This window comes from Salmo trutta, chromosome 19 (assembly GCF_901001165.1).
Source record: "Salmo trutta chromosome 19, fSalTru1.1, whole genome shotgun sequence".
NCBI classification, from domain to species: Eukaryota; Metazoa; Chordata; class Actinopteri; order Salmoniformes; family Salmonidae; genus Salmo; species Salmo trutta.
The window spans coordinates 25,274,888-25,419,066 of record NC_042975.1 but is presented as its reverse complement, the minus strand read 5'-3'; the positions used below and the strand labels follow the sequence as shown (position 1 = coordinate 25,419,066).

The following is a 144,179-nucleotide window of genomic DNA, read 5'->3' as shown; positions in this document are numbered from 1 at the left end:
CTTATTGAGCTTGTGCACTGCAAAGGAAGAGGAAAGGATTAAAACATATGTGATAGAGTTGACAGACATAAACATGGCGTGATGTGTTGTAGCTTGCTGCTGTAGTCTACTGGCACCGTCTGTTACATTAGCTATACGTTTTAGCACGCTAGCTAACGTTACAACACTCCCAATAAAAAGTAGCTACCGAGCCAGGGGCGGAAATCCCAGGGGGACGGGGGGGACACGACCCCCCCATCCTGGGAAAAATATGATTTGTCCCCCCCAATATATCACTGAAACATAACTATGTAATTTAAATAATATTAATAATACGCAATGAAAGCAATTGTGCTGATAATAGACACTTAATAGCCCGTTTTTAAGTTTCAAAAGATTGCGACCCCCCCACCCTTTGCCTCACAATGGTTTGATCCACTGCCAGTTCCTTAGTTGGCAAGGTAACAGAGGGGTCGTATCCACTGTCTGAAAGGCACTCAATGAACGTAACTGACGTGAGGTTAATCCAGTCAATCGCGCACACACACTAGCTGAATATGCAGAGCTAGCGCGCAAATATTAACTATTAAGCTAGCTAGTACCTATTCCATTTATGTGGCCTCGTCTTAGATGGAATCTTTGCTATCGTCAATTTATTCCAAGATCAGCATGCAGATGATGTAAGTTAGTGCTTCAAAGTCCCTGTGATAAGGTTAGCGATAAACTGGAGTCCAAACTGAACAGAACTACACTCTCTTCTACCATTGTCTTAAATATATTTAATGGTCTCGTTGCAAAAGCTAAATTGTCGCAAGGGAACTTTTATTTACTTATTTTATTTCACCTTTATTTAACCCGGGTAGCAAAGATTATAGCAAACACCACTGAAACGGAATTGGTGCTCGCTAGCTTTGCAAATTCAGCTATTGTTGGAAGCCAGCCAATATGAAACAAACTATTAAAATTACAAAAGGTTGCAGCATATGTTGTGTAAATGGTGAACTCATACAGCTGTCAACTCTTGTCATTTTAATCCGTTTCACATTTGCTAGCTACCTTTTAGATCGAAGCCCAAATAGAATGATAAATTATAAGATGATGGAAGCCCATCTCCTACTGTAAATAACCTACACACTGTGTGTGTGTGTAGCCAGCCAGCCAGGTAGAAAAATGGCAGAAAAATAAAAGACGGACATCAGAGTATTTTTCAGTACACCAAAACGCAAAGTAAGAACCCTAGTAGCCTAATATCTCAAAGACTAGTTGATAAATGAAATTCTAATGGAAATGTTTCACAATTATGTCATTAGGCAGAGCAGGCAACAGATGGCACACAGACAGCAGAGATGGGGACAGATATGCAGGGACAGACTGGCAGAGACAGGGAGTCTCAGGTAAGTTTGTTGAGTCTTTGTTTGGCAACATTATGAAAGGTTCTCAATTTTTTTTACTTGTAAAATAGGAACATAATTGGAAAATGCCATGGATACCCCCACTCTCAACTTAAATTGGTGACTGAACTAAGATTTGTTAAAGGCAATGGTATTGCTGTTGTGATTAGTTGTGTAGTTTTGGGTACCGGTAGTTAGGAGTACGGCAAACACCTTATTTCTTTGGTTCCTCAATACACATTACCATATTACAATGTAGGCTATGTGTTACAGCACTACTTATGGTGTCCCCCTCAGGAATTGCTCTTGAGAAAATTTCATGTAATTGTCCCCTCCAAAGTTGATATCAGATTTTCGCCCCTGTACCGAGCATATGATTGTTGATTCACTCAGCCCCTCCTTGCTAACATACCATGACCATTGCCAAAAACTGTCATTCCAAGACTGAAGACATCCTCTGATAAACCGAAATATGTAACGTTAGTGACAGTAAACAAATCCCAGCCTTAACTCAGGAGTAAAACTCTTGAACCTCTGAACCACATCTTTTAAAACTATTCGGGAGATCATTTTGATGCCCAGTGCATATTTTTCAAACTAGTACTTGGATTATCAATCAACTTTTTCTCCAATATTGCGGAACGCGAGGGTAGATAACTAGCCAGCTAGAGATTCCCACTAGATAACACAGCCACAAAGTACAAATTGGCTATATCGTAAAAATGTATGAAAACAGAAATAAGCTTTTTGGTCTTAATTTAAGGTTGGGCCATTAGATTAGCAGTGTGGTTAGGTTTAAAATGCGATTATAAGAATATTAATTGTAGAAATAGGCGGGCAAGCTTGCTAGCCCCCAAATAAATGTACAACTTCAAAGTTGCTCAACTGTTGCACAGATCATCAACTACTGCATTTGAAGACACGGCCACCTGCTGACATGTGCCTCAAATGTGATTATCAAAGAGTCCTCAACAGACATTTGAGTTAGATAGATAGCTACATAGATTTGATTTGTCAGTTATAAGTTACAACCAGGGGGAAGATGCCACCAGTCCGGTCCCATACACGACTTTCTTGTGACGTATTATGCGCGGTGACCTTTTGTGACGTAACCAAGGATCAATTCGCTACATAAACTGTGTTCAGCTTTGATATATATCATCACTACAATCTCTTTCTTAAATCAGGTTGTTTCAGGTAATCTTTTGCCGCATAGTCTGCCCTAGCTGACGCTGTGCAGAGAATACTACGATTGGAAACGGTTGGTTAGACCCGTTCGCACTGCACAAGGTGATTTGGCGTTTAGAATGTCTGGTAGGCACTTACATTCTTTGCAGAGGTCCCAAATGGCACCCTGTAGTGTACTACTTTTGACCTGTACCCAGTGGGCTCAGATCAAAACAAGTGCACTATATGGGCACAAGTCAAAGTAAGTGCACTATATAGGGAATGGCATGCCATTTGTCTGTGTGTGTGTGTGTGTGTTAGGATATGTTTTGTGCCAATCAGTTGATGAAAATGTATCCCTCAGAAAGCAAGATGGACCGTAGTGATGAGAGAATCAAAAGAGCTTTAAGGCGCCGCCCTTATGTGGTAAATACCAATTTATTTAGTTTGTGTTCTGTCTTTGTCATCACATTTTAAATGGAGTGTTGTGTTGACAGTTGAATCCAGTGAGGGTGAACACCCCTGATTCTGTGATGTGGCCAACCGGTAAGGTGCACAGAAGACCAAAGCCTGTAAGTCAAATCCGACCTGAAAACAATTACACATAAACATTACTTATGCTCCATGTACAAACTGCAGTTATCACAATAAAAGCAACTGCAGATATCCCTCCCCATCTAAACTCATTTGAAATTGAATGCTGTCTTGACAGTCTACTTCAGCGCAGACCCCTCAGATCCACAAAAGGCCTGTAAGTCACATTCAAATCAATCACATAACAGTAGCTACTTAAATGATTTATTGATGGCTACATCATTTATTTCCAAGTTATTTCCAAGGCCAAAATGAGCAAAAGAGTGTTACATTTTTTCTTTACTGTTCACAGCCAATCATTGAGAGCTGTGGGCAGGAACAGACATCTGGGGATGGACGGGACATCAATCCAGAGCCTCTCAGCCAGGTCAGACATCTCTGCTGTTCCCATAGAGACACAACAGATAGATCAATCTGTTGATTCATATGGCCATTTTGGTTGGCTTGGTTGAATTGACAATCATTCATTGGAAATGCTAAAGAATCCTACAGTGTGGAAGGTCTTTAGTCCCATCCCTAATGTTATGGGAGTTGCATTTATTGCATTTCAATACACTTGCATTTTCAATAACCCATGAATTACTCACTACTTGTACAACTATGTTGGATTGCCTAAATATTCAACATTTTCTTGGCAGTCAATGCCAGTGTATTTTATGGCTGCCCTAAGTACATGCCTTTGTCTGTCTCCTCAGTCTGGAAGGGTGACTCGGCTGATGGAGAGAAATTATGATGGGGTCATCTCATCCTCCAACTCTGATGACATCTCTATCTACTCCTTCACTGACTGTGAATCTGAGGTAAGAGAGTTGTACACCATAGATGTGTTGAGTGATATGACTGTAAAGAGAATAGTCTCAGACTAATTGACTCTGATACACAGTCTGATGATGAGGATCATGAAAGGAGGACACCACCGCTGATAGTGAAGGATGAGGAGGATGGAAAGGTGACAAAGTTTGAAGTGAGGGATATGGTAGAGGACGACAATCTGTCTCTCCACTCCTTGGATGAATCAGACTTTCTGGTATGTTCTGCACCATGTATTTGAGTAACTCTTTGACTGAATGTGGAGAATGGACTATGACCAACTAGCTCTCTGACACACAGTGTGATAATGGCAATGATGCCTCTGCTGAGGACAGTCCTGGGCCTTCAAAGGAACTACAGAGAAAAGGGGCTTCACTGAAGGACCCTCGACTGGTATTCTCTTACATTTGTGTGTTTGTGTGTTAGTGGTGCGCAGGTCAGCTGTTTGTTCAACCAAACCCACCCGCAATTGCTAATAACCCATCCGCAACCGCCCGACTATATACATTACTTTTCTGGCCATCCCTTCTTTATTTTCAACTTTCCATTTTGTAGCTTTCCTCTTATTGAATTAACCTCTGACATTGTCCTTTTTGCGTCAGTGGATCAACAATAACTTTTTCTGCCCTTTCCCAAAAGTGTTTGGTGATTGGTGTCTAGTCTATTTGGCATGCGCCAAGTTATGTCCCACAGCTTAGGTTTATGCACAAATGCTAAATAGCCTAAAGATATAAATTACACAAGAATGATACATTTATGGATTTTTTTCATGTATTGTTTTCTTTTTATTTAACCCGACCGCCACCCACATAATATTTCATGACCCTAAACCTGCCGCCCTGTGGATATAACCGCGGGACTGCTGCTTATGAGTTAATGCATCACTAGTGTGTGTTACATCTCAATGGTTTGACCCTATGTCTGTACAGATTATTGTGGCCAAGCCCAACATCCTTCTCCCTGCCTCTGTGAGTGCCCTGAAGAAGGCATCACGCCTGATGGAGTTGGTCCCTACTGTCCGGCCCTGCAAGGAGCAGCTGGACAAGAAGACACAGTGGACCAACACCAACAAGGAGAGCCTGAGGAGGATTAAAAAAAAACTGGCCTCCATAGAGCTCGACCTGGAGGAAGGCCTGAAGAAGGTCAATGACGGTCAGGACGTCAACCAAGAGAGGCAGAAGAATGAGGGATGCTTCAGAGCCTGGATTGAGAAGTGGATGGGGAGGAGGAAGGAGGAAAGACTGAGGGATGAAGATGTGAATAGGGAAGACAAAGGGAGGATGGGCGAAGAGGTGAGGGCACTGATCCAAGTGATGAAGAGAAACTGCAGTGAACGTGATCTTGAGGCAGTAAACCTGGACACTTGGCTGAATGACTTGGAAAGGTTGAAAGTGGCCTTCAAGAAATGCACTGGAGAGATGGCCAAAATGGTAGAGAGCATGGCAGAAATGCAGACCAGAATAGCTGAGAACAGGCTCCTCAAGCCTGAAAAAAAGAACTATGTCCAGAGCTTTGTAAATTAATCTTACTTATTGCGTGTAGTCATGTATCTAATGTATTTATAGATTAGTCATACAGTATATCTACAGATTGTGTATGACATAGCACTGTCCTGACAGTTTGTTTGTTGTTTCTGGTCTTACAGAGCCCAGAGATAGTCTCTGGTCCTGTGTCTGGCCTCTCTCCTCTTGTGACCTCAGCACCCCGGACCCTGGCTGAAGCCCTACGGGCCCTGCCCTCTGCTGTGGCCCGTCCCTCCCAAAAGGATGTCCCAAAGCCTCTGACACCTCCAAGCCCTGTCTCTGTCATTGTTGCTTTGCCTGCTGTGGAGTACTTACCATACCACCGCAGCCCTCGCCTGGCCCCAATCACCAACCTGAGTGAGAACGGCAGGAAGCTGCTCCAGAAAATGTCAGGAGTGACCCCACAGGTGAGAGGAAACAGGAAGGGAATATTGGCCATATGTCCTTCTACAGTATATCATGCCTCTAGATATCATAGCTCAAGAGTAGAAAATAGCCATATGCTTATATTACTTTATCTCCTTGACAAAAATATTTAGGAAGGGAAGGTCAAAAGGAAAAAGAGCAAGGGAAAAAAGCAAGTGAAGAAAGAGAAGGCCAGCAAGATGCAGCAGGTGGAAAATGTTGGAGAAAGTAAGGAGGACAAGAAAGAGGAAAAGAAGAGTCTGAGGAAGAGGTGAGGAAATAGAAGAGGGCAACATAACAAGGGCATTTTAGAGATTTATAGAAATAGAATGATGTAGAGAATTATAGAAATTGAATGCGGTAGCAGAGGAAGAGCAGCGATCTGATGTTTAATGGCAAACTACTATTTATTCTCCTGTTGTGTTTGATTGACAGGTTTCTCCAGTGGCTGCTGCCCAAACTGAGATGTTCAAAGAAATAATGGCCAACTACTACTACACACACACACACACACACACACACACACACACACACACTCACACTCACACACTCGCAGAGATTTTGAGTATTGCTTACTCCTCCAACACACAGAGAAACTTACTTTCAGAAACAGGAACTATGTTTAGCAAAATACACATATTGGTCTCATTGTTATATTTTGAGACATGCACCATTCTTTAAAAAATAAATTAAAAAAGACCCAATAATTATATTGGTTCCCATACAGCCTACTAGGGTAGCGAATGATAATGGGTTGGATTTACATAGCGTGTAGTTATCAGGCTTGGAAATATAGCCAGGAGATGCAGGGTCAACACCCCTACTCATGTCATAAGTGCCATGAGATGTTTAGTGACCACAGAGAGATAGGACCTCTGTGTGCACAGTCTCATCCGAAGGACAGCACCGGCCGCAGGGCAGTGTCTGGCATTGGGGTCTTAGGTCTTCTTTGGCCAAAGGGAAGTGAAGAGGGCCAGTATGATAGAGCAAGAACTTTCTTAGCAGATAATGATAACATGACAACAGTAGCTATAGATGATGTAATGAAAAGTTGGAGGGTGGTTGGTAATGGAGAACATCAGGTGGATCCACGTCTGGGTGTTGGGCAGGACCCCTAGGTCCTGGAGAACAGGAGCAGAGTTAAAGGGAACAGGGTAGGAGACAGAGACGTAAACACTCTGCTCCGGTAGCTCTCCTTCTGTTTCTCCTGCGCCTTGTCCATGTTCAGTCTCACCTTGATTGATGACAGGAATACATGCAATTATATTTCATATTACAAATACATTTCTTACATATCTCTTGGAGGGACAGAAAATAAATTAACAGCGGACAATCATTTTTACCTGGTCAAAAACCTCCACATCCTTCTCAGTCTGTGCCTGAAGGTAGAACTCGAAGGCGTTCTGATCTGGTTCCACAACTTCCATCACATCAGGTGGGGTTTCAGTGATCTGAAAGTACGTTATGCAAAAATAGCAATAGACAAACACTAAGTCAATCGCAAATTTCAAACACTACAGTATATGCAATAATTGTATATACAATTGCATCGTTTTCTTAGTCAACAGCTGCAGCTCCTGTCCATACTCAGCATGGATGCTGCTGTTGTGTGCAAAGAGAATTACCTTCAGGTTGTTCTCCCACCCTTCCTGGTACCAATCAAGGGACTTGCTCATGACAGTCTTGAGGGTCTGGTTGGTCCATTCACCAAACCTGAAGGAGGGGGTAGGAAAGCAATATCTATTGACAATGTACTTCAAGATATTGAAATATATCTGATTGTGTATCATGGAAAAACAAAAACAAATTGTAAAAAATAAATATAACAAACCATTGTTGACAGAATATAACCTATAACATACGTACCTTGTTCCAGCATTCATGACCTCGGTCATTCAAAATGACCTCAGGAGAACCGTGGGTGTTGAAGATGTCCACTATTGCCTTGGCCTCGCTAGTCTCGTCCTTGATGGGTATCATACAAAACAAAAATCTATTTTTGGTTCCAAGCACCCCTTTTAATGGGTTACAGAAGGGAATTTAGAGTTAAGCAAGTACTCTTCCTTTACTGACCTTAATGGGTATTGCCTCCACCCACTTGGTAAAGTGATCAGTCGCCGTCAGACACCAGCTGTTGCCATTCCTGGATTTCGTGAAGGGTCCAATGAGGTCGACCCCTAACATTTAAAGTGTTAGAGAGATCAATCAAATGTATTTATAAAGCCCTTTTTACATCAGCCGATGTCACAAAGTGCTATACAGAAACCCAGCCTAAAACCCCAAACAGCAAGCAATGCAGATGAAGAAGCACGGTGGCTAGGAAAAACTCCCATGAAAGGCAGGAACCTAGGAAGAAACCTAGGGTGGAACCAGGCTCTGAGGGATGGCCAGTCCTCTTCTGGCTGTGCCGGGTGGAGATATAACAGTACATGGCAAAGATGTTCAAACGTTCATAGATGACCAGCAGGGTCAAATAATAATAATCACAGTGGTTGTAGAGGGTGCAACAGGTCAGCACCTCAGGAGTAAATGTCAGTTGGATTTTCATAGCTGATCATTCAGAGTTAGAGACAGCAGGTGCGGTAGAGAGAGAGAGTCGAAAACAGCAGGTCCGGGACAAGGTAGCACGTCCGGTGAACAGGTCAGGGTTCCATAGCCGCAGGCAAAACCGTTGAAACTGGAGCCGCAGCATGACCAGGTGGACTGGGGACAGCAAGGAGTCATCAGGCCAGGTAGTCTTGAGGCATGGTTCTAGGGCTCAGGTCCTCCGAGAGAAGAGAACGAGAAAGAGAGAGAGAATTAGAGGACTACCTTAAATTCACACAGGACACCGGATAAGACAGGAGAAATACTCCAGATATAACAGACTGACCATAGCCCCCCGACACATAAATTATTTCAGCATAATTACTGGAGGCTGAGACAGGAGGGGTCGGGAGACACTGTGGCCCTGTTCGACTGTACCCCAGGACAGGGCCAACCTGGCAGGATATAACCCCACCCACTTTGACAAAGCACAGCCCCCACACCACTAGAGGGATATCTTCAACCACCAACTTACTATCCTGAGACAAGGCCGAGTATAGCCCACAAAGATCTCCCCCACGGCACGAACCCGAGGAGGGCACCAACCCGTACAGGAAGATCACGTCATAGACTCAACCCACTCAAGTGACACACCCCTCCTAGGGACAGCATGGAAGAGCACCAGCCCCCGTAATAGGGTTAGAGGCAGAGAATCCCAGTGGAGAGGGGGGAACTGGCCAGGCAGACAGAGCAAGGGTGGTTCGTCGCTCCAGTGCCGTTCCGTTCACTTTCACATCCCTGGGCCAGACTACATTCAATCATAGAACCTACTGAAGAGATGAGTCTTCAATAAAGACTTAAAGGCCGAGACCGAGTCTGCGTTTCTCACATGGATAGGCAGACCATTACATAACAATTTAGCTCTATAGGAGAAAGCCATGCCTCCAGCTGTTTGCTTAGAAATTCTGGGGACAATAGGGAGGCCTGCGTATTGTGAGCGTAGCGTACGTGTAGGTATGTACAGCAGGACCAAATTGGAAAGATAGATAGGAGCAAGCCCATGTAATGCTTTGAAGGTTAGCAGTAAAACCTTAAAATCAGCACTAGCCTTAACGGGAAGCCAGTGTAGAGAGGATAGCACTGGAGTAATATGATCAAATGTTTTGGTTCTAGTCAAGATTCTAGCAGCCGTATTTAGCACTAACTGAAGTTTATTTAGTTCTTTATCCGGGTTGCCTGAAAGTAGAGCATTGCAGTAGTATAATCTAGAAGTGACAAAAGCATGGATTAATATTTCTGCATAATTTTTGGACAGAAATGTTCAGATTTTTGTAATGTTACATAGATGGAAAAAAGCTGTTCTTGAAACAGTCTTGATATGTTTGTCAAAAGAGAGATCAGTGTCCAGAGTAACGCAGAGGTCCTTCACAGTTTTATTTGAGACGACTGTACAACCATCAAGATTAATTGTCAGATCCAACAGAAGATCTCTTTGTTTCTTGGGACCTAGAACTAGCATTTCTGTTTTCTCCAAGTTTAAAAGTAGAACATTTGCCACCATCCACTTCCTTATGTCTGAAACACAGGCTTCCAGGGAGGGCAATTTTGGGGCTTCACCATGTTTCATCGAAATGTACAGCTGTGTATCGTCCGCATAGCAGTGAAAGTTAACATTGTTTCCGAATGACATCACCAAGAAGTAAAATATATAGTGAAAACAATAGAGGTCCTAAAACGGAACCTAGAGGAACACCAAAATGTACAGTTGATTTGTCAGAGGACAAACCATCCACAGAGACAAACTGCTATCTTTCCAACAGATAAGATCTAAACCAGGCCAGAACTTGTCTGTGTAGACTTTATTCTTACCCGTATCTGTGTCATACAGTATGCAGATGTTCATATTTGTAAGGATACTGACACACACACACATTCTAGAATATTGAACTCTGCTGTGGCCAAATAAAGAAACCATTACAAAACAACTTATCAGAGCAAAATTTGAATTGGGACACTTATCGTTTATGTGCCATGGTGAAACATCTTTGAATGGCTTCAACTCCGGCGCCACAGTCTTCACCCTCTCAAACTTCTGGTAGGCTAAACAGGGTACTGACCTATAAAAAAAAGTGACAAATTGAAACATTGGGTGCTCTCTGATATGACATTAATTGAAATCATAATAATTTCACATATAATAGAATGTGATTGATAAACAAAGTTTATTTCACTTGCCCAGCTGCCCACCTCCTCGACAATTCCCTGTCAGAAAACGCGTTGGTTGATTTTGGTAATCATGCGCTTCACTCCGAAATGGTCAGCATGCATCTCGGTCAGCACGGCCTTCTTCTCTGTAAATATCATACTCCTGTGTTGCTGGCCATCCTTCCCCCGTAGGTAGACATGATTGCCTAACAAGTTGGAAGAGAAGAGTTGTTAAAATACTAAAGTCTAAGTACATTTGCACGACTGTCTTTCTCGCTCGCTCTCTCTGTCCATCTTCCACTCTCTTCCTTTCATCCTTTCTTTCTCACTTTCTTCCTCCACTATGTCAGTGGCGGCTGCTGAGGGGAGGGCGGCTCATAATAAAGGCTGGAATGGAGTCAATTGAATGGTATCAACCACATGGAAACCACGTGTTTTATTCCATTTACTCCATTCCAGACATTATTATGAGCCGCCCTCCCCTCAGCAGCCTCCACTGAACTATATATATATAGCTAGCAACTAGCTAACGTTAGTTGGAAAATGGTTGTACATATCTAAATCCGTCCAGTTATCTAATTGAAGTTAACTGCTTAACTTTACTCTGAATTGTGAATTTCTCTGAATGTTGCGCCTCTTGTCGAGATCACTGCTGCCTTCATAGTACTTTGCCTGGTAGGAAAGATAAAATAACATCTCCTCGAGAGATGCCATTGAAGTGAAAGTTACATACAAACAGAAAGCTACAAAAACAGTTAGCTAGCAACTAACATTAGCTAAACAAAACTGTCTGGCTAGACAGCTGACTAGGCAGGCTGATGTAAGTAAATAAGGAACCTTACAGTATCTAGCAATTTCAATCCAAAAAACAGCTTAAATGATTTATTCCTATTTAACAATATTCTGTTATATAAAGACAAATATGTGGTAAAGAAAACTAAACGCTCGTCGTTTATATCAGACGACATACAGGGTCTTCTTTGACACCATGGCGGTCTAAAAACAAATATCACAGGCACATGCTGCCCTGGCTGTACATCAGCCCAAATAATTAACAAAATACAAATAAACAAAACCCAACGTACTCCTTTATTCAGATTCATCCCTACAGGCTCTGGGGCCTGAGAAAGAAAAGCATCTTCGGAAAGTATTATTTGCAATGTTTCGGCAGTGAAGTCCTGGAAACCGCAAAAGCTTTTTTGTAGGGGGGCACTATTTGGCATGACAGGCTCTCTGATTTTTCATTTGTTTTCCATAAATGACTACTGTAGTGGAATCATACGGTGATAATACTCCTGACTGGCTGGGAACCATGGAAGTCCTGGGGTCACTGACGCAAGGAGAGGTGTGAAGACAGGTGAAAACGTGAATCAATGAGTTCAAAGTACTGTAAGTGCTATGGTTTATTGTTACAGGGAGTGTTATTTTGTTCGTCGGGCAGCGGATAGTTCAAAGAGGGAGACACAAGGATGCGCGTCTATCATTTACATTGCGTTTATTGCATTTGAATCTGGCTGTGTTTTCCTGTCTTTTGTTTTAACTAGCAAAGTGCAAAGGAATGTTAATTCAGTTTGGGCGTGAGTTTCTGCTTGAATTCAGTTAAAAGGACAGTGAATTTGTTAATACTTTGAGAACTTGCTACCAAGCTCCTGTGTGTATCAAACACACATCGTGTTTTCTCTTAGAGACTGTTGGTGCTGACATCTTCAGGACAGGAATACTGGTTTACTTAACGGAGGAATAAACACACATGTTCATCATTGGTGTTTTAACCAGAACGGGGAAAATGCACTTTTATTTATTTTCGCACATGCGCAGTCATACATCTCTCATAGGGCATGACTGTACCAGTGTAAGAACACAACTCAACAACATATTAGTCCACATGCCAACACCCCCACTTGCTCTTATACTGTACAAGTCGTATTCAACCTAACTTTATCAACACATTTAGCTTAGTTATTCATCTCACAAATGTCAGTTTATATTCCAAACATGTAACCCAAGAATTTTTCATTTTTGAACTTCGTTACAGGTTTAGTCAAAACATCTGCAGCCATGTCTGCCGTTGGACAATATTCAATACTTATTTTACCATCACTGAGTGCAGATCGAATGAAATGATATCTGATGTCGACATGTTTACATCTCTGACGACATACTGGGTTCTTTGACAGAGCAATTGCACCTTGGTTATCTTCAAAGATTGTTACTGGTGTATATTGGCACTCACTATCCATCTCGCCCAATAACTGTACAAGGTACAAACTTTCTTGTGTAGTAGCAGCCAGTGCCATGTACTCTGCTTCACATGTAGATAAAGTGGTACCGTTCTTGTGGATGAGCTTGTTACACCCCTGTCGAAATTTGACTGAAGCTCCGTTGGCTGTCGCTGCTTTAACAGAGAAAATGTCCTGTGGAAACGACGGCACGTACAGCGCCTTCGTCAGCGTTGTTTTTACCCGACGACCCGTGTTGTCTCTCAGGTAAACCTCCGCTGCACCTCTCCGCGACACCATTCGTTCTTGTTCCGTCAGCCAGCTCCACGGAATGTTTTTCCGGTTTGAAAGTCTCGTCAAACTCCTTAAACTTCCCGATGTCCGTGACTATATGTGACGTTGCTCCCGTATCAACCATCAGCCCTTTCTGTTTCAGTCCACTAACCTGACAGTCACTTATTCTGAATGCAAATGTGTGGCTTTCAGCATCTGTTGCTTGTTTCACATTGTCTCTTCTTTTTCGTCTGCAATTTGCGTCAGTATGAGTGGAGCTCTTGCAAAAACTACACCACTGTCTCCGTGCTTTGCGCTCTCCAGTAGCGGTACATTCCCGGGCCTTGTGCCCTTTCTGGCCACAGTTGAAGCAGGTTATCTCGGTCCCTTTATCTCTCCCTCTTGGCCAGCTAACTTTAATGTTACTTGCCTTCATCACGTTGTCGTCAGTAGAAATGGCGCTAAACTTCTCGGTGCTTTCATAGCTCCTCAACTTGGTTTTGAACTTGCCAAAAGTTGTCGGCTCGTCACTCTGCGTTATGTGGATGGCAAACGGCTTAAATGATTCGGGCAAACCTTTCAGAATCATTGCAATCAACAGCCCGTCACTTAAAGTCTCTTCAGCATTTCTCAGTGCTGTAATAGCCGTCTCAGCACGAATGATATAGTCCGTAACACTTTCGTCAGCGGCTTTCTGAAGAGAAGTTAGTTCAGTGTAGAGGCTAATCACACGTGGCTTCCCTTTACCTGCATAATGTTCCCTCAATATCTTCAACGCTTTTCTCCCATCATCTGCTGCTTCTCTCATTATCAGGGAAAGGCTTTTATCATCCAAAACCTGTATCAATTCGGCGTAGGCTTCTTCATTTTTCTCTCTGTCTTCTTCATCTTCATCCACGCTCAATATGGCGGCCTTTAGCCCAAGCAAACGCAAGTGCCCCAAAAACTTTGTCTCCCATAACTCGTTGTTTTTTTCATCTCCGTCGAAATATAATCTATTCCATCGGCTTCCATGTTCCCTCCTGGGCCCATAACCTGTTGGTGCTAACATCTTCAGGACAGGAATACCGGTTTACTTAACGGAGGAATAAACACACATGTTCATCATTGGTGTTTTAACCAGAACAGGGGAAAATGCACTTTTATTTATTTTCGCACATGCGCAGTCATACATCTCTCATATGGCATGACTGTACCAGTGTAAGAACACAACTCAACAACATATTAGTCCACATGCCAACAGAGACTATTCTGAACTGAAGACACGTGTTACCACGTTGTTTTAGCCTATTGGTGATAGTCATATACTCTGTGTTATTCTGTAATGTATCATGTATTTCATGTACGCTGTAATTGTTTGAGTGTCAATTCTTTCATACTATTAGTTAAATAGAGTAACTGTATTCCTCGTTTTACAGAGTAACTATTTGATTGACTAAATGCTTATAATTTAGACGATCTATTGGTAGTTGTTATTTACACTGTACACAAACTGTAGCATATTCTTGGGCATCGCCTTGACATCTCTGATCTGCTTGCCTCAATTAATTAATGCTAGAACATTGGTCGCCAGGATTAGCTATTTGTATCTAGTCTTTTAATATTTGCATTACGGTGCAAGTTAGACATGTTCATTATAGTCATACTGAGTCGGTGATGCAATGATTCGCTATCTTACACCATTGAATTATGTACTCAAACAGCTGCCTGGTATTCAAGATAACACGCAACATAGCACCACCACCTTTGTAGGTTTTCGTCAACCTCGCTCTGATTTAAATAGCAGTGTTCCAAGAACCTCTACTAGGGGTGACTGTAGGATCCTCAAACGGACAAAAAGGAGACACAAGAGGGCACCCCACACTCATTTCAGATCCCATGGGGTCTTTATTTTAATACTGTATGCTCTCACTCTCATCACCAATAATTCGATATTAAACTGATTATGGAAGTAGGCAGATTATGCAATAGTCATGTAAACACCTTACTCTGTTTATCTTAATCGGCGTAACGTCAAAATCGAAGTAAGCATACGCTGATTAAAACACCTGGTTTTCTGAATTATCAGGACATGTGAACACCTTAATCGGCGTTCCAAGCAGCGTATTTGATCTGCGCATGTGCCAGGACCAACCAAGTGACCCTCCCTCTTTAGCCCTAGTGAAGTGTGTTTGAACAACAATGCATGCGTTTCAGAAGTAGTTTTCACATATAAAATGTATATATCCGGACTCAGAATCAAATATGTTTCCCAAAAATAACATGTTTGTTATGGTAGAATGTTTGTTTTGATTGGCGATGTTCTGCATTATCAGAGTGCTGTGTCCATGTAAAAGGATTACTAGGGAAATCGTTCTTCTTGCAAAGCATGTAAACATTTTAATCTAAGTATTATATTAATCTGACTATCCACAATAATCACATTATTAAGGTCTACACCTGTTGTATTTGGCGCATGTGACTAATAACATTTGATTTGATTTGAAAATGTGATTTGATTATTGTGTGCATGTAATTGCACTCACTGCCTTCTTGGTAAGCAACTCCAGTGTAGATTTGGCCTTTTGTTGTAGCTTATTGTCCTGCTGAAAGGTTTATTCCTCTCCCTTTCTCTGGTGTAAAGCAGACTGAAGCAAGTTTGCCTTTAGGATTTTGCCTGTGCTGAGCTCCATCCTGTTTCTTTTTATCCTGATAACCTCCCCAGTATTTGCTGTCAAGCATACCCATACCATGATGCAGCCACCACCATTTATGAAAATAAGGAGGCAGTTACTCATTGATGTGTTGTGTTGGTTTTGTCCCAAACAGAACACTTTGCATTTAGGCCAAAAAGTGTATTCCTTTGCTGTTTTTTTGTTGCAGTATTACTTTAGTGCCTTGTTGCATACAAGATGCATGTTTTGGAATATGTATTATTTATTATTATTCTGTATATTTGTATTCTTCTTTTCACTCTGTCATTTAGGTAATTATTGTGGAGTCACTACAATGTTGTTGATCCATCCTCAGTTCTCTCCCATCACAGCCATGGAACTCTGTAGCTGTTTTTAAATCACCAATGGCCTCATGGTAACATCCCAGAGCAGTTTCATTCCTGTCCTGCTACTCAGTTCAGAAGGACGATTGTATCTTTGATGTGTCTCGGTGGTTTAATACATAATGCACAGCCTAATTATTAACTTGACCATGCTTAAAGAGATATAAAATGTCTGATTTCTTATTGTTACCCATCTACCAATCACTGCCCTTCTTTATGAGACTTTCAAAAACTCCCTGGTCTTTGTAATTTAATCTGTGCTTGACATTCAATACTTGACTAAGGGACCTTACGTATATACAGTTGAAGTCGGAAGTTTACATACACCTTAGCCGAATATGTTTGGCCTTCCCTGTGGCTCAGTTGGTAGAGCATGGTGTGTGCAACGCCAGGGTTGTGGGTTCAATTCCCACGGGGGGCCAGTACAAAATAAAAATGCATGAAATGAAATGTATGCATTCACTACTGTAAGTCGCTCTGGATAAGAGCGTCTGCTAAATGACTAAAATGTACATTTAAACTCAGTTTTTCACAATTCCTGAGATTTAATCCTAGTAAAAATTCCCTGTTTTAGGTCAGTTAGGATCACCACTTTATTTTAAGAATGTGAAATGTCAGAATAATAGTAGAGAGAATGATTTATTTCAGCTTTTATTTCTTTCATCACATTCCCAGTGGGTCAGAAGTTGACATACACTCAATTAGTATTTGGTAGCATTGCCTTCAAATTGTTTAACTTGGGTCAAACGTTTCGGGTAGCCTTCCACAAGCTTCCCACAATAAGTTGGGTGAATTTTGTCCCATTCCTCCTGACAGAGCTGGTGTAACTGAGTCAGGTTTGTAGGCCTCCTTGCTCGGACACACTTTTTCAGTTCTGCCCACACATTTTCTATAGGATTGAGGTCAGGGCTTTGTGATGGCCACTCCAATACCTTGACCTTGTTGTCCTTAAGACATTTTCCACAACTTTGGAAGTATGCTTGGGGTCATTGTCCATTTCGAAGACCCATTTGCGACCAAGCTTTAACTTCCTGACTGATGTCTTGAGATGTTGCTTCAATATATTCACATAATTTTCCTCCCTCATGATGCCATCTATTTTGTGAAGTGCACCAGTCCCTCCTGCAGCAAAGCACCTCCACAACATGATGCTGCTACCCCCGTGCTTCACGGTTGGGATGGTGTTCTTCAGCTTGTAAGCCTCCCCCTTTTTCCTCCAAACATAATGATGGTCATTATGGCCAAACAGTTCTATTTTTGTTTCATCAGACCAGAGGACATTTCTCCAAAAAGTACAATCTTTGTCCCCATGTGCAGTTGCTAACCGTAGTCTAGCTTTTTTATGGCGGTTTTGGAGCAGTGGCTTCTTCCTTGCTAAGCGGCCTTTCAGGTTATGTCGATATAGGACTCGTTTTACTGGGGCGGCAGGTAGCCTAGTTGCTAGAGCGTTGGCCCAGTAACCGAAAGGTTGCTAGATTGAATCCCCGAGCTGACAAGGTAAAAAAGAAAAAACTGCCGTTCTGCCCCGGAACAAGGCAGTTAACCCACTGTTCCTAGGCCGTCATTGTAAATAAGAATTTGTTCTTAACTGTCTTGCCTAGCTAAAAAAATTTAAATGTGGATATAGATACTTTTGTACCTGTTTCCTCCAGCATCTTCACAAGGTCCTTTGCTGTTGTTCTGAGATTGATTTACACTTTTTGCACCAAAGTACGTTCATCTCTAGGAGACAGAACGTGTCTCCTTCCTGAGCGGTATGACAGCTGCGTGGTCCCATGGTGTTTATACTTGCGTACTATTGTTTGTACAGATGAACATTTGTAATCATGCCTGTGTGTAGCTGGTGTAGCGAGTCAGGCGCAGGACAGCAGATATGAGTAATCAACGTATTTACTCAAGTATTCACAAATACAACACAATAATCCGAGCTCACAATAACGGACCGTATACAAGACAAACAATCACTCACAAACAACCATGGGGGAACAGAGGGTTAAATAATGAACAAGTAATTGGGGGATTGAAACCAGGTGTGTAAAACAAAGACAAAACAAATGGAAAATGAAAAGTGTATCGGCGATGGCTAGAAAGCCGGTGACGTCGACCGCCGAACGCCGCCCGAACAAGGAGAGGGACCGACTTCGGTGGAAGTCGTGACATCCCCTGTCAGATGGTTATCTAGCACACATCCAAGATACTTAACAGAGTCTTTTGCTGCGACTACTATGTCACCTACTACCACCTTAAAATCTGTGGATTTCCTCAGTTTCACTTTGGACCCGAACAAGATGGACTCTGTTTTTCCAAGATGAAGTGACAGCTTATTGTCATATAGCCATTTACTGACATGCAGAAGTTCAGCACTGAGGGCTTTCTCAACCACATCTGTGTCTTTGTGGGAAACCAACAGTGCAGAATCATCTGCATATAGGAAAAGATCACATGTACAGGCAGATTTCAGATCATTTATATACAATAGAAATGAAAGTGGACCCAGCACACTCCCTTGGGGTACCCCGCAGTTCAAGATTTTGGGTTTAGACAGGGTTCCATCCACATCCACCATCTGTTTTCTTCCTTGTAGGTAACAGCTGACCCATTTTACTGCTAAGTTGTTAAAGCCCATGGGTCTTAGTTTGATTAACAGAATCTCATCATCCACTGTATCGAACTCCTTTTGGAGATCTAACATAACCATACCACAAAATTTCCCTCCGTCTTCTTCCTTCCTTATGTGTTCAGTCAGATATAGTAGGCGGGTGTCAGTGGAATGGGATTTCCTGAAACCAGATTGGAGCTCATAGAATAGGTTATGCAAGGAAATATAACTGTAAATCTGCTTGAACATAATCTTTTTCATGACCTTCGATAAAGCATAGGGGATTCAGACAGGCCGATAGTTTCCATGATCTAACTTATTCCCTTTTTTGTATAAAGGAATGACCCTTGCAAGTTTTAGTTCACTGGGAAAACACCCTAGTTCAATAGACAGATTCACAATGTGAGTTACACAGGGGGTGATAATTACCGCAGCATCCTTTAGAAATCTGGCAGGAATGTTGTCAAGGCCAGTTGCTTTGGAATGGTCAAGTTCTTTCAGCCTCTCTAGCACAGTTGACTCAGACACCTTTTCAAATGAAAAAACATCTACTTGAATCCTCTGCTGTGAGTAAAACTGCTGGACATGACTCCCAATAGCAACCTGATTGACTAGGTAACTTGCTAACTAATGTATTAGCTATAGTTGCAAAATAGCTATTCAGACTGTCTGCAACCATGGTCTTATCTGATGGAACCTTTCCTCCAATGTCCAAGCTAAGATTGAGAGCTTTGGTCTTTAATCTGTTACTATAACCTAACAGCTTCAGACACTTCCAGAATTTACTCGGATTGTTCCTATTTTCAACTATTTTGTCATTAAAATATTCTTTCTTGACCTTCTGTATCATCCTGTTGACCTCATTTCTTAATTTCTTATAGTCTATAAATATATCATCTGCCCTGGATTTCCTAAACTCCAGAAAGTGTTCATTTCTACCCTTAATTGAATTTAAAATGTTATCATTTTTCCATGATTCAGTTCTTTGCTTAATTCGTTTTTTTTTACTGGAGCCTGCTTATCTACAGCATGTAAAAACAATGATTTAAAATGGCCCCAGGCATTCTCCACCTCAATGCATTTCAATACAGCAGACCAGTCCAATTTGCTCAAACAATTAACAAAAATATCTGCACTATAATTCTTCATAGCCCTAATTTGTATTAAGTTATGTCAATTAAAAGCTGTTTTCTGAACCTTCCTACTACAGAAAATGATGGAAGGATCACTGAGCCCATAGTTTTCAACCCTACTGTTTGATATCCTTGATCTATCTGACACCAACACAAGGTCAATGATGGTTTTGGTAGAAGGACAGACCCTGGTGGGCTCATTAATCAGCTGGTATAAAGCAAACAGATTACCCATTTTTTAAGAGCTTCAAAAGAAGCATGGCCCTTTTTGAGCATATCTGTATTAAAATCACCAGTAACAATAACCTCTGATTTACCAAAGTCTGTACAGTTGGAGCAAGTCTCCTCCAGCAATTCATAAAACTTGTACTGGTCTGGTGGCCTATAACAAGTTCCAACTATAATAGGTTTACATTTCAGTAATAAAATGTCCAACCACACAGCTTCAATCTCGTCATGGTTTAAATCTGATCTATAGTTGAACCCAATAACTGATCTGACATAAATACAAACTCCCCCGCCTTTGCGATTGCGGTCTCTTCTAATTACTACATCATTTTCAACTACAATCTCAGTGTTTGTTATCGAACCATCCAACCATGTTTCGGTAAAGCAAAGCACTCCCACCTTACAGTTACTAGAGAGTAGGCGAAGTTCCTCAATCTGGGGAAGAAGACTTCTAACGTTGAGATGAAGAATGTGTAGTCCTCTCGTGGAAAAAAACTTTTCTAGAGTCAAGTTTTCCTCGTTTGTTGGAACTATCAGCTGAAATTGTTCACTTGAGATGATGGTTGACTCCATGCAGTCCAATCGCTGCAATGAAGCTCCTTCCAGGATTCACGCTGGCATTTGAAAGAGATGGTCGTTGCTCCTTCCCTTCTGACCCTCTCCCAGCTACCCCTGGACTCTGTCTATGTACAGTAGGGAGAGAGGCTGAGTCGCTTTGGCTTACGCATACGGACCACAGGCAGCGTCACCTTCAACCTCCATTGTGTCCAGCACCCCAGGTGAGTCTGGTTGCACAGATGAAAATACTATGGTTAATATTTTCAGATTTTTTTTATGAGGTGTCCACAGTTATGTTCAGTATGGGGTAAAGCAGAATAATGTAAAAATGTATGACTTTTAGAGATCTGGATGCTTTCAATTTGGCCCATATTTTCTCTGTTTGTTTGATGTCACTGTGCTTATCTTGTGTGCAGGGCGTTTGTTGAAGCCAGCAACCTGAAGAAGAGGCAGAGTGTTCTGGACCAGCTGGGAGGCTTCAGCCAAGCAAGGGGCTATCTATAATGTACGGAATAGCATGTCCAAATACAAATGATTGAGAAAGAATTACAAAATGTCAAGATGCTGGTACACGATATGCTGAGCAAAAGCAAGTAACACAGTCTGGTAACAATGTATTTGTGCTCTGATTGGCAGAGGCATTCCAGAGGGCAATGAGACAGATGAAGGAGACTAGAGAGAGTTTTCCCAGAGACCTTATCCACACCTCAGCCCAACTCAACTCTGATTCCACTGCATAGACACATACATTGCATTACATAGGCAGCACAACGATAACCTGAAACATCCTGCTAAAGAAATTCCAGTATCCAAAATTACATCCCCCTCACCAGCCCTCTTCGTTTATGTTCTGTAATTTTGTGATTACCTGTATATATTTTGAGATGTGGTTGAGATATTTTAAGAGATGTACATTGCCTTTGAGGTTGCATTTTGATGATTTTGTACACAGTGTCAGATGATGTATGAACTATTTTCAATGTTTTGTTATCATAGTTTTTCAATAGATTTCATATTCAAACTAAGATATGCTTACTTTCTGAGACTCACATCTTTTTTAAAAAGTGTTTGTGAGGCTGTGACAGTACAAAGGGTTTAACACTATCTGGAGGTCGGGCATAGGCAAGGACTCAAAGGTAAAGGTACAGGAGACAGGAGCACGCTGCAAACAAAGAGGCTAGCATTAAACCCTGAGATGGGATTGCTAGCAAGGCTGGAAATTCAAAACATCAAAAATCTAATAATTTCAATTTCTCAAACAATCAACTATTTTACACCATTTAAAAGATAAACATCTCCTTAATCTAACCACATTGTTCGATTTTCAAAGAGGCTTTACGGCAAAAGCATAAAGTTAGATTATGTTAGGACAGTACATAGCCAAAAAAGTACAAACATCCATTTTCAATTCAAGGTCAGGCGTCACCAAAAGCAGAAACCAGCTAAAATTATGCACTAACCTTTGACAATCTCCATCAGATGACACTCCTAGGACATTATGTTATACAATACATGCATTTTTTGTTCCATCAAGTTCATATTTATATCCAAAAACAGCATTTACAGTCGCGGTGAAATTCTGAATTCTTTTTCGCCTCAAATGCTTCCTTGAATTCAGCGTTACAATTTACAAATTTACTATTCGAAAACATTGGTAAATTATAATATTGTCATTCAAAGAATAATATATTATCATCTCGTAAATGCTACCGCATTGCCAGATCTCAAAATAACTTTACTGGGAAATCACATTTTGCAATAAACGGGGTACAATGCTAAGAACAATAGGCTAGGCTATACAGTTAGCATCATCTAATATCGATAATGAAATTGTTAATATCCCCTTACCTTTGATTATCTCCATCAGAAGGCACTTCCAGGAATCCCAGGTCCAGAACAAATGTGGTTTCTTTCGACAAAGTTCATAATTGATGTCCAAATAACCAAGTTGTTAGCGCTTCGGTAGGCTACTAAAAAGTGGGGGGGTGGGGTGAAGTCACGACGTAAAGTCACGACGTAAAGTAAAACAAAAAATCTATTTACGTTCGTTCAAACATGTCAAACGTTGTTTAGCGTCAATCTTTAGAGCCATTTTTAACGTGAAACATCAGTAATGTTTCAACCCGACCTCTCCTGTGTCTTGAGAAACGTTTTTGAAAAATGTCTCGCCTGACACGAACTCAAATGATTGCGCAGGTGCGGGCAATAATGAAGTGACGACATCCCAGGGAGGTCAACTTCTCTTCCTTGTCATCCGGTCTCTGTTCATCATAGACGCTTCAAACAACTTTATAAAGATCGTTGACATCTAGTGGAAGCCATAGGAGGTGCGAAATGAATCCTTTCTCACTGTGTTATCGATTAACAATGACTCAAAAAAAATAGTACAGCCACAAAATTCTTTTTTTTTTCTCAGGTTTTTGCCTGCCATATGAGTTTTGTTATACTTACAGACACCATTCAAACAGTTTTAGAAAATTCAGAGGGTTTCTATCCAAATCTGGTAATAATATGCATATCCTAGCTTCTGAGTTGGTGTAGGAGGCAGTTAAAAATGGGCACATATTTTTTTCAAAATTCTCAATACTGCCCCCTAGCCCCAACAGGTTAAGAAAAGGCAAATGAAATCCTGGCTCTTTCAGAGCTCTAGACATGTGTGTCAGACTTTAAACTTGAAAAAGAAAAGCATGAAGCAATCTATAAAGTTCCAGCCACACCGCTCACATGTACTCTCCAGGGGCCCCATTTATCAACAACAACAAAAACTTGCATGCTCCACTTCCCGCGTATTTATCAAATTTGAATTTGACAGGAAAGTGAGTATCTCCATGCAAATCTCAGACCATACTTACGTGCTACTTTTAGTGGTAAAATAATGGTATTACAAGTAAATGTTGTTTTGGACGAAATGGAGGTGTTTGACACACGGGAATAGTAAATTGTCAGCTAATGATAAAACATATGCATTAGCCGTTGGTATTGAGATAGTAGCATGTAGTCTAATATGTTTCTTTGAGTTTTATTATATGGGCCAAAATCATAATCCTATTTTCTCACATGACAAGGTTATTCCCGCTACACAATAAACATTATGCTTGAAAGTAAATAGAGCGGTATACTAGACCGTATGGGTAGGCCACAGTATTGTTGTGAGATAGGAGTGTGACATCATAGCCTATTTAATCTAACAGCCTATACCAAGACAGGAGATAGCAATACAATCATCTATTTAAAAAACTAAATATTGAACAACACTTGTTTTGGATAGTGTGGCTGTAGCATTTGGCCTACTTTTTTAGTTTGAATAGAAAAACATTCAGAATGCGCAGCCTGTAGTGGTCTGGGTGTAGCTGGTGCAGAGGAGTCAGGCTCAGGACAGCAGAGATGAGTAACACAAGTAACTTTACTCAAATACTCCAATAACATGTCGTAATACTGAGCCCACAATAACGGACCGAACATACATAAAACAATCACGCACAAAAACCATGGGGAAAACAGAGGGTTAAATAATGCACATGTAATTGGGGAATTGAAACCAGGTGTGTAAAACAAAGACAAAACAAATGGAAAATGAAAAGTGGATCGGCGATGGCTAGAAAGCCGGTGAAGTCGACCACCGAACGCCGCCCGAACAAGGAGAAGGACCGAATTCGGGGGAAGTCGTGACACAGCCAATGTTCGGCACTCGCTATAGGCGGCATACATTTTAAGCTTGAAAAAGTCACTGCAAAAGATTAAAACATTCTCCACAGAAATGTGATAACATTTTCTATTGCGCTTTCTTTTAGAAATGGCCCAGTTCCAACATTTTCAAATTATACAGCAAATGAGACTAGTATTCTGCCAGCACAAAATGTGCGCATTTTTGTTACCATAAAAGGTAAATGGAGGGGCGTTTTCCAGGCGAGGTTGTAGTACTTGTAAATATGGCTCTGATTTATCAATGAAAACATGCGTATATGTTGTGTGCGACAGTTTGATAAATGTATATGAAGCATTACTCTGCTATCATTGGGCCAATTTAATTTTGACATTTTTAAACATTTACATTGTTTTTAATTTTGAGAAATGAGATGAGCACAGGTCTACCTTGCAAAGTCCAGGTTGTATTAAGCCTGTTATGGCATAAGATAAAACTCCTTACTCTATCTCTCTCATCTCTCCTCTTTTCCCCCTACGTGTGTGCAGCTCTCTCACTCCCATGTGTAGCACAGTGTCTGAGAGGAATGAGGGTGCCAGGAAACTGTCAGTGCTGGCGCTCCCCTCTGCCCATCTGGGCGCCTGCTGCACCTCCCTCTGTCACCAGCCCTGCTGGCACCGCCACAGAGTTGCCTGGCGCTGGCCATGGTGTGAACACGGTCTGTCTCCCTTCCCTAATTAAACTGTATACATTACAAACATATATAGTTGGTTGTCCAAATGGAAACTTGCTAGCACTTCACCACTAGGTAAAGTCAGAGTGAAATCTATGAGGTTTTTTCCCCGTTGATGTGTCTAAGTTTATTATTAAGCATTATAAACTGGATGGTTCGAGCCCTGAATGCTGATTGGCTGACAGCCATGGTATATCAGACCGTATACCATGGGTATGACAAAACACTTATTTTTACCATGGTAAACAGTTTATAATAGCAATAAGGCACCTCAGGGGTTTGTGATATATGGGCAATATACCACAGCTAAGGGCGGTGTCCAGGCACTCCATGTTGCGTCGTGACTAAGAACAGCCCTTGGCCATATACCACAGCTAAGGGTATACCATGGCTAAGGGTATACCACGTCTGTCAGTCAATCAGCATTCAGGGCTCAAACCACCCAGTTTATAATTAAGCAATAAGGCACAAGGGGGTGTGGAATATGGCCAATATACCAAGTAAGGGCTGTTCTTAGGCAAGACGTAACGTAGAGTTTATAATTGTTGATAGATAATGGAGGTCATCTGGCACTGTAATAAGGGGTTTTGATTTTTTTTGTACATGTATGTTTGTTGTATTCTGTCTCTCATTCTGGTGGTGGAACCTCAAGCGCCTGGATTGATAGATTTTTGAAAACCTTTATTCATTGTTTAATAAATCTTGAATGGCAACTACTATAGTTGTGAAGTTTCAAGTTTTATTGTCACGTGCACTAGTAAAGTGAAATGCCTTTTTTTTGCTTGCTCTTTCCCAACAATGCAGTAATCAATATCAGTAGTAGTGTAAAAAATAAAAACAAAGTCAAGTAGAACAGAAACACACGAGAAATAGAAATAAGAAGAACACAAGAAAGTAACTAAGCTACAGTATGTACAGGGTCAGTTCCAGGGTCAGTGCCAATACCATGTGCAGAGATTCTGGAGTGGTAGGGTTAGATATGTATAGGGGTAAGGTGACTAGGCATCAGGATATATGATAAACAAAGTAGCAGCAGCCTATATGATGATTGTATGAATGTGTGTGAGTGTGTGTAGAATCAGTGTGAATGTGTGTGTAGGTTATGTGTCTGTGAGCAAATTAAGTGTGAGTGAGTGTGAGTGTGTTGGACTGTCAGTGTGAGTGTGTGTGTGAGTGTGTGAGTTTGCACAGACAGTGCAAAAATAAAAAATAAATAGAAGGGTCCATGCAGATAGTCTGTGTAGCCATTTTGTTAGCTAGTTAGCAGCCTTATGAGAAAGGGAAAGGGGGATATCTAGTCAGTTGTACAACTGAATGCCTTCAAGGGGATAGAAGCTGTTCAGGATCGTTTTGGTGTCAGACTTGATGCTCCAGGACCACTTGCTGTGAGGAAGCAGAGAGAACAGTCTATGGCTTGGGTGGCTGGAATCTTTAACAATTTTCTGGGCCTTCTTTTCACACCGCCTGAGGGAGCTCAGCCACAGTGATGTACTGGGCTGTCCACACCACCCTCTGTAGCGCCATGCGATCGAGGGCTGTGCAGTTGCTATACCAAGCATTGATGCAGCCAGTCAAGATGACCTCAATGGTGCAGCTGTAGAACTTTGAGGATTTGAGGGGCCATGGCAATTTTTTTTCAACCTCCTGACGGGGAAGAGGCATTCTTCACGACTGTTTGTGTGTGTGGACCATTTTAAGTCCTTGAAGCTCTCGACCCTCTCCACTGCAGCCCCATCGATGTGGATGGGGTCGTGCTCGCCTACCCGTTTCCTGTAGTCCACGATCAGCTACTTGGTCCTACTGACGTTGAGAAAGAGGTTGTTGTCCTGGCACCACACTGCCAGGTCACTGACCTCCTCCCTGTAGGCTGTCTCATCGTCGCCGGTGATCAGGCCTTCCACTGTCGTGTCGTCAGCAAACTTGATTATGGTGTTGGAGTCGTGCGTGGCTATGTAGTCGTGGGTGAACAGGGAGAGGACTAAGCACACACCCCTGTGGGGGCCCCGTGCTGAGGGTCAGCGTGGCGAAGGTAATGTTGCCTACCCTAACCACCTGGGGTCGGCCCATCAGTAAGTCCAGGATCCAGTTCCAGAGGGAGGTGTTCAGTCCCAGGGTCCCGAGCTTGGTGACAAGCTTGGAGGGGACTATGGTGTTGATTGCTGAGCTGTAGTCAATGAACAGCATTCTCACATAGGTATTCTTCTTATCGTCGGAGCTTCAATGATTTAAATGGCATATATATCTAGGTTGGTGAGGGCAGTGTGGAGTGCAATTGAGATTGCATCATCTATGGACCTGTTGGGGTGGTATGCAAATTGGAGTGGGTTTAGGGTGTCTGGGATGATTGAGTTGATGTGTGCCATAATCAGCCTTTGAAAGCACTTCATGATTACAGATGTGAGTGCTACTGGGTGGTAGTCATTGTGGTAGGTAGCCTTAGACTTTTTGGGAACAGGAATGATGGTGGTTAGCTTGAGATATGTATGGATTACAGACTGGGACAAGGAGAGGTTGAAAATGACCATGAATATGCCTGCCAGCTGTTCTGCCCGCTCACGGCCTTACGAGTGTTGACCTGATTAAAAACCTTACTAATGTCGGCCTTGGAGAGCAAGATCACCCAGTCCACTGGGTCAGCAGGGGCCCTCGTGCATGGCTCTGTGATGTTTTTGTCGAAACGTCCATAAAATGCATTGAGTTTGTCTGCTAGAGAGGCATTGTTGGGCAGATCATGGCTGGCTCTCCCATTGTAATCCGTAATGGACTGTAAACCCTGCCACATGCGTCGGGCGTAGGTGCCTGTGTAATAGGATTTCACCTTGCTTCTATATTAGTAGAACCTCTCTTTTGCCTGCTCGACTTCGCAATAACAATATTCTGTTGTGAGGCCTCTGGGGTGTCTTGTGTAACTGACCAATGAGCGGAGATGATAAATTGACTACAAGAGGGGGAGAGGGGAGGATTACTTTCCTGCACTTATCTTCTCAGCTAGGCGATAAGTGTGTGTGTGTGTGTGTGTGTGTGTGTGTGTGTGTGTGTGTGTGTGTGTGTGTGTGTGTGTGTTTTCTAGGGCGCTAATGTAACAGAGTATGTGCAGGGGGTCTGTGGGGGTCTCTGTAGAGAGCTGACAGGCAGACTGATAAAGACCAGTCCACTTAGTTCACTATCCAGCCACACTGCTATGCTACTTACTGACACACCAATCGGAAACCTTTCACACAACGCCTACTGCACCCACTCTCCCTCACAATGGTCCAGTCCATATACCTGCATTGGCCTGGTAGTCATGTAAAGCTTGGATTAGTCCCCAAAAACACAAAAGGGTACAGTGATTATTTAAAATAATGTAATATACAGTGTATTTGCAGACTAAACAAGAGATTTACAGCTCACTAAGGTGAGTCTAAGTTCACTGCTTCCTCCAGCAGCATTAGTTATTTCCATAGATTACACTGACCATTCATATGGAAAGTCTGGGTTTTACTTAACCATTTGAACATGGTAATATTACACTTCTTTACATTACAACGGTTTGGTTTGTTTGATCTGAGCAATTTTTCTTAGCTATCAAAGATAATTGTGTAGTTTAGAGTAATTAGAGTAATTATCGAGGCTAGCTATTTTTTCGTCCTCCTAACGTAGTCAACACTGCTAGCTGCTAGCTGCTAGCTAGTCAACACTGCTAGCTAGTCAACACTGCTAGCTAGCCAACCTCTACCGACTAGCAGCACTGTAGAAACTATTACATTACAACGGAACGACTTGATTAGTGTAGTGTTAGTTAGCTAGCTACATAGTTGTCTTTGCTGTCTTTGTATCTAAGATAATTGTGTAGTTTAGAGTAATTATCGAGGTTAGCTAGCCAGCCGCGACGCCTTGTCCAGACTCCAGACATAGTCAACATACCTAGTCATCAAACCCACTGCTAGCTAGTGGGTTTGCTAGCTAGCCAACCGTTACCGACCAGCAGCGCTGTAGATACTAATACATTACAACGGAACGATTTGACTAGTGCAGTGTTAGCTAGCTAGCTACATAGTTGTCTTTGTCATAGCTTGATAATTGTGTAGTTTAGTAATTATCGAGGTTAGCTAGGTTAGCTAGCCAGCTATTTCCGCCCCCCGCGACGCCATTGTTCCATACCTAGCCAACTATTACCGACGAGCAGCATTGTAGAAACTAAATACATTACAAAGGAACGTCTTGATTAGTGTTATGTTATGTTAGCTAGCTACAAAGTTGCTTTTGTATAATAGCCAACCTCTACCGACTAGCAGCACTGTAGAAACTATTACATTACAACGGAACGACTTGATTAGTGTAGTGTTGTGTTAGTTAGCTAGCATTTTCGTCATTTTAGTCAATAAGATTTTCGCAACGTAAGCTTAACTTTCTGAACATTCGAGACGTGTAGTCCACTTGTCATTCCAATCTCCTTTGCATTAGCGTAGCCTCTTCTGTAGCTTGTCAACTATGTGTCTGTCTATCCCTGTTCTCTCCCCTCTGCACAGGCCATACAAACGCCTCACACCGCGTGGCCGCTGCCACTCTAACCTGGTGGTCCCAGCGCGCACGACCCACGTGGAATTCCAGGTCTCCGGCAGCCTCTGGAACTGCCGGTCTGCGGCCAACAAGGCTGAGTTCATCTCAGCCTATGCTACCCTCCAGTCCCTAGACTTCCTGGCGCTGACGGAAACATGGATTACCACAGATAACACTGCTACTCCTACTGCTCTCTCCTCGTCTGCCCACGTGTTCTCGCATACCCCTAGAGCATCGAGCCAGCGGGGTGGTGGCACTGGAATCCTCATCTCTCCCAAGTGGACATTCTCTCTTTCTCCCCTGACCCATCTGTCTATCTCCTCATTTGAATTCCATGCTGTCACAGTTACCAGCCCTTTCAAGCTTAACATCCTTATCATTTATCGCCCTCCAGGTTCCCTTGGAGAGTTCATCAATGAGCTTGACGCCTTGATAAGTTCCTTTCCTGAGGATGGCTCACCTCTCACAGTTCTGGGTGACTTTAACCTCCCCACGTCTACCTTTGACTCATTCCTCTCTGCCTCCTTCTTTCCACTCCTCTCCTCTTTTGACCTCACCCTCTCACCTTCCCCCCCTACTCACAAGGCAGGCAATACGCTTGACCTCATCTTTACTAGATGCTGTTCTTCCACTAATCTCATTGCAACTCCCCTCCATGTCTCCGACCACTACCTTGTATCCTTTTCCCTCTCGCTCTCATCCAACACTTCTCACTCTGCCCCTACTCGGATGGTATTGCGCCGTCCCAACCTTCGCTCTCTCTCTCCCGCTACTCTCTCTTCCATCCTATCATCTCTTCCCTCTGCTCAAACCTTCTCCAACCTATCTCCTGATTCTGCCTCCTCAACCCTCCTCTCCTCCCTTTCTGCATCCTTTGATTTTCTCTGTCCCCTATCCTCCAGGCCGGCTCGGTCCTCCCCTCCTGCGCCGTGGCTCGACGACTCACTGCGAGCTCACAGAACAGGGCTCCGGGCAGCCGAGCGGAAATGGAGGAAAACTCGCCTCCCTGCGGACCTGGCATCCTTTCACGCCCTCCTCTCTACATTTTCCTCTTCTGTCTCTGCTGCTAAAGCCACTTTCTACCACTCTAAATTCCAAGCATCTGCCTCTAACCCTAGGAAGCTCTTTGCTACCTTCTCCTCCCTCCTGAATCCTCCTCCCCCTCCCCCCCCTCCTCCCTCTCTGCGGATGACTTCGTCAACCATTTTGAAAAGAAGGTTGATGACATCCGATCCTCGTTTGCTAAGTCAAACGACACCGCTGGTCCTGCTCACACTGCCCTACCCTGTGCTTTGACCTCTTTCTCCCCTCTCTCTCCAGATGAAATCTCGCGTCTCGTGACGGCCGGCCGCCCAACAACCTGCCCACTTGACCCTATCCCCTCCTCTCTTCTCCAGACCATTTCCGGAGACCTTCTCCCCTACCTCACCTCGCTCATCAACTCATCCTTGACCGCTGGCTACGTCCCTTCCGTCTTCAAGAGAGCGAGAGTTGCACCCCTTCTGAAAAAACCTACACTCGATCCCTCCGATGTCAACAACTACAGACCAGTATCCCTTCTTTCTTTTCTCTCCAAAACTCTTGAACGTGCCGTCCTTGGCCAGCTCTCCTGCTATCTCTCTCAGAATGACCTTCTTGATCCTAATCAGTCAGGTTTCAAGACTGGGCATTCAACTGAGACTGCTCTTCTCTGTGTCACGGAGGGTCTCCGCACTGCTAAAGCTAACTCTCTCTCCTCTGCTCTCATCCTTCTAGACCTATCTGCTGCCTTTGATACTGTGAACCATCAGATCCTCCTCTCCACCCTCTCCGAGCTGGGCATCTCCGGCGCGGCTCACGCTTGGATTGCGTCCTACCTGACAGGTCGCTCCTACCAGGTGGCGTGGCGAGAATCTGTCTCCGCACCACGTGCTCTCACCACTGGTGTCCCCCAGGGCTCTGTTCTAGGCCCTCTCCTATTCTCACTATACACCAAGTCACTTGGCTCTGTCATATCCTCACATGGTCTCTCCTATCATTGCTACGCAGACGACACACAATTAATCTTCTCCTTTCCCCCTTCTGATAACCAGGTGGCGAATCGCATCTCTGCATGCCTGGCAGACATATCAGTGTGGATGACGGATCACCACCTCAAGCTGAACCTCGGCAAGACGGAGCTGCTCTTCCTCCCGGGGAAGGACTGCCCGTTCCATGATCTCACCATCACGGTTGACAACTCCCTTGTGTCCTCCTCCCAGAGTGCTAAGAACCTTGGCGTGACCCTGGACAACACCCTGTCGTTCTCCACTAACATCAAGGCGGTGACCCGATCCTGTAGGTTCATGCTCTACAGCATTCGCAGAGTACGACCCTGCCTCACACAGGAAGCGGCGCAGGTCCTAGCCCAGGCACTTGTCATCTCCCGTCTGGATTACTGCAACTCGCTGTTGGCTGGGCTCACTGCCTGTGCCATTAAACCCCTACAACTCATCCAGAACGCCACAGCCCGTCTGGTGTTCAACCTTCCCATGTTCTCTCACGTCACCCCGCTCCTCCGCTCTCTCCACTGGCTTCCAGTTGAAGCTCGCATCCGCTACAAGTCCATGGTGCTTGCCTACGGAGCTGTGAGGGGAACGGCACCTCCGTACCTTCAGGCTCTGATCAGGCCCTACACCCAAACAAGGGCACTGCGTTCATCCACCTCTGGCCTGCTCGCCTCCCTACCTCTGAGGAAGCACAGTTCCCGCTCAGCCCAGTCAAAACTGTTCGCTGCTCTGGCACCCCAATGGTGGAACAAGCTCCCTCACGACGCCAGGACAGCGGAGTCAATCACCACCTTCCGGAGACACCTGAAACCCCACCTCTTTAAGGAATACCTGGGATAGGATAGAGTAATCCTTCTAACCCCCCCCCCCCTAAAAGATTTAGATGCACTATTGTAAAGTGGTTGTTCCACTGGATATCATAAGGTGAATGCACCAATTTGTAAGTCGCTCTGGATAAGAGCATCTGCTAAATGACTTAAATGTAAATGTAAATGTAAACAACTCCATTCCATTATCTGATAGAACCGGCTCCACATACTCAAGGACTTGCGATAGATGTTACACTTCATTCTCAGACAAGCATGCTATCAGAGGATGAACAGTATCATGATGTCATGCCGTTTCTTTCATGTTATATCATTTAACAGCATTGAATGGTGTACTGGTGCCCACTCTGCCTCTGAAATGCATGGCACTTGCCATCTGCTTGCATCAGATGTAACACTGAGAACAGTTTGCTATGGCAGCTACATTCTGTAATTTAATGTGGCTTTGTTGTTCTCAGAAAGCCACAGCGGGAGCCAGGTGTAAACCGATCGTAGTTATCGGGACAAATTAAATATCCCATTGGGTACTACAAGTAGAACAACAGCTATTCAGCATCCCATCATAGACAATGTAGTGCTTGTGTCATGACATTTGGCATGTATGTAATGGTTGTGGCTTGTAGTGTGAAAAATAATGAATTACCCTATTGGAGGTATGTAGTCCAAAAGCAAAAGAAGATAGTCATTGCCTGCTTGTCGTCTCTCCCTCCTTTTCAACAGGTGCGGGGGCGCTTTTATTAGTCCATGGACTTTCACGCAGACCCTCTTGTTGACAGATCTTCCAACCCCCCCTTCTTAACATACACACAAGCATGCATGCGCACAGGCACACGTGTGTGTGCGCACACCATATCTAGGGTCAACCTGTCAGATGTGCTAGGCATCTTCATTAGAGGCTCTGCTGAACTTTGTCTCCTGATTACTGGCTGACCACGAGGGCCCGCAGGGAGGAGATGACCCGGCCCTAATTTCTATGGCTGAGGGTCAGGCGACTGACAAAACACAGATACAGTATATCATAAATATAAAGTTTCGGTTTTATACTGTAAAACACTATATAATTAGAAGGCTGTTGTTTCAAAAGTCTCACAAAAGTAACATCATCAGGAAGAGAGGAGTAACCTGTTTGTCTGAAGCAAGAAATAATCATGCCTACTAAATATTCAAATTAAAATGCCCATTTCCAATCAAGAATTGTATGTTTTGAATGAGAATGAGGGTCCAGGAAAAGAGGTGCCTGATGGGAAGAGGGTCCATATCTGTGAGAGGAGACATTTCCCAGCAGTGACAGACAGGAGGATTGTGGGAAGGCTTTATTTTTGCAGAAACCCACTGGACCTCTGCCCAGCCAGCCCAGCTGTGACTACTGCTGTCTTGGGAGGATGTGACAAGACTAATGCATCTGCTAATCCATTCTGTTCTTCCTTTCACTGCAACATGAATAGCAAGAGAATGAATAGAAGTACATTTACTTAATTGTTTGTGGAACTGCAGATCAAGAGAATCAAGATAATACAATTCCCAGAGCATTATTCTTATTGGACAACCTTTTTAATACAATATAACTGATCAGGTTTATAATGTCTCTAATGTACAATTCAGCAGTGGGTAGACTTTAACAGCCTGGTACAGTATAATACATACGCTGTTCTGTGCTCGCCTACCAGTAGATGTCACTCTTGGTTTGGAGGTGTTTATACTATAGCTGAAGGTGTTTATATAGTAGATGGAGGTGTTTATACTGTAGATGGAGGTGTTTATACTGTAGATGGAGGTGTTTATACTGTAGATTGAGGTGTTTATAGCTGGAGGTGTTTATATAGTAGATGGAGGCGTTTATACTGTAGATGGAGGTGTTTATACTGTAGATAGAGGTGTTTATGCTGTAGATGGAGGTGTTTATACTGTAGATGGAGGTGTTTCTAATATAGATGGGGGTGTTTATACTGTAGATGGAGGTGTTTATACAGTAGATGGAGGTGTTTATACTGTAGATGGAGGTGTTTATACTATAGCTGGAGGTGTTTATACTGTAGATGGAGGAGTTTATACTGTAGATGGAGGTGTTTCTAATATAGATGGGGGTGTTTATACTGTAGATGGAGGTGTTTATACAGTAGATGGAGGTGTTTATACTGTAGATGGAGGTGTTTATACTATAGCTGGAGGTGTTTATACTGTAGATGGAGGTGTTTATACTGTAGATGGAGGAGTGTATACTGTAGATGGAGGTGTTTATAATATAGATGGGGGTGTTTATACTGTAGATGGAGGAGTTTATACTGTAGATGGAGGTGTTTATACTGTAGATGGAGGAGTTTATACTGTAGATGGAGGTGTTTCTAATATAGATGGGGGTGTTTATACTGTAGATGGAGGTGTTTATACTATAGCTGGAGGTGTTTATACTGTAGATGGAGGTGTTTATACTGTAGATGGAGGAGTTTATACTGTAGATGGAGGTGTTTATACTGTAGATGGAGGTGTTAATACAGTAGATGGAGGTGTTTATAATATAGATGGGGGTGCTAATACTGTAGATGGAGGTGTTTATACAGTAGATGGAGGTGTTTATACTGTAGATGGAGGAGGTTATACTGTAGATGGAGGGGTTTATAATATAGATGGAGGTGTTTATACTGTAGATGGAGGTGTTTATAATATAGATGGGGGTGTTTATACTGTAGAGGAAGGTGTTTATACTGTAGATGGAGGTGTTTATACTGTAGATGGAGGTGTTTATAATATAGATGGAGGTGTTTATACTGTAGATGGAGGTGTTTATACTGTAGATGGAGGTGTTTATAATATAGATGGAGGTGTTTATACTGTAGATGGAGGAGTTTATACTGTAGATGGAGGTGTTTCTAATATAGATGGAGGTGTTTATAATATAGATGGAGGTGTTTATACTGTAGATGGAGTAGTTTATACTGTAGATGGAGGTGTTTATAGTGTAGATGGAGTAGTTTATACTGTAGATGAAGGTGTTTATGCTGTAGATGGAGGAGTTTATACTGTAGATGGAGGAGTTTATATTGTAGATGGAGGTGTTTATACTGTAGATGGAGTTTATACTGTAGATGGAGGAGTTTATACTGTAGATGGAGTTTATACTGTAGATGGAGGTGTTTATACTGTAGATGGAGTTTATACTGTAGATGGAGGTGTTTATACTGTAGATGGAGGTGTTTATACTGTAGATGGAGTTTATACTGTAGATGGAGGAGTTTATACTGTAGATGGAGGAGTTTATACTGTAGATGGAGGTGTTCATACTGTAGATGGAGTTTATACTGTAGATAGAGGTGTTTATGCTATAGATGGAGGAGTTTATACTGTAGATGGAGTAGTTTATACTGTAGAAAACAGGTTGTGTATATCACAGGAGGTTGGCGGCACCTTAATTGGGGAGGACGGGCACGTGGTAATGGCTGGAGCGGAATCATTGGAAAGGTATCAACAACATCAAAAACATGGTTTCCATGTGTTTGTTGCCATTCCATTTGGTCCCTTCCAGCCATTATTATTAGCCATCCTCCCCTCAGCAGCCTCCACTGGCGTATATACAGTTGAAGTCGGAAGTTTACATACACCTTAGCCAAATATATTTAAACTCAGTTTTTCACAATTCTTGACACTTAATCCTAGTAAAGAATCCCTGTCTTAGGTCAGTTAGGATCACCACTTTATTTTAAGAATGTGAAATGTCAGAATAATAGTAGAGAGAATGATTTATTTCAGCTTTTATTTCTTTCATCACATTCCCAGTGGGTCAGAAGTTGACATACACTCAATTAGTATTTGGTAGCATTGCCTTTAAATTGTTTAACTTGGGTCAAACGTTTTGGGTAGCCTTCCACAAGCTTCCCACAATAAGTTGGGTGAATTTTGGCCAATTCCTCCTAACAGAGCTGGTGTAAGTCTGGTTTGTAGGCCTCCTTGCTCGCACACACTTTTTCAGTTCTGCCCACAAATTTTCTATGGGATTGAGGTCAGGGCTTTGTGATGGCCACTCCAATACCTTGACTTTTTGGTCCTTAAGCCATTTTACCACAACTTTGGAAGTATGCTTGGGGTCATTGTCCATTTGGAAGACACATTTGCGACCAAGCTTTAGCTTCCTGACTGATGTCTTGAGATGTTGCTTCAATATATCCATCCAATTTTCCTTCCCCATGAAGCCATCTATTTTGGGAAGTGCACCAGTCCCTCCTGCAGCAAAGCACACACACAACATGATGCTGCCACCCCCGTGCTTCACGGTTGGGATGGTGTTCTTCGGCTTGCAAGCATCCCCCTTTTTCCTCTAAACATAATGATGGTCATTATGGCCAAACAGTTCTATTTTTGTTTCATCAGACTAGAGGACATTTCTCCAAAAAGTACGATCTTTGTCCCCATGTGCAGTTGCAAACCGTAGTCTAGCTTTTTTATGGCGGATTCGGAGCAGTGGCTTCTTCCTTGCTGAGCGGCCTTTCAGGGTATGTTGATATAGGACTCGTTTTACTGGGGCGGCAGGTAGCCTAGTTGTTAGAGCGTTGGCCCAGTAACCGAAAGGTTGCTAGATTGAATCCCCGAGCTGACAGATAGATACTTTTGTACCTGTTTCCTCCAGCATCTTCACAAGGTCCTTTGCTGTTGTTCTGGGATTGATTTGCACTTTTCGCACCAAAGTACGTTCATCTCTAGAAGACATAACGCGTCCCCTTCCTGAGCGGTATGACGGCTGCGTGGTCCCATGGTGTTTATACTTGCGTACTATTGTTTGTACAGATGAACGTGGTACCTTCAGGCATTTGGAAATTGCTCCCAAGGATGAACCAGACTTGTGGAGGTCTACAATTTTTTATCTGAGGTCTTGGCTGACTTCTTTTGATTTTTCCATGATGTCTAGCAAAGAGGCACTGAGTTTGAAGGTAGGCCTTGGACTACAACCACAGGTACACCTCCAATTGACTCAAATGAAGTCAATAAGCGTATCAGAAGCTTCTAAAAGCATGACATCATTTTCTGAAATTTTCCAAGCTGTTTAAAGCCACAGTCAATTTAGTGTATGTAAACTTCTGACCCACTGGAATTATGATACAGTGAATTATAAGTGAAATAATCTGTCTGTAAACAATTGTTGAAAAAATTATTTGTGTCATGCACAAAGTAGATGTCCTAACCGACTTGCCAAAACAATAGTTTGTTAACAAGAAATTTGTGGAATGGTTAATGACTCCAACCTAAATGTATGTAAACTTCCAACTTCAACTGTACTTGTTATAGCAGAGACTGCCTGTTTCAAAATCAATATCCAAGCAAATTATCCAGCTCAGCATTCAACACCAAATTATCCAAAACCAAGTAACCAAATCAAAAGCACCTCAAAATTGAATTATGGATATTTGAATTAAATTGAATTAAGGATATTTTCTGACCATCAAAATGGCCAAAGCAATAGTCAAAAAGTCTGTCACAAAATCACAATCATAGAAAGATAAGCCCTGTGCTTGCAATGAATGTTTCGTGAAGTGAAACTTAGAATTTAAATGTGACCTTCTGCGGAACTGGGCCGAGTGAATACAGACACCAGAGGTGTGTGTGTGTGTGTGTGTGTGTGTGTATTTAGTATTTATTTGGATCCCCATTAGCTGTTGTTGAAGCAGCAGCTACTCTTACTGGGGTCCACAGAAAACATAAAACATGACATAATACAGAACAGTAATAGACAAGAACAGCTTAAGGACTGAACTACACAAATGTTAAATAACAACAATAGAACCAAAAGGTTCTACTGACATTGCTGACAGTTACCCACACATCAGTATACAGTGCATTCGGAGAGTATTCAGACCCCTTGATGTATTAAAAATAAAAATCTTAAATATCACATTCACATAAGTATTCAGACCCTTTACTCAATACTTTGTTGAAGCACCTTTGGCGGCAATTACAGCCTCAAGTCGTCTTGGGTAAGATGCTCAAGCTTGGCACACCTGTATTTGGGGAGTTTCTCGCATTCTTCTCTGCAGATCCTCTCAAGCTCTGTCAGGTTGGATGGGGAGTGTTGCTGCAAAGCTATTTTCAGGTCTCTCCAGAGATGTTCGATCGGGTTCAAGTCTGGGATCCGGCTGGGCCACTCAAGGGACATTCAGAGACTTGTCTCGAAGCCACACCTGCGTTGTCTTGGCTGTGTGCTTAGGGTCATTGTCTTGTTGGAAGGTGAACCTTCGCCTCAGCCTGAGGTCCTGAGTGCTCTGGAGCAGGTTTTAATCAAGGATCTCTGTACTTTGCTCCATTCATCTTTCCCTCGATCCTGACTAGTCTCCCAGTCCCTGCTGCTGAAAAACATCCCCACAGCATGATGCTGCCACCACCATGCTTCACCATAGGGATGGTGCCAAGTTTCCTCCAGTTGTGACGCTTGGCATTCAGGCCAAAGAGTTCAATCTTGGTTTCATCAGACCAGGGAAAATTGTTTCTCATGGTCTGAGAGCCTTTAGGTGCCTTTTGGCAAACTCCAAGCAGGCTGTCATGTGCCTTTTACTGAGGAGTGGCTTCTGTCTGGCCACTCTACCATAAAGGCCTTATTGGTGGAGTGCTGCAGAGATGGTTGTCCTTCTGGAAGGTTTTTCCATCTCCACAGAGGAACTCTGGAGCTCTGTCAGAGTGGCCATCCGGTTCTAAGCTTCCATTAAAGAAAACCCTCTTTGTTCTATTGTATAGACAGCCATCAACCCACAATATGGCAGAGGATGTAAAGCCATAACACATACGTTTTGTCAATAACAGATTATGGTCAATAATATCAAATACTGCACTGAAGTTGAACAATACAGCTCCCACAATCTTCTTATTATCAATTTATTTCAGACAATTATCAGTCATTTGTGTCAGTGCAGTACATGTTGAGTTCCCTTCACTAGAAGCATGCTGAAAGTCTGTTGTTAATTAATTCACAGAGAAATAGCATTGTATTGGGTCAAACACCATTTTTTCCAGAAGTTTGCTAAGACCCGGCAGCAAGCTGATTGGTCGGCTGTTAGCGCTTCAGGTCTGATGAAAAACACTTTTCTCCAGGCTCAGATTAAGATATGACAAACAGGAGGGGCAATATTGTCACACCCTGATCTGTTTCACCTGTCTTTGTGACTATCTCCAATCCCTCCAGGTGTCACCCATCTTCCCTATTATCCCCTGTGTATTCATACCTGTGTTTTCTGTTTGTCTGTTGCCAGTTCGTTATGTTAGTCAACCCTACCAGCGTTTATTTCCCTGCTCCTGCCTGTTTTCCTGCTCCTGTTTTCTAGTCCTTCCCGGTTTTGACCATTCTGCCTGCCCTGACCCTGAGATTGCCTGCCATTTTATACCTTTCCCCACCTTCTGTGGATTATTGACCCCTGCCTGCCCTAACCCTGAGACTGCCTGCCGTTCTGGACCTTTATACCTTCTCTGGATTATTGACTCCTGCCTGCGTTGACGTGTCGTTTGCCTGCCCCTGTTGTTAGGAATAAACTTTTGTTTCTTCAACTCTGTCTGGGTCATACCTCAAACGTGATAGTACGAACTGGCCATGACTTACCCAGCAGACTCGGACCAGCTCCGCAACGCCATCTCCTCCCAAAGATCCACCATTGGAAGGCAAGAGGAGTTGCTTCGCGGGCTTATGAAAGGGTTCCAGACCTTGGCCGAACGCCATGACCATGCGTTGAACACTTTGCTGGAGCAATTCCGCGGCTTGTCTGTCAGGCAGCCTACCATGACGGTAACCTCCCAGCCCCTCAGTAACTCGGCTATTAGCAGCGCCACCTCCCCGATCACCCCAGTATCCCGAGAACTTCGTTTACCTCCTCTGGAGCGCTACGATGGAGATTCCGGAACCTGCCGGGATTTTCTCTCCCAGTGCTCCTTCATTTATGAGCTGCAGCCTTCTTCGTTCCCCTCTTACCGCTCGAGCATAGCGTACATCATTACGCTGATGTCCGGGAGGGCATTCGCCTGGACCACGGCGGTTTGGGAGCAACAATCCGCCATCTGCCTCAGTCTGGAGGTGTTCATGGAGGAAGATGTTTGACTCTCCGTTGTCCGGGCGAGAGGCTGCTTGCAAGCTGCTCCAGCTATGCCAAGACTCCCGTAGTGTAGCAGACTATGCGGCGGATTTCTGCACGTTGGCAGCTGAGAGAGCTTGGAAACCGGAAGCGCTGTTCAACACGTTCCTACACGGAGTATCGAAGGAAGTTAAGGATGAGCTTGCAGCCCGGGAACTACCGATGGATCTCAACTCGCTCATCGCCTTGACCATTCGGATCAATGGACAAATACGGGAACGAACGAAGGAGGGTGAGGAGAGTCGATTCCACTTCTACTCCGGGGTATCCCGGAAGTTCGCGACGGCTCCGTTGCCGAGAGAACCCGAGGCTACCCAAGTTCCCACAAGAGTCTCCGAAGACTGACGATGCACTTCTTCCTGAGCCCATGCAACTAGGCAGAGCTAAACTGTCTACTACTGAATGGCTATACAGACTTCACACTAAGAGTTGCCTGTATTGTGGGACTACTGGTCATTTCGTCGCCATCTGTCCACTAAAAGACCAGGCTCACCTGTAGGAGCGAGTACTCTGGTGGGCCATTTGGAGAACTTCTCCTCTCCCCTTACTCGCATTCCTTTTCATGCCATGTTGCTGTGGGGGAACCAGTCAAAATCTCTCCAGGTAATCATTGTCTCTGGGGCTGATAAGAGGCTTATGGACTCTACCCTGGCTTCCGAGCTGGATATCCCCACTCAGCCCCTCTCCATTCCCATGGCTGTTAGAGAACTGGGCGGGCGCTCTATTGGCCGGGTCACTCACAATACCACCCCCATCAACCTACGTGTGTCAGAGAACCACAGCGAGACGATCCAGTCTTGCTCATTAAGTCTCCTCGGGTTGTTGGGGCTCTCCTGGCTCCAGCGACATTGACTGGTCTGCCGGTATCATCATGGGCTGGAATCCGTTCTGCCACTCCCACTGCCTGAAGTCAGCGCCTGTTCCGGGACGTCTTCCTAGGGCCTCAGAGGCTGCCCCGGACCTCTCCGCCATCCCCATGGAGTACCAGGACCTCCTGGAGGTGTTCAGTAAGTCCAGGGCCACTTCGCTGCCGCCGCACCGATCTTATGACTGTGGGATTGATCTCCTCCCAGGCACCACTCCGCCCCAAGGATGAATGTACTCTCTGTCGGGTCCGGAGACCAAGGCTATGGAGACCTACATTGTGGACTCCCTAGCTGCCGGGTTCATCCATCCTTCTGCCTCCCCCGTTGGCACAGGGTTGTTCTTTGTGGAGAAGAAGGACATAACCCTGTGTCTGTGCATCACTACCGAGGTCTAAACGACATCACGGTGAAGAACCGCTACCTGCTACCTCTCATCTCCTCAGCCTTCGAGCCGCTCCAGGGGGCCACAGTGTTCTCCAAGCTGGACCTACGGAACACTTACCACCTGGTGCGGATACGGGAGGGGGACGAGTGGAAGACTGCCTTCAACACGGCCAGCAGCCACTACGAGTACCTGGTCATGCCCTTTGGCCTTACCAACGCCCCTGCTGTGTTCCAGGCTCTGGTTAATGATGTTCTCCACCACATATTGAACCGGTTCATCTTCATCTACCTCGATGACATCCTCGTCTTCTCCCACTCCACCCAAGAACACATGCTCCACGTACGTTAGATTCTACAACGCCTCCTGGAGAACCCTGCGAATTCCATCGCTCCACCATCCCCTTTCTGGGTTATATCATCCCTGCAGTCAGCGTACAGATGGATCCCAGGAAGGTGAGAGCGATGGTGGATTGGCCCCAGCCCACGTCCAGAGCCCAGCTGCAGCGGTTCCTGGGCTTTGCCAACTTTTATCGACGCTTTATCCGGGGCTACAGCACCCTGGTTTTGCATCTGTCTGCACTCACCTCTCCCAAAGTTCCGTTCACGTGGTCTCCAGCTGCTGATCGGGCGTTCCGGGATCTCAAACACCGCTTCACCAAAGCTCCCATCTTTGTTCATCCTGACCCGTCCCGCTAGTTTGTGGTGGAGACCGATGCTTCTGATGTAGGAGTGGGGGCTGTCCTGTCCCAGCGGTCTGCCCTGGACCTCAAGTTGCATCCCTGTGCCTTCTTCTCCAATTGCCTCAACGCCACGGAGAGGAACTACGATGTGGGGAATCGCGAGCTGCTCGTGGTGAGGAAAGTGTTGGAGGAGTGGAGGCACTGGCTGGAGGGGGCGGAACATCCATTCATCGTGTGGACCGACCACAAGAACCTGGAATATCTCCGTACCGCCAAGCGCCTCAATTCCAGGCAGGCTAGATGGGCCCTACTGTTCACCCGGTTCAACTTCTCCCTCCCCTACCGGCCGGGGTCCAAGAACATTAAACCAGATGCGCTGTCACGCCGCTATAGCCCCATGACTACTACCCCAGAACCTGAGACCATCCTTCCCACCTCGTGCTACTCAGCTGGGGAATAGGGAAGCAGGTTCAGGAGGCACAGCGTTCCCAGCCGAACCACCGGATGTTCATGCCTGACGAGGTCCGCTCCGCAGTCCTGGAGTGGGCCCACTCCTCCAGACTTGCCTGCCACCCAGGCTCCCATCGGACCCTGGCTTTTGTGTGACAATACTTTTGGTGGCCTACCATGGTCCCTGACGTCTCCACATTCATCACCGATTGCATGGTTTGTGCACAAAACAAGACTCCTCTGCAAGCTCCAACTGGTCTCCTCGCACCTCTGCCTGTCCCTCACCATCCCTGGTCTCACATTTCCCTGGACTTTGTCACGGGTCTTCCCCGTCTGATGGCAGCACCGCCACCCTGACTGTGGTGGATCGCTTTTCCAAGGCCGCCCAGTTCATTCCTCTCCTCAAGCTACCCCCTGCCAAGGAGACGCCCAGCTCATGGTGCAGCTCATCTTCCGGATCCATGGACTGCTCGTGGACATGGTCTCCAACCGGGGTTCTCAGTTCTTGTCCTGGTTATGGAAGGCGTTCTGCACCCTCATTAGGTTGTCAGCCAGCCTGTCCTCTGGGTTCCACCCCCAGTCCAATGGCCAGTCGGAGTGAGCCAACCAGGACCTCGAGACTAATCTGCACTGTCTGGTCTCTGCCAACCCCACCACCTGGAGCCAGCAGCTTGTGTGAGTGGAATACGCCCGCAACACCCTTCCCTGCTCTGCCACGAGCCTATTGCCATTTGAGTGTTCCCTGGGGTATCAGCCCCTGCTCTTCCCTGAGTAGGAAGAAGAGGTCGGCATACCTTCTGCTCAGATGTTTGTCCGCTGCTGTCATCGTACCTGGAGGAGAGCCCGGTCGGCCCTCCTCAAGACCACCTCCAGGTATCAACAACAAGTGGATCGCCACCGGACCCCGGCTCACTGGTATCATGTCGGGCAGAAGGTATGGCTATCCACCCAGGATCTGCTCCTCCGGTTGGAATCCCGCAAACTCTCCCCCCGGTTTATCGGCCCGTTTCCCATCTCCAAAATGATTAGCCCCTCTGCTGTTCGTCTTCTGTTGCCCCGTACCCTTCGTATACATCCCCCCTTTCATGTGTCCAGAGTTAAACCCATGTCTCACACAGCCCTTTGTCTCCTGTTTCCAGGCCCACCCTTCTCCCTCATCTCATTGACGGCCAAGCGGCGTACACAGTGAGGCGACTCCTGAAGGTTTGACCTCGGGGCAGGGGGTTCCAGTACCTGGATGACTGGGAGGGTTATGGCCCGGAGGAGAAGTGTTGGGTCCCCGCCAGGGACATCCTGGACCCAGGTCTCAACGCAGATTTCCAACGCCGACACCCGGTCAACCAGGTATGCGCCCAGGTAGGACGCCAGGTACTGTCACACCCTGATCTGTTTCACCTGTCTTTATGATTGTCTCTACCCCCCTCCAGGTGTCACCCATCTTCCCCATTATCCCCCGTTTATTTATACCTGTGTTCTCTGTTTGTCTGTTGCCAATTCGTTTTGTTCGTCAAACCTACCAGCATTTGTTTCCCTGCTCCTGCCTGTTTTCCTGCTCCTGTTTTCTAGTCCTTCCCGGTTTTGACCTTTCTGCCTGCCCTGACCCTGAGACTGCCTGCAGTTCTGAACCCTTTATACCTTCTCTGGATTTTTGACCCCTGCCTTTCTTGACCTGTCGTTTGCCTGCCCCTGTTAGGAATACACTTTTGTTTCTTCAACTCTGTCTGCATCTGGGTCATACCTCAAACATGATAAATACATCCTGCTACCATCCTCAATAGCTTTCCATTTAATTGTCAATACCAGGTGGTTTCTCATTATTGATGGACAACAATATGTTGTCCACCTCTCCCACACGAACTTTACAAAATTCTAAATTACAATGCTTTTCTTTAAATATTAGGTATTTTAAGCATGAATATGATGTCTCACAGTTTGTTGTTGGCATTTCATGCCCGAGTTTGCCCACTTTGCCAATGAAATAGTCATTAAAATAATTGGCAATATCAAAAGGTTTTGTGATGCATGACCCTTCTGATTCAATGAAAGATGGAGTTGAATTAGTCTTTCCACCCATAATTTCATTTAAAGTACTCCTTATCTTTTTTCTCTCATACTTAATTTTTTTTCATAATACAGTGTCTTCTTTTTGTTCAGTTTAGTCACATAACTTCTCAGTGTACAGTAAGTTTGCCAATCAGATGTGCAGCCAGACTTATTAGCCCAGGTAACCTGTCTAAATGATGACAGTTGAAGTCGGAAGTTTAGATGCACCTTAGCCAAATACATTTAAACTCAGTTTTTCAAAACTCCTGACACTTAATCCTAGTAAAAATTCCCTGTCTTAGGTCAGTTAGGATCACCACTTTATTATAAGAATGTGAAATGTCAGAATAATAGTAGAGAGAACGATTTATTTCAGCTTTTATTTCCTTCACATTCCCAGTGGGTCAGAAGTTTACATACACTCAATTAGTATTTGGTAGCATTGCCTTTAAATTGTTTAACTTGGGTCAAATATTTAGGGTAGCCTTCCACAAGCTTCCCACAATAAGTTGGGTGAATTTTGTCCCATTCCTCCTGACAGAGCTGGTGTAACTGAGTCTGGTTTCTAGGCCTCCTTGCTCGCACACGCTTTTTCAGTTCTGCCCACACATTTTCTATGGGATTGATGTCAGGGCTTTGGGATGGCCACTCCAATACCTTGACTTTGTTGTCCTTAAGCCATTTTGCCACAACTTTGGAAGTATGCTTGGGGTCATTGTCCATTTAGAAGACCCATTTGCGACCAAGCTTTAACTTCCTGACTGATGTCTTGAGATGTTGCTTCAATATATCCACATCATTTTCCTTCTTATGATGCCATCTATTTTGTGAAGTGCACCAGTCCCTCCTGCAGCAAAGCACCCCCACAACATGATGCTGCCACCCTCGTGCTTCACGGTTGGGATGGTGTTCTTCGGCTTGCAAGCATCCCCTTTTCCTCTAAACATAACGATAGTCATTATGACCAAACAGTTCTTTTTTTGTTTCATCAGACCAGAGGACATTTCTCCATGTGCAGTTGCAAACTGTAGTCTGTTTTTTTTATGGCGGTTTTGGAGCAGTGGCTTCTTCCTTGCTGAGTGGCCTTTCAGGTTATGTCGATATAGGACTCCTTTTACTGTGGATATAGATACCTTTGTAGCTGTTTCCTCCAACATCTTCACAAGGTCCTTTGCTGTTGTTCTGGGATTGATTTGCACTTTTCGCACCAAAGTACGTTCATCTCTAGGAGACAGAAAGCGTCTCCTTCCTGAGCGGTATGACGGCTGCGTGGTCCCATGGTGTTTATACTTGCGTACTATTGTTTGTACAGATGAACGTGGTACCTTCAGGTGTTTGGAAATTGCTCCCAAGGATGAACCAGACTTGTGGAGGTCTACAATTTTTTTATCTGAGGTCTTGGCTGAATTCTTTTGATTTTCCCTTGATGTCAAGCAAAGAGGCACTGAGTTTGAAGGTAGGCCTTGAAATACATCCACAGGTACACCTCCAATTGACTCAAAGTATGTCAATTAGCCTATCAGAAGCTTCTAAAGCCATGACATCATTTTCTGGAATTTTCCAAGCTGTTTAAAGGCACAGTCAACTTAGTGTATGTAAACTTCTGACCCACTAGAATTGTGATACAGTGAATTATAAATGAAATAATCTGTCTGTAAACAATTGTTGGAAAAATTACTTGTGTCATGCACAAAGTAGATGTCCTAACTGACTTGCCAAAACTATAGTCTGTTAACAATACATTTGTAGTGTGGTTGAAAAATGAGTTTTAATGACTTCAACCTAAGTGTATGTAAGCTTCTGACTTCAACTGTATCACCCCGTAGCACTCACATCTGTAGCCATGAAATACTTTGAAAGGCTGGTCATGGTTTACATCAACACCATCATCCCAGACACCCTGGACCCACTCCAATTTGCATACCGCCCTAACAGATCCACAGATGACACAATCTCTATTGCACTCGACACTGCCCTTCCCCATCTGGACAAAAGGAACACCTACATGAGAATGCTGTTCATTGACTACAGCTCAGCATTCAACACCATTGTGCCCTCCAAGCTCATCACCAAGCTAAGGATCCTGGGATTAAACACCTTCCTCTACAACTGGATCCTTGACTTCCTGACGGGCCGCCCCCAGGTGGTGAGGGTAGGGAACAACACATTCTCCACGTTGATCCTCAACACGGGGGGCACCTCAGGGGTATGTGCTTAGTCCCCTCCTGTATTCCCTGTTCACCCACAACTGCGTGGCCACGTACGACTCCAACACTATCGTTAAGTTTGCAGACAACACAACGGTGGTAGGCCTGATCCCCAACGATGATGAGACAGCCTACAGTGAGGAGTTCAGAGACCTGGCAGTGTGGTGCCAGGACAACTACCTCTCCCTCAAACATCAGCAAGACAAACGATTACAGGAAACGGAGGGCCGAGTATGCCCCCATGCACATCGACAGGGCTGTCCTGGAACAGGTCGAGAGCTTCAATTTCCTCTATGTCCACATCACTAAGGAACTATCATGGTGCACGACAACGCCTCTTCCCCCTCAGGAGGCTGAAAAGATTTGGCAAGATTCAGATCCTCAAAAAGTTCTACAGCTGCACCCTTGAGAGCATCTTGACTGGCTGCGTCACCACTTGGAATGACAACTGTTAGGCATTCGACCGCAAGGCGCTACAAAGTATAGTGCGTATGGCCCAGTACATCACTGGTCCAAGCTCCCTGCCATCCAGGACCTCTATACCAGGCGGTGTCAGAGGAAGGCCCTAACAATTGTCAAAGACTCCAGCCATCAAAGTCATAGACTGTTCTGTCTGCTATCGCACGGCAAGCAGTACTGATGCACCAAGTCTGGAACCAACAGGACCCTGAACAGCTTCTACCCCGAAGCTATAAGACTGCTAAATAATTAGTTAAATAGTTAACCAATAGCTGCCCAGAATATCTGCATTAACCCTTTTTGCACTAATCTCTTTTGACTTATCACATACGCTGCTGTTACTGTTTAATATCTATTATGTTGCCTAGTCACTTTATCCCTACCTATATGTACATATATACCTCAATTACCTTATTCCCCTGCACATCGACTACGTACTGGTACCCCGTGTATATAGCCAAGTTATCGTTACTCATTGTGTATTTATTCCTTGTGTTATTATTTTTCTACTTTCTCTCTGCATTGTTGGGAAGGGCCCATAAGTAAACATTTCTCTGTTAGTCTACACCTGTTGTTTAGGAAACATGTGACACATCTCTCTTAATTAACCATACTGTTTTTCAATTCTTCATCAATCCAAGGAGCCTTAACAGTTCTAAGAGTCAGTTTCTTAATAAGTCCAGGCTTATCAATAACGGGAAGAAACAATGTCATAAATGCATCAAGTGCAGCGTCTGGATGCTCCACGTTACACACACCAGACCAACTAATTTGTTTTACATAGGAATCACTACAAAACATTTGGAATAATCTCATATACACTATTTTTGGCCCAGCCTTTAGAACTTTGGCCTTTCTGGATATAGCAACTATATTATGGTCACTACATCCAATAGGTGTGGATGCAGCTTTAGAACAAAGTTTCTAAAGCTGTAACCAAAGCTGTGTGTGTGTGTGTGCGTGTGTGTGTGCGTGCGTGTGTGTAATCACCCCAGCTTTGCCCTGGACACCTGCCCAGCGTTTTAGGACCGAGAGGTCAAGGTCAGCTAGAACACAACCTCCACTTAATTATCCCCCTCCCTGCAGAGAGCCAGCTGGCACCACTTCCATGCACCCATGCACACACTCACTCACACATACTCACACATTCTCACACACACACTCACACACACACACACACACACACACACACACACACACACACACACACACACACACACACACACACACACACACACACACACACACACACAGCAACACACACACACACGTACACACAGCAATGCACACACACACACACACAGAAACACTCCTCTCTCCCCAGCTGCCATGTGGGCACGCCTCCCAACAATCCACTGTAGAAAGAATTCCATGTTCTTGTTCACAAAAAACACATTTTCCCCATAATGAAAATAATCTGGATCACTCTTGGATTATTGCTTTACAGTAGAGGGGGATATTGTTCACATTGTGCTGTATTTCTTGAAATGAACAAGGCCACTTGAAAACTTCCAAAGAAGACAATTTCAAAAGCACAAACTTTCAGTCTGACAGTGTGTGAGCAAGGTTGCTTATAGTCATTTCAGGAAATTCCTTGAAATTCAACTCAATTTGCAAAAAACATTAATCATGTTTTTGAATGGCATGTAAAAACTAATTTGACTTTGATTCAATAAGGACCACTTCAGTATTTTTTCTATTGATCATGGTGACCACATCCAAAGTTACATTTGCACATCTCTATATCACATACAAGAAGGTAGTGAATCAATCCCATTTGGTCACCCTCCGTATCAGCAACCACAGTCTTCCTGTCTGTATGCCTACCTCCACAGCTCCAGTGACAACTAGCAGAACCCTCTTCCCTCCCTCCCCCTCTCTCCCCCCCAGCCGTTAGAAAGTGTCGGCATCCCAAACATCCCCCTGCTTATCAGTGGACCATGCGGGCATTGAATGCTTACAGCCAGGCCTCATCACCCCCAGAGACCCGGCGCTATAGCTATATAACAGTGGAGCAGGCCCTGGAACATTGACACTGATAGACCGCCACAGGCTGATAGAGAGAGAGCAGCTATGTATGCGTTATGTGTACAGTATGTATTACGATCTGTTGCAATGCTTTCCTACTGGGAATGACAGAGTATGTAAATATGAATGGCTATATGGGTGATGGGGGGGTGATAGTGGGGCTATGTTGGGAGAGATAATGACTACTTTTTGTGGCACGAGGGCTTGGGGGATGAGAGGGTGTCGGGGGCTTGGCGTCAGGTCTGTGTGTGTATTACATTAGTGTCATGGCTGGTGCCTCCCTCTTCTCTCTCAGTGACACCCCAGGGCCCCTGCTTTTATCTGGGACCCCAAGGCCAGCCTTGATCCGTGCCTTGTAAAACACTGGCTCACTCCACACTCTATGCGACCCTGATAGCGACTCAGAGTTAATCCTATTTTTGACAACACACATACATCCTTACACAAATAAAGACACACACACACACACACACACAAAAATGAACACGCTCGTGACATACACTCATTAGAAACTAGACACACACTACAAACTAGACACACACACTATATCGAGTCCCAGAGGCCTTGCGCCTCACACAAGCCTACCAGTGTGTGTTATGGTGTGAGTGGGGCTGTATATCTGCCAACATGGGGTGGATTAGTGTAGTGGTGGCCCGCTGCCAGGCAATGCCCTCATCCCATAGCACCGTTCTCCTCATGACACCGGTACTATGTGCAGATCGGCCCCCCTGACACATCACACTCCACGTCTCTATCTGAAAAGCCGTTAACTAGTTGCCATGCCTAAACTGTCATCCCTCCTCCCCGGTGTGTATCTTCGCTATTTGTCTCTGAGGTCATCTATGTTGTCCACATGCCAACAGTCCACACCAGACATCTCCTGGGTCAACTTGTCACCTGTACTAGAGACAGGGGGGTTGCCAGTCAATCACATGGTGTGAGTGTGATGTGTGTGTGTGCTGTATGTGGGCAACTTTGTGGAAAGGAGTTTGATATTCTAATGATGTAGCCCGTATGACAACCTAATCTGCAGATAATGCTGACAGCAAGCCAGAACTGATGCATGTTGCTAAAGGGTCACACTGATGTCTATGAAACTGAAACATATTCTTTCCCCCTGCTGCACAAAAAGACTGCTATGGGTCAGGCTTTCCCAAACTTGGTTCTGAGGACCCCTCCTGGGTGCACGTTTTGGTTTTTGTTCTAACACTACACAGCTGATTCACATAACCAACTCATCATCAAGTTATGATGATTTGAATCAGCTGTGTAGAGCTAGGGCAACAGGACCCCGTTTGAGAAATCCTGCTGTAGGTAACCATAGAAACTTTGGTTTAATGTTTGACAATTTCATACATAATAAGGTTTATCATACAAGATGAATAACTGTTCATAAGTTGATATGACATGTTATGACACACTTTGACAATATAACAATGACAGGGTCACATACAGTACCGGCGTTATGGCAGCCCACATCACACACTGTAGCACCCATGTTCATGTAACAAGTGTGGCATTTTATGTTGTATAATTACACAAAGTCTGAATAGTTCCCATGCCTGATATTACTGTACATTCCTTTTGTTGCTTTTAAGTGTCCTTTTTAATGTCGCACGCTTCCTTCTCCTTCTGTATTCCCCTGACCCCTTACCTCTTCCCCGTCTACTGTATCAATGTGGAAGAGGTAGGTTACTGAAAAATTGTCCCATGGAAATCATAATCAATCCCATATGTTAAAGCACAGATATTGAGTTTATATTGTCACTGACTTTGTAATATTATGGTCTTCTACCGGTATATTGTGATATTTATGTATTTATGAACTTTTCATCTGTTGATTTGTGAATGCTGTACATGCTAGCTACTGTATGTTCTACTGTGGGCTACATGTTGGCATTGGGCTAGCATGGCTGTCCCCTTTTGTTCATTTATATTTGCAGCACAACATTTCATTGATGGTTCCTTTATCAGTTATGTTGTTTTTGTTATGAGAATTTGATTATATATCACTGTGAGTTTGCAAGTGCACGTCATGTGCTAACTGTACGTAACGCTTGGCTGTCATTTATGAAAGTTGGCTAGCCCAGGCCCATAGGCTATACTGTACATTGCACTATATTGTATCGTTGTCAAACAATTGTTATTCTTATTTGCGCCCTGTTAACTGTCTCCATGTGGAATAGAGGAGTTGGTGCATAAGGACAGCACAACACTTCATTTATGGATGTTGTTTTTTTATTATTATCAAAGAATAAAAGATCAACCCTAATCCTTTGGTCATATGCAAGCCGATCAAAACACAATGCAGAGGCACTCTACACCGGTCACACCATCCTATCCTCGTCTCCTGCAATGGGCCTGGTTACATTCGGATGGCTACAACCTCCCTCTATTTACCCCTCGTCTCCTGTTCTGATTTACTTGACTTAAAACCTTTTCTGCTGTCCTGTGGGCTGTGTAATGGCAGAGCAGCTGTCTGTAAGGGGCCATGTGGTGAAGAAGAAGACGGCAAATCTCTCCCTTCCTGGTGACAACTGGGCCTGTCTGCTGAACAAGACTGCTCTGTGAGAGGTGACACTGACAGGAATGCCACCCACCCATCCTGGCCCGCAACCCCCCTGACCCCCATCCCCCCCTCCAGGCAAACTCCCACAGAGACTGCCTGGGAAAGGTCTACCTATGGTCTAACAGCTAGCATGCTAGCAGATATAGGGCAGATATATTCTGTCTGTATTATGTTTATCGTGTATATTCTGTCTGTTGACTCTGTTTACTGTGGCAGCACCATTTCACTTAATCAAATTCCTGGGTATATGTAAATGTATTTGGTGAATAAAGGTGATTCTGATTCTGATACTGTATATGTAACCGAACACTCTATCGTCCAATCAACAGATATGATGATGCAACAAAAAACTATTTACCATGTACAACAAGGAACTGCTCCTGAGTAGTGCAGCGGTCTAAGGCACTGCATCTCAGTGCTAGAGGCGTCACTACAGACCCTGGTTCAATCCCGGGCTGTACCACAACCGGCCGTGATCGGGAGTCCTATAGGGTGGCGCACAATTGGCCCAGCGTCGTCTGGGTTAGGGGAGGGTTTGGCCGGGGTAGACCGTCATAGTAAAATAATAATTTGTTCTTAACTGACTTGCCTAGTTAAATAAAAGTACATTTTACAGAGCTCCCAAGCATTAAAGCCACGTTTATATCTGGTTCTAACATGCAACCTTTGTCCTGATCTTGTCCTCATTCTGATTCTGATTCTACCACATGTCTAGACAGGTGTAGACGATTAAAAGACTCATCGTGAACTGATTTGGATCAGGTCTTACAAGTGTAAACTGGCAAGATCAGGACAAGATAAGGACGAAGGACACATGTAAGCGTCAGGTATAAACGGGGCTAAAGACTAACTCTAGCTGATAAGACATTACACATGCAAAACCTCAGTCAAAACAACAGAAAAAACGGCCGACATAAGTAGTGTCCTGGTTACTGAGAAGAGAACAAAAAACTCAGGGTCTTCTTCCAGTACACAGCCTCCACAAAACAGAGCGAGAGGTAGAGAGATATGGCCAGCTGATTAAATGTTAAACTGGTTCTTGAGTCTCCTGGGAGGTGCTAAACCCATTCCAACCCCGTTAGCTCCCCACGCTCTAGTCCCAAACAGCTGGTCCGAGCATTCCCGGCTATTCCCTGGGGCCGCCTGGAATCTGGAATCTGCCGCTGAGGTAGAGCCATGGGCTGCTGGGGCTCCTTACTCAGCACCCCTCAGCTGGCTGGGACAGTGTTATGTCCTATCAGGCCTCCCTATCTCACCACCGCCACTTCTTGCGCTAGCTGCTTCCTGACTCGAGACACAGCATCAGCCTCCTGATTCCAGATTGCTTTATCCCCAGAGGACTGGAAATCGTCAAAGTCTAGTCTTGTGGAGACACATCATTTGGCATTCTCCACATTTGTTTTCTCCTCCACAGCTCACAGCTCTAGAAAATGGCCTCCCATCATTGCTTCAGCAATAAACAGGAGGCTGGTCCCTTTATGTGTGTGCAGAGTCCACAGAACACCCCACGCGAATCAGGCCTCAGCTCACTGCTTACACACACACACCATTGCTGTGTGACCATTGCTCTGGTCCTCAGCTGGTCACAGTGTGGCGGATGTGACTGCAGGAGGCAAAAAAACATCCCCTGAGAAAGGCAGTGTAGCTTGAATGACTGCTCTTTTAACAAACAGAAATTCAGTTCTGTTGTCAAATGGTTGCTATGTGATGGTGTAGTGGAGGTAGTTTTCAGAGCTACTGTATGCTTATGCGATGAGCAATCTTTAGCTCAGCAGGCTAACAAGATTTTGAGCCATGTCGAAAGTCCAGTACCCAAAACTTGCTTTCCATGTTGTCAACTTTGAGGACCACAAAACACATTTGGGATGGTCAAGTTTCAGAGGGGATATTAAAAAGGTTTCCTCCAAGTTGCCACTAAAATCAATATGTCTCACAGCTGACAACTGTGGGCCAACAGCACCTCAGCGTATCAACCTAACATATCAATCAGGGCTCCACATAGACGATGATATTAGGACCTCAGCGTATCAACCTAACATATTAATCAGGGCTCCACATAGACGATGATATTAGGACCTCAGCGTATCAACCTAACATATCAATCAGGGCTCCACATAGACGATGATATTAGGACCTCAGCGTATCAACCTAACATATCAATCAGGGCTCCATACAGACGATGATATTAGGACCTCAGCGTATCAACCTAACATATCAATCAGGGCTCCATACAGAGGATGATATTAAGACCTCAGCATATCAACCTAACATATCAATCAGGGCTCCATAAAGAGGATGATATTAAGACCTCAGCGTATCAACCTAACATATTAATCAAGGCTCCAAACAGACGGTGATATTTTTATTTTATTTTTATTTCACCTTTATTTAGCCAGGTAGGCTAGTTGAGAACAAGTTCTCATTTGCAACTGCGACCTGGACAAGATAAAGCATAGCAGTTAGACACATACAACACAGAGTTATACATGGAATGAACAAAACATACAGTCAATAATACAGTAGAAAAAAGAAAACAAAAAGTCTATATACAGTGAGTGCAAATGAGGTAAAATAAGGGAATTAAGGCAATAAATAGGCCATGGTGGCAAAGTAATTACAATATGGCAATTAAACACTGGAATGGTAGATGTGCAAAAGATGGATGTGCAAATAGAGATACTGGGGTGCAAAAGGAGCAGAATAAATAAATAAATACAGTATGGGGATGAGGTAGATAGATAGGCTGTATAAAGATGGGCTATGAACAGGTGCAGTGATCTGTGAGCTGCTCTGACAGCTGGTGCTTAAAGCTAGTGAGGGAGATGGGAATATTAAGACCTCAGGGTATCAACCTAACATATCAATCAGGGCTTCATACAGACGGTGATATTAAGACCTCAGGGCCTCCTCTGCCTCTACTTGAGGATTAATAGTTTCATTAACAGTGACAGCTGACAGAGGGGTTCATGACAGAGAAACAAACAAGACATCGCCGTCTCTACCCCTTCAGCCCCGTCCCCTTAATCAAGCCCTGTTTCCTGCTGACAGATGCAATAACGTGAATATCTGGCGCCAACCTGTTTTATTGCCCGCTGGGTGCGCTCGTAATCTCCTTGGGGTCAGTGGCGGGAGTTTGTCGAGGCAAGCGGCCAGTCCGCTTGACCAGTCCCCAAGGCCCCAGCGCTGCGCCTGCTGGGGCCAAACACATGCTAACTTTTAATAAACAGTAAGGGCTTCACATTAGCATTAGCATATGTTCCAAGTTTACAATGCATGGCACTTCCAATAGGAAGGGGCTGTGATGGTTGCTGGGTGCAAGTCTTTAGCCAACTTCCAGTTCTAGATATATTTTCTTCTTGAGCCAACTTACCGTTCTTAATTAGCACAGAAACCAAAACCAGACAAGAGAAGTGACATGTCCACCTCCTCCCTCAGCCACCACCATTTGCAGTGGTGCTAAATGAGCAGAATGCCAGGGGCGAGACTGACATCCTCCACGGCTCTGTGTTCCGCTGCCAAGAGACGTGCCATCTGCTACCATCCTCTTAGTGGATGGCAGAGGGGACGGATGTCTGTGAGGGCCCAGCTTGTGTGCCAACTTTGCGAAACCCAACTCTGAGCAGTCCTTGCCACAGTAGTGTGTGAGTGGGATTATGGGTAATGCAATAAAGCAGAGTAGGCTCAAGTGGAAACGGTGTCTCTCCCCCATTTGGAAAGCGGAGACTTTTCAGTGTGGAACTGATGCGGTGTGGAGGGCAGAGAGATGATGTCTGTAGTGAGGGATGTTTAGATGTCATTGAGATGGTTGTTTGGCGTGGAAATGTGAGCAGGGATGCTCAGGGGTCTAGGGGGCCTAGTGCGGTTGGATCATTGGCTGGAAAGAGTCCAAGCACACAGGTTGAAAGTCAAATAGCAGCAGGGAGGGACATCTTGTATAAAGTCGTAAGCACAGTCTGGTCCACAGTCACTGACGGTATCAATTAACTTACACCTGACTTAATGAGGTCATCAGGTCAAGGGTAAAACAACAGGCCTTTGAGCAGGGAGTGCTACATTGACTGCAAGGTTACAAGCAGTTTGGCCGTGAACTTGCAAAGAAATCATCTGACAGAATGAAATGTTTCCGTGGTGTACGACTGCTAGCCTTGTTGCCAGAATTGATCTATTGGAGGAGGGGAGGATGAAGAGGGATATGAGGCAATAGGAGGATTTGATCTAGCCACAGTCAGTTGACTATACATTTGTTTCTGTAGTTTAGCATGACCCCCACAATAGCTCCTTTCCACAGGGAAACCCACAATGTATCATTACATTGTGGGTATGTCTATGTGAAATGTCCCAATGACAGAGTTCAGTAAATGACCACCATCTTTAGTGAACATTTCTGACTTCTTCCTTCAATTGAAGTAATGTTATTGTGGCATTTCTCTGTGCCTTGGTATTCAATTCATCTTTGCCAATACATTTATAATGCCTCGCTTCAAATTATGTTGACAAGTTCGGAATTATACAAACTAGCAAATTATCATTTTTTACAAGAGGAAAAAAAGGGAACAGCTGGCAGCCAATCATGTTTCCCACATAACATGTGTTTGCAGCAATAATGTTATTTCCAGCAGATATTTTCTAAGTGATGCTGCTCCTGTTTTCATAAAGGCATTTAACCTTTTTTGGAATGTTGCAGTGTTTTTATTTTGGTCTACGCTTCCCCCTCCTTCATTCCCTCTGTGGCTATTGCATGCTCTCAGACTTCCTCTTGTTTTGTACTTTCAATATGGAAACACAATACCATATTTTCACATATCTTCAGGGAGGACAGACATTTTGACAGCAGAAGTAGTTAGAACTCAGTGCTTATGTCACATGCATAAGGACCAGGGACTAAATAACTCATTGTAGTACAGTAACTGGGGAGGCTAGATAGAGCCTTCTGTGTTGAAATGGGATCGTAATTGGGGTGTAATGGTTTGAAAAATAGGCAGCTTATCACGGCTCAGGCTAAGACCCAGATGCAGACACAGGAGGCTGATAGTACAAGTCTCAGAGTTGATTACAGTACAAGTCTCAGAGTTGATTACAGTACAAGTCTCAGAGTTGATTACAGTACAAGTCTCAGAGTTGATTACAGTACAAGGGCAATCAGTAGGTCAAGGCAGGCAAAGAGTCGTAATCCAAATCACAGGCAGGCAGGCAGGCAGGCAGGCACAGGATGGCACAGGATGGCACAGGATGGCACAGGATGGCACAGGATGGCAGGCAGGATCAGAACTGGGAAGACAAGGAAAAGCAAAAACTAGAGCACAGGAAACACGGGAACACGCTGGTAGGAGTTGAAGGGACAAGACTAACTGGCAACAGACAAACAGAAAACGCAGGTATAAATACACAAGGTAATGGGAGACACCTGGTGGGGGTTGGAGACAATCACAAGACAGGTGAAACAAATCAGGGTGTGACACAGCTGGCTAAATCTGGCACATTTACACAAATGTTGATTGATGTGCATTGTCCCCGTGAAATAAATGTAAATGTGCATACATTTCTTGTTTTGGTAAAGTACGATACTGACCAATCATCCCATGATTATAACGATCATTGAATTCAATCTATAATTGACGAAAGACAAAAAACTTGCATATAAATGCTGAAAGGTGAAATGACAGCAGGTGGAGCCAGCTGCTCAGGCCCTGCTGGCTCAGGTCTATCAAAGGGAATAGAGTAAGGAAACCCTGCCCAAAACTAAATCCATGTCTGTGTACTCAACCTCCTGCTTACTGTGAATGAAGCTCCAATTAATCTGAGCAAACAGTCAAGTCATTCCAATTTGGATCCATGTACTGTTCAGATTCAAGCTCAGGTCGTATTACACCCTGGTTTATTATCGTTCTCAAAGGTTCTTGCTGACCCTTGATGACCTCAGCTTTCCTAATACTTTGGCACAAATGATTCAGGATTGAAGAACAAGCCCTGAGTCAGCCATAACAAACAACTGCAAAGTCCTGATAAACACATGTTATAAACACAGCCTCTGCAGAACAATACAGAAAGCAGCTTTGCAGAATCTGCTGAGGTTAAAAGTGTGAGGCTCGGGCCATGTGAGCCTAGTAAAACACAAAATAGTGCTGCCTTGGTCGGTACGCGCTGTATCTTTTTCCTGTCTCGCTTTTCCCAGTAACTCAGCATTCTTGGTGAGCCAGGCTGGGGTGGAGAGGGAAACCACATCCTCTTGGCTAGACTCCTCCTGGAACCAACACCTGGGAGGGAGTCTTATCACCTCTCCCCCTTTGTCCTTCCACCGACCCGTACGTCTATCAGCAAGGCATGGACTAGACGGGCTACATACTTTTCCCTTCTGCTATCCGTGCAAAAACAAAGAAACAGTACATTTATTAATTTACTGTAAACACATATAGTACAGTACACACACATACACAGACACACATACCCTCGCAGGCACATGAACACACTCACTGTCTTACTCAGACATACTTATTCAATAAAACGAGCACACTCATTCTCATACAAAGGTTTTTGTCAACTTACACACACACATTTACACTATGTATGATTAACTGGACTAGAAGTAAGTTTGGTGTATTAATGGGATTGTGTAAATCATACCGTACCCTCTCATTTGAGGTAAAACAAGCCACAGATGTACCTCAGGAAAAAAAGACAAACCCAGACCGTTGACAAACTACTAATCCTAGCCGACAACGTCTCTCTCATAACATTGAGGTGACTGTAAGGCTTTCAGTACTATTCGATAACAGTAAAACGGACGGGTAAAAGTTAACACTACAATGCCTTCAATCAGCTTATCGTACAGTTTGTAGAAAAGAAAACAGGCTATGTCAGGGGAGGTAAATGGAAGGCAGGTTTTCCGGGGAGGTGTGAGTCGGTGTAAGTATGTAACAGAGAACCTCGATGGCGATGGAGATCTTAATGGGAAACAGTCTGAGAGGGAGCAGCTCGCACTCTCACAGATCCATAAAGTCTCCTTTGAGTGGCGGGCAGAGCGTCAGGCCCTGTAACGCAGTGCAGATGGGAGAGAGGTATTGTAAGACTAGCTCCTGGGTCGAGCAAACGGCCTTCGCAGGCCAGCCAGAGCAGGTGGGAAAAGCCACACATGTTGGCGCACACCCCAGGTTTGGGATTCTTTGGGTTCCAGACAATGTGAGTGGCTCTCGTGTCTGACGAGGTCTCGTTGTTTTTTTTGCTGTACAGGCTGTGTGTCAGACAGGTATGGATGTTTGTGATGTGCAGACATGGTGTGGTGGTCGTCCATTTATGGGCCTAAAATGGGCCATTTTGGTGCCTGTGAGGGCTGGTTTATTCTAATTGTCCAGGCCAGAGACTTGGTTTGAAGTCTTCTATAAAAAGTGATCTAAAGTGAGATGGCATGAAGTCCAGAGTCAGATGCTGATTAAAGCACACCAGTCTGTGACCATAAGGCTGCAGGTAGCCTAGTAGTTAAGAACGTTGGACCAGTAACCAAAAGGTTGCTGGTTTCAATCCTAGAGTGGACTAGGTGAAAACTCTGTTGATGTGCCCTTGAGCAAGGCACTTAACCCTAATTGCTCCTGTAAGTCGCTCTGGATAAGAGTCTCTGCTAAAATGTAAACGTGAATTGAAAACAACATTTGAATAAATAAAAGTAACTTTGTTTTGTTTTGATTGCCAAGGCTATGATTTACAGTATGCTGTCATACGGTCTGGTTGAGCAAATCCAGGTGGATAACACAGCACCATAAAGACTTGATAATAACAGAGTTAAGATGCTGAGGTTGTCCATAGAATTATTCTAAATTCTCAATGTCTTGAGGAAGCAGAATGACTGTCCACAGATGTCATGTGGGTTTGGCTAGTGGTGGAGCTGCTGTCTCCACAGAGTGTGTTGTAATAGTGATGAACCGAGGTGGGCCAGGAAAACAATGGACACATTCTATCACCCAAGGTGCTTCAGATGGAGGGAAGCGAGCACGAGAAAAAAGGCTAACAAAAACAAGGGACAGTTTTTCACACCATCAGCATCTCAGTTGTGGCCTTGTTACGTTAAGGCCCCGGTGCTCTCGTTTTTGCCCCACGACTCTACACCCCGTAACGAGGAAACCAAAACCTTCTTCTTATCCTAGTCCCGGCCCGGCGTCCATTTCGTTCCGTCTTTCATCGCATTTCATTAAAAGCAAGAAAAACTATTCTGGCCTGAGCAGCTCCTCTGGCTCCCTGAAACAAGAGGTTCTGGGCTGTATGGAGCTGTGTTTAAGATAAATATGCAGTGACTGTTGCTCTCTGTAAGGTAATCTCTGCTTTCCTTTGCATGCCGGATTAACTAGGGCTCCACAAACACAGGCACCTGAGCACGCCACTATTTCCCATCGCTCTTCTTTTCATTTTCATCCCGTTTCCTCTGCCTGAGCAGTATTGTATTTTTATTGACTCAGTGTTTGTAGAGAAGGTAAAGGTTTATGTTACAATACACAAAAAAAGAACAATACGTGAATCCAATGTGCAGCAACCTGTCTGTCGGAGATCTTGGTTCTGTTCCAAGTTTCAATGCATAAGGAAATGTTTAATATAATTCTCTATTAATGGCTCTATTCAATGTATTCCCACTTGTAACCTCCCTCTTTTCCCACAGCATCACAAGGGCAGGAAGCAAGAAACACAGGTCTGGATCTAATTAAACAGCCATAAAATGTGTCCTAAACTCTGTACAACAAATGATTGACTGGGAAAATACTACTACTTTAGTTCTGACTGTGGTCCCTATAAAGAAAGCGAAAGGAAATAGGCAGAAGTAACAGGATTTTGTTAAACCCACATTATGAAATTATTTTTGAAATAGTACTTGATAGTTTCGCCTACATTGGTAAGAATTTTTTTTAATGTATTTTTTCCCACAAGCCAATTAGCTCGCTAGCTATAGCATGAGACTGACTACAACCACTTTCACACTCAATAACCTCTTTTCAGCCAGCCCCCTGAAATACAGCTAATGACTACATCTCAACCATCATCCACAATTTAATCTTAAAGCGGCGAACTCTTACAAAACGGCCGTCCCTTACATTAAGACACCTTCATTTCCTTTATGTGCCTCTTCCTGGAACCAACGTCAGCCAATCAGTTGTCTGGCCACGCGGTGGGAAGTAAAGCCGATGCGGGACATTGCTAGTGTGTTAAACCATCATATGCCCGACTCATCATCTGGCCTGGCAGGGTGAGGACGCCAGCCAGGCCCCGGCGCTACAGGGGATGCCACGCTGAGTGCCAGCCTGCTAGGGGAACCTGCCCACATTGGTGTGAGCAGGGCTAATGGGCTACATATGGCCTAGCAGGACTTCTCTTTTTACTACAACACCAGTGGGTCTGGACTCACTAATATGCATAATACTGACACACACCTTTATAAAGGTTGTGTTTGCATTTCTGTCTGTCTGTATCTCTGTATTGTGTTTGTGGATGTGTGTCTGTACCAGAGCTGGCAAGATGTGTAGGTGTAATACTCAGTGGCCCGTTGTCTGGCCTCTATAACATGTCACCCTTGTGAATTGACGTGCCCAGTAATTAAAGAGTGAAGTGGGGGCAGGGGACAGACCTGGCAGCATCTGGCTGCTTCAAGGTTTTCACTCCTCTGGTAGACCTCTCTCTCACTCTCCCTTTTTATCCCTCGTTCTCTCTCTCAGTACAAAGCCCTCTCTGTGCTACCCATCTGTGCTACCAGGCCAGAGCAATGGCACCTTTGTTACGGGCGGCTGCTGTCTCCGGGTTTTGAGGGTTGCCTAAATTATACATGCCTCTCAACCACTGTCAACTTAACAGCACAGCCTCAAGCCCAATGTTTGTCTCAGGCCCTACTTTCTGAAATTGGTCGTAATTTTCACAAACTACGTCCTATTGGCACCTGCCACGAGCACAAAGTACCTTTTTAAGAGGAGCAAGGCCATTGGACACAACCCTGGATATAGCTGAACTCCACTATGGAAATTATACATGACATGCTCCTATGTCACTCAGGTACAGACCTAACTTGTATGGCATCCAATGGACCTACAGCCAGAGTGCCTGAAGGCTTGGTTATCGAACAGACTGTCAATTGATCTCTTAACATCAGTGATCAGTCCACTCACTTGGTCTCCCAGGTCTATGCCTACACAGTGCTCATTGTATACAGTGGTGACCCGTGGTGACCCGTCACATACCTGTTTTGAGACCCACATTTTTAGCAACCCCCCCAAAAGTATATATACAGTATCTCACAAAAGTGAGTACACCCCTCACATTTTTGTAAATATTTGAGTATATCTTTTCATGTGACAACACTGAAGAAATTACACTTTGCTACAATGTAAAGTAGTGAGTGTACAGCTTGTATAACAGTGTAAATTTGCTGTCCCCTCAAAATAACACACAGCCATTAATGTCTAAACCGCATTGCAACAAAAGTGAGTACACCCCTAAGTGAAAATATCCAAATTGGGCCCAAAGTTTCAATATTTTGTGTGGCCACTGTCACGTCCTGACCATAATAAGATGTTCTTTTCTATGGTAGAGTAGGTCAGGGCGTGACAGGGGGTGTTTTGTGTTTTTCTATGTTTTCTATTTCTATGTTTTTTTGGGGGGGTGATCTCCAATTAGAGGCAGCTGGTCCTCGTTGTCTCTAATTGGAGATCATACTTAAGTAGGGTTTCTTTCCACCTGTGTTTGTGGGTAGTTATTTTCTGTTTAGTTACAGTGGGGGAAAAAAGTATTTGATCCCCTGCTGATTTTGTACGTTTGCCCACTTACAAAGAAATGATCAGTCTATCATTTTAATAGTAGGTTTATTTGAACAGTGAGAGACAGAATAACAACAACAATATCCAGAAAACCGCATGTCAAAAATGTTATAAAATGATATGCATTTTAATGAGGGAAATAAGTATTTGACCCCTCTGCAAAACATGACTTAATACTTGGTGGCAAAACCCTTGTTGGCAATCACAGAGGTCAGACGTTTCTTGTAGTTGGCCACCAGGTTTGCAAACATCTCAGGAGGGATTTTGTCCCACTCCTCTTTGCAGATTTTCTCCAAGTCATTAAGGTTTCGAGGCTGACGTTTGGCAACTCGAACCTTCAGCTCCCTCCACAGATTTTCTATGGGATTAAGGTCTGGAGACTGGCTAGGCCACTCCAGGACCTTAATGTGCTTCTTCTTGAGCCACTCCTTTGTTGCCTTGGCCGTGTGTTTTGGGTCATTGTCATGCTGGAATACCCATCCACGACCCATTTTCAATGCCCTGGCTGAGGGAAGGAGGTTCTCACCCAAGATTTGACAGTACATGGCCCCGTCCATCGTCCCTTTGATGCGGTGAAGTTGTCCTGTCCCCTTAGCAGAAAAACACCCCCAAAGCATAATGTTTCCACCTCCATGTTTGACGGTGGAGATGGTGTTCTTGGGGTCATAGGCAGCATTCCTCCTCCTCCAAACGCGGCGAGTTGAGTTGATGTCAAAGAGCTCCATTTTGGTCTCATCTGACCACAACACTTTCACCAGTTGTCCTCTGAGTCATTCAGATGTTCATTGGCAAACTTCAGACGGGCATGTATATGTATTCTTGAGCAGGGGGACCTTGCGGGCGCTGCAGGATTTCAGTCCTTCATGTCGTAGTGTGTTACCAATAGTTTTCTTGGTGACTATGGTCCCAGCTGCCTTGAGATCATTGACAAGATCCTCCCGTGTAGTTCTGGGCTGATTCCTCACCGTTCTCATGATCATTGCAACTCCACGAGGTGAGATCTTGCATGGAGCCCCAGGGCGAGGGATATTGACAGTTCTTTTGTGTTTCTTCCATTTGCGAATAATCACACCAAATGTTGTAACCTTCTCACCAAGCTGCTTGGCGATGGTCTTGTAGCCCATTCCAGCCTTGTGTAGGTCTACAATCTTGTCCCTGACATCCTTGGAGAGCTCTTTGGTCTTGGCCATGGTGGAGAGTTTGGAATCTGATTGATTGATTGCTTCTGTGGACAGGTGTCTTTTTTACAGGTAACAAGCTGCGGTTAGGAGCACTCCCTTTAAGAGTGTGCTCCTAATCTCAGCTCGTTACCTGTATAAAAGACACCTGGGAGCCATAAATCTTTCTGATTGAGAGGGGGTCAAATACTTATTTCCCTCATTAAAATGCATATCAATTTATAACATTTTTGACATGCGTTTTTCTGGATATTGTTGTTGTTATTCTGTCTCTCACTGTTCAAATAAACCTACCATTAAAATTATAGACTGATCCTTTCTTTGTCAGTGGGCAAACGTACAAAATCAACAGGGGAACAAATACTTTTTTCCCCCACTGTATCTGACAGAACTGTTGGCTGTTTGTTTGTTATTTTGTCTTTAGATTTATGAGTTAAAATAAATATTCACTATGAGCACTCAACACGCTGTGCCTTGGTCCCCTCTCTACGACAGTCGTTACAGCCACCATCATTTTCCAGCACTGCCTTAACCCTCTTGGGCATGGAGTTCACCAGAGCTTCACAGGTTGCAACTGGAGTCCTCTTCCACTCCTCCATGACGACATCACGGAGCTGGTGGATGTTAGAGACCTTGCACTCCTCCACCTTCCGTTTGAGGATGCCCCACAGATGCTCAATAGGGTTTAGGTCTGGAGACATGCTTGGCCAGTCCATCACCTTTACCCTCAGCTTCTTTAGCAAGGCAGTGGTCGTCTTGGAGGTGTGTTTGGGGTCGTTATTATGTTGGAATACTGCCCTGCGGCCCAGTCTCCGAAGGGAGGGGATCATGCTCTGCTTCAGTATGTCACAGTGCATGTTGGCATTCATGAACTGTAGCTCAATGAACTGTAGCTCCCCAGTGCCGGCAGCACTCATGCAGCCCCAGACCATGACACTCCCACCACCATACTTGACTGTAGGCAAGACACACTTGTCTTTGTACTCCTCACCTGGTTGCCGCCACACACGCTTGACACCATCTGAACCAAATAAGTTTATCTTGGTCTCATCAGACCACAGGACAGGGTTCCAGTAATCCATGTCCTTAGTCTGCTTGTCTTCAGCAAACTGTTTGTGGGCTTTTTTGTGCATCATCTTTAGAAGAGGCTTCCTTCTGGGACGACAGCCATGCAGACCAATTTGATGCAGTGTGCGGTGTATGGTCTGAGCACTGACAGGCTGACCCCCCACCCCTTTAACCTGTTATGGCTAGGGGGCAGTATTTTCACGGCTGGATAAAAAACGTACCCGATTTAATCTGATTATTACTCCTGCCCAGAAACTAGAATATGCATATAATTATTAGCTTTGGATAGAAAACACTCCAAAGTTTCTAAAACTGTTTGAATGGTGTCTGTGAGTATAACAGAACTCATTTGGCAGGCCAAAACCTGAGAAGATTCTGTACAGGAAGTACCCTGTCTGACCATTTCTTGGCCTTCTTGATCATCTCTATCCAATACAGGGGATCTCTGCTGTTACGTGACACTTCCTACGGCTCCCATGGGCTCTCAGAAGGTGGCAAAAAGCTGAATCGTGGCTTTGCAGGCTCTGGCTGAAAAAAAGTAGCGCGTTTGGATAGTGGCTGGTCACAGTACTGTGAGACTCAGGCTCGTGCACGAGTTGACTCCATGTTTTATCTTTGAACGAAAACCACCACTCCCGGTCGGAATATTATCGCTTTTTTACGAGAAAAATGGCATAAAAATAGATTTTAAACAGCGGTTGACATGCTTCGAAGTACGGTAATGGAATATTTCGAAATTATTTGTCACGAAATGCGCCGTGCGCGTGACCCTTCGTCACCCTTGGATAGTGTCTTGAACGCACGAACAAAACGCCGCTATTTGGATATAACAATGGATTATTTTGAACCAAACCAACATTTGTTATTGAAGTAGCAGTCCTGGGAGTGCATTCTGACGAAGAACACCAAAGGTAATCAAACTTTTCTAATAGTAAATCGGAGTTTGGTGAAAGCTAAACTTGCTGGGTGTCTAAATAGCTAGCCCTGTGATGCCGGGCTATGTACTCAGAATATTGCAAAATGTGCTTTCACCGAAAAGCTATTTTAAAATCGGACACCTCGATTGCACAAAGGAGTTCTGTATCTATAATTCTTAAAATAATTGTTATGTTTTTTGTGAACGTTTATCGTGAGTAATTTAGTAAATTCACCGGAAGTGTTCGGTGGGAATGCTAGTTCTGAACGTCACATGCTAATGTAAAAATCTGGTTTTTGATATAAATATGAACTTGATTGAACAAAACATGCATGTATTGTATAACATAATGTCCTAGGGTTGTCATCTGATGAAGATCATCAAAGGTTAGTGCTGCATTTAGCTGTGGTTTTGTTTTTTGTGACATTATATGCTAGCTTGAAAAATGGGTGTCTGATTATTTCTGGCTGGGTACTCTGCTGACATAATCTAATGTTTTGCTTTCGCTGTAAAGCCTTTTTGAAATCGGACAGTGTGGTTAGATAAAGGAGAGTCTTGACTTTAAAATGCTGTAAAATAGTCATATGTTTGAAAAATTGAAGTTTTTGTATTTTTGAGGAATTTGTAATTCGCGCCACGCCTATCATTGGATATTGGAGCAGGTGTTCCGCTAGCGGAACGTCTAGATGTAAGAGGTTTTAACCTCTGCAGCAATGCTGGCAGCATTCATACATCTATTTCCCAAAGACAACCTCTGGATATGACGCTGAGCACGTGCACTAACTTCTTTGGTCGACCATGGAGAGGCCTGTTCTGAGTGGAACCTGTCCTGTTAAACCGCTGTATGGTCTTGGTCTCTTTTTTGTTTTCTTGAGTAAGGCAGCTCCAAAATGCAGGTGTTTCAGCCTAACTCAGTGCTTTCTGTGGTGGTGGGGCGAGCCAGCAAAAAATAGGAGCATTGCGCCGTGATTGGCTCAGTGTTCTGTCACTCATGGGGACATTACGTCATCGCAAAGTTTATGTCCTTAGTAAGGGTAGACATAAAAAATGTCCCCCCTTTGTGTCCAGCCATAGAGTTATATTACAAGTGCCCTTCCAAGAAGGCTCAAGGTCATTGGCCACAGATAAAATGACGTCAAATCACATTATATGTACAGTAGCTTTCATTGAACTGATCATGTCAACATCTTATTTTCAAAATCTTAGCTAGCCGTCATCATCATGAATCAAGTCGACAATCTACTGGCAAATCCTTTTTAATCCTTGTCATATGAAGAGAAATAATGAAGAGAAATTATAGATAAAACGTATCGGTGCTCATCGGCCATTGGACATAAAGATTACACATCAAGTTGGAAATCGCAAATTCAACAATGAGTCGTTTGGAAGGAATCAGTGGCTAACTGTGAGCAGTGCAAAGCAACCAGTAGCCTGCTATTCAATGGAGTGGCTGTGCGTTTTTTTTTAGAGTTCCCACCATAAATCCAGACTTTGATGACAAAACCGCCACGCCATCTTCATGTTTAAGTGAGCACATCACAAGTCAAGTTGAGTCCAAAAATGTCTTGTATGCTGCTGCATAAATGATGTAATATACCAGGGAGATATGTATACTGTAGCTAAGAAAGTAATACTAAGTGTATGTTGTGTAGTAAGCTGTTAGCAGCCCATGTGCCTCCCCTAATAATTTGGTCTATTATCGCCTCTTAATTTCGCCTAACGTTAATGTTCTGACTCGGTGGTGCTGTGAATGTAGCCTATAACCTGTTTTTGAGAAATGTTATAATCTAATATTGTAAGAGGTTTCATTGTCTGCTTATATGCCCCCTTTATTTATCCTACAGTTCTGACTTGGTGTACAGGGAAAATACTGTAAGAGCAGCTCATGTTCTGCATTCTGTTGCTGTACATTTCAAAAGTGCTGAACACATAGTTACAGTTGAAGTCGGAAGTTTACATACACTTAGGTTGGAGTCATTAAAATCCGTTTTTCAACCACTCCACAAATTTCTTGTTAACAAACGAGTCCTATATCGACATAACCTGAAAGGCCGCTCAGCAAGGAAGAAGCCACTGCACCAAAACCGCCATAAAAAAGCCAGACTACAATTTGCAACTGCACATGGGGACAAAGATCGTACTTCTTGGAGAAATGTCCTCTGGTCTGATAGAAAAAAAAGAACAGTTTGGCAATAATGACCATCATTATGTTTAGAGGCTTGCAAGCCGAAGAACACCATCCCGAAGAACACCATCCCAACCGTGAAGCACGGGGGTGGCAGCATCATGTTGTGGGGGTGCTTTGCTGCAGGAGGGACTGGTGAACTTCACAAAATAGATGGCATCATGAGGAAGGAAAATTATGTGGATATTGAAGCAACATCTCAAGACATCAATCAAGAAGCTAAAGCTTGGTCGCAAATGTGTCTTCCAAATGGACAATGACCCCTAGCATACTTCCAAAGTTGTGGCAAAATGGCTTAAGGACAACAAGGTCAAGGTATTGGAGTGGCCATCACAAAGCCCTGACCTCAATCCCATAGAAAATGTGTGGGCAGAACTGAAAAAGTGTGTCCGAGCAAGGAGGCCTACAAACCTGACTCAGTTACACCAGCTCTGTTAGGAGGAATGGGACAAATTTCACCCAACTTATTGTGGGAAGCTTGTGGAAGGCTACCCAAAACTTTTGACCCAAGTTAAACAATTTAATGGCAATGCTACCAAATACTAATTGAGTGTATGTAAACTTCTGACCCACTGGGAATGTGATGAAATAAATAAAAGCTGAAATAAATCATTCTCTCTACTATCATTCTGACATTTCACATTCTTAAAGTAAAGTGGTGATCCTAACTGACCTAAGACAGGGAATTTGTACTAGGATTAAATGTCAGGAATTGTGAAAAACTGAGTTTAAATGTATTTGGCTAAGGTTTATCTAAACTTCCGACTTCAACTGTATATTGATTACATCCATCGTCGCTCGCTCATTACTGTCTTAATCGAAATTACGGAATGCCTCTTATCCATTCATTGTTCCCTTACGCCATAGTTTGTACATCTCAATGGTCAGTAGAAACCACATTTGTTTAAGCAAGTCAGCCATATCAGCTATGTTTTTTAAAAAGGCAGTAAACGAGTCTGAATTAATTGTTTCGCTGCCAGAAAAGGCTCCATTGATAGCCAGGTGTAGCGGTGGTAAGGATTCACTCCATTATGCTGGAAAGAAAGCTCTGCTGTTGGGACAGCTTTATGTAGGCCCTAACAGTTTGTGAGCAACGCTTGTCTCCGTTATAGTGCAATTGATGTATTGTTTAGTGTTGTGTTGTGTCTTTGCTGGCTTGCATCTGATTGTTTTTTTTTCTTGCCCCACTAGGATTTACATGCTAAAATCGCTACTGATTGTATAGGACTGTACAGTATACAGTGCATTTGGAAGGTATTCAGACTCCTTGACTTTTTCCACTTTGTTATGTTACAGCCTTATTTCCTCATCAAACTACACACATTACCCCATAATGACAAAGCAAAAACAGTTTTTTAGAAATTGTAGCAAATTTATAAAAAATGAAAACACTTAAATATCACGTTTACATAAGTATTCAGACCCCTTACTCAGTACTTTGTTGAAGCACCTTTGGCAGCGATTACATCAAGTATTTTTGGGTATGATGCTACAAGCTTGGCACATCTGTATTTGGGGAGTTTCTCCCATTCCTCTCTGGAGATCCTCTCAAGCTCTGTCAGACCGGATGGGGAGCGTCGCTGCCCAGATATTTTTAGGTCTCTCCAGAGATGTTTGATCGGGTTCAAGTCTGGGCTCTGGCTAGGCAACATAAGGACATTTAGAGACTTGTCCCGGAGCCACTCCTGCATTGTCTTGGTTGTGTGCTTAGGGTCGTTGTCCTGTTCGAAGGTGAACCTTTGCCCCAGTCTGAGGTCCTGAGCACTCTGGAGCAGGTTTTCATCAAGGATTTCTCTGTAATTTGCTATGTTTATCTTTCCCTCGATCCTGACTAGTCTCTGAGTTTCTGCCACTGAAAAACATCCCCACAGCATGATGCTGCCACCACCATGCTTCACCGTAGGGATGGTGCCAGGTTCAGGCCAAAGAGTTCAATCTTGGTTACATCAGACCAGAGAACCTTGTTTCTCATGGTCTATGAGACCTTTAGGTGCCTTTTGGCAAACTACAAGTGGGCTGTAATGTGCATTTTACTGAGGAGTGGCTTCCATCTGGCCACTACCATAAAGGCCTGATTGGTGGAGTGCTGCAAAGATGGTTGTCCTTCTGGAAGGTTCTCCCATCTCCACAGAGGAACTCTGGAGCTCTGTCAGAGTGACTATCGGGTTCTTGGTTACCTCCCTTAACGAGGCCCTTCTCCCCCTATTGCTCAGTTTGGCCGGCCGGCCAGCTCTAGGAAGTGTCTTGGTGGTTCCAAACTTCCTCCATTTAAGAATGATGGAGGCCACTGTGTTCTTGGGGACCTTCAATGTTGCAGAAATGTTTTGGTACCCTTCCCCAGATCTGTGCCTCAATAGCAGCTAATGGGGATCCATAATGAATACAAATGCAATCCTGTCTCGGGGCTCCACGGACAATTCCTTCGACCTCATGACTTGGTTTTTGCTCTGACATGCACTGTCAACTGTGGGACCTTATATAGACGTGTGTGCCGTTCCAAATCATGTCCAATCAATTTCATTTACCACAGGTTGACTCCAATCAAGTTATAGAAACATCTCAAGGATGATCAATGGAAACAGGATGCACCTGAGCTCAATTTCGAGTCTCATAGCAAAGGTTTTGAATACTTGTGTAAATAAGGTATTTCTGTTTTTGTTTTTCATACATTTGCAAAATTTTCTAAAAACCTGTTTTCACTTTTTCATTATGGGGTACTGTGTGTAGATTGATGAGGGGAAAACATTATTTAATCAATTTTAGAATGAGGCTGTAACGTAACAAAATGTGGAAAAAGTCAATGGGTTTGAATACTTTCCAAATGAACTGTACTACCTAAGTGATCAACATCGTGCAACTCTCTGGTGAACTCAAACTCTCCCTCAATCTAAAACATATCTTTTAATGTGAATCTCATTTTTGAATACGAAGGAGGGAATGTTAACGGGGGCATGCATACAGTAAGTGTCTATTAATGCCAATTTATCAATGCAATTTGAGTCTAAAAAGGCCCGTTTGTGGCAGACCCAAAACCAACTCAGTGAGAAGTCTTTATGGCAAATATGTTTCAGTTTGTTGATTCCTTAAATACTGTATGTGTGCTCTCGGTTAGCCCATTCCTGAATAAATTCTGTTTGTTATATTTGGTCCGACTGCTGGAAGGACAAACAGAAAAATGGAGACGAGCGTGTTATCTAGTGCTGTTGAAGGACAACAGTGTTTGCTCAGAGGGTTGCCAAATTCAAAGGCTAAACATAGAAAGGGAGAGAAGATACACTACATGAAGAGTAAACTTACAAAGCAGACATTTATATATGCTTGACTTGAGTGTGTCATCATTGCATATGTATACATACATACTGAAGTAAAAACATTGACTGAGAGCCTGGTGCATTCCTTTAACAAGCACACACACACACACACCGGCCAAATTTGCTTAACGCTCCTGCAGAATCCTCAGTCAGGTTATCCTATAGCCTAATGCATGTACATGTCCAACAACTCCACCTGTAGTGTGTGTGTGTGTGTGTGTTAATCAATGTCAATCTGCTCCACTTTATTCTGGAGTCAAAAGCTTCAAACAGCAGGTAAAAAGAAAACATCAAAGTCAAATGTACAGTAGATGTATGAAAATCTATGAAAATGCCATGGACGACAGTAGAAACCTAACACAGGGAAAGGGCACAAGAATATGGGTGAGAGAGCAGTTGGGGCACATGGATAAGTTAACAGCATCCCTGTCTTTCATCTGTCTATTTGACATTTGAAATTCAATAAAAACAAGTCATGAGTGCAGCAGCACTAGCCCACCACCTATAGACCTCCATTTCTCTCTTTCACTCCTCTCTTTCCCCTTCTGTCTTTTACTTTCCCTCTCCCTTGCTCTTTCTTTCGCTTACATAGCAACCACAATCAAAATGGCAACTAAAGAGGAGCAAACTCCCAAACATCTGACCTAGATAATGTGGCGTCTTTGATAGCTGCACGTGATTGGGCGATGAGAGGCTGATGTGTGTTTGTCACTCGGCGAGAGATGTCTGCTCTGAGCTGGATGGCTGTCAAGTAAAGCAAGCAGAGTGAAACTATATGAGGAATAGATATCCCAGCGAAACAAATACAGAAGTCAGACATCAAATACTCTGCAACATTAGAGTATAAATGTGATATTTAGTTAAAATGGGCGGGTGGCATAGGAAATCAGAATGTCCAAGCCACAGCAATAACAGCATAATGTACACAGAGGAACTACAGTCTATGCTTCTCTACATCACTCACCTAATCCAGGTTTAGAGGGATGTTCAATGTTACCACATACTTCATGTGCATGTGTGTGTGAGTGTTGGCGGATGCAAGTAACACAAGGGGTACTCGTGGGACGTGGCCGAGGTAGTGGCACACAAAGCTCGGGGGGGAGGGGGGACATTTTGGAAAGGACACCCTTTTGAGGGGCTGCAGCTTTTCAGTGGGCTTTTTCAATAGACTCATTTCCACATCAAAACCAGTGCAGGAAAGGGATACTGCCTGGGGGTGGGGAGTAATGAGGAGCCCTTTCTCTCTTCTTCATGCTTTTTTGAAAGAGGGGGAAAAGCCCTGATGCTTTAATGATCTCCTTTAATCAAACGTATGGGCTGACATAGCCTTTTCCTTTCAGAGAGCACACAATTACACAGATACTCTATCTTGTCTGCTCTCCTACAATGCCATTAGGGATCTCTATTATAGTGTTGTCTCCCAAAGGGTTTCTGCCTTTGTGAATGGTTCGGCTAAGAAGCTAGGACGTCAGTGTGGCACATTTCAGTGGTTTTGATTGGTTGAATAAAGACTTTGGCTTGACTAACAAAACCGTCAGAAAGAGAAATTCCACATTCATGTTCTGAGTATTTTACTTTAGGTCTGGGGCGATATTTTAAGCATATCCAATACCATTTCTCCAATTAACATTTAAATGATTAAGTACAGTATGTGAATTACAATGTAATTGTCAAGTCCTGTTTGCAATTTGCAGGGAATTTGAATTACATGGATTCTTTAATAACACTGCCATTCAAAAAGACCCCATTTCATAGGAAAAAAAGCACTATTTGGAACTCCGAGGGTGTTAATCATGCAAACACATTTCTAATTGATTGTGGCACAGTGTCAGTGAGATTCAAACCTATGATCTTCTGTTCTCTACTCATGGAATTAATCCACCGCGTCACCAGGATGGCCCTTGCATGCCATATGTTTTTAACTCATACAAAGCTGATCATTTCAGTATTTTCAAACAGACCCCATTTAAACGAAACAAGCACTCATTAAGACCAGGTGTGGTAATTAAAGGGTGTGGCCAACACACCTGAACACACTTAACAAGATAGAGGATAAAGGGAGTTGTGTTGATGTTAATAACAGAATGTATACGTTTTTAAATAACATTCTTAAAACGTTCTTTGAACATGTTTTCTTGTGTTTTTTATTAAAACGATTTCTTAAAGCTCCCATGCAGTTTTTTAGTTACATTATGTCTAATAAAGTAACAAAAATTATACTTTATGTCTAATAAATCACTGTGTGTGTTTATTTAAAAAAGAAATATAACTTCAAAATATATTTTTTATTTCCCTGAGCCTCCTTGGGCCACTGAAATGCTCCGTCTGATTGTGTGGGCATTAGAAAACAAAATGTAATATTTACATATACAGCCTGATTGGCTAATAGGATGGTCTAGAGCCCACCCTCTTACCTGTTCAAAAACCAACAAAGGCACATGGTATTCAGGTGCAGTCAGTGAGTTTAATCGGAACAAGCATAGCATTACTACACAAACAGGCGTTGTGTCTGAACATGAAAACAGAAACAATACAACAGAGTTCTAGATAAAGGGGAAGTAATCAGGGTAGTGATGAAGTCCAGGCTTGCCTAATGATGGGGCGCAGGTGTGCGTAATGATGGTTGCCAGGTGTGCGTAATGATTGGTTGCCAGGACTGGTGGTTAGTAGACCGGTGACGTCAAGCGCAGGAGCGGGAGTAGACGTGAAACTTAGTATTTCTTGATGTATTAGGCTTCTGAGACGCAATGGTCAATAGTATAATCTTCAGTATCATCACAAAGTCTGTTTCACCATTTTGCAAAAAATATTTTGTCATGATACTGGAGATTATAACTTATTTAAATGTTTCTAATGAGTAAACACTCTGAATTCTGTTTTTGAAAGTAAATAAAGTAACCAGACTCCCCGCTCTGCTGATGAGTATTTTCATCCCCTCATGCAGGAGTAATACATGATAAAGGTCTAGTCTTCATAATTATTTTCATTTTTTAATTGTGGTTTATCAAGTGCTGGAGCACCCTCAGCACCCCTGGGTGCCACACAAGCAAATCACATCATATTCTCATTTCTATCTTTCCTGTAACAAAGCCAAGAATTTATAGAGTAGTCCTCAAGTACATTGACGTTTCACTATTTCTGTTCTGACAATCAGCCAAATGTTAGCTTTGGCTTTGATCTGTTTGTGCTATATAGCCAACTCCTATGTATAGCCAAGCCAACTGCTATGGTAACACAACATTTACATTTACGTCATTTAGCAGACGCTCTTGACAACTATCATACATTAGAAGTTAGAAAGACAGCATAAACAGATCTGGGACCAGGCTATAGCTTTTCTACAACCTGCACCAACAGCTTGGTATGTACAGCAACCACCACCAGCATAAACCTAGGAGGGTTAGGAGGGAACCAGTTCAGCTGCTTCTCTGCCAGTCGATGTTTACCTGTCTGTCCGGTCTATGTGTGTCTCATACTCTTCGTCCTAGTCTTCACCAAGTAGCTCCTCATCAAAAGCATCTTCCTCTTAAGTCCATGACCTCCTGGTCCTCATCCTGCATTTCTCAGCGATGACCCTTTAGCACATAACAAAGGGGATCATAAAAGGAAGGGACTTGTGTAGCTACAAGTTATCAACCTGTTGGCAAGGTGACAAAGTTACATTTTATAATCCTAAAGTTTTCACTCTCACATTTGAAAATATGTAACATAATTTAATATCTGATAGTTCATAACTGAAATAATATGACAACGTATGCCTGTAGCAAAGTCAAACCAGCTAGACATCCAGCCTGAGCTTTCATAAGTCATATGATCTATCATAAGGGTTATCCATTCATTCTTGCATTCAACATCCAGAAGGCTTACTATTTTTTAGGAATCTTATCACAGGTAAATATACACCTAATGAGATATCTCGCTAGCTAATAATAAGAGCTACCCTCTTTCTTTTTTCTGGCTGGCAGGCTAGTAGCTACAAATCCAATCACACGCCAGTATTTTTATTTAAAAAAAATTTTTTAACCTTTATTTAACTAGGCAAGTCAGTTAAGAACAAATTCTTATTTACAGTGACGGCCTACCCCAGCCAAACCCAGACGACGCTGGGCCAATTGTGCGCCGCCCTATGGGACTCCCAATCACGGCCCGGATGTGATACAGCCTGGATTCGAACCAGGGACTGTAGTGACGCCTCTTGCACTGAGATTACACCGCTGCACCACTCGTTTTAGCTCTAATACCTAATGACAAATACTCTTTAAATTGTCAATTTGAGCATTTTATTTTGTACAGTCATCAAAGAAAACACAGACATAAAAAACACAATACACATGCTAAATCAAAAAGGATACCTTGGTCCGTTTTGGGTGAATGACTGACTGCAGCTTTAACAACAGTCAACAGGCTAGCTACCATTGGTAGCTAGCAATCTAGCTATCATTATTTGAGGATACACTATAGTTGGCCTGGAAATATGATGACATTGCTAAAGTAGGCAAGCAATTAGTAGGAGATAACTTTGTCATCATTATCATGTCACCAAATTTACTTTACAGAGATAGCAATTGTCATAACTAGAAAAGTTTGCAATGCTATCTTTAGCTAGCTAAAATCCAGTACTGTCCCTCAATCTTCAGCTAGCTAGCTAAAATTATTCTCCATCTAAAGTCAATTTGGTGACATCACGGTAATGACAAAAGGTTGTCCTACTAATGATTTGCCTCCTTTAGAAATGTCATAGTTTTTCCAAGTCACTATAATGCACTTTAAACTAAATCCTCATCAGTGCATGGTGGCTCAGAGAATGCCATTGAGTAGCTAGTAGAACATTAATTCAGGCATCAGTCCTCACAAGAACGTTCAAAACAATATTGTGACGAAGCATCCAACCCATGAATAGCATGTCCTTCACTTATAATTGAAAATAACTATCCATCTAGACACTTACTTCATGAATGGTTGCTGTTGCTGCCGATTTCAAGATCCATGCGATGCTTGATGGAGCTGCTGGAAAATTCACGTGTATCGTGCTCTTACCAAGCTCTAAGAAACATATGGTTCTCAGAACATTATGTGCTAGCTGGGAAGTGTTTATGCATGTCACCCATTTAGAAACTTGAAAGCTGGCACATTAATTTCACTTTATTGTGACTGGTACATGTGGTTTACATACCACAGAGGGGTCCCAATGCGCAGCTCCAATACAAACCCAGCTTTTTATGGTGAAATGTAACAGTGGTTTCAGCTCCACGGGGAGACGTGCTGCCAAGCCATGGACAATGTCTGTGCAGGCAGGACGCAGGCACCAGCAACAGGGAAGAGAGGATGATAAAACCGTAATGTCCCTATTTAAGGATAGGCTGGTGGGCTGGACCAGCCCAAAATGTAAATATCATCATTGTTAAGGCCTGATGTGTAATGATGAGGTATAAATGGGTCTGCAGCACATTAGCAGAAATCTGCTATACTGTACCTATTCAACAAGGATAATGCCATGTATTCTTTAGCTTTATAAAGACTCAACTTTTGAAAAGCCTGACATTTTGACTGCCTGTGTGTTATATTTGGGATACGCAGAGAAAAATGTCCTTAAAGGCAGTGTCATGACATCGTTAAAACTCTGTCTCTCTCTTTCCCGCACCATGGAATGCTGTCACCCCATGTAAGTTATTTTTGCTGGAGCTGATGTTTCATTGGAAAACAGAAAGTTCAGCATAGCTTCACAAACACAGGCAGGCAGAGTGGCCTGGAGGCGCTGACTGTTTTCCACCTCAACCGAGGCTGCAGGTTAAAAACATATTAACGCTTTTGTCAAAAGACCACAAATTTGGTACAAGCCTTAACTGTGTGGAACACACAGCTTTTTGTTCGCATTTTACTGAAGCATTTTGTATTCCACAAATGTGACAGAACACTGATGCAATGCAAGGACAGAGTTATACATGAAAGGGCATATAAACTTAACAGCTGATGTCACTTGGGAAAATATGACTAGTTTTGCCAGTGAGAGCTTCATACTGTAGGTGGGTCCACAAGGTCATCAAAGTCCACTGAAAAATAAACAAACATTAATAAAATGTAGGAATGTCACCCAAACTAATGATATATTTATTTTATTCATACAATATATTCTTACATCTTAGATCATTATTACCTCAAGAAAATGACCACTGTAGAGCTTGTCAATTTGAAGAGGCACTGTAGCAAATCTAAATCAAAATGTTTCAGGCAAAATGAATATTTTCAAAGCAGGTATTTAAACCAAAACATTTTTATACTATTGTAGAATGTCTTTGCTTTGCTCATGTTTATGACAACTACCCCTAACAATTTGTCATATGTTGTAAAGTAATGGAGATAGTAAAGTCATCAGTGAAAATATATAAATTATTAACGTCAATTTTTCATAAAAATATGAATTTTCAAAAGGCACTTGTACATCTCAACAGGCCCTATATTCATAACTCATAACTCTTTAGTATGTGCGCTTACATACAATATACAAAAACTTATGAAACACCATGAAGAACCTGCAATTAAATATACAACACAATAAATAAACTTACAGGGGGGAGCATAAACCAAATATTGATACATCCATGCAAGTTCTCTTTTGCATTCATGTTCAGTTAGTTAAGCAGAAACAACCAACTTTATGGCATGCTATACAATAAATGTTCCCTTTAGAAGCTTATCTGATTCTGCTTGTGCACCAAACTGTGTGGTTTAACTGCAAGCAATTTGGATAATGTCCCCAAACAACAGCAAAAACACTGTCACTTTCAGGTATTGCTACTCAACGAACATCAGATGCAGTCCAACCTGAGCTTTTCAAATGATCACATAACAAAATAGCCTCCTTTCCCTTTGGCATTGTCTTTACAAAACACTTTGAGAAATGTCACTTGAAGTGTCAGACGTGTGTTGGGCTCTCTATGTAAGAGTCTGTTTTGGACATGTGGAGCACCACGGCTGGGCCCTTATAGTGGCAGTGGGAGCTGCTGCAGCTGACGCTGCCACAGGGCTTCCTGCTAGTCCGCACTGCCAGCTTCCTGTTGCACAGACCCTGCCAGGTCTGCAGGGTCTTGGAGCTCCACACCCACACACCGCTGGTGATGCCCACCACCAGAGACATAAAGATCTTCAGCATGAATACCGCCACGGTGGGCACCGACTCCTCCAGGGAGCAGTCCTCGTTCCGGCGTCCAGGGAATGAAACACACTTGCTCTCCAGAACCTGGAACTTCCAGTAGTCCATGTTGAGCCTCTCATAGAAGTAGCATATGATGACGCAGGTGGCGGGCACCGTGTACAGGATGGAGAACACACCGATCTTCACCATCAGCTTCTCCAGCTTCTCCGTGTTAGTGCCGCCTGTCTTCATTATCTTGCGGATGTGGAAGAGCGCTACGAAGCCCGTGAGGATGAAGGAGGTGCCAATGACCAGGTAGCAGGACAGAGGGATGAGCACAAAGCCAGTCAGGGCGTTGACATCCATGCTGCCCACGTAGCACAGCCCTGTCAGCTCGTCCCCGGCCACCTTCCTCATGGTGAGGATGACTATGGTCTTCATGGCTGGGATGCCCCAGGCGGCCATGTGGAAGTAGCTGCTGTGGGCCTCGATGGCCTCGTGGCCCCACTTCTTACCAGCGGCCAGGAACCAGGTGAGGGTGAGGATGACCCACCAGATGGATGAGGCCATACCGAAGTAGTAGAGGATGAGGAATACGATGGTGCAGCCTGTGGACTCCAGCCCCTCCTGGATGATGTAGAGCTCGCCATTCTCCCGGTCACAGGCGATGTTCTCGGCCCCGGCCACCGAGCGGATGACGAAGGCCACCGAGTAGACATTGTAGCACATGGAGAGGAAAATTATGGGCCGCTCTGGGTACTGGAAGCGCTGCGGGTCCAGCAGGAAGGTGAGGACGGTGAAGGCGGTGGAGACAAAGCAGAGTGTGGACCACACCGCCATCCAGATGAAGGCAAAGTCCTTGTCCTGCTTTGACCAGAACACGTCCACTGCAGAGGAGCAGCGTGGGGCGCACGACTGGCTCTTCTCCACGTACTGGAACTTCTTCGGGTTCTTGCAGGAGCCCAGGCTGGTGCCAGAGCGCCCGCTGGTACCTGAGCTGGGCTGCCTGGGTCTGGGGGGCACCGGGAGCATGCCCTCCCCCTTCTTGGTCTCCTGCTTTGTGTCATTCTCAGGCGCCTCCATGCACAGCGAGTTGGGGTCGTTTTTAGTGGGTAGCTTGGAGCAGTCCAGTGAGTCAGGCCAGCCGAAGCTGAACTTCTCCATGATGGGAGAGCACTTTTGCCTGGCCTGCTCACACATTGGTCGGCAGGCAGGAATGGTGGTGGACACTTTGTCAGTGCACATGGGGACGTAGAGGGAGCAGAGGAAAAAGCGCAGGTGCATGTCACAGCCATATTCCACGAGAGGGGCAAACTCATTCAGTTTGATGCTGGCCTCTGCTTGGCTTGCATATTTCATGAAGTTGGGCATTCTTGTCATATTGTAGCCAATGCCCTGGCACATGGGGATGGTGATGGGTTCGCATTTTGCAGGTCTGCCTCTCTCTAGATCATAGGCTCCGATCTCCAAGCTGGATGCAGCAATAACAAGTTGGCACCACAGTAAAATGGCAATCCTCAAATTAAAAACATCCATGGTGATATCAGGAAAGTGTATGTATCACGAAATACTTAACGTATTAAAACAGAAAAGAAAAGTTAAATATTTCATCCCATGAGAAAAATTTATTGAGGAAAAAAACTGTGGCTGTAACGATTCCAGATTGATGAGTTGGTGCCAAACGTGTAAATTTCCCCACTGTCAAATCTGATGAGAACAATGTAGCATATCCGTGAGTTCCAAGGTGGCGAGAGAACTTTAATACTGATTAAAGTTATCTCCTATGGTCAAACTCCGCAAAACGTTTTTCCTGGGAACAGTATGCGAATTACAAAAGGGAATAAAAATGTGCTTGTTGTTACAGTTCCAAATCCAGTCGATTTTTTAAAAGCACGATACGCTTCACATGTTTACCAAATTGAATGCAACATGCTGTGAAAGTTAGAATAGAAAACAATGAGTCTATAATATACCACTGGTAGCACGCATATTAAAATCTCAAACCAGGCAGTTGAGTTGAACCGTTATTTGCCGTAATAATCCTCGGTAATGTCCTTATTTTCCGAATAGATTTTTAGATGACAGGCAATTCAGAATCCCATGTTAGTAGGCTCCTGTTTGTAACCACACAAGCGCACAGCACGGAGGGATACTGGGTCGTTTAAAAATAGTCAAGTTGTCCAGCTCTGTCTGTCTTGCTCTCCCTCAATCGCTTGAGTGCATTATCTTTTTCTGTGCTCTCTCTCTGCCTCTTCAATAACGGGGCGGGAATTAAGTGACGAGTTTGTGTCGCCCCGCCTAAAAAAACTCAGAATCAAATTACTTTTTCTTACTGGCTTTACGCAGAAAATACGAGGTGGGAATTCAATTACGGGCCAAATTCATCTATTGGTCACCTAGCGCGGTTGATGTAATGAAAGTGCGTATATTACTCCCTGTTAAAAAAATGTTTTTATCGACATTCCACGCGGTGGCCTTAAGTGAAAATAGCTTAGGTTGTTGTCACAAGCTTAGGTTTTGTGCATCCTGATGGTGAACATTTACTCATATTTGAGTGCCAATCAATCTATGGTTCCGTTTATTTTCACCATTAAAATTAATAACAACAATTATATAATCTACATTTCAATTAGTTTCAATAGGAATGTGTGCTTTTTTGGGACAAGAATGATATATGTCATAGCCTATGTAATAAGCATGTTTAATTTGCTTATAAAACAACAAGCTTTGGTCAAGCATAAGTAGTCCATCACCTGACCTATGTCTTCATGAAACATGACCTTTGACAACATACAGAAGACATTAGCATTCCAGTCAATATGAAGTATTTTGTACCATGTTTTGTGTTGCTACCATGTTGTGCTGTTGCTATGTTGTGTTGCCACCATTTTGTTGTCATGTTGTGTTGTTACCATGCTGTGTTGTCATGTGTTGCTGCCATGCTATGTGGTTGTTTTAAGTCTCTCTTTATGTAGTGTTGTGGTGTCACTCTTGCCGTGATGTGTGTTTTGTCCTATATTTTTTTAGCTTTTTGTTTAAATGTAATCCCAGCCCCTGTCCTCATCAAAATAGATTTCAATTAGCATAGAGCCTGAAAAACTAATTTCCTAGGATACTGGGCCATTCCCTATTAACAAGGGGCAGATGATTGCAATCGAAATGTAAATGAGGTGTAAGCTCAATGAAATTTGGACTTTAATGATGGCTCTTTCTATTTTCTCCATGTCAGATAGCTGTGTCTCTCTTACTGAGCAGTGACCGTACGACATGGGGTTAACTGGAACAGTTAGAGTTGAAGGCCTGATAGGCTATTGTTCCCATCTAGTGGTCACTTTCCACACAGCATCCATCCATGGTGCATTGCACACAGAAGAAAGAGGAGTCATAGGCTTCCACTATTCATTATCAATTGCTTTAGTTAACCTTTGGAAGCCCAGTATAAGAACTACAGCATAAGGCCTGCTTTGTATGAATTTGTAAATACTTTGTGCTTGTACTCAATTGACATCTCATCTATCAGTTTCTCAAAAACAATTGAGAAAGTGATAGTTGCTTATAGTGGTCGTGCAAAACCATCTGTTTGCAACAACATCACCGTCTGCCTAGTACTGAGAGACTCTGAAGGGAAAACAGAACAACCCATGTTGTTCTCCATATAGGCTCAGTCAGAACCCCCTCATCTCTCTTCCTCCTCCTGAGGCATACAGCCTTGTGTTGACAGTTTCCAATTAATGGTACAGTAACAAAACCTATAGAAGGTCCTTCTATACACAGGGTTATTCGATTGTCTGTTTTGTTTGGACAAAATCACTAGGGCCATGTTTTCCATATGAAAACCTCTCCATCTCTGGGCCTAGGCCTACATGAGCCCAGGGTACCTCTCTATTAGGCTAACCCATATCAATTCCCCTCTTGACCAAACTGCGGGTCGGAGGGGTGACAAGAGCGGCACCTGTTTCCCAGAACCCATCTCTCCGCTCCATTGTCATGCTAAGCAGCCTTGCACAGGAGAGTGCACTCTGAGTGCCAGAGCGAGACTCCCCAAAAAACGTCCCCGTTCCTGAAGGCACTTAGGAAAGCAGGCCCACTTGTCACGTTCCCACAGACTACAGGATCGGTTCACCACTGACTGGCTTATTTTTTTTCTTTCTCCGACGGGTCAATTTCCTGCTCATTTAAATGAAATGGGATTCCTTTTGGCGGCTGTTTTTGTTTTGGCTGAGAGCTGTTTAAGCAGCGCTTTCCACGTACTCCGCAAGTCTTCTTCAGCCTGCCATGAAAGGGGCTATTCTTTGCGCTCGCTGGATGAGGAGAAAATAAAGAAAGGGAAACCGCAGCTACAAGGGCAATCAGTCAATGTTAAAATTGTAGGCATCACGATGGGGAAGAGCTTTTTCATAAACTTCACCATTAGCTAACTTATTTAAACTAACAGGCTGCTGCACTGACACAAAGGGTGTATGTGTGCGTGTATGTTTCAGAGGACTAATCTACCATGTTGGTCAAAGGCACAAACTGTGGGGGCACTGACTAATGATTCTGTAGTTCAAGAGAAGTTTGGGTTATATACGCAGAGAATAAAAAATGAAAAAAATGATATTTTGAGGTGGTGCTAGAGCCTGGGTCAGATACCACATCATTTACTCATCTCTGATTGTGTTACTATTAGTAGGTTTGCCTTTATGGTTGTGGTCGAGTCAAGAAATATGACACACAAAAAAGCCATACATAAGTGAGGGAACAATTTTGATAATGTCAAAATTACATGTTATATGACATGCTTAAAGCTAGAATCTTTAATTTAAATAATAACAAAGCGGTCGCCCCACCTTAGTTTTGGTAAAAAGTTGAGGGATGGGCCTGGAGAAATGTAGCCACTCTCAAATTCATAGACAGAGCTATAGATGCAAGGAGTGACCTTCCATTATATCAACATTATAGTTTAACCATGTTTTGAGGCTATACAGTGCTTGTTTACATTTACATAGTTGTCATGACTGGCCTGTTCGGGTCAGGTTACCGTGGACCACACTCCTACAAGAGACATCTCTCACACCCGCCAGAGGGGGAGAGATCGAGAGGTATGGAGGTGTTTTTTTTTATGACACCTCACGCCCATTGTAAATCTTAAGGCAGCAGACAAAATCCCTTTGTCCTCTCACTGTGGAGGAATGGAATGTATGATGGGCCTATGGAGATCCTACCTCAGAACAGTAACATGCAATAAATGGACTTTGGGACAATATATTTCATCAGCCAAAATGGTGGTAATGACGATAGATGGAATATGAAATGAATGTCGTTTTTATGTTATTAAAAGTTAAATGATGACGTTATAACGAAAACATTGTAACTTGAATAGTTTTCACAATATGCACCTGAAGTTTGCATAATGTACGTTGTGTGAAAATGTCCAGATCAAAGAGGATGTTTTTGTAAAGATGAAATGTGAAGTTAGTTGTCTAAATTGGATCTAAGTAAAATCCAGACCTTGCCTCGTAACTAGTTACGCCCAGAGAACTTGCCATAAAGGCGGAAACGCCAATTTCTGACCAGAGGGTATAAAACATGCGAGTTAAGAATTAACATTATGACTAGGTGACCACCAGCTGCAGCCAAGGTCTGATTATTACACATGGTTGAAGAAGACAAAGGAACCTTTTTACAATCTATGCTACGGATGAGTAGCTGTGTCTAAGAGGGTGAATTCAAGCAGGACCACCCTGTTACTCTCTCCAAGGAATCGTGTGTCTACACTGCTTTTATTCCCATGCTGGAACCACCTATATGGCTGATTAGCTGTCCTCAGAAGACCACTCTTTCAGAACAAGGGCGAGGAAACAGACCACTAAGACAAAGGACACTGACATCGTTAGGACAATCAGAGAATTAGACCCGGTAACCAAAGAAGTGCCGTCATCAGAGGAGAAGGCGAACCCGGTCCACAAAGAGATACCCCATCGGAGACCTTCGACACGTAATTACATCATTATATTCTGACCCATAAGAGCGGCAGTTCAGGGCAAGGTTAGGGCTAAACTAAACATAGTTTACAAATGTACCCAAATGTGCTTTTCTCTCTTTTGAAATCCCCATTTTGTGTAACACGTGTCATATTGTGTTGGCCTGCTAGGGACATGTTTCATTGTACTAAGTTCTAATCAATAGCCCAGACTGTGTCTATGTGTATCTTATATTAGAATTTTAGCTTGTTAGTAGATAAATAATCAACTCAGTTGATGTGGTATGGACTTATTTAGTGGGACTCGGGTTTGTGCAGATTCCCAGATTATGCGACGTTCAGAATGAGACTGTAAAGTATATTAATTAATTAGCGGCTGTTGTAAAATTGATATTCTGATATTCTTTGAGTTCATTTGGGAAATAGAAAATCAATAAAGCCCAACTTTCCCATGGTGCCGTAGTTTACTGAGTTAATAATTACCTGATTCATTTAACCATGTAATTAGAAACAGTTAATCATTCGATGAACAGCAGTCGTCACAATCAATCCAACGTCACTACATGGTTTACAAACATTGGAGTAAAACGAGCTAATATGTTGGGTTCTGATGGGGTATGACAGTTGAACTAAGCTCATGAGGCATTTATAAGTTATATTCTTCAAGAATCAATGGGTAGCCTACACAGTATATCATTAATTTAAAAGTCAAAACATTGATGTAGCAACTAAGGATTCTAGCTTGAATGGAAATGTAAAAAATCCTACATCTACACTCCATAAATTCACAGTGTCCGAATATTTTAACATTCTTTAGGAGTAGCAGTTGGAACCATAACTTTTTTAAGCCTAGAGAAATGTGACATTCTAATTGGTTGACACCCATGGTAGCCACTAGGATTTCAAAGGTTAATATTTTCACCACCCCATTACCCATCTGCCAGCTGTCATACTCTCAAACACTAAAACACAACTGTACTCACAGCAGAGCACAACGCTGCCCTCACAAAGACCTACTGTCTCGTCGTAATAGGTGGAATTAGTTACAAGACAGGTAATTGGTCAGATTCATGAGGTAGACATGAGAACAATGTACTATTCTATACCAAAGCTTGGTGAAACAAGGCTATAATGTTGTATCAGAGCTTAGCTTTAGGGTACATACATGAATATGAATGAAGAGTATCGATAGTAGCCCAGTCATTTAACTTCTTTCAGTAAAATTAAACTACTTTGTTGGAGATTCAAAGCCAGATTTGCACAATTAGCCCTGACCACATTTTGTCCAGGTTTCAGAAGATGAAGGTTTCACACAGTTTCAAGGAAAAACTATTTCAAACCAAGAACATACAGGAAATATTTGACAATGGCTAATGAATCTGTTCAGAACCTACTTAGGAAGACTGCTCCACCCAGAGACAAAGTTTAAACAAGATAGTTTCCATCTTGGCTCAGTGAAAACTCAATACCGGTATTCTTACTTGAAAAAAACATATTACTTTTACATTGTGTCTCCAGACAGACCTGCCTTTTACAACATTTGTGGTGTCTTTCCCCTGCCACTTATTTTCATTAAGGACAAGCGTGTTTGTGTAGCGTCTCACTCTAAATGCTTTGCACATAAGTCATCGATTTCCCTAATGAGTGACAGGCCACAAAAGCGTCCAATTCTTTTGCTTGGAAAACACATCTGCCTTCTCAATCAAACTTGGTGTGGTACCACAGTGACCTGTATGGCTTTAGGGGCAGATGAAGTAGAGAGATGGTGAATATGCCTATTTCAACCACAGGCCAAGACGGCATGGTGTTTGCGGTCTTCTGCTGGCTTCTGCCCTGAAATAGAGCAAACCTGGCAGTAGCTGCACGCGTTTGGCCTCCTCAGAACTATGAACAGAATGCAGGATGCCAAGGAAAGCAAATATTTTGGGAAATTTGAACAGAAATTGTCAGAAGGATTCTGGGCTCTAGATGCAGCAGACTCCATTAAATAGTCCCCTCGTGTTACTAGAGAAATCAGACATGGGAGGGAAAAAATCTTCAAATGTGAGACTTATACCAGCACAGTGTGGAATATAGGCCTACATCCTCCTTCTTCTTCCCCTTTGCTACAAGCTCAGTTTAGGTAAAGGAGGGGACAAAACGTCTCAGCCCAAGAGGTCTCTACTAAGCAAACAGACACTCACTCTCATGTCCCACTAGGACCTGAGGGATGGAAACATACGTATGTGGCAGCAGCAGTTAAGGCATCCATAGTTTCCCAGACTAAACTGTTCGGGAAACAGTTCGTGCATACTGTATATTATGACTACATTTTGTGACATTTTTGTTCGTTTTGGTCTTTGCCAAGGTTTTTTTTGCTTGTTCGTGCACAAACGTTTCTCAAGGCATGCTGAAGTCGGTAGATGAAGTCTACGCCCCTTCGTCGGTGATTGGTCAACAGTAGGGATTCTTCAACAAAGTGTTTGTTGTCATTCAATGTGAGACAAATCATTTATGCAAATTTTTTCACTTAAGAAATACTTCCCCAAACATCTTAGTTAGATGTAAAATTGCGCGACTAAGATCTCCTCTGCAGAAATGGGAAAAATACCTGGAAGGGGTGCTTCCGCCTCACTTGTCACCGCCTCTGGGGCCGCCTCTTTACCCAAGGGCAGTGTTTTTACGGGACACAAACACACACACACACACACACACACACACACACACACACAGTCCCGTCTCTCATGCCTGAACAGACAGCAAATATTTATATCACAGCCACGGGAATACATTTAGAGCATGAGCCTGGCTTGTCGACTCCCTAGAGGGGCTAGACATGTGAGCTGTAAGCATTGGAACAGTGCACAGCAAAATAGTTCTTGAGAACAACCTAAAAGAAAGAAACAGTGTAGATCAGCTGACTGAGCATGCCCGTGCAAGTTAATATAGATTATAAAAGTACTCTGATAATTATCCTCATTTCTAAAGTGTAGTCTTGCCCACAATGATAAAAAATAAGACACTTCCCACCATCAATGTTGAGACTATCAGTAAACCACAGCTATAAACCCTATAGACCTATATTGCTATTCAAATAAAGCCAATTGATTGGACATGATTTGGAAAGGCACACACCTGTCTATATAAAGGTCCCACAGTTGACAGTGCATGTCAGAGCAAAATCCAAGCCATGAGGTCGAAGGAATTGTCCGTAGAGCTCAGAGATTTTATCGAGGCACAGATCTGGGGAAGGGTCCAAAAACATTTCTGCAGCATTGAAGGTCCCCAAGAACACAGTGGCCTCCATCATTCTTAAATGGAAGAAGTTTAGAACCACCAAGACTTCCTAGAGCTTGCTGTCCGGCCAAACTGAGCAATCGGGGGAGAAGGGCCTTGGGTGGTGACCAAGAACCTCTAGGGTTCCTCTGTGGAGATGGGAGAACCTTCCAGAAGGACAACCATCTCTGCAGCACTCCACCAATCAGGCCTTTATGGTAGAGTGGCCAGACGGAAGCCACTCCTCAGTAAAAGGCACATGACAGCCCGCTTGGAGTTTGCCAAAAGGCACCTAAAAACTCTCAGACCATGAGAAACGACATTCTCTGGTCTGATGAAACCAAGATTGAAGTCTTTGGCCTGAATGCCAAGTGTCACGTCTGAAGCATGGTGGTGGCAGCATTATGCTGTAGTGATGTTTTTCAGCAGCAAGTACTGTGAGACTAGTCAGGTTCGAGGGAAAGATGAACAGAGCAAAGTACAGAGAGATCCTTGATGAAAACCTGCTCCAGAGCGCTCAGGACCTCAGAATGGGGCGAAGGTTCACCTTCCAACAGGACAACGACCCATCCAACCTGACAGAGCTTGAGAGGATCTGCAGCGAAGAATGGGAGAAACTCCCCAAATACAGGTGTGCCAAGCTTGTAGCATCATACCCAATAAGGCTTGATGATGTAATCGCTGCTAAAGGTGCTTCAACAAAGTACTGAGTAAAGGTTTGAATACTTACCTAAATGTGATACTTCTGTTGTTTTTTTTTATAAATTAGCAAACATTTGTAAAAACCTGTTTTTGCTTTGTCATTATGGGGAATTGTGTGTAGTTTGATAAGGGGAAAAAAACAATTTAATCAATTTTAGAATAAGGCTGTAATGTAACAAAATGTGGAAAAAGTCAAGGGGTCTGAATACTTTCCAAAGGCGCTGTACATGTAGGTAAGGGTAAAAGTGTCTTGGCAATCAGGATATATAATAACCAGAATAGCAGAAGCATGTGTAAAGCGTGTGAAAGTGTGTCAATATGCATGTGTGTGTGTCTGTGTTGCTGTGTCAGTACGGTATGTGTGAGAGTTGTGAGTAGAGTCCAGTGAGTGTGCATTCAGCCAGTGCAAGAGAGTCCGTGCAACAACAAAAAAAGGGGGTCAATGGAAACAGTCCAGGTAGCCATTTGATTAATTGTTCAGCAGTCTTATGGCTTGGGGGTAGAAGCTGTTCAGGAGCCTTTTGGTCCCAGACTTGGCACTCCAGTACCACTTGCCCTGCGGTAGCAGAAAGAACAGTCTATTTGTATTTGTATTTGCATTTATTATGGATCCCCATTAGCTGCTGCCAAAGCAGCAGCTACTCTTCCTGGTGTCCAGCAAAATGAAGGCAGTTTATACAATTTTAAAAACATTACTTGGGTGGCTGGAGTCTCAAAATTTTTGGGCCTTCCTCTGACACTGCCTGGTGTAGGGGTCCTGAATGGCAGGGAGCTCGTCCCCAGTGATGTACCAGGCCGTACGCACTACTCTCTGTAGCTCCTTGTGGTTGGCCAAGCAGTTGCCATACCATGCGGTGATGCAGCCAGTCAAGAGGCTCTCAATGGTGCAGGTGTATAACTTTTTGAGGATTTGAGGGCCCATGCCAAATCTTTTCAGTCTCCTGAGTGGGAAGAGGCGTTGTCGTGCCCTCTTCACGACTGTGTTGGTGTGTTTGGGCCGAGGAACTTGAACCTCTTGACCGGCTCCACTACAGCCCCGTCGATGTGAATGGGGGTGTGCTCAGCCCTCCATTTCCTGTAGTCCATAATCAGCTCCTTTGTCTTGCTGACGTTGAGGGAGAGGTTGTTGCACTGGCACCACACTGCCAGGTCTCTGACCTCCTCCCTGTAGTCTGTCTCATCATCGTCGGTGATCAGGCCTACCACCGTTGTGTCGTCGGCAAACGTAATGATGGTGTTGGAGTTATGCGCGGCCACGCAGTCGTGGGTGTACAGGGAGTACAGGAGGGGACTAAGCATGCACACCTGAGGGGGCCCCGTGTTGGCGGATGTGTTGTTCCCTACCCTCACCACTTGGGGTCGGCCCATCAGGAAGTCCAGGATCCAGTTGGAGAGGGAAGTGTTTAATCCCAGGATCCTTAGCTTAGTGATGAGGGCACTGTGGTGTTGAACGCTGAGCTGTAGTCAAGCTGGAGATAGCATTCTCAGGTTCCTTTTGTCCAGGTGGGAAAGGGCAGTGTGGAGTAGAGGTCTTCACGGATCCACCTGTACCCGAATACACGAGACCCGATCCGGGACCCGAGCGTGTCCAGATCCAGAATCCTAAACAATGTCACGGGTCTGGGTCGGATCTGATATGATTGTCACAGGTCTCAGGTATGTGTCATTTTAACTGACTTGTCCGAAAGGGCCGTACACATTCAAAGGCAACTGCTGCAGTAGAGAAATATATATTTGAACATTTATGCTGCTGCTCTTGCTTTTCACAAGAATGGAGAGTGGCACGTGTAGCTTGTTGTTGGCCAATCATAAGTCATCAAAGCGGCAATAGGCTACAGTCATAGAGACTCCATGTGTGGCAAAAGTTAGAATACCAGCAGCATACCACCCTGCATCCCACTGCTGGCTTGCTACTGATGCTTAGCAGGGTCAACCCTGGTTGGTCCTTGGATGGGAGACCAGATGCTGCTGGAAGTAGTGTTGGAGGGTCAGTAGGAGGCACTCTTTCCTTTAATCAAAAAAAAGATCTCAATGCCCCAGGACAGTGATTGGGGACATTGCCCTGTGTAGGGGGCTGTCTTTCAGCTGGGACGTTAAACGGGTGTCCTGACTCTCTTTGGTCCCTAAAAGATCCCAAGGCATTTATTGTAGGGGTGTTAACCTTGGTGTCCTGGCTAAATTCCCAGTCTGGCCCTCATACCATCATGGCCACCTAACCATCCCCAGCTTCCAACTGGTTTACTCACCTCCTCTCCCCTGTAACTATTCCCCAGGTTGTTGCTGTAAATGAGAATGTGTTCTCAGTCAACTTACCTGGTAAAATAAAAAAGGAGATATCTAATCGATGGAATGAGAAGGATAGGCTCAAATGACCAAGAGCCAATAGGTAGGCTGTTACTTATAACTCTGAATGGAGTTGTTATCTGTAACTGTAGAATGAGGAAGTGCATGCACTGTAGCCTAACTAGCTTCTCCCGGTTTGATGCAGTCAAGACATGTACTACCTAATCATATTTGATGATAAATAACCTAGATATTGCAGCTATTAGTCTACTATAGCGTGAGTCGGCTTGGTTGGTTGCTGTCCCTGCTCACAGTATGGCCCCTCCCCCGCCTGCTAGAGCAGCACCTCTCTCTTCAACCTGGTCTCAGAGCATTTTGTATTATTCTTTCCTTAATACGTGACACTGCATTTAGTATGATATCTTACACAAATAAATACATACCATACAAAATGTATCTCCAGCACCAATTTTGTATGATATGTTACAAATTACAATTCATATTAAATGTTACTAATTTTCAAAAAGTACAATATGTTACAAATTTGACAAACGTAAGATATGTTATGAATTCTAGCTAACATTAGCTAGGCTAGGGCTTAGGGTTAAGGTTAGGAGTTAGGTTAAAGGGTTAAAGGGTTAGGGTGAGGGTTAGCTAAAAGGGTTAATGTTAGGGTTAGCTAAAAGGGTTAAGGTTAAGGTTAGGGTTAGCTAAAAGGGTTCATGTTAGGGTTAGCTAAAAGGGTTCATGTTAGGATTAGCTAAAAGGGTTAAGGTTAGCTAAAAGGGTTCATGTTAAGGTTAGGTAAAAGGGTTAAGGTTAAGGTTAGGGGTAGCTAAAAGGGTTAAGGTTCATGTTAGGGTTAGCTAAAAGGGTTACGGTTAAGGTTAGCTAAAAGGGTTCATGTTAGGGTTAGCTAAAAGGGTAAAGGTTAAGGTTAGGGTTAGCTAAAAGGGTTACGGTTAAGGTTAGGGTTAGCTAAAAGGGTTCATGTTAGGGTTAGCTAAAAGGGTAAAGGTTAAGGTTAGGGTTAGCTAAAAGGGTTACGGTTAAGGTTAGGGTTAGCTAAAAGGGTTCATGTTAGGGTTAGGGTGAGGGTTAGCCAACATGCCAAGTATTTGCAAAGTAGCTAAAAAGTAGTAAGTAGTTGAAAAGTTGTTAATTAGCTAAAATGATAAAGTTGTCCATGATGAGATTCAAACTTGCAACCTTTGGGTGGCTAGACGTTCGCATTACATGCCCACCAATCACCCTTCTTTCGTTTTCGCCTTAAGTAACCATCTGTCTTAAGTAACCATACCAAACATAACATAGCATACTAATTGGAGTGTCCCGGATTTACATTTACTATGTTATGCCTGCTCTCCCTCATCCTGCGCTTTATCAGATCCAGTTAATAAAGTAGTATAAATCAACATTTATGCATATTGAGTCCGGGTGGGAAAGACCCAGGTCCATTTCGGAACGGGTCAACTTTTTGGACCCGTGAAGACCTCTAGTGTGGAGTGCAGTAGAGATTGTGTCATCTGTGGATTTGATGGGGCACTCGTCCTATTGTTTTATTTAGCTTGCGGCCCAGCAGGGGATAAAGATGGGAGCAGAGGTGAAAACAGGGGTTGTGGAGACAGGGGGGCTTATATTAGCCCCAGCTGAAGGAAAGGAAAGGCCACTGGCACATGAGACTGACTGCTGGAGGACAAGAGAAGCCTGACGCGACAGTGGCAGATTAAGATATATCGCCCGCCTCTTCCTCCCATTTACTCTCTTCTCCCTCCCCCTCTGCTCTGGTTCTCCCTTTTTCTCCCCCTCCCCTCCTAACCCTATCACCTCCCTCCCCGGCTTGGGTTACCAGCAAGGCAGGCATGCCAAACAAGTCCTATTAATACAGTGTGGACGGACAGAGGGGCCAGGTGGCATCTCCATGACCGGCAGTGAGTGGCTGGTTTTGACTAGATGGTATACAGCTTACAATTCTGTATGTCAGAATTGACTTTTCAGGTAAGGAGAGGAGAACGGGTAAGGAGAACTTACACAGCAGGATAGGAAAATTAGGTTAAGGTTAGGAAAAGGGTAAGGGTTAGGTACAACAACAACAAAAATTTGACATGAACTGTAAGCCATCGAGACATGACCGGAGTGGCTGGGCCAGGGCGTGGCAGGCAGCAGGGCCCACTAAGGGGGCAGATGGTAACAGGGGGGCCAGATATGTGTCACAGAGGACATGCACAGCTCAGGTCAGATGGACTGTCACTGGAATGTGACATTTATGAGAGAGAGGTGTAAATGGATATAGGCCTCGACTCTCACGAAGAGGGGAGACACATACACAAGTCCACAGCCCAATATCAACTCCATCTCAATGTGTTGTCCAAACTAACAGATTCATTCAAATTAGAAAGCTAAACATCAATCATTTAAAGCTCAGTGCACATTCATTAATTTTCAACTGATAAAATTGTGCATGAGGCAAAATCAAACTCAATCTATCAATTCAAACACTTTCAGATCATGGGATGAATGTTTTATATTATCTACACATACATACTGTACCTACCTACACATAGAAAGACTGATGGACACACATGCACACACTGTACACACACACACACCAATGCACAGAGTACAGTAGAACCAGTGTCTGTTTCCTACCCTTACTACAGTATTCCTCTCAATGATGTCTTTGACTTGAGCCTCGGCGCCATCCCCCTGCTCTCAGGGTTTTTTCCTTGGAGCTACAGGCTCCAACACACCGCTCCAGGTTCCCAATGTCCTGTCACTCAAAGAGGTCTTTCTCTCCCACCTCCCCACCTCCTCTCTCTTTTTCGTCCCCTCCTAAACGCTGTCCCTTTTTCTCACCTTCCTTCCTCTCCTAATGCTGTCCCCCTTGTTCCCCCTCTACCAGTGCTTTTGCATAAACACCAGGCCCTCACTAGCATAAAGCTCTGATTCTTCTCCTCCGTGTTGAAAAGAGGGGTACAACAAGGAAAAAGAAAAACATACACTGTGGCCAAAGGTATGTGGACACTGCTCGTCGACAATCTCATTCCAAAATCATGGGCATTAATAGTGAGTTGGTCCCCCCTTTGCTGATATAACAACCTCCACTCTTCTGGGAAGACTTTCCACTAGATGTTGGAAAATTGCTATGGGGACTTGCTTCTATTCAGTCACAAGAGCATTAGTGAGGTCAGGCACTGATGTTGGGCGATTAGGGCTGGCTCACAGTCGACATTAAAATTCCTCCCAAAGGGGTTCGATGGAGTTGAGGTCAGGACTCTGTGCTCGCCAGTCAAGTTCTTCCACACCGATCTCGACAAAACATTTCTGTATGGACCTCGCTTTGGGCTCCCGAGTAGCACGCTTTGGGCTCCCAAGCTATTGGACTCTGGAGCAGTGGAAACACGTTCTCTGGAATGATGAATCACTCTTCACTATCTGGCAGTCCGATGGACAAATCTGGGTTTGACGGATGCCAGGAGAACGCTACCTGCCCCAATGCATAGTGCCAACTGTAAAGTTTGGTGTAGGAGGAATAATGATCTGGGGCTGTTTTTCATGGTTTGGGCTAGGCCCCTTAGTTCCAGTGAAGGGAAATCTTAACGCTACAGCATACAATGAGATTCTAGACGATTCTGTGCTTCCAACTTTGAGGCAACAGTTTGGGGAAGGCCCTTTCCTGTTCCAGCATGACAATGCCCCCATGTACAAAGCGAGGTCCATACAGAAATGGTTTATCAAGATCGGTGTGGAAGAACTTGACTGGCCTGCACAGAGACCTGACCTCAACCCCATCGAACCCTTTGGGATGAATTGGAATACCGATTGTGAGCCAGGCCTAATAACCCAACCTCACTAATGCTCTTGTGGCTAAATGGAAGCAAGTCCCAGCAGCAAAATCTAGTGGAAAGCCTTCCCAGAAGAGAGGATAGCAGCAAAGGGGGAACAACTCCAAATGAATGCCCATGATTTTGGAATTAGATGTTTGATGAGCAGGTGTCCACATACTTTTGGTCATGTAGTGTAACTTAGTTACTGTAACACCAAGATATTTACCTAAACACCTTATGGTGCTCTCAGTTATTGTGTCTGGTTCAAATCTTACATTTCTGACCAACGATCATTTGTGTGGGGGTTTAAAAACACTGACGCCAAGAAAGGTCATTTAAAAATAAAACCACAGCCTTGCAGGTCACTACAACTGGACATGTGATTGCAACAATTATTTCTCTTTTTATTAAGTGGCCCCTTTTTATAGGTCTATTGAATACAAAGTGTGTATTCAGTTGGAGCCAGCAGAAATGGGGCATTTATGCTGCAGGGGGCATGTAAAAACAGAAACTTGTGTTTCTCTTTTAATTGTTCTAAATGCTGGGGACTAGAGTGGGCATTTAAGGGAGAATGGAGGCGCAAACATCGGAAACAGACCTGGGGCTACGTTTCGCCATGCTGTTTGCTACGTATCCCATGAGAAAATGTTGCATTTTGATGTCTCCACACAGAGGCTGGAGCTGCATCAAGTGGTCTCAGATGGCCAAGGGAAGCTGTGCGGGGTAGCTTTGGAATGTGGGAAAATGACTTCTCTGTAGGCCAATCAAAAGGTTGAGATGAGGACGATATACAATATTTTTCCTGCCTTGAAGGGTACATTCAACCCCCCTGATTCATTGTTTTACTTAAAACCAACCTCTTAGCCTTAGGACAAAGATCAATTCAAATGCAGCATATTGTATCATTATTCGAAATTTCTCAACAACAAAACAATTAAACTCCTTGATAATATTGGTGATATTAAAATTGACAGTAGGATTTCAAATCGACCCAGCAATAACCTTTATTTGTTATGTCCTTTCTGCCCATCTCATCCATCAACCTTCTCCTTCTGTATCACTCCATCCATCCACAGGCTGGCAAGGGACTGTGCCTGTGCCATTTAACCCTGCTCTGCAAGAACAAATAGCTCACCACACCAGAGAAAGGTGGAAGCATAGGCACATAATATTTACATCAACAATGACCCTCTGTGCCCAACAAGGTAACCATGTCCGCATTAGTCTACCCGAAAACCAATCACCCATTTGAAAAAGAATGTTCAAGATGAAAAGGTTGTAGTCTTTGGAAGAACTCGCTTCAGCTCCATTTGAAATCCTTCAAGAAAAACATTGGGGGAAAAGCTGAGCTGTCAAATCTGCAAGTAATTATACAGGGGGTCCGAGAGAGAAAAAGGGCCCTCCGCTGTATATGCAAGGAAAGAGGCCTGAACAAAAACACCACTGTTTTTATGACGTCCCCTTGTAGGTTTCTCCGCCCCTCGACATATAAGCCTACATATACTTGACCCCCAACAGAGAGAGGAGCCCTCATACCCTGAGGAGGAGCCTTCATACCCTGCTTGTGGTGGCAGGAACCGAATCTCCAAGATATGGTGATAAGCAATCAGCTCCTTGACAAAGCCACTTCTGTATTGGAGGGGAAAAGAAAGGAAACATCCTCCTTCTCTCTATCTTCAGAGCACTGCAATTCCAAACAGCAGGGAGTGTGTTTAATCAGAGGGAGAGCAGCGAGAGGAAAAGAAAACACAACCTTTCCTAAACCTGAAAAAAATGGAGGGATGGCGGCACCACTTTAGATGTTATGAATAGGACATTGATCCACCAAATGGGGCTGAGAGGAGGGGATCGAATGTACGCAAACAGCCTAGGAGTGTTTTCATAAATTATTACTCTACGAATCATAATAATGCCAGGCAGAGTTGATTTAAGAGTAGGGTGTGTTTCTTCTTTCTCCTCAGCATGTTCCCTATGTGCCTGGTTAGACATGTTTCGGAGGCTTCTGTATAGCGTGGCTTTCGTATTGGCCCTGATGCTGGCTGGGGCTGAATTGGCTAGCTGACTTGGCTGGTTCTCTCACCGAGTGTGTGCCGCAGCCATAACGCTCTCTCTGGCTCATTGACTCCTGGGGAGTGAGGGCTGACAAACACACACACACACACACACACACACACACACACACACACACACACACACACACACACACACACACACACACACACACACACAAACACTGGAGTGTGTGCGCATCTCAAAGGCCATGTTTCTGTCAGCACCACTGGTATATTAAAGTAGACCCAGCAGAACAGGCATGGCAGTGAGACCGTGCCCCTCTGGTCATCCAACTCCCAGGACACAACTAATCTTAGACGTTTCTTGGAGCTCCGTTTGATGTGCCATCATCACCTGAGTGATTTTGACTGTACCTCCATCTACCCCAAGAGAGCATTGGCACCCATGGGCTGTGTAACTAAAAGCATAGGCCAACAATTACTTCTGATGTTGCTGTAGGTTTGGGAGTGTTTTTAACCCACTGCATCCTCTTCATCTTTAAGTACATACAAACTGTCAAGTGTGTCAAGCCCCTAACATCATCGTTTCAGCTCGGTGTGGTCTACCTCACCCAGAGAGTAAATGGTATCACAGTTTCTGATAATATCTTCGTTGTTGCTGGGTGGCTCCGTTGGTCCTGCCTCTCTGCAAACTCCATGGCAGCGCTATCTTATCTGGCTGGCCTTCCTCTATGGATGCTCATTGGGTTACATCGTCTCCTCCTCAGGAACACACTAGAGCTCAGGCATAGAGCTGATCCCTTTGTGTAGACCTTATCGGCTTGTTCCATCTGAAGGCGCTATCTGCCCAAGAGTTTGCACGAAGGCCTGTGTACACAAACAGAACTGCAATGGGCTTGTACTGTCTAGACATGCAATGGGCTTGCATTGTGGTAGGTCGAAAACTTAAGTAGGCGTTTGAGCATCTTCATTATTAAAACCTTTTTACAGTTTCATCGCAATACATAAAAATTATGCTTTTTATATGAATATTATACCCTGAGACTGGTATCTGTAACACACACCTAGGGTACAAAGTTAGACAATTGAGATACACCTTAAGTTGCACACCAACCTGTGTAATTATAGTGTATAACTTGAATGTAAGCACAATGAGTGGATAAAACATGCTTGATAGACAGACCAACCAGGGTGTCAACCTGGAGAGAACTACTGTATCAAGACAAAAACACACTGCTCTTTGCTGCCAACCGTTGGCACAAAAAAGAAGACAAAAAGAGGACAAAACTTTGGGACTGAGTTATATGGATGTGGTGAGAGTTCAGACGCACTCTCCAGCTTTTCAGCGGGCTTAACATACAAACCCTCAGTGTATCCAACTCATATGATTGGCAGTCTGCTTCTCAACTTAAAGGGGAACTTATTAGGGGAGTAATTGACTTTGACAAATCTTGGATGATAGGTTAGTAACTTGATGGAGCGTCTCAAAAGTTTGAAAAGGAATGTAGCCAGCGGTTGGGTATACATAGGCACTGAGCCTTTTGCACAGGAGGAAGTCTTCAGAGAAAGGGGGGGTGACAGGTGAAAACTGCCTTTGTACAACATTACATTAGGTTATTTTATCAACTTAAACTAGAATGTGTATTTACAGGAAAATATATCAAAAGACGAAGAATATCAGAAGTTAAATCATCTGAAAAGGAGAACATTCTGAATGTTGCTGATACTGATATTGTGGGTGTGCAGTTATGCCTTTAATGTGGACAGGGTGAGAGGGCACAAAAAGTGAAGGGGTACGCATTTTACCTTCGTAGGATGCCAACAAAGAAAACTAAACAGCTCCATTCATTCAGCAAGCCTAAAATATCCAGTATTTATTTTTGAATCAATTGCAATTACGACCCAAGGAAAACAGGGTTCAGTTAACCCCAGCTTCAAAACCTTGGGTAGGATAAGCATTTTCTTCAGCCCTCTGCAAAACAGCCTCAGGGAACCCCAAGGAACTGAAGAGGGGCTTGTCTGACTGGGTTTACAACGATGACCTCCAATGCTGCGCTTTGCATGAGTGAGTGAGAGTGTCCACAGTTTATAAAGGCGGCATTATATGGTCTGAGCTTTTGCTGAATGTGTCAGAAAGGACACCGTCACACACCATACATGACTGTAGAGCAACCTAAATGAGAGGTTTCACACCCACACTGGCTAATGTAATGGATGCAAATATATTCACACCAGACTAAAAACTCTCCACGCACAAAATACCTAAATCCAAGCCTTTCAAGTCCCAAAGACGAGAGTACAAAGCCTAGTGTTCCGTCTTTATCACTCAAAGACAAGCACTTCAGATACTTTAGAGGAAATGTTAATGGTTAGACTTCCCAAATCCTAACTAATTCCCAAAACCCTACCTCAACAACACTCCTCCGCCATTCATTACTCAGAATATTCTCAATAAATAGAATGTATTCATCAACCCCAAATAATTACTCTAACCCATTACTTGGTAGTGATATTTCAGATTCCATCCTGTATCTTCATAAATGAACAATAACAAGTCCAAATAATGCACTTTCAATACAAGGTAAATGGATACTCTTAGCAAAAAGGGTTCCAAAAGGGTTCTTTAGCTGTCCCCATAGGAGAACCCTTTTTGGTTCCAGGTAGAATCCTTTTGGGTTCCATGTAGAACCCTCTGTGGCAAGGCTTCTACCGGCAACCAAAAATAGTTATTCAAAGGGTTCTCCTATGGGACAGCTGAAGAACCCTTTTAGGTACTAAATAGCACATTTCAAGGGGGTAGATTCAGTGCAATCCACTGCACTTTAGATGCTGACTGAATCTTTTTTTTTTTATTACAGACTATACTGTAAACATAATTACTCAACAGCATTCATGGATTCTAAACAAATGTGGTTGCTCACCCTCTAGCATAAACACATCTTAAAATAACATAACTTTGCAATTGGACAGACTTTTGAAAGTCATAGTAAAAGGAATTTGGATGTCCTGATTCAAATATAAGCCTGCGCTCATTCATTTAAAGTCAAGAGGACAGGATCACAGAGGGAATGACAACTAAAATGAGTGGCAGAGTACATCCCTGTGGACCAGAGCAGGATTGTGGACAGATCTGTATAGTCTTGGTCTTGCATCTGTGTATGATGGAAATACATAAATACCCACACCCATTCCACATTTAGCCAGAAGTGCACAATTTACACAGCAACAACCACATTTAAATGATTGCTACTGATTTTCTTATTGGGGCTCAAAAAGAACTGGGCGTGCCCTGTAAACACAAACTTCCAAATTAACACCTATAATTACAAATGCTTGAGCTGCTGCCTTTGGTGACGTGTTAGACGAGTAGCTGTCTTTTCTACTTGCAATATGAAGATGGCCGTTTTGTGTCTACTGAACATGACCAGAATAGTTAAAATATGAAGCATAATAGTCAGCGATAGCATTAGCACCAGACACACTTAGTCTGCAAAGCCTCAAACAGGCAGAGCATGGAATGGCAACATCAGCAAAACGGCATCAACCAAAGCCACTCAACCCAAAAAGCTAAGAACAGTAACTTAGATTTTTTTTATCTCACAAAGCAAACTCTGACTGATGCTTCTCAATTGCACAACATTGACCGAAACCACTATTTCTAAAGGGCATCTGGTTTGGATTAATTGTATTTGACCAAAATAATGTCAGTTATTGTGGGTTGAAAAAACTAAATCAAAACACATGCCAAGAGAAAAGGGATGAAACGTTCAACATGACTGGATACATAATGTAGGAACCACCTAATTATTTGGGACAATTGCATATTTGATCCCCTTTATTAAAGCATTTTGCACCAGAGAAAAAAACATTTATCTCCCCTTAAATGAAACCATCAGACCACTAAAACCATTTGAATTGTACCTCTAGTGTTTAATGACAACACCTTTGAGTCCTGGTTCCAAAGTAGCAGCATGCATTTTGAGCATGTGTACTATGATGGCTCTCAACTGTCTTTAAATCAGTTACAAGAAAAATGTGGGTTATCCAGGGCCAATTTCTTTAAGTTCTTAAAACTAAGAAATCTTATTCAAGCGCTTCAAAAGAATCTGGATGAACACAAGGCATCTAGCTTTGAAAAGATACTGAAAGAAGCTGCTACGCCAAAGAAGTTGATTGCCAATTTATATCAAGGGTTAATTGAAATTCCTGATTCGGAAAGTATTCAGACACTTCCCTTTTTCCACATTTTGTTACGTTACAGCCTTATTCTAAAATGGATTCTTTTTTTTTTTAAATCCTCATCAATCTACACACAATATCCCATAATGACAAAGCAAACAGACATTTTTGCTAATGTATAAAAAAATAAAAAATAAACTGAAATACCTTATCTACATAAGTATTCAGACACTTTGCTATGAGACTCGAAATTGAGCTCAGGTGCATCCTGTTTCCATTGATCATCTTCAAGATGTTTCTACAACTTGATTGTAGTCCACCTGTGGTAAATTCAATTGATTGGACATGATTTGGAAAGGCACACACCTGTCTATATAAGTTCCCACAGTTGACAGTACATGTCAGAGCAAAAATCAAGCCATGAGGTTGAAGGAATACCCAAGAAGACTTGAGTCTGTAATCGCTGCCAAATGTGCTTCAACAAAGCACTGAATAAAGGGTCTGAATACTTATGTAAATGTGATACGTTTTTTCTTTTTAATACATTTGCAAACAGTTCTAAAAATCTGTTTTGCTTTGCCATTATGGGGTATTGTATGTAGATTGAGAAAAAAATAACAATTTAATCAATTTTAGAGTAAGGCTGTAACATAACAAAATGTGGAAAAAGTCTGAATACTTTCACGAATGCACTGTACATTCAGAATGTATTCAGACCCTCGACTTTTTTCACATTTTGTTACGTTTTTTTCCTCATCAATCTACATCTGTAATCACTGGCAGCGGTGTTTAACACGTATTGACTCAGGGGGGTGAATACTTATCTAATCAAGGTATATTAGTGTTTTAAAACGTTTTGCAACAGAAAACCAAAATAAGCCTTTCTTATTGAACAGATACACAACTTCCCGGCTTGTTTTTCTGTCAGGTCAGGTGTTCTCCGCTGGGAAACATCTAATTGTAGTTAGTGTTGTTGTGGATGTAACAGTCAGAGGAGAGTTGCTGCTCTCCACACGATCTTCCCATCCTATTTCAAACGGCTGCTTGCATGGGCCTTTTCTCAATTAGATTTGCTCAACTCCTGTGTCCTCTCTCTGTCTCTCTCCTCCATCCTCTCTGGCCTCTTTTTGAAAAAGTCAAAGGTAATTGAGGAGAGGCGGCAAGGAGTGTGAAAGTAGACAAAAATGCTCTTGTATGAAATGACTACTCCAATCACGTGTTACAGGGTGGAATCCCAAAATAATTGTATAAAGTGATTAAAAACTAAATGTGCAAGACATTTTATAGAGAAAGGGATAAGTAACATATCGTTTTTAGCCAATGTTTGCAATGATGATGAAAAAAATAACATTCAATTGCTAATTAGATTGTGAGGCTGTCTTGCTTGTGTTTGATATGCTGCCTAGATAGCTGCATGTAACTCCCCACTTGAGTATTTCATTGGGGCAAAAAACTATCTGAGAGTTTGTACAAACATGTTGACCATGTCTTTTGTGTACAACATGAAGTTTGTAGGCTGCACCAGACAAAGTGTTCATTGCTGATCAAGGAGGGGGAAGCTGCAGTGTAACACTGAGCAGCAGGTACGTAGGTAGCAGCTATGTGAAAAAAAAACCTGCAAATGTCTTTAGCCACGGCAAATCGGGTTTACAGAAAATCAGTAACCACAGCCAGTACATAATAATGGGTTGCCTCCAACCTGCACCAATGACTATAGACCTAGACATTGAAAAATGAGTGCCTCTAGCCTATTAGACTAAATTGACTAACTCCTTTAGCAGTAAAAACATGGTTTCCCTTCCAATCATAATACAGAGTAATTGGAATGGCTCTGGGTCTGCTATAATGAGCAAGCTATCTCGTGATCAGCTACCACTTTAAACAAACACCGGGTGGGAGAGTTTCTCTGCCTCACTTGTGGTTAAAAGCCAAACACTGTTACGCTGAGGTTCTCCGACAATGCTCTTTGGTGAGGCACACTCGCTAAACACACATGGCAGGCTCACTCCTGGACAATGATGGTAGGCGGAAACCACATTGTCTGCAGAGTACCCGGCAAGCATGCCCCACGGTCAGCTAAGCAGAACAGGTGAACATTTAGGATAGATCTCGGGTCTAATTTGGCTTCTTCCCCTTCTTTCCTACCCCATCTACACACATCTGAAAACACAGGTAAAATCAATGACAGACACCCTACAGGAATTTACTTTCACTTGTCCAGTTCTTTCACACCAGTATAAATAAAGGAAACAAGATGAAGGTAGGAACGACTTAGACCATTCAGATGCACCTTTCAAGTTCCGCCATTGAATTCCTCAGTACTTGGGGAGTGGGCACCGCCAAGGCAAAACTGTGTGGCAGGAAGTGGAGGCAGTAAAAGCGGTCCTAGTGAAAGGTAGCCCTAGGCTATAGGATTTGGTAAGGTGAAGGGCTAAATAACCGTAGACATGGCTTCCACTCTACACTGCACGCACATCTTACCTCGAAGAACCACCTAGGCTCTTTAGGTTGGTCAGTGTTAAAAGAAAAATATCCACCGGACCACCGTCAAATCAAGCTCACAGCTCTTTCCAAAACATGATATGAATTTAGAAATAGGCCGACAAGTAAATTATAGTCAGATTGAAGCAATTCCTCGATTATGGCTTCTGAAACCATAATGCTAGGCATAGGATTCAAATATGGTCATAACCAAAGAGATTGATTTAATATTGCTGTCTGCATAATGAAACAGAAAATCTATCATTTTAACATTAATTTACTGAACAACTCCTAAAAGCTACTCCTGGTGCAGCGGAAACAGCAACGCCCATGCCTCTCCCACCTGAGGATGTGTCTTTTTCAGCCATCTATTTCCTGTGTTTGAGGGGTGGAAAATACACTTGTCACTTAAATCTCACTGGATTGACTGCTTCAATTTGACTCTTTTATACTGTTGCTTTTGCCTGTCGTTTTTTCCTGTTAACGTTACCACCACGGAAATGTTTGCAATGAACTGTCATGAACCCGGTAATTGCTGAAATGGGCTCAATGGAATACATCATCTTTCCTGTTGCATTTCTAAGAACGGTAAAGCTTCATAAGGGATTTAACACACTCTTGACACTTATATCACAACAAAGAAGAAATATAACTTTATTTTGATCTACAAGCATGTTGATTTTTAATCAAGGGTATCTGCTATTGACACACTTGTTGAATTATGCAAGAGAAACGTGACAACAGTAAAAAATGAAGCAGTATAGACAGTGCAGGTGAGTGCTGGTAAGGTAGACAGTGCAGGTGAGTGCTGGTAAGGTAGACAGTGCAGGTGAGTGCTGGTAAGGTAGACAGTGCAGGTGAGTGCTGGTAAGGTAGACAGAGCAGGTGAGAGCTGGTAGAGTAGACAGAGCAGGTGAGTGCTGGTAGGGTAGCCAGAGCAGGTGAGTGCTGGTAAAGTAGACAGAGCAGGTGAGTGCTGGTAGAGTAGGCAGAGCAGGTGAGAGCTGGTAGAGTAGACAGAGCAGGTGAGTGCTGGTAAGGTAGACAGAGCAGGTGAGTGCTGGTAAGGTAGACAGAGCAGGTGAGTGCTGGTAGGGTAGACAGAGCAGGTGAGTGCTGGTAGAGTAGACAGAGCAGGTGAGTGCTGGTGGGGTAGACAGAGCAGGTGAGTGCTGGTAGGGTAGACAGAGCAGGTGAGTGCTGGTAGAGTAGACAGAGCAGGTGAGAGCTGGTAGAGTAGACAGACCAGGTGAGTGCTGGTAGGGTAGACAGAGCAGGTGAGTGCTGGTAGGGTAGACAGAGCAGGTGAGTGCTGTTTGGGTAAACAGAGCAGGTGAGTGCTGGTAGGGTAGACAGAGCAGGTGAGTCCTGGTAAGGTAGACAGAGCAGGTGAGTGCTGGTAGGGTAGACAGAGCAGGTGAGTGCTGGTAGGGTAGACAGAGCAGGTGAGTGCTGGTAAGGTAGACAGAGCAGGTGAGTGCTGGTAGGGTAGACAGAGCATGTGAGTGCTGGTAGGGTAGACAGAGCAGGTGAGTGCTGGTAAGGTAGACAGAGCAGGTGAGTGCTGGTAAGGTAGACAGAGCAGGTGAGTGCTGGTAAGGTAGACAGAGCAGGTGAGTGCTGGTAAGGTAGACAGAGCAGGTGAGTGCTGGTAGGGTAGACAGAGCAGGTGAGTGCTGTTTGGGTAGACAGAGCAGGTGAGTGCTGTTTGGGTAGACAGAGCAGGTGAGTGCTGGTAAGGTAGACAGAGCAGGTGAGTGCTGGTAAGGTAGACAGAGCAGGTGAGTGCTGGTAAGGTAGACAGAGCAGGTGAGTGCTGGTAGGGTAGACAGAGCAGGTGAGTGCTGGTAAGGTAGACAGAGCAGGTGAGTCCTGGTAGGGTAGACAGAACAGGTGAGTGCTGGTAAGGTAGACAGAGCAGGTGAGTGCTGGTAGGGTAGACAGAGCAGGTGAGTGCTGGTAGGGTAGACAGAGCAGGTGAGTGCTGGTAGGGTAGACAGAGCAGGTGAGTGCTGGTAGGGTAGACAGAGCAGGTGAGTGCTGGTAGGGTAGACAGAGCAGGTGAGTGCTGGTAGGGTAGACAGAGCAGGTGAGTGCTGGTAGAGTAGACAGAGCAGGTGAGTGCTGGTAGGGTAGACAGAGCAGGAAAGTGCTGGTAGGGTAGACAGAGCAGGTGAGTGCTGGTAAGGTAGACAGAGCAGGTGAGTGCTGGTAGGGTAGACAGAGCAGGTGAGTGCTGGTAGGGTAGACAGAGCAGGTGAGTGCTGGTAGGGTAGACAGAGCAGGTGAGTGCTGGTAAGGTAGACAGAGCAGGTGAGTGCTGGTAGGGTAGACAGAGCAGGTGAGTGCTGTTTGGGTAGACAGAGCAGGTGAGTGCTGTTTGGGTAGACAGAGCAGGTGAGTGCTGGTAAGGTAGACAGAGCAGGTGAGTGCTGGTAGGGTAGACAGAGCAGGTGAGTGCTGGTAGGGTAGACAGAGCAGGTGAGTGCTGGTAAGGTAGACAGAGCAGGTGAGTGCTGGTAGGGTAGACAGAGCAGGTGAGTGCTGTTTGGGTAGACAGAGCAGGTGAGTGCTGTTTGGGTAGACAGAGCAGGTGAGTGCTGTTTGGGTAGACAGAGCAGGTGAGTGCTGGTAAGGTAGACAGAGCAGGTGAGTGCTGGTAGGGTAGACAGAACAGGTGAGTGCTGGTAAGGTAGACAGAGCAGGTGAGTGCTGGTAGGGTAGACAGAGCAGGTGAGTGCTGGTAGGGTAGACAGAGCAGGTGAGTGCTGGTAGGGTAGACAGAGCAGGTGAGTGCTGGTAGGGTAGACAGAGCAGGTGAGTGCTGGTAGGGTAGACAGAGCAGGTGAGTGCTGGTAGGGTAGACAGAGCAGGTGAGTGCTGGTAGGGTAGACAGAGCAGGTGAGTGCTGGTAGAGTAGACAGAGCAGGTGAGTGCTGGTAGGGTAGACAGAGCAGGAAAGTGCTGGTAGGGTAGACAGAGCAGGTGAGTGCTGGTAAGGTAGACAGAGCAGGTGAGTGCTGGTAGGGTAGACAGAGCAGGTGAGTGCTGGTAGGGTAGACAGAGCAGGTGAGTGCTGGTAAGGTAGACAGAGCAGGTGAGTGCTGTTTGGGTAGACAGAGCAGGTGAGTGCTGTTTGGGTAGACAGAGCAGGTGAGTGCTGTTTGGGTAGACAGAGCAGGTGAGTGCTGGTAAGGTAGACAGAGCAGGTGAGTGCTGTTTGGGTAGACAGAGCAGGTGAGTGCTGGTAAGGTAGACAGAGCAGGTGAGTGCTGGTAAGGTAGACAGAGCAGGTGAGTGCTGTTTGGGTAGACAGAGCAGGTGAGTGCTGTTTGGGTAGACAGAGCAGGTGAGTGCTGTTTGGGTAGACAGAGCAGGTGAGTGCTGGTAAGGTAGACAGAGCAGGTGAGTGCTGTTTGGGTAGACAGAGCAGGTGAGTGCTGGTAAGGTAGACAGAGCAGGTGAGTGCTGGTAAGGTAGACAGAGCAGGTGAGTGCTGGTAAGGTAGACAGAGCAGGTGAGTGCTGGTAAGGTAGACAGAGCAGGTGAGTGCTGGTAGGGTAGACAGAGCAGGTGAGTGCTGTTTGGGTAGACAGAGCAGGTGAGTGCTGTTTGGGTAGACAGAGCAGGTGAGTGCTGGTAAGGTAGACAGAGCAGGTGAGTGCTGGTAAGGTAGACAGAGCAGGTGAGTGCTGGTAAGGTAGACAGAGCAGGTGAGTGCTGGTAGGGTAGACAGAGCAGGTGAGTGCTGGTAAGGTAGACAGAGCAGGTGAGTCCTGGTAGGGTAGACAGAACAGGTGAGTGCTGGTAAGGTAGACAGAGCAGGTGAGTGCTGGTAGGGTAGACAGAGCAGGTGAGTGCTGGTAGGGTAGACAGAGCAGGTGAGTGCTGGTAGGGTAGACAGAGCAGGTGAGTGCTGGTAGGGTAGACAGAGCAGGTGAGTGCTGGTAGGGTAGACAGAGCAGGTGAGTGCTGGTAGGGTAGACAGAGCAGGTGAGTGCTGGTAGAGTAGACAGAGCAGGTGAGTGCTGGTAGGGTAGACAGAGCAGGAAAGTGCTGGTAGGGTAGACAGAGCAGGTGAGTGCTGGTAAGGTAGACAGAGCAGGTGAGTGCTGGTAGGGTAGACAGAGCAGGTGAGTGCTGGTAGGGTAGACAGAGCAGGTGAGTGCTGGTAAGGTAGACAGAGCAGGTGAGTGCTGGTAGGGTAGACAGAGCAGGTGAGTGCTGTTTGGGTAGACAGAGCAGGTGAGTGCTGTTTGGGTAGACAGAGCAGGTGAGTGCTGGTAAGGTAGACAGAGCAGGTGAGTGCTGGTAGGGTAGACAGAGCAGGTGAGTGCTGGTAGGGTAGACAGAGCAGGTGAGTGCTGGTAAGGTAGACAGAGCAGGTGAGTGCTGGTAGGGTAGACAGAGCAGGTGAGTGCTGTTTGGGTAGACAGAGCAGGTGAGTGCTGTTTGGGTAGACAGAGCAGGTGAGTGCTGGTAAGGTAGACAGAGCAGGTGAGTGCTGGTAGGGTAGACAGAACAGGTGAGTGCTGGTAAGGTAGACAGAGCAGGTGAGTGCTGGTAGGGTAGACAGAGCAGGTGAGTGCTGGTAGGGTAGACAGAGCAGGTGAGTGCTGGTAGGGTAGACAGAGCAGGTGAGTGCTGGTAGGGTAGACAGAGCAGGTGAGTGCTGGTAGGGTAGACAGAGCAGGTGAGTGCTGGTAGGGTAGACAGAGCAGGTGAGTGCTGGTAGAGTAGACAGAGCAGGTGAGTGCTGGTAGGGTAGACAGAGCAGGAAAGTGCTGGTAGGGTAGACAGAGCAGGTGAGTGCTGGTAAGGTAGACAGAGCAGGTGAGTGCTGGTAGGGTAGACAGAGCAGGTGAGTGCTGGTAGGGTAGACAGAGCAGGTGAGTGCTGGTAAGGTAGACAGAGCAGGTGAGTGCTGTTTGGGTAGACAGAGCAGGTGAGTGCTGTTTGGGTAGACAGAGCAGGTGAGTGCTGTTTGGGTAGACAGAGCAGGTGAGTGCTGGTAAGGTAGACAGAGCAGGTGAGTGCTGTTTGGGTAGACAGAGCAGGTGAGTGCTGTTTGGGTAGACAGAGCAGGTGAGTGCTGGTAAGGTAGACAGAGCAGGTGAGTGCTGGTAGGGTAGACAGAGCAGGTGAGTGCTGGTAAGGTAGACAGAGCAGGTGAGTGCTGGTAGGGTAGACAGAGCAGGTGAGTGCTGTTAAGGTAGACAGTGCAGGTGAGTGCTGGTAAGGTAGACAGAGCAGGTGAGTGCTGTTTGGGTAGACAGAGCAGGTGAGTGCTGGTAAGGTAGACAGAGCAGGTGAGTGCTGTTTGGGTAGACAGAGCAGGTGAGTGCTGGTAAGGTAGACAGAGCAGGTGAGTGCTGGTAGGGTAGACAGAGCAGGTGAGTGCTGTTTGGGTAGACAGAGCAGGTGAGTGCTGTTTGGGTAGACAGAGCAGAAGAGTGCTGTTTGGGTAGACAGAGCAGGTGAGTGCTGTTTGGGTAGACAGAGCAAGTGAGTGCTGTTTGGGTAGACAGAGCAGGTGAGTGCTGTTTGGGTAGACAGAGCAGGTGTTTGGTGGTAGGGTAGACAGAGCAGGTGAGTGCTGTTTGGGTAGACAGAGCAGGTGAGTGCTGTTTGGGTAGACAGAGCAGGTGAGTGCTGTTTGGGTAGACAGAGCAGGTGAGTGCTCTTTGGGTAGACAGAGCAGGTGAGTGCTGTTTGGGTAGACAGAGCAGGTGAGTGCTGTTTGGGTAGACAGAGCAGGTGTTTGGTGGTTGCAGCCTTTTATGTTAATGTATTAATATATGCAAATACACCCGGTGTATTTATGTGCAATAGTTCAGTCAATATCTAATGGATTACAACAATTCTAAAAGTTTGGAGTAGCTACGTCCAGTTTCCAACTGCTGCATTTATTCAAGTTGTTTTTAAAGCCTTAACAATTTTGATGTCTGTTGCTAGTTAAAGAGTTTGTCAATGGTATCAAGAGATTTAAACAAAGAGAAGTATATCAACTCTGCCTTGTAAAACCAGCATTTTATGGTATTCCAACTGGCTTCAATGAAATGTCCTTCAATACAGGTTTCGCCAGGAATGCTTTATCTGAAACTTGTTTGAATCACTGGAGAATATGTTTATTCAGACAAGACAATGGTATGTTTTGGAGAGGCTTTACTTCTTGAATATATCTCAATAAACAACAATGGCCCTTGAAAATATTATAACAAGATGAACAAACACATTTTTCATTATTAAGACATTTCACTGTGTCCCAACTGCAGTTGGATTTAGTGTACAGAATAGCTTTGTAAATGTTGGTACATAATGAACAAAAACTCTTGAAATCAAAGTGAATATATTTACATAATGTAGTAAGGCTTGTGTCAGTCTTCGGTGTTGACTTTAAGTTCTCCTTACACCATCACCTGCAACAGAATGTGAGTCCAAAATTTTGCTCCAGACATTGCTCCTCTCTCTCTATCTCTCCTGTCAGGCAAAAAGGGCAGATCCCACCTTGTGATACAGGGAGGATACCTCAGCAGAACTGGAGTGTCCTAAAGCTCTGTAGAACACCCAGAGCATGTAGGCAACATGATTCCCAAATTACACTCAGAAGCTTTTGATCTTGAGAGAGCGCTGCCACTTGAAGATGAGAGTCTGGAGTTTGGACCCTTGCATAGGCAAATATTTATGTACCTCTGGAAAAAACAGGTTCTGACAAATCACACTCAAGTTTCGGTCGATCATCCATTTGGGAACAGATGACTGCAATATCTCTGTGAGCTGCCAGTGTTGTTGCATCTTCCAATTCCACATGAAAACACGACTATACAAATATGCTAGATGATTGAACTGTCTTAGATGGGCACTGATGGCACTGCGTCTCTTATTAAGACAAAGTGAAATGGGGCAACTATGTGAACTGGATACAGATAGTTAGCAATGTATGTGGCAAACATCAATCAATGCTTTGAATCTGTTCATACGGCGCCCTCCTGTGGCTAGCACAGAAATACAAGGTTACCATCCAGCCTTTTTATGTGAGTAAAGTACATGTCGGATAAAGAAAAGTCACAACAGGTCTGATGTAAACAGAAAACGTGTCCCTAAACGTTTCAAATGTCGACAAAACAAAATACACTAGACAAGGTGGGCTCTCCGTGTTGGCAAAATTAATTATGCAAGAATTTTTCAAATGGTGTTGGAAATGCCTTTATGCGCAATGGACTTCTGTGGGCAAATGTTCACCTTCGACGGCCACTGGCACGCTGGAGAAGTGTGCTCTTCAAAGATTTATCCCTGTTTCAACAGTACTGGACAGATGGCAGACAGTGTAGTGTGTATGGCGTTGTGTGGGCAAGCGGTTTGCTGATGTTAACGTTGTGAACAGAGTGACCCATGGTGGCGGTGGGGTTATGGTATGGGCAGACATAAGCTATGGACAACGAACACAATTGCATTTTATCGATGGCAATTTGAATACACAGAGATACCGTGACAAGATCCTGAGACCCATTGTCATGCCATTCATCTGCCGCCATCACCTCATGGTTCAGCATGATAATGCACGCAAGGATCTGTACACAATTCCTGGAAACTGAAAATATCCGAGCTCTTCCATAGCCTGCATACTCAGACATGTTTGGGATGCTCTGGATCAACGTGTACGACAGAGTGTTCCAGTTCCAGCCAATATCCAGCAACTTCACACGGCCATTGAAGACGTGTGGGACAACATTCCACAGGCCACAATCAACAGCCTGATCACCTCTATGCGAAGGAAATGTGTTGTGCTGCATGAGGCATATCGTGCTCACACCTGATACTGACTGGTTTTCTGATCCACGCCCCTACCCTTTTAAGGTATCTGTGACCAACAGACGCATATTTGTATTCCCAGTCATGTGAAATCCATAGATTAGGGCCTAATGAATTTATTTCAATTGACGGACTTCCATATGTGAACTGTAACTCAGTAAAATCTTTGAAATTGTTGCTTGTTGCGTTGAGTGTAGTTGGGATGTGGTTAAATCATGGTGAATCAAATCATGCGAATCAAAATAATCATTTGTGAAACACGAACAGTAATTTTCATAGACTACCTTTGGGATTATGTGGCTGCAAAACTTGTTTTGTAGATACTTCAAATTGTATTGGGCATTTCATTTATGGGACATTGCAACTCAATAGATGCTAGTCAGCCTGCAAAGTAACTTCTAAGGTAAGATAAATATGACTAAACGAGAAAAGGTACATTTCCTGAAGAAAATATGTGTGCTTGCCTGCCTAAAAATATTTGTTAAAATGAATAATTCAAGCTGAATAGAAAGTGAAGCAGTTCGTCATAGTAAGAACAGGTCTGATTACTTAAGTATATACACTCGTTGGCCAGTTTATTTGGTACAACCGACTAGTACTGAGTTGTACCCCCCTTTGCTTCCAGAACAGTCGGAAATTCTTTGGGGCATGGAAACCTAACGTGTGCCAGGAAAACATTCCCTACACCATTACACCACCGCCACCAGCCTGTACCGCTGAACCAGGCAGGATGGGGCCATGGACTCATGCTGCTTATGCCAAATCCTGACTCTGCCATCAGCATGACATAAGCCTGTAATGCTGGAACCGGGACGCAACAGGAACTGGGATTCATTGGACCAGGTAAGGTTTTTCCACTCCTAAATTGTCCAATGTTGGTGATCGCCCACTGAAGCCGCTTCTTGTTTTTAGATGATAGGAGTGGAACCCGGTGTGGTCGTCTGCTGCAATAGCCCATCTGTGACAAGGACTGGCGAGTTGTGCGTTCCAAAATGACGTTCTGTACACCACTGTTGTACTGCGCCGTTATTTGCCTGTTTGTGGCCCGCCTGTTAGCTTGCACAATTCTTGCCATTCTCCTTCGACCTCTCAACAATGAGCTGTTTTAGCCCATAACACATTTAAAGTTGCTTAGGTCACTAATTTTTCCTATTCTAACGTTCAATCGAATAGTAACAGAATGCCTGGATGCCTGCTTTATATAGCAAGCCACGGCCACGTGACACAGTCTGTAGGGGCGAACCATTTTCGTGAACGGGGTGGTGTACCTAATAAACAGCCACTGAGTGTATTTCAACTAGCAAAGTTTTAGGCAATTAACTGTGCCTAAAACTCAGCTGGGACAGGCTTTCAAACTGTGGTCCCTGTGACTGTCATTCTAAAACCACTATAACAAAAGGCTAAAATCTCTTGGTAAGGTCGCTAGGTGTTGGTGGTGTAGTGGTGCCTAGAGAAGTGGGTATACTCTTAATTTTTCCAAAAATGTCCCAAACGGCCCACTCGGCAAAGGAAAGGCGACCTGTGTGAAAAATGATATGAGAAACAGTGGCATACACTCTGAATTACCTAAAAATATGAATCCCATATTGGTCTTTCACAGTCAGGCCAACCCAAGTTGTACTGTGCAAGTAGGCCAATAGTAGGCCTACTGTTGAAACAGATAAATGAGTCTGTCAACTGAGTCAGAAATCAGGTTTTTGTTCTCAAAGTCACTTTTTTATAGAACCCCCCCCCCCCAATTGTACGTAATAAGTCCATAACAATGCTTAAACCACAACAGGAGACCACTTTTGAGGTCTGCAAAAATTTAAGACATTTTTATTTGAGTGTAGTTACCCTTTAATTCATGTGCACAGGCACCTAGCACTGTTTGGTTAGTGGTGTTTCTGTAGCACGAGATGGAGTTTACAAAACAAATGGCCATTGGATTGAAGCAAATAATCATGATGTCATTCTGCCAGGTAGGCATATGCTACTTTGTAGCTAGTTAATATTTAATTGAGAAGGTTATTGGGAAAGCCTTTCCATCTACCAGAGTACAGTTAGGCCTATCATTAACATCGCTATATTTTTCCTGTTCCTTAATTGCTTGAAACTTGGACGTTTTACTTCATATTATGAGGCATGTCTTATCTTGCTTCAAAGTAGCCTATTGCCAAAATCCCACCATAGAAACGTGGAGGAAATTGTTTTACAAAGACTTCCTCATATGCTTTCTCCTTTTCTATTAGTTTTCTTTCTTTCATTGTCTAGCAGCAAAACACAAATTATCCTAGTCATATTATCAACCCATGATAGTTGTTGCATGTTTAGATCTCCCCTCTTTCTAAATTTCTAACAGATATTTCCATCTCTGTCCATGAAACCGCTCGCATGTGCGGTGCACATTCTAGAAAGGTGTTTTACTGCAATTTGCATTTTGGAACATTCAGGCATAGGCCTACTGCAGTGTGCACATTGTTATGTCTAAAATGTTAAGAAATATTAGTTTATCAACAGTTTAAACTAAACATTCTGATCTGTTCCATCAGCCTTATTAAATGATATGGCGTATACCTCTACTACACTACATTAAGACGCATCATGGGGATTAAGAAGTCAATATACGCAATTCTCAAAGAAAAATAAGTGGCTATGTGGCATATACCCTCCACTACCCCACTGGTTGTAAGGCTGGTCAGTATTTTTATAAGGGGTTCAAATTGTATTTCTTTATACACTGAATAAAAATATAAATGCAACATGTAAAGTGTTGGTCCCGTGTTTCATGAGGTGAAATAAAAAAATCCCAGATATGCTCCATACGCATAAAAAGCTTATTTCTCTCAAAATATATCCACTCTCTGTTAGTGAACATTTCTCCTTTGCCAAGATAATCCATCTACCTGACAGGTGTGGCATATCAAGAAGCTGATTAAACAGCATGAGGATTATTTCTGTCTTTAATAAAGCCCTTTTCTGGGGGGGAAATCATTCTGATTGGCTGGGCCTTGCTCCCCAGTGGGTGGGCCTATGCCCTTCAAGGCCCACCCATGCCTGCACCCCTGCCTGCACCCCTGCCCAGTCATGTGAAATCCATAGATTAGAGAATAATGAATTTATATCAACGGACTTATTTCCTTATATGAACTGTAACTCAGTAAAAACATTGAAATTGTTTCATGTTGCGTTTATATTTTTGTTCAGTATATATTTTATTTGCTTGCCTCAACTTTGTATAGCCTTACCATCACTTCTTCACAAAGTCTGCACACATCTTGAAGCACATTTCTTTCTCTTTGTCCAAATAGTCCTTGTAGCATCTGCACAAATAACAATAATGTAGTTGAAACAATGTGTCACTTGGGAAATAATCAATGAACGTCAATGAATAAACAATGAATGTCAGAAATATTATCTTACATGGCAAGCTTCCTCAGGAGATTGTTGATGTCGATGTCGAATGGTTTGTTGGCCTGAGCCATCGTGTGGTAATCCTGGGCTTTCTCATAGTCAAACAACTCCAAATAGGCCTGAGGAAAACCCTCTGGTTAAAACATCTGTGACTGTGATTCTTTCAACAAGTGAGCCATCACCAAACATGCAAATCTCAAATGTATGAAAATGGGAAGATGTATGCTTTAGAATCATTTTAAGATGCTAGTAAATGGGTAAATCTTCATAAAACATATGGTCCTAGCAAATGCACAACCTGTAAAAGTTTTTTTTAAAGAACATTTATGTCTGCCGTCAGATCCCTGTCTGCTCACCTATATTTAATATCCATAGCACAAACTATGATGCCAAAAACAATGACATATACTGTAGGCACACACACACACATGAACCCAGCTTATTGACAAGAATATGACTTCCCCCACCCTGAGGGTCTGACCTGACCTGACCACAGCGGAAGAGGGCCTTGGTGTTGGTGGGGTCGATCTCCAAGGCCTTGTGGCCGTACTCCAGGGCTTTCAGGGGCCTGTCCAGACGGAGCTGGGTCAGGGACAGGGACAGGGTGAGGTAGATGGGCAGCTGCACCGCTGCGATGCTCCTCTTCTCCTCCATCTCCCGATTCCCCAGCAGAGTCACCGCCTGATCAGACACATGGAGAGGTCATATGCAGAAAGAGTTATTTGATGTATTTATTTATATATCACATGCACACTTGCGTGCGGACACAGTAGGGCGTGCACACACTACACGCACTCACACACACTACACGCACTCACACACACTACACGCACTCACACACACTACACGCACTCACACACACTACACGCACTCACACACACTACACGCACTCACACAACAGTGTGCTTGTCAAATATTACACATGACAGTGAGTTTCTGACAATAAAATAAAATCTACAAAAACTCAATACTTATGAGAGGGAACCAGCATAACATCACAATCAGTCCTCTCATTCATTCACATACACTTGAAGTAATCCTTCATCATAAAATAATGCTGAAACTAAAATCAAGGGGCTCATTTGACGACATAACATTTAGGACATAAAACTTGTTTTTCTGACACTACCTGTTTGTAGCGATCTTTGGCATCCTCGAAGCGACTCTGGTTGAAGCAGTGGTTGCCAAAGCTGCGCTCTGTGTCGACCACATTGAAGAGCGTGGACAGAGGAACAGTGTTCTGCTCCTCCTGGAGGGAGAGAGGGGTTTAGGAAAGGTAAAAACAGGGGAGAGGGAGCCAACAAAATTACAACTAATCCCCAGATAGTAGTGAGAAGCATGACCAGAAATAGTCACTTCAGTCCAAGTAGAAAATGGCTTTATTCAACTCCATAACATATCTCAGCTCCTTCCACTGTATTTAATAAGGTAGGTTGACATTCTCTGTTACAACAACACCCTGGTCCGGGAGGTTATCACCATTAACCTTGAGGGAACTCTAACTAGTTTTGTCTGAGTCGAGTCGTGATATACAGCTAGGGCTCGGCGATATATAGATATATTTTTTTTTATGAGCGTTTATGTCCACTTGTTCTCATGTTGTCTTTTTAGTCTTGTCTCTTTTCCTAAGATCTCTTCTAGCTCTCTGACAAGTGTTTTCAACTCGCTATTTGCATTTCTGGTTTGGTCCAACAGAATGGGTCATATGGACACTGAAACACATTGAGACATTATTTTACTGTAATAGAGGAGAAGATAACCTTTCTAGCGATACCCTTTTTCATGTCTCAACTCCTCAAATTGTGTGCAGAGCAGACCCTACTAAAACAGGAGTATCAATAAACATAGATTCTGGTAAATTAATGCTCAGTTTGAATTTTAGCCAAAGACTGTTATACTAGCTGTCTAGTCTGTGTTTTATAAATGTGCAATGAGCCTAAAACCTAATTATATAAGGAATTGGCAACTTGTTCTCATTTTCAGAAATAAGGTAGGCTACTTGATTTCAACATCTGAACAAAGTGGACCAGCTAACATGCCGTTCAAACAATTGGAGACAGACAGAAGGGTGTGTTCATAATAATGAAACTGTAAAGCTACCTTGTTAGCTAGCAAATGGATACAAGTATGCTAAACTTGAAATATAAAGATTAGCTGGCTACTCACTAGCATGTGCAGGGATGCAAACTGGTGAGGGCCCAAAAAGGTGACACTTTTTTTTATTTGCACCGAAACATGCAAAAAATCCCTGCCAGAGGGAAATGCAGGTTTTAACTAATTAAACAACAAAGAATATATGATGTACATGCTCAGTCTGTGTGTCATTTTTTTAAGTGGTTAATGTGAAACAAACTCACAGCTAAAAAATGTAAAGAACGCAATCTAATGTTATTTGTTGCCTAGACTTTACTGCAAATGACACTCAATGTCTTGAGAAAAAAACAATACACTAATATTGCAGTTAGCCATGACAGCCTTTATAATAGAACGCTTGTGACCACACACATCTAAATATTGCACTTGGGAAAAAAACATCTTAAAGTAGAAATAGAATGAAACAAACAGGCATTCTATTTTTGCTCTATTATAGTGGCCACTATAGTAGACATCGATCAAGTGCACAAGGCTACACGTGCAAAAATAACGTTCACCGGGTAAAAAAATTGAATTATCCCCCCTCACTTGCACACAAGTTGTACTGTCAAGTTCAACACAAAAGCAATATCTTTGGGCTACACTGCAGGTTATTACATTGTACACTTTCTGCCTGTTGACATCTGTTGTACAATGTTCTAGCCGCAGAGCATGAGACCCTTTATTGACATAATTGATCTCTTTCAGGCATAGAGTACACCTGGCATACCCCTTTTTATCCACTGTATTGGAAAAATGAGAAAGAGGGGAAGTGTGTGGTGTTCCTTTCACCTCTATAGTGGCATCGAGCTTAAGCCAGGCTACTTTTTTTTACCTTTATTTAACTAGGCAAGTCAGTTAAGATTTTTATTTACAATGATGCTTACACCAGCCAAACCCGCACGACTCTGGGCCAATAGGCTCTATGCATTATACCGCCTCCAACGTTCTAATTTACTTCCGATCGGGTTGATGACTTCCGGAGCGTGTTCTGCTATTGTTTTTATCATTAGCTTACTAGCTATCGTCGATGCATTTCTGACTGAAATAGTTCGCAATGACTACGTTTAAATTACAGCCCCGTGAAGGAGGTGCTAATGAACATTGTTCAGTGCCTCTGTGTTCAGTTTCTTTCAAATTGAATGGTATTGTGAGCTTCCATCGTTTCCCGGTCGATGTAGAGCTCAGAAAAAGGTGGTTGGTGGCAGTACGTCGAGACAATTTTGTTGTCACCAAACACCTTTTCTGTTTCATTACAGAAAAGGTGTGTAGTACACATTTCGTCGAAAGTGACTTTGTTGCGGGAAGAATTGGGGGGCGACAATACCTAAAAAAGAGGTGTTGTTCCTACTGTCTTCGCGTGGAACTGGCACATTCAAAAGAGACCTGGTGTTTGGGGAAGATGACTGAAACCTCCTGCTCCGACTGAGAGGGATGAAGATCAAGGTGCGCTGCCTGCCTGTGGACTGTGCCGTCTCTGATCCGGTCCAGAGCATGGGCCAAGCCAGTGTAAATGTGTTTATTTGCTAGTAGCAAAATAATAATTTGTTTATCTACGACATGTACCAATCATTTGTGTTGTAGTGAATATCAGTTTGTGTGGAGCTTGTATTGGCTTTAATTAGGCAATGAGTTACAGGGGTGGGGGAAAGAAATCAAGTAAACACAGAATAGCCAGAATGCAAGATTGAATACAATGTTAGAGATGTGTAATTGATTAACTGAACTGTTGAACATTTGCTGAAATAATTAATTTTTTTTAACAAATCTATTCTACTGTAGATTTCTTCACAAGAACATCAATACTTATTTTTCATAAAACCACTGAACTTGGCACCCATGCAGGGCATCCATTCAGGTGCGAGATAGACACTTCTGCAAGTAGTGGTAAAAATACAAGTGGTCAACCTTCTCTCTTATAGTTTTTGAAACCTGTAGATCTGTATATATCCTTTCAACTAGGATGTCCTCCTGTGCACAGATGACAAAGTCACACCACCTACAACCTGTGATAAGGATTTGACCTTGCACCTGCCAGTAGTAAGCATGAGATCTCTTCAACTTCAGCTCTCCATTCTGTATCTTCAGGTAAGGGCAGTCAACATAACTTGGTAAATTTGGGCACTTGACCTCTAAGAGTCCAAAGTGTGGTCTCACACTGGGATCAAATATGATTCCATCTGGAGAGGATCCTAACCACGGAGCATCTGGGTGCACTACGAAGCCACACGGAAAGAAGTTAACATTCTTCAGTGTGCGGTACTCCTGTACAGCCACTGGCTCCATGGCTAGCCCCCTCTTCATCTCCATGGTCTGCATACCAGATCCCTTGAACATCCGCTCAGCTAGGAGGTCAGCTGAAGTCTCCCCGGACATGGCAAACCTCTTGGAAACGAGAGGATGTTATTCTCATTTTCCTGAGCTGATGCCATTCCGGGCTGCTGCTCTGCTCCCTTGTAGCAACCTCGACTTTGTGTGACATCTCGTTGGTTGTCTCTAATGCCTTGAGGTGGAACTGCTCCTGATGGCTAAGGACGTAAGCTCACTGGGAAGCCTGAAGCCTGTAGCCATCTAATGGAAGTATTGGTGGAGAAGTGGCATCGGCAATCTTCACAATTTCACGGGTCTTTGGCTGTGGAAGCTGATAGGACAGAACACTGCCGGCTTGCACTGGCCCAAAGGCGGACTCAACCAGGGGCACGTCAGCTGACATTTCCATTGTTGTCACAAGAGGGGCAGTAAGTGGAGAAAAGTTGGCATACGTTTCTGAGACGTAGAGGTCCATGTCAGGTATGTATCCATTGAGTGCTTTGTAGAGAGAACTTCTGCAAAACATTTGAAAACCTTAACATCAGGTTGGAGAGATTACTATGACAAAGACTCATGTAACTTTTCCAGAAACAGCACAAGCCCGAAAGTTCAAATAAAATGAATTAAAATATACAGATTTATAGATTATATATTTACCCCCAGGCTTTGTCCCAAACATTTGTCATTATCATCTGGATACAATCACAAGAAAATGTTTTCTAAATGTTTCCATTCTAGGAACCTCCAACTTCCCTTATTCCATCAGCACACAAGTTAGTAGGTTTACGGAACTCTAACCCATCAACCGGACCTGGTTTCACACCCTAATTAACAAGGATTTACTGTTACATAGGCTGAATACTTTTTTTTATGGATATGGATAGACTCACAAATGTTCTTGGCTTGTGCCAATGCTGTTCTGTCTCTGTGCAGCTGTGAACTGGTGGTGCAGCAGGAATGTTTAGTTGAGAGTAGTGGGCTGTCTGGTAAAGAAGGGCCACCAGATGATTGCACAGAGCACTTCCTGCAACACAGGAGCAGTGGCTTTGGACCACTATCACTGGTTCGGAGTGCTTTAACACCATCTGTGAAGTGACTGAAGTGAGAAACAAGAATGATGCGGCCCCCGTAACCACATATTGTAGAGGGAAAACATTAGTTCACAGATAGTAGTTAGTTCGTTTGCTAGTTAACATTTCACAGATTGCCAGGGTCCAGTAAGCAACTAACGCGTTATAGCTTGAGGAACAGCAAGGAGTCGTAACGTTATACCAGTTAAATTAATACTATAGCGAATTGGTTAGGTCACTAATGTAAGCTCATCTGATGTTGTAACGTTAGCTGTCTGACTTTATTGACCAGCTCATTTTCACACCATAAACTCAATTATTTGATCAGTTAAGTTGGCTAATGTTGCTCAACATTTCTCGGGCTAGTTAACGGAGAATTTGATCCAGCTAGCAAGATAGCGTTACTTAACAATGCTAATACTAGTACTTGTTCCACCACACTTTCTCCCTCACCTCAAACTGTCCAAATGCCAGTTGTTTTTCGGTTACAGCTCATGAACTACGCTTCATCACCTTCCCACCCCCGTCTCCGTGGTCAGGCTTTTCACCTACCTCTCCGTTATCGTTCAGGAGACGCGCTGCTGTAAATGGCAAACTGCCTTTCTACTCTCTGCTGTCTTTCCAGAGCACGCACTGATGCTGTAACTAGCAAATTGGTTGTCTCTTCTCTCTTCAGTAGCGTGCTGCATTCTGCTGTTATGTGAACAATTGGCTGAGCCTTGGATACAGCCAGTATTGCCCCAAACGCGCATCACTCGTTCGCTTACAGCTAGTAGTGTGATCCAAAGCTCCCTCCCAAACATTTCTCATCGGATCTACATGAATCACATAGGTCGCCTATTTTGAATTCAAAACTGCGAATTTCACCGAAAGGTGACTAGCTTGCATCCCTGCATGTGGGATTGTGTTCGAGTGACTGTTTATGAGACCTGTGTTAATTTTCTATAATGACTGCTACAAGAAGTTAGTCATTATTAGTGAATGTGCATTACACATGGTTCTGGTTAAATTTGTAACAAAAAGGGCATTTTCATCTGAGAAACTTGAATGCCAGATCAGTGATTATTGCAGAAAAGCAGGTTAAACTATTTTGAAAAAATAATTACATTATTAGTGAGTGTTATGGTTGTGGAAGGCTTCAATTTAGCCTTGGTATAAATTTGGTATTTGACCTTTAATTGTACAACAAAGCTTATTTAGAGAAACATTTTTAAATATCTAGGTATATGGTGAATCACCCATAATTAGAAACATTTTTAATAAAATTGCCGATATTGCCCATCCCTAGATACAGCCCTGACTGAATAAGCCCCTAGTCTCCTCACCGAACTCATTGCGAAGAACTCATCCACTTGGGCTGAGTCAAGGAAATCGAGGACCTGCACCTCGTAGAGCACAGTGGCTACAGGAGGGATGAGTGGAGGGCAGCCCATCTCTCCATATGCATACGCAGGCAGGAAGAGAAAACTCTCCCTTCCTCATGGTCAGAATACCCAGCTCCAGGCCACATAGTCACGTCTGTAAGGTAAGGAGTGTGTATTAGTTGTTTATGAAGCCACATATGAAAACCAGTTACCTAAAGAGTAGGCTATACCTTATCTCTTACCTTACTTCAGGTGGCTGGTGGTCTCAAACGGTCAGTCAGAGTACTCCAGAAATCCTGAGAAATTAACTGAAGGAATATTAGCAGGTGTACAAATGGGCAATGTTATAAGAAAAAATGGTGGTGTCCCACTATGGTGTAATGTTGATACATATAATCGATTGCATTATGTCCCAATAAATATGCAATACATATACTTTACATTGTAAGGCATCCTAAAGATAGGAGTATTTTTAGAGGGTACTTGACACAGATGAATCTCTTGGCACTGGTGGGCCTTCTCCAGGTTGGACCACTTCCTTCTTGATCCCGCCATCGCCCAAGAGGTCCTGCATCTGCTGGAAAGGGCTCTGACAAGGATATAGAAAAGTTAACAACATTGATAACACTTACCTAATTTTTTTCAAACCTTTTTAAATGTGTTTGCAGAGGGGCACAAAGAAACAGTCTTGCCAAAACACAGTTTTATATCTTAGTTAGATAGCTAGTAAGTTGAAACGAAATTCTGCAAGGTGGGACGCGAAGCAAAAATAATTTTGCGTGACAGGTTCAAGTTCGCGAGGCTGCAGCATAGTGTCTTGGCTAGTTAGCTAGCTAGCAAAGGAGCAAATTATGGTCAAAAATGTGTATACATTGTAACCAGTTAGCAATACATTTTGGTTTATGAAACATCCCTATTAATATGATGGTGTAAAGTTGAGCAAATAATAGTTGTGTTAAAATGTTGACATCACATGTAACGTTAGGTTAACTAGCGAACATTAACTCGCTGCTGGCAATAGGCAGCCTCCCATCCATCTGTTTACCTGAGTACCTGCCATTAGCCGCTCATGGGGATCCAAAAACTGCTGAATTCTGGTCGACAGTCCATTTCCTGACATAATGTTGTCGAAAGATGATTGAACATTTAAATTGCACTAGCTAGCTATGATAATATAAAATTCTATGAATAATGACGTTTTAAAGGGCAGCGGTGCATTTTAGAACCCACAACCCAACCAAAGTGGTTAAACTGTTCCCGTTTAATTGAACCTTTAGAAACTGTGTGGTTGCATTACATGTTTTCGTGTTGAACGCAGGTATGGTCATTAGGTCACAGAACACCACGTGAGGTGCACTGACCTTTTGACATTATTCAATCAAAACTGGAAATCCACTAATGGTTAACATTAAAAACAACATACTGTTTCCCCTTTTGCACAATTCTTATTTTTCATGTTTCATTGGCATAACAGTCTATGGACATAGATAAGCCTACTGTACAAATTTAGTTTGTAAGTCTGTTGGAGTACTTTGACATTTTTATATTGATAAAAATATAATAAACAAAATATATGCACAAGAGCATCAATAGCATATAATACATTTTCAAAAATATGTTTTTCTGAATAATAAATGCTATGAGCTTCTGTTGTAGTTTTAAGAACTGATCCAGCATTTAGCTCATTTAGCCAATACCGCTGAACACATGTTTAAACTACAAAAGGCAATAGTCCATGCTAGTAATTTGACAAATGTACAACACACTCAAACATATTTAAAATTATACTGTGGCATGGGACTATTTTATACAATTTCACAGTTGTTTAAGATGAAGTTAAATCCTCAGCGTAAACCAAACACAAAGAATTTCACACATACGGTTATACTGTATATGAGTCATTCCAAGTGTTTTCAAACAGACTTTTGCCAGAGCAGTCTTCCTTTCGTTTCAAAAGAATGCATGCAAATCTCTCCATCAAAGTTTTACTTCATATGCTAATAATTAATCTTTTTCTCCCAGGGTGGGATAGTGCAGACTAATTTACCTGTTCTAATCTATTTACTCGTGGGAGTATTAAGCTTTTAGCGCAACACTCCATAGCAAGACATTTGCAAAAATGTTGACCATTCGAGCATCAAATATATGATAATTTTAGTCTGATAGTCTTCAAAATACGTCCATCATTTAAGAATAGTACATTGATTTGTCTTCAAAAATTCAAAAACACCTCCATTTTAAAGTCACCAATCACAAATTCAAATATCTACACTGTGGCTCAGTTGGTAGAGCATGGTGTTTGCAATGCCAGCATGGTGTGTGCAACGCCAGGGTTGTGGGTTCGATTCCCACGGGGAGCCAATACAAAAAAAAAAAAAAATGTATGCATTCACTACTGTAAGTCGCTCTGGATAAGAGCGTCTGCTAAATGACTAAAATGTAAAAATGTAAATGTACGCTCTTAGAAAAAAGGGTTCCAAAAGGGTTCTTCGACTATCCCCATAGGAAAACCCTTTTTGGTTCCAGGTAAAAATCATTTTTGGTTCCATGTAGAACCCTCTGTGGAAAGGGGTCAGCCGTAGAACCCTTTTAGGTTCTAGATAGTACCCTTTTCTAAGAATGTAGGTCCTCAGAAAACAATAACTATAGGACTCTCTGGGCAGAAAAGGGACACCAACATCCCAAACATTCATTACATTAAGGTTATATTTTATGCCTTTTGAGGCCAAAGTTCAAGTTCGCATTGAAATCCCATCAGAAAGAAGGCATTATATAGGAGGCTTTTCTTTAAATACTGTAATTAGTAGTCTGTCACACATTTGATATACTGTTAAGGGGATATATCAACAGACCTTGCCTTGCAAGTAAATCAGGTACTCAAGAAGCAGCAGTACTACCTACATTGTGTGCCAGGCTATACTGTATGTGGCAAATATGAGCTTTCTTTGTTGAAGAGTGTTCTGTAAGGGTAAAATATGTTGTTTGGAATGTTTAGATATTGGGTTGGCTTTAACTAAATGTATGCACACATTTTACAGTGGCTTGCAAAAGTATTCACCCCCCTTGGCATTTTCCCTATTTTGTTGCCTTACAACCTGGAATTAAAATGGATTTTTGTATCATTCGTATCATTTGATTTACACAACATGCCTACCACTTTAAAGATGCAAAATATTATTTTACTGTGAAACAAACAAGAAATAAGACTTGAGCGTGCATAACTATTCACCCCCCCCCCCCCCAAAAGTCAATACTTTGTAGAGCCACCTTTTGTAGCAATTACAGCTGCAAGTCTCTTGGGGTGTCTCTATAAGCTTGGTACATCTAGCCACTGGGATTTTTGCCCATTCTTCACAGCAAAACTGCTCCAGCTCCTTCAAGTTGGATGGGTTCCACTGGTGTACAGCAATCTTTAAGTCATACCACAGATTATCAATTGGATTGAGGTCTGGGCTTTGACTAGGCCATCCAAGACAATTAAATGTTTTCCCAGAAATTACTCGAGTGTTGCTTTAGCAGTATGCTTAGGGTCATTGTCCTGCTGGAAGGTGAACCTCCGTCCCAGTCTCAAATCTCTGGAAGACTGAAACAGGTTTCCCTCAAAAATGTCCCTGTATTTAGCACCATCCATCATTCCTTCAATTCTGACCAGTTTCCCAGTCCCTGCCAACTAAAAACATCCCCACAGCATGATGCGGCCAGCACCATGCTTCACTGTGGGGATGGTGTTCTCGGGGTGATGAGAGGTGTTGGGTTTGCGCCAGACATAGCGTTTTCCTTGATGGCCAAAAAGCTCAATTATAGTCTCATCTGACCAGAGTACATTCTTGCATATGTTTTGGGAGTCTCCCACCTTTTGGCGAACATCTTTAAGCAATGGCTTTTTCCTGACCACTCTTCCGTAAAGCCCAGCTCTGGAGTGTACGGCTTAAAGTGGTCCTATGGACAGATACTCCAATCTCTGCTGTGGAGCTTCACAGCTCCTTCAGGGTTACCTTTGGCCTCTTTGTTGCCTCTCTGATTAATGCCCTCCTTGCCTGATCTGTGAGTTTTGGTGGACATCCCTCTCTTGGCAGGTTTATTGTGGTGCCATATTCTTTCAATTTTTTAATAATGGATTTAAATGGTGCTCTGTGGGATGTTCAAAGTTTCTGATATTTTTTTAAACCCAACACCGATCTGTACTTCTCCACAATTTTGTCCCTGACTTGTTTGGAGAGCTCCTTGGTCTTCATGGTGCCACTTGCTTGGTGGCGCTCCTTGCTTAGTGGCATTGTAGACTCTGGGGCCTTTCTGAGATCAGGTGACAGATCATGTGACACTTAATCCAAGTCCACCCGTGTGCAATCTATCTAATTATGTGACTTCTGAAGGTAATTGGTTGCACCAGATCTTAATTAGGGGCTTCATAGCACTCAGTTTTTCACAATTCCTGACATTTAATCTTAAAAATTCCCTGTCTTAGGTCAGTTAGGATCAGCACTTTATTTTATGTGGTGAAATGTCAGAATAATAGTAGAGAGAATAACTTATTTCAGCTTTTATTTCTTTCAACACATTCCCAGTGAGTCAGAAGTTTACATACACTCAATTAGTATTTGGTAACATTGCCTTTAAATTGTTTAACTTGGGTCAAACGTTTTGGGTAGCCTTCCATAAGCTTCCCACAATAAGTTGGGTGAATTTTGGCCCATTCCTCCTGACAGGGCTGCTATAACTGAGTCAGGTTTGTAGGCCTCCATGCTCGCACACGCTTTTTCAGTTCTGCCCACACATTTTCTATAGGATTGAGGTCAGGGCTTTGTGATGGCCACTCCAATACCTTGACTTTGTTGTCCTTAAGCCATGTTGCCACAACTTTGGAAGAATGCTTGGGGTCATTGTCCATTTGGAAGACCCATTTGCGACCAAGCTTTAACTTCCTGACTGATGTCTTGAGATGTTGCTTCAATATATCCTTCCTCAGGATGCCATCTATTTTGTGAAGTGCACCAGTCCCTCCTGCAGCAAAGCACCCCCACAATATGGTGCTGCCACCCTCGTGCTTCATATTTGGGATGGTGTTCTTCGGCTTGCAAGCCTCCCCCTTTTTCCTCCAAACAAAATGGTCATTATGGCTACAGTTCTATTTTTTTTTTATCAGATCAGAGGACATTTCTCCAAAAGTACGATCTTCGTCCCCATGTGCAGTTGCAAAGCATAGTCTGGCTTTTTTTATGGCGGTTTTGGAGCAGTGGCTTCTTCCTTGCTGAGCAGCCTTTCAGGTTATGTCAATACAGGAATCGTTTTACTGTGGATATAGATAATTTTGTACCTGTCTCCTCCAGCATCTTCACAAGGTCCTTTGCTGTTGTTCTGGGATTGATTTGCACTTTTCGCACCAAAGTACATTCATCTCTAGGAGACAGAACGCGTCTCCTTCCTGAGCGGTATGACGGCTGCATGGTCCCATGGTGTTAATACTTGCTTACTATTGTTTGTACAGATGAACGTGGTACCTTCAGGCTTTTGGAAATTGCTCCCAAGGATTAACCACATTTACATTTTAGTCATTTAGCAGACGCTCTTATCCAGAGCGACTTACAGTAGTGAATGCATACATTTCTTTGTTTTCCGTACCGGACCCCCGTGGGAATCAAACCCACAACCCTGGCGTTGCAAACACCATGCTCTACCAACTGAGCCACACGGGACCACAACCAGACTTGTGGAGGTCTACAATTTGTTTTCTGAGGTCTTGGCTGATTTCTTTTGATTTTCCCATGATGTCAAGCAAAGAGGCTCTGACTTTGAAGGTAGGCCTTGAAATACATCCACAGGTACACCTCCAATTGACTCAAATTATGTCAATTAGCCCATCAGAAGCTTCTAAAGCCATGACATCATTTTCTGGAATTTTCCAAGCTGTTTAAAGCCACTTCTGACCCACTGGAATTGTGATACCGTGAATTATAAGTGAAATAATCTGTAAACAATTGTTAGAAAAATTAGTTGTGTCATGCACAAAGTAGATGTCCTAACCGACTTGCCAAAACTATAGTTTGTTAATAAGAACTTTGTGGAGTGGTTGAAAAACGAGTTTTATTGACTCCAACATAAGTGTATGTAAACTTCTGACTTCAACTGCATGCACACACCACTTTTCCGTTTTTATTTTTTTTATTTTTCAAACAAGTTATTTTTTTCATTTCACTTCACCAATTTGGACTATTTTGTGTATGTCCATTACATGAAATCCAAATAAAAATCTATTTAAATTCCAGGTTGTAATGCAACAAAATAGGAAAAACGCCAAGGGGGATGAATACTTTTGCAAGGCACTGTATGTTATCATTTGTGCAGAAAACACTCATCAGAAAGAAGGAGTGACTTGACTGACAACCTGGCTTGTATAAACTGATGTCCAGGATAAAAACGAGATGGGTGACGAGAAGTTTGTAAAAAAAAAAAAAAATGGATCCAGTTGTGTCATGACACTGACATATCTTATTTCACCTGCTCTCTGCAAACTACACGTGAGATTATTAATATTGTTGCATGATATTATCATAGTTATTGACAACAGACATATCAAACAGACTAGTGTAAAAATCTATTTGCGATATTGGCCATCACAGTAAGAAATGGTTTTGTTATTGGAGCTAAACAACTTAAAACCAGTACATTCATTTCAGACAGACTGGGTATCTGGGATGAACAGAGTCTATCCCAGAGGATATGAATTCACTAAAACAGACATTAGTATAAGTGCATTTTCCTTATATGAGCAGTTTTATGGTACATTCATTACCTATAAAACAAGATGTACAGTAGAAAGACCATTTAAAAGTGAACCGTTATGTTTCTCTATGATTTTAAAACAACATGTTCCATAAATGTTAGTTGCAGAGAGGGCTGGCAAACCATTTCAATTACAGGAAATTTGACAAAATGCATTCCAATTCACATTAATTATGGAAAATTGCCCCTAATTTCATAAATTCAATCTCAATAAATGTACTGAATTGCCCAGTCGGAATAGAATGAACCCCTCCTAAAAAACACTCACAGAAACAAAAGTAAATTTGCAGAAAACTTTGATGTTTTGATAAACTAGAAGTTAACATAATACATCAACTTGTCATTAGGAAACGAGTGTATTCAGTGCACTGCGTAGTCAATGAGCATTCCATTCTTGGGCACTTGCTGATAAGAGGGGGATGGTGAGAGCCTTAGAATGTAGACATGCTGCCAAACGAGGTCAGCTCTCCTTACCTCAAACCTAATTTGGGGTAAGGTCACAGAACCACCCTCAAACAACAGCAAACAATTGACAACATCCAGAGAATTTTTATAAATGCATATCTACTGTGCATGGTTTACATTTCAGAAAATGTTCCCATTGTGGCTCATTTACAGAACTGTATGCACTGTCAAGTCAATGTGTGTTCTTTTCCAGTTTTGATAAAATATCTACAAGTTAAAGGGTATTTTGACCATAAAAGGGCAAATGAAACCAAGCCGTATGCCTTCTTGACCCTCCTCAAGTACTTTCGGTGAGCTACATGCAGACAATTGCATTTAAAGGGCTGTTTCCACTCCTAGGATGCTATGTTCAACCACCACACATCTGTGTCTGAAGGATCGCCAATAAGACAAATAAGGCCTGGGTTCTATGCTTAGCAAGTGCACTGCAACCTAAAGATAGCTCTGGACCACAAGACCAACTAACAGATCAGCTGGGTTGCAGGTACTGAAGTCAGTGAGTGACATTTGAAGGGCGCAAAACAGACTTTAGCACTTCAAATATTCTGTGCGCCACTTAATGCACCAATTACACAACTACTGCATTGCCTGCATTAAATATCCACACTGTCATATCCAAGCCTGTTTTTTCCAAGCCTTGCTTGAGGCGATAAGGTTGGAAATAAACAGTTTTGAAGTTTTCCAAATTTTGGTCTCTTACATTACCGCCACTTATTCGCATTGTCAAAATGGGGCCCTGAGTGTTGCTCACCATTGGTCAAATAGCACTATTCTGGCCACTCTCTCCGTTTTGCTATTGATATGAACAACAGAGTAAAACTATTTGAATAACAAAGTTATTGTACTGAAATCTTGAGTTCTTGTAAGACGCTGAAAGATCAGAAACAATAGGTTCAGGTGGAGTAGAAAAACTGAGTGTCACGCCGTGACCATAGAGAGCCCTTGGTTCTCTATGGTGTAGTAGGTCAGGGCGTGACTAGGGGGTTATCTAGTATGTCTATTTCTATGTTGGTGCTAATATGGTTCCCAATTAGAGGTAGCTGTTTATCGTTGCCTCTGATTGGGGATCATATTTAGGTAGCTATTTCCCCACCTGTGTTTTGTGGGATATTGATTGATTGTTAGTGTGTTTGGGCACTACGTCCTCACGGTCTTTGTAAGTTTTGTTTTGTTAGTTTCACTTAAATAAATATGTGGAACTATACTCACTCTACGCCTTGGTCCGATCGTTTTCAAGAACGTGACACTGAGAACCCGGAAAAGTGGAGTCAGGTTATTTCTCTGGAACACCAGTGTGAAAAAGACTGTTTGAATGAGTGAGAGTGTGCATTATATAGTTTATTCTTGTAAGCTATGCTATCACTGAGCAGTGGTGGCAGTAATGCCATTTTGTCCATTGTGTCCCTCCCTGTGGCAATGCATCAGGACCTGAAGACATGCACCGCCCGTACCACGTACTGCCTACAGATGGGGCACTCGCTCATGCGCTTGCCGCACTTGCTGCAGGTGACCATGTGGCCACACTCCAGCAGAACACAGTCAATGGGTGAGTCCATGCAGATCCGACAGAGGTTCTCCTCCTGGCTCTTGGGAGCCGCAGGGTCTATGGTACAACGACAGAGGAAAGAGGAGAGGTCTCTATTGAGTGTATTCTAAATAACTACTTGGGTCATCTTTCATTGTTTCATATTTGGCAGGTTGCCCACAAAAAAACACATTTAAGCAGTGGGAACAAATATTTCCTTTTGGATCAGTGGATGATTTGGGTGATCTTCAAGTGCTTCTCAAAATGCTTTTGATCATGCTTCTCTTGTCTTTAGAACTTGATACAATACCCTTACCTTCTTTACTTGTTGTATTTGAAACTGGAAAAAATAAACAAAGAATTGAACTGATATTAATATACATTTTTTTTTACAGGCTAAAATTCCACACCAGTCATCCCCAGATATAATATATGCCATTTAGCAGACACTTGGAGTAGTCTACAGTGAGTGCATACATTTTCATATATGTGACCCCAGCGGAAATCGCATCCACTTCCCTGGGATTGCTAGCGCCACGCTATTACCAACTTAGCCTCACAGGACCACACACTGGAAATGCTCACCTCGGTTCTGGAGGTCCTTCTGGTTGTTGTAGAGGCGGGTGACCCTCTCCATCAGCTCCCACTTCTCGCAGCAGCCCTTGTAGTTGACAAAGTTGCGGGCCAAGATCTCCTTCAGCTGGCGCACGCTCAGGCCCTCGATGTCCTCAACGCAGCTCAGGTCAGACAGAGAGGCCCTGCGGCCGGGGATCAGGGTCTCCTCGTTGTCTGATGACTGCAGCAACAGGACAACCATGGAGGTGGGTAAAAATAATAATGTATATTTTGTCTGTTTTGTTTGGTCTGGCCAGTGTGTATTTTGTCTGGTCTGTTTTGTTTGGTCTGGCCAGTGTGTATTTTGTCTGGTCTTTGGGTTTGTCAACAGCGGTTTGCTAAACAAAAAACAGCAACCTTTCTGAATGTTATTTTGTCTGGTCTACGTGTATTCTGTCTGGTCTTTGGGTCTGTCTCTGCTGCTGTCTGACATTGATTATCCCCTTGGTGGTGATAGGTATCCATTTATCTAACAGCTACTGATTAATCAATCCCAAAACCTTGAACTTAGCAGTTACCTCTTCACCCTCGTCCTCCTCTTCTTCATCCTCCTCCTCAGATATCTGCTCTGACTCTGGCTCTGCCTCAGGGGCTGATTGTTCTGGCTGCTCTGGGCTCAATGTGTCGGGGCTGGTAGGGCCCTGTGTCTGGAGAGGGGATGGTGTGCCTGGGGAAGGGACGTTGTTGTGAGTCCTGGGCTGGGAGGACACGGTCTCACTGCTGGTGCTGGTGCTAGGGGTCTGCTGGCCCAAGACCAGCTCAACCAGCTCCTCCTTTTCCCGGCACGTCTGGGTGGGCACCTCATGCAGGTGGAGGTAGTCACGCAGCTCCCGCACCTAGTTTTTGGGGTTATTGTTGAATTCCATCTAACACTATTTAGATATTCCCTATTCGTCTGTGTAATTACAAAAAAACGCTGAACTCCATTACTACGCACTTATAATGCAGTTACTAAACATGTCATCTTGACATCTTAATAAAATGTCTAACTAATGTAATTAGTGTTATTACACAGATATACGAATAACAGAATGAAAAGTGTTATTGCTTTAGCTTTCACTTGACTTAGCTACAATATATATAGTTAGACATGTACCTTAACCTAATGCATTTGTCCTTGTTTATTTGCCATCAACTGTTAAAAAAAAGAAAAAAAAGAGCAGCGGCACACCTTGAGTCGCATCAACTGGGCGCGGTCAAATAGGGTTCCGTGAAAGTGCTGACATGTGCGGCAGAGTCGCGGGCATGGCGGCTCCAGCTGCACCGAGCAGTGGCCGCAGAAGTTCTTCTTGCAGTCCACGCAGACATGCTGGGGTAGTGAGAGGAGGACAGGACACAGTGAGGGTGAAACTCTTACCAAGGAATGACCGGTCACGGTAAGGGGTGTGAAAGAATAACAGTGTGTGTGCACTGCGCAGGCTACCTGAGCTCTAGACTACAACCTTATTGATGAGTAGTTGAGAAGTTGAATCAAGTATGATAGCCATTCTGTACAAAAACTTCCTCAACAACTTTTCTCACAGAAATAACTAACCTCTGGCAACAGCTGTTGGCACATATATAGAAAAGATAAGATCTTACTTCCATGTAAACTGGTGATGCACGTACAGTAATAACTTATATAAAATGCAATTAAAAAGTTGCTGTTTACTTTGCAGGTGAGATTGTGTGTGGCAACTGGCAGGCAAACATGTCAGGAGGGCAAGGCCTGCTGGAGGAGAAATAACTGACCTACATTTGCTAGTGATTTAAACAGCCTTCTCAAAAATATAGTCACTATTCTAGAGGTGTAGCCAACTGTATTGGATTTTCCAGAACATGAGCATCTCTGTGTGTTGTAAGACTGACTAGTACAGGGTCAGTGACTGTCAGCTACTGACTAATTACTTACTGACATAGTGAATCTAAGAATTGTAGTGAATCATAGAAGTCTAAATTCTAGTAACTCTGTTGACAATCAAATCTGTTACTTTGGAGTCTGTAGCAGCTCATCTGTATCAAATCCTCTTGGGTCTATGCTGTTCCAGACTTTCAATTCACACTCTGTTACCCAAATTTCAGATGAGAGCTGGCCAGCCAGCCCTCCTTTACAATATTTATCAAGGTATTACCCAGTGCCTCTTACCTTCCTAGCGATGGTGTTGAATTGGCCTCCGCAGGCCTTGCACATATGTTCGGGAGAGGTCAGGGATTGGCTGTAGCCCGAGTTTGTGTAGGCCTGGCGCCAGGAGCTGACGTTTTCTTCCACTGTGGCGGTGGGTTCTAAACAAAACCAGCTACAACATGATGTCCACATGCTCCTGCCTGTTCACACAAAATACATACACAGGAAATTACATAACTTTCTCATGGAAAGACTTGCACATGGAATTAGAATCTTAATTCTAGTTCTATGGACTTACATCACAAAGGTGCATAGAAAAACAGAGTTGCCTATTAAGGAAATGTAATTTCAGAATAGTGAAGCACGGCTTTCAGATGAATTGTATAGATATTAATGAATGGGAGGGTGGGGGGGTGGCGAATTGAAACAGTTACATATCGGGATATTATTTTTGACGATATATCGTATTGACAATATCGCAATTTAATTTAAAGGTTCAGTTAGGATCATTATTTTAAGAATGTGAAATGTCAGAATAATAGTAGAGAGAATGATTTATTTCAGCTTTTATTTATTTCATCACATTCCCAGTGGGTCAGAAGTTGACATACACTCAATTAGTATTTGGTAGCATTGCCTTTAAATTGTTTCACTTGGGTCGAATGTTTCAGGTAGCCTTCCACAAGCTTCCCACAATAAGTTGGGTGAATTTTGGCCCATTCCTCCTAACAGAGCTGGTGTAACTGAGTCAGGTTTGTAGGCCTCCTTGCTCGCACACTTTTTCAGTTCTGCCCACAAATTTTCTATGGGATTGAGATCAGGGCTTTGTGATGGCCACTCCAATACCTTGACTTTGTTGTCCTTAAGCCATGTTGCCACAACTTTGCTTGCAAGTATGCTTGGGGTCATTGTCCATTTGGAAGATCCATTTGCAACCAAGCTTTAACTTCCTGACTGATGTCTTGAGATGTTGCTTCAATATATCCACATCATTTTCCTTCCTCACGATGCCATCTATTTTGTGAAGTGCACCAGTCCCTCCTGCAGCAAAGCACCCCCACAACATGATGCTGCCACCCGTGCTTCACAGTTGGGATGGTGTTCTTCAGCTTGCAAGCATCCCCTTTTTCCTCCAAACATAACGATGGTCATTAAACAGTTCTATTTTTGTGTCACCAGACCAGAGGACATTTCTCCAAAAAGTACAATCTTTGTCCCCATGTGCAGTTGCAAACCTGTAGTCTTTTTTATGGCGGTTTTGGAGCAGTGGCTTCTTCCTTGCTGAGCGGCCTTTCAGGTTATGTCGATATACGACTCATTTTACTGTGGATATAGATACTTTTGTACCTGTTTCCTCCAGCATCTTCACAAGGTCCTTTGCTGTTGTTCTGGGATTGATTTGCACTTTTCGCACCAAAGTACGTTCATCTCTAGGAGACAGAACGTGTTTCCTTCCTGAGCCGTATAATGGCTGCGTGGTCCCATGGTGTTTATACTTGCGTACTATTGTTTGTACAGATGAACGTGGTACCTTCAGGCGTTTGAAAATTGCTCCCAAGGATTAACCAGACTTGTGCAGGTCTACAATAGTTTTTTCTGAGGTCTTGGCTGATTTCTTTTGATTTTCCCATGATGTCAAGCAGAGGCACTGAGTTTGATGGTAGGCCTTGAAATACATCCACAGGTACACCTCCAATTGACTCAAATGATGTCAATTAGCCTATAAGAAGCTTCTAAAGCCATGACATCATGTTCTGAAATTTTCCACACCGTTTAAAGGCACAGTCAACTTAGTGTATGTAAACTTCTGACCCATTGGAAATGTGATACAGTGAATTATAAGTGAAATAATCTGTCTGTAAACAATTGTTGGACAAATTACTTGTTATGCACAAAGTAGATGTCCTAACCGACTTGCCAAAACGATAGTTTAACAAGAAATTTGTGGAGTGGTTGAAAAGCAAGTTTTAATGACTCCAACCTAAGTGTATGTAAACTTCCAACTTCAACTGTATGTATGTAATGAAATCCTGAATCACCTGAAATGTTTTTGGGGGGAACAAGCAACATTAAAGGGGCAATATTTCATTCTCTAAAGAAGTAATACACAGAGTATACCAAACATAAGGAACACCTTCCTAATATTGAGTTGCACCCCCACCCTTTTGCCCTCAGAACAGCCTGAATTCATCGGGGCACAGACTCTAAAAGGTGTTGAAAGCGTTCCACAGGGATGACTTCAATGTTTCCCACAGTAAAGTTGTCTGGATATTATTTGAGTGTTGGACCATTCTTGATACACACATGAAACTATTGAGCTTGAAAAACCCACCAGTGTTGCAGTTCTTAAACCGGTGTGCCTAGCACCTCCTACCATACCCTGTTCCAAGGCACTTAAATAGTTAGTCTTGCCCATTCACCCTCTGAATGGCACACATACACAATCCGTGTCTGAACTGTCTCAAGGCTTAAAAATCCTTCTTTAACCTGTCTCCTCCCCTTCATCTACACTGATTGTAGTGGATTTAACAAGTGACATCAATAGGGATCATAGCTTTCACCTGGTCAGTCTGTCATGGAAAGAGCAGGTGTTCTTAATGTTTTGTACACTGTGTCTAATCAACTAACCAAACCCAAGATAATAAAGACTTTGTATTACATTCCTATTTTTGCAATAAACTTCCTGCGATTCTATAAGTAGTGCACAAGGGAATGATTGTAATCAAATAGGACAGATCCAAGAAACCTTCATCCATCATTTCAGAGGTCACTGGAAACCTCACAATTTCAACACAACTCTTAGTTACATTCAGATCCGTTTCCATAACGGACTTTAATTTTCTCCTACGCTCTAACTGAAACACAGTAGGAGCAAATGGGAACAAACATATGATCAGATCTGTGCCCAACTGAGTTCAGGAACAATGAGAGTGCTGTGTGTCATTGTTCTCAGAGCTAGACTTATGTAGGAAAATGACAGATACTCTCTCTCTCTCTCTCTGTTAAGAGGGGCCAAATGGGAGCGTTATAAAATTGAGATCTCTTAACTGTTAAAAAGTATGTGTGAGAGGAGAGTGAATGCTGACAAGTCAATGTTATACTGTATGTAGGCTGCTGTTCAACATCTATGGTAGCCTACTACAGTAGGCCTATGTTGTTGTCATATTAATTTCCTCTATCATGGATGTTACTCTTTCTCTTGTGTTAATGAAACTGAATCCCTCTCCCTAGATTTTATTTACATACTAACTACCTGTACTTGTGATTTTAATGCTGACAGGTGATGCACCTGCAGTTTGTTTCTGTCATAGGACCAATAAGCGGAAGTTCGTTTGATTCCTGGTATCAATTTGCAGTCAGCTGCTTGCTAACTGAACTGTAACAATGTATCAACTTTGTGGCTCTCTAATAGAAACATGTCGACAAGTTTATTTAGTGAATATTCTTACCTGTCGACAGGTACGCAGCCTACCAACTGTGATTGGTCACAGAAAATTGTACTGTGGCCTATTTAGAAAAGTCTACGAGAAATGCTGGAACCAAGGGACTTTTCGATAACAGGGAGCTCCAGAAAGAACCAGACATAACAAACCCTCCCCAGCTCTGCTTCTCCCCGCCTAGCCTATCATCGCCTGTCGCCAGCCTCGCAAGACGCACACGCTGTCTTTGAAACTGCCCCCATCAAGTCTACAGCATTGGTCTTCAGCGCACCAATAAAAAGTACCTGTGAATAACAAACTGTCAAGTGCTTACGAATTGTTAAATTGTGATCTCTGATTGTGGAATGGTGGATCAGGGCAAAAATAAAATACATTAAATGTATATTTTTTATGCTAAAAATAAATAAATGGTTTGTACACTAATTATGTTAAGGAAATGAACGCGTAATTAGGCTACTTTGCATTGAAATGTCCATAGATTAATCTAGGCTAATACAGTGGGTCATTCTGTCTACCAGTGTCTGGTGCACACGGCATCTTATTGAGAGAAGCTCACATTAAATATTATAAAAACACAGCAATGAATGACTGTATGTCTTGTCTAGGCCAACAGCGGGTGCTTGGTGTAATACAATCGATACTAATTGCTGTTTTAAATTAGCCCACAACGTGCCTCTGTGGTGGTCACGCCTAGAATAACTTGGACAGTGTATGGGCATGGGAGGGGCACCTTGCAAAATGCAAATCAAACCATCATCAGTTGATTTTTGGATTCCAAAAGAATGGATAAATAAATCAAGGCTTGCACAATAGAGATATTTGGCCTGCATTGAACTATCCCTGTGATTGACGCAAGGGCGTGTGATCGAATGGCCTTGATGCTACATGATGTTTCATTTCACCCAGCCATTTCGAATGGGATATCCCAGATCCTTGCCAAGAGGATAGGAAAACATTAAGGGTGGCATCTTCGAACAATAAAGGGGGTAAGCCTCCATTTTGTAATTATTTGACACCATGCAACTACTAACTGAGATTTGGACATAGGCTACCTCACTCTAATTTCTTAGACGCGCCGGTTTGTCTGATCACACTGATGCGCAAGCGACCTTACCTGGGTGACCCGGAGCAAATCCCTTTTGTAACGGCCATCTCGGATTGCTGAATCAATCACACACATGCAAGGTCTCAAAGCCAGGATTTTGTCGTAAGCATAAACTTGGCCCACTGTGTTGTTCAATGTCTGGCCAAACAACCAACTGGCTGGTATGAAAATCTACTGTTGGAAGACTGTTCGCATCTTCAAGGAAATGACGTCAGTTTAGCGCCAGCTGTTTGGTTCCTGTCGTGGCGGGAGTTTTGTGCACCCGAAAATATGGACGTGGCGATGAATGAGGTAGATTCTGAGCAAATTCAAACAGAAGTTCAACCGAAGAAAGATGAGGCCCCTGCGAAGTTGTCTAGTAGTGGATATGAGCTTCCATGGTAAGGTTTACTAGCTAGACTAGTTGGCTAATTGCAGTATTTTTGTTTTTCTTAGCGGACTGAAATCGCTCATCACGGCTAGTAGTGCTAATGGCTAATTTAGCTAGCCAGCACAAGCATGAGTACAGATGCTAGCATTGTACTTAGCTATGCAAGGCATACTATTAGCTATGAAAACAAACCCATTCTGCATGCCTCTCAAATTAAGTACATGGCTTGTTATGTAATGTTATGTCAAATATATACTGGTAACTAGCTATGTTTTAAGCATCTCATAGAGCAACAGCTAGCTAGCTAACTACTAGTGAAAGTTATTGCAATAATAATTTGGTGGGTGCTTATTTGTCCTATTTTGCACATGTACAAGTGTGTTTTATACACATACGTGAATTGGAAATGTGTGTTTTTTATTGCATATCCCAACCCTCCCTGACACCCTCGCGGAGAGTGCGGTCACAGCCCGGCCTTGATAAACGGCACAATGACATGTTGTCACCGTGTCGTCTCGGTGCCGCACATATCTACCCTCCATATATATCAATATATTGTGTGAATCACTATGAATTGCTTGTTGCTGATAGCTATGCGTGTTGTGAATATCTCACAGGGTTGAAAAATACAGACCCTTGAAGTTGAATGAAATAGTAGGCAATGAGGAGACTGTTAGCAGATTGGAGGTAAAGTATCCTCAGTATTTTATGTTACAGTAGTTTGACAGTTTCAATACATTTGATGCTAAATAGTAGCTACCTGTATGAATTCTTGTTCCATTCTTTCTTACAGGTGTTTGCCAGAGAGGGAAATGTGCCGAACATCATTATTGCAGTGAGTGACTGAAATGATTCGTTCTTAAATCATAACTATTTGATATTACATACTGAGATGTTGGTGCAGCAGAGTAATAGTATGCAAGTTATGCCATCTTTCATATGCCATCTCTTTTTAAACACAAGTATCAATATTATAGGGTCCCCCCGGTACAGGAAAGACCACCAGTATTCTGTGTTTGGCGCGAGCTCTTCTGGGCCCAGCCATGAAAGATGCTGTCCTGGAACTGAACGCCTCCAATGACAGGTGAGTAAGTGAAGTCTACCATGAAAAATGTCACACTGGAATACTTAAGTGCACAACCTGTGAGTCCAGGAGCTGCATTTTGGGTTAAAATCATGTTGTGTTTCTTTAGAAAGTGAAGCCTACACTAACACATTGTCATCCATCTTCATCAGAGGCATCGATGTAGTTCGAAACAAGATCAAGATGTTTGCCCAGCAGAAAGTCACCCTCCCTAAAGGGAGACACAAGATCATCATCCTGGATGAGGCTGACAGGTAAGTCAACTGAGGGTCACGACAGCTAAGCTGATCTAGTGTACCTGTACCTCTAACGGCTGTGTCGGTAACGGCTGTGCTTGTGCCACCAGTATGACAGACGGAGCCCAGCAGGCCTTGAGGAGGACCATGGAGATATACTCTAAAACCACACGCTTCGCTCTGGCATGCAACGCCTCCGACAAGATCATCGGTGACTGTCCTAACTTTTTAATTTATTTTTGAGAAAAGATTTAACAATTCTGCATTGTTGGTTAAGGACTTGTAAGTAAGCATTTCACGGTAAGGTTGTATTCGGTGCATGTGACATAACATTTGATTTAACAGTTCAACACCGATGCTGTCGTATTTAATACAGACCCTAGTGTAAGCGACAGTCGCATTACAAAACCAACCTGGCTTTTCACTGTTGTGATGGTCTTCCATGTTGCTGTGCCCCCTCCTCCACAGAGCCCATCCAGTCACGTTGTGCAGTCCTGCGCTACACCAAGCTGAGGGACGAGCAGATCATGATGCGTCTGCTGGAGGTGGTGGAGAGGGAGAACCTGGTCACCAGCAACGACGGCCTGGAGGCAATCATCTTCACCGCCCAGGGAGACATGAGACAGGTGGGGAAAAGGGCCAACTGTCCTCAACCTCCATGTTGGCACTAAGGGTTCCATGAGAATAGCATTCTTGTTACCATTGACTAGATTGGGAATGTCTTAGGTGGTTTGGGTGTAAACATGGCACCCTTTAAAAATCTGAAGTTTGTTGAACAATGTATATCCATGGCTCCTCATAGTGCCTTGTACTTTTGGGCCAAGTTTGGCTGAGACGTGTGAAACTATATCATAACTTAAGCTGTCTTTTTTGCATCATCAGGCGCTGAATAACCTACAGTCCACAAATTCTGGGTTTGGCTACATTAACAGTGAGAATGTGTTCAAGGTACAGTTCTGTTACCAAACCTGTCTTTTTCAGTCATTTTAGAACGCAAAGTTGACAAAATGCCTAGCTCTGTTTCGAAGGAAAGAAAAGTAAAGAATTGTTTGTTTTTCTCAGGTGTGTGACGAGCCACACCCCCTGTTGGTGAAAAGCATGCTGGAACACTGTGTCAATGCAAACATTGATGATGCTTACAAGGTATTGCAATCCACATTCCATAACAGTAGACATAAATATAATCATATGGCTCTCAATGAATAACCCTTATTTCTGTAGCGTTTAAGCATGGTTCTTGAAGTGACCAATAACTGATTAGTTAGAATATAGTATGATCATATATATATATATATATATATCACACAGTACCAGTCAAAAGTTTGGACACCTACTCATTGAAGGGTTTTTATTTATTTTTACAATTTTTTACATTGTGGAATAATAGTGAAGGCAGAAATGACACACATGGAATCATGTAACCAAAAAAAGTGTTAAACAAATCAAAAGATCTTATATTCTTCAAAGTAGCCACGCTTTTCCTTGACAGCTTTGCACACTCTTGGCATTCTCTCAACCAGCTTCACCTGGAATGCTTTTCCAACAGTCTTGAAGGAGTTCCCACATATGCTGAGCACTTGTTGGCTGCTTTTCCTTCACTCTGCGGTCCAACTCGTCCCAAACCATCTCAATTGGGTTGAGGTTGGGTGATTGTGGAGGCCAGGCCATCTGATGCAGCATTCTATCACTCTCCTTCTTGGTCAAATAGCCCTTACACAGCCTGGAGGTGTGTGTTGGGTCATTGTCCTGTTGAAAAACAAATGATAGTCCCACTAAGCGCCAACTAGATGGGATGGCGTATCGCTGCAGAATGCTGTGGTAGCCATGCTGGTTAAGTGTGCCTTGAATTCTAAATGGAGAAGAAAAACAATCACCAGCAAGGCACCCCCACACCTCCATGTAACACGGTGGGAAATTTGGGCTGCAATCGGAGGTGCAGTTAACGCTAAGGAACTTATCCTCTGCATCAGAGGTAACTCTGGTTCTTCGTTTCCTGTGGCGGTCTTCATGAGAGCCAGGTTCATCATAGCGCTTGATAGTTTTTGCGACTGCAGATAAGTTCAATAGAGTTAACTGCACCTCTGATTGCAGCCCAAATTTCCCACCGTGTTACATGGAGGTGTGGGGGTGCCTTGCTGGTGATTTATATATATCTTTTTTTCCATTTAGAATTCGAAGCACACTTAACCAGCACGGCTACCACAGCATTCTGCAGTGATACGCCATCCCATCTGGTTTGCACTATCATTTGTTTTTCAACAGGACAATGACTCAAAACACACTTCCAGGCTGTGTAAGGGCTATTTGACCAAGCCTTTTAAATTAGAAACTTGGATTAGCTAACATAACATGCCATTGGAAAACAGGAGTGATGGTTGCTGATAATGGGCCTCTGTGTGTATATATATATATATGAGGCCCATTATCAGCAACCATCACTCCTGTTTTCCAATGGCATGTTGTGTTAGCTAATCCAAGTTTATAATTTAAAAGGCTAATTGATCATTAGAAAACCCATTTGCAATTATGTTAGCACAGCTGAAAACTGCTGTTCTGATTAAAGAAGCAATAAAACTGTCCTTCTTTAGACTTGTTGAGTATCTGGAGCATCAGCATTTGTGGGTTCGATTATAGGCTCAAAATGGCCAGAAACGAAGAACTTTCTTCTGAAACTCATCAGTCTATTCTTGTTCTGAGAAATGAAGGCTATTCCATGCGAGAAATTGCCAAGAAACTGAAGATCTCGTACAACGCTGTGTACTACTCCCATCACAGAACAGCGCAAACCGGCTTTAACCAGAATAGAAAGAGGAGTGGGAGGCCCCAGTGCACAACTGAGCAAGAGGACAAGTACATTGGTGTCTAGTTTGAGAAACAGATGCCTCACAAGTCCTCAACTGGCAGCTTCATTAAATAATACCCGCAAAACACCAGTCTCATCGTCAACAGTGAAGTGGCGACTCCGGGATGCTGGCCTTTTAATGGACAAAATAGTGTTTTTCTTTCAAAAACAAGGACATTTCTAAATGACCCAAAACTTGTGTGTGATATATATGTGTGTGTATATATGTGTGTGTGTCACACTTTATTTGGATAGTCACCTATAGATTTACAGATGGTGAAAAGAATCTGTTGATATGCAATTGCTTGTTTAGATTATTGAGCAGCTGTGGGCCCTGGGTTACTCCCCTGAGGACATCATCGGTAACATCTTCAGAGTGTGTAAGACTTTCCAGATGCCGGAGTATCTCAAGCTGGAGTTCATAAAGGTAAGAGACATAAAACAAGTCTGCAGTTGTATATTGTTATGCATGTCACTGATTAAGTCAGATCCTTTCCTGTGTTATCTTTTTTTTCTGAAAGGATTTAGTTGGGTAAAACAGAATGGCTGAAAAGTGCCAAAATGTAAGCCATATCACCTCTCCATTTCGCTCCTTTTCTACTGTCCCTTTTCTCAGGAGATAGGCTACACCCACATGAAGGTGGCGGAGGGCGTGAACTCTCTGCTGCAGATGGCAGGCCTCCTGGGTCGACTGTGCAGCAAGACAGCCACCCCGGATACCAGCTAACACCCCACCCACACTGCCACCCATCATCTCAGCACTGTCTCCTCCCACCTGTCTGTCCGGGGTTGTGTTCATTAGGGGAAACAAAACATTTTAACGAAAAATTTAAATTTGCATTTCGTAGATTGTCCCTCCCTGTTTGGCTGGTTTCTTCTGTTTCGTTCATAATGTACACGACTTTGCTTCAACACTCTAGAGTCCTGGGGAGTCTTCTGTTTAAACATTTCTGGATGAAATACATTTAGTATTTTGTACAAGTTAGTATTTACATTAGCTATTGTAAGTGACTTCTGAAATAAATCAGTGTTTTGTAATTATGACTTATAGAACAGAACATTGGAGTATATAAAGAGGTTGTAAACTTAAGTTTTGAATTAAGGATTTATTATTACAGACTGACATATGTTATCTACATTTTACAACTGTTTCTGAGCTCTTTTATTCATCTTGTACCACTAGATGGTGACAATTACTATGTAACACTCCAACAATCAAAGTACTGTACATGCTTCCCCTACATTTTTAGACTCAAGGGAATTCATTAGGAAGTAGTAACACTGTTTGGGTGTTTACCCTTATGGCATTGCTCTGGTATAGCACATTGACATTTGTATCACTTAGCATTTGTCCAAGCATCTCAACAAAGATCGTAAGAAAAATCCATTCCCATAGTCATCTACTCGTTGAGCATGTAGTTTCCATATCATGCAGTTTTGTTCACATAAACTGGTTCATCTGTGACGAGTAAAAGTAAATTCCTAGTTAATTACATTTGAGAAAGCATTTAGCACAGTGTTTCCCAACTCCAGTCCTTCAGTGTCTCCAACAGCACACATTTCTGTTGTAGCCCCAGCCAAAAACACTTGATTTAACAAGTAGAATCAGGTGTGCTTGTCTGGGGGACAACAAATATGTACTTTTGGGGGTACTGGAGGACCGGAGTTTGGAAATGCAGATTTAGCAGATGATCTTACCCAAAGTAACTTACAGTTAGTCCATTCATCCTACGTTCATAGCAAAAGTGTTCTCTTTGTTATAAAGCACTATGGTGACTTACCATCCCCTGACCCCATTTTGATTTGCTCCAGGAATTCAGAGTTCTCGTAATCTGATCCATCTGTGAGGTGTGAGGAGAATAATCTTACTTAAATATCGCATGTAAGAAATCGACTCCCAAGTTCAAAACTAAACTTTTCCAAAAACAATCTTCATAAATATGACTTATTTCAAAGGAAGGATAGGCCTAGATGTATTCCTGTTAAAGTGCATACCAGAGTCACGGCTGATTGTATCACTAGATGGAAAAACGTTCTCATATGAACATTGATCATCAT

General features: G+C 43.4%; 5 protein-coding genes and 2 long non-coding RNA genes across 9 annotated transcripts; 2 read left to right on the top strand and 5 right to left on the bottom strand.

The window, feature by feature from the left end:
- Positions 1 to 4,739: 4,739 nt before the first annotated feature.
- LOC115154210 (uncharacterized) lies at positions 4,740 to 6,207 on the top strand. The gene is made up of 2 exons (XM_029700206.1): positions 4,740 to 5,871; positions 6,004 to 6,207. Exon 1 carries the CDS (start codon positions 4,859 to 4,861, stop codon positions 5,462 to 5,464), a length of 606 nt encoding a protein of 201 aa, XP_029556066.1. The 5' UTR covers positions 4,740 to 4,858; the 3' UTR covers positions 5,465 to 5,871; positions 6,004 to 6,207.
- A 4,032-nt stretch (positions 6,208 to 10,239) lies between these two features.
- Positions 10,240 to 13,880, bottom strand: LOC115154207 (uncharacterized). Its single transcript, XR_003867843.1, has 3 exons — positions 13,840 to 13,880; positions 10,643 to 10,806; positions 10,240 to 10,512 (listed from the first exon to the last, which is right to left on the bottom strand). It is a non-coding gene; the product is annotated as an uncharacterized LOC115154207 (long non-coding RNA).
- A 61,158-nt stretch (positions 13,881 to 75,038) lies between these two features.
- LOC115154204 (inactive peptidyl-prolyl cis-trans isomerase FKBP6-like) lies at positions 75,039 to 123,867 on the bottom strand. 3 transcript variants are annotated; one of them, XM_029700201.1, is made up of 9 exons: positions 122,601 to 123,867; positions 121,997 to 122,144; positions 121,798 to 121,851; positions 121,517 to 121,709; positions 115,808 to 115,927; positions 115,165 to 115,359; positions 114,688 to 114,797; positions 114,513 to 114,587; positions 109,622 to 109,892 (listed from the first exon to the last, which is right to left on the bottom strand). In XM_029700201.1, the coding sequence occupies exons 4-8, from the start codon at positions 121,622 to 121,624 to the stop codon at positions 114,515 to 114,517; spliced, it is 606 nt and encodes a 201-aa protein (XP_029556061.1). In that variant the 5' UTR covers positions 121,625 to 121,709; positions 121,798 to 121,851; positions 121,997 to 122,144; positions 122,601 to 123,867; the 3' UTR covers positions 109,622 to 109,892; positions 114,513 to 114,514. The 3 variants fall into 3 exon arrangements, with proteins under 3 accessions (XP_029556060.1, XP_029556061.1, XP_029556062.1); XM_029700202.1 differs by having other exon boundaries at positions 122,039 to 122,144; XM_029700200.1 differs by lacking the exon at positions 109,622 to 109,892 and adding an exon at positions 75,039 to 75,215 and having other exon boundaries at positions 121,798 to 122,144.
- Positions 77,722 to 81,004, bottom strand: LOC115154203 (frizzled-9-like). Its single transcript, XM_029700199.1, has one exon. It carries the CDS (start codon positions 80,306 to 80,308, stop codon positions 78,554 to 78,556), a length of 1,755 nt encoding a protein of 584 aa, XP_029556059.1. The 5' UTR covers positions 80,309 to 81,004; the 3' UTR covers positions 77,722 to 78,553.
- On the bottom strand, positions 118,412 to 120,427 carry LOC115154206 (uncharacterized). Its single transcript, XR_003867842.1, has 2 exons — positions 120,012 to 120,427; positions 118,412 to 119,636 (listed from the first exon to the last, which is right to left on the bottom strand). It is a non-coding gene; the product is annotated as an uncharacterized LOC115154206 (long non-coding RNA).
- A 6,094-nt stretch (positions 123,868 to 129,961) lies between the features above and the next one.
- LOC115154202 (E3 ubiquitin-protein ligase rififylin-like) lies at positions 129,962 to 137,729 on the bottom strand. The gene is made up of 7 exons (XM_029700197.1): positions 137,599 to 137,729; positions 133,066 to 133,244; positions 132,112 to 132,249; positions 131,459 to 131,776; positions 130,911 to 131,121; positions 130,642 to 130,665; positions 129,962 to 130,403 (listed from the first exon to the last, which is right to left on the bottom strand). The coding sequence occupies exons 2-7, from the start codon at positions 133,234 to 133,236 to the stop codon at positions 130,222 to 130,224; spliced, it is 1,044 nt and encodes a 347-aa protein (XP_029556057.1). The 5' UTR covers positions 133,237 to 133,244; positions 137,599 to 137,729; the 3' UTR covers positions 129,962 to 130,221.
- A 64-nt stretch (positions 137,730 to 137,793) lies between these two features.
- On the top strand, positions 137,794 to 143,211 carry rfc2 (replication factor C (activator 1) 2). Its single transcript, XM_029700196.1, has 11 exons — positions 137,794 to 137,969; positions 138,577 to 138,646; positions 138,753 to 138,794; positions 138,937 to 139,043; positions 139,196 to 139,297; positions 139,390 to 139,490; positions 139,748 to 139,905; positions 140,162 to 140,227; positions 140,342 to 140,422; positions 142,435 to 142,548; positions 142,738 to 143,211. Exons 1-11 carry the CDS (start codon positions 137,860 to 137,862, stop codon positions 142,846 to 142,848), a joined length of 1,062 nt encoding a protein of 353 aa, XP_029556056.1. The 5' UTR covers positions 137,794 to 137,859; the 3' UTR covers positions 142,849 to 143,211.
- The last annotated feature ends 968 nt before the right edge of the window (positions 143,212 to 144,179 follow it).

Bases quoted from the DNA above. Each gene is read 5' to 3' on its own strand.
- LOC115154202 (XM_029700197.1), bottom strand. From the start codon at position 133,236: ATGTGGACATCATGTTGTAGCTGGTTTTGTTTAGAACCCACCGCCACA. The intron at 131,777-132,111 runs GTGTGCCGCTGC...CCCAAAAACTAG, and splicing joins CCCAGTTGATGCGACTCAAG to GTGCGGGAGCTGCGTGACTA. The intron at 130,666-130,910 runs GTGAGCATTTCC...TATTTTTTCCAG, and splicing joins GAAGGACCTCCAGAACCGAG to TTTCAAATACAACAAGTAAA.
- LOC115154210 (XM_029700206.1), top strand. From the start codon at position 4,859: ATGTCTGTACAGATTATTGTGGCCAAGCCCAACATCCTTCTCCCTGCC.
- LOC115154204 (XM_029700200.1), bottom strand. From the start codon at position 121,624: ATGGGCTGCCCTCCACTCATCCCTCCTGTAGCCACTGTGCTCTACGAG. The intron at 115,360-115,807 runs GTAGTGTCAGAA...GTGTCTGATCAG, and splicing joins CCAAAGATCGCTACAAACAG to GCGGTGACTCTGCTGGGGAA. The intron at 114,798-115,164 runs GTCAGGTCAGAC...GGTTTTCCTCAG, and splicing joins CCCTCTTCCGCTGTGGTCAG to GCCTATTTGGAGTTGTTTGA.
- LOC115154203 (XM_029700199.1), bottom strand. From the start codon at position 80,308: ATGGATGTTTTTAATTTGAGGATTGCCATTTTACTGTGGTGCCAACTT.
- rfc2 (XM_029700196.1), top strand. From the start codon at position 137,860: ATGGACGTGGCGATGAATGAGGTAGATTCTGAGCAAATTCAAACAGAA. The intron at 139,044-139,195 runs GTGAGTAAGTGA...CATCTTCATCAG, and splicing joins CTGAACGCCTCCAATGACAG to AGGCATCGATGTAGTTCGAA. The intron at 140,423-142,434 runs GTATTGCAATCC...TTGCTTGTTTAG, and splicing joins ACATTGATGATGCTTACAAG to ATTATTGAGCAGCTGTGGGC.